The 113,738-nt window shown below is 41.7% G+C and overlaps 3 protein-coding genes and 1 pseudogene across 10 annotated transcripts; all 4 read right to left on the bottom strand.

Moving 5' to 3' along the window:
- Nucleotides 1-16,781: 16,781 nt before the first annotated feature.
- Nucleotides 16,782-46,432, bottom strand: NAAA (N-acylethanolamine acid amidase). 5 transcript variants are annotated; one of them, XM_082838252.1, is made up of 11 exons: nt 46,032-46,432; nt 45,221-45,385; nt 42,385-42,511; nt 39,049-39,139; nt 34,947-35,023; nt 32,275-32,447; nt 32,055-32,117; nt 31,237-31,303; nt 29,889-29,917; nt 26,080-26,188; nt 16,782-17,039 (listed from the first exon to the last, which is right to left on the bottom strand). In XM_082838252.1, the coding sequence occupies exons 1-10, from the start codon at nt 46,229-46,231 to the stop codon at nt 26,113-26,115; spliced, it is 1,068 nt and encodes a 355-aa protein (XP_082694378.1). In that variant the 5' UTR covers nt 46,232-46,432; the 3' UTR covers nt 16,782-17,039; nt 26,080-26,112. The 5 variants fall into 5 exon arrangements, with proteins under 5 accessions (XP_082694378.1, XP_082694377.1, XP_082694376.1 ...); XM_082838251.1 differs by having other exon boundaries at nt 16,782-17,095; XM_082838253.1 differs by lacking the exon at nt 16,782-17,039 and adding an exon at nt 24,751-25,452.
- Nucleotides 46,433-51,444: 5,012 nt separating this feature from the next.
- Nucleotides 51,445-51,953, bottom strand: LOC309961264 (mitochondrial import inner membrane translocase subunit Tim17-B-like; annotated as a pseudogene). Its single transcript has one exon. The product of its transcript is annotated as a mitochondrial import inner membrane translocase subunit Tim17-B-like (transcript).
- A 5,050-nt stretch (nt 51,954-57,003) lies between these two features.
- SDAD1 (SDA1 domain containing 1) lies at nt 57,004-81,463 on the bottom strand. Of its 3 annotated transcripts, none has more exons than XM_082838244.1 (22): nt 81,290-81,463; nt 78,917-79,021; nt 78,352-78,450; nt 76,210-76,320; nt 73,965-74,036; nt 73,776-73,876; nt 72,747-72,804; nt 72,141-72,215; nt 70,872-70,973; nt 69,573-69,642; nt 68,462-68,556; nt 66,783-66,840; nt 65,617-65,675; nt 64,929-65,005; nt 63,572-63,669; nt 63,389-63,465; nt 62,468-62,597; nt 60,889-60,983; nt 60,607-60,797; nt 60,415-60,499; nt 59,090-59,251; nt 57,004-57,266 (listed from the first exon to the last, which is right to left on the bottom strand). In XM_082838244.1, the coding sequence occupies exons 1-22, from the start codon at nt 81,377-81,379 to the stop codon at nt 57,219-57,221; spliced, it is 2,058 nt and encodes a 685-aa protein (XP_082694370.1). In that variant the 5' UTR covers nt 81,380-81,463; the 3' UTR covers nt 57,004-57,218. The 3 variants fall into 3 exon arrangements, with proteins under 3 accessions (XP_082694370.1, XP_082694369.1, XP_082694371.1); XM_082838243.1 differs by having other exon boundaries at nt 68,462-68,565; XM_082838245.1 differs by lacking the exon at nt 57,004-57,266 and having other exon boundaries at nt 59,073-59,189; nt 68,462-68,565.
- A 14,391-nt stretch (nt 81,464-95,854) lies between these two features.
- Nucleotides 95,855-100,559, bottom strand: CXCL9 (C-X-C motif chemokine ligand 9). The gene is made up of 4 exons (XM_082838069.1): nt 100,429-100,559; nt 99,197-99,323; nt 97,844-97,928; nt 95,855-96,604 (listed from the first exon to the last, which is right to left on the bottom strand). The coding sequence occupies exons 1-4, from the start codon at nt 100,490-100,492 to the stop codon at nt 96,500-96,502; spliced, it is 381 nt and encodes a 126-aa protein (XP_082694195.1). The 5' UTR covers nt 100,493-100,559; the 3' UTR covers nt 95,855-96,499.
- Between the last annotated feature and the right edge of the window lie 13,179 nt (nt 100,560-113,738).

Below are 113,738 nucleotides of genomic sequence, written 5' to 3' on the forward strand. Positions count from 1 at the left end.
ACAGTTTTTTCAATTAGAAACATTATTAAAAATTGAGTACAGCAGAAACTAACACAACATTGTAAAGCAATTATACTCCAATAAAGATAAAAAATTTAAAAGTAAATAAAAATATAAATTGAGAATTCCATCACATAGAAATACATGATCAAAGGTCAGACTAACAAACATTCCAACAGGCTCTGTTCAAACGACAGTTCTCCATTTCTTTTAGAAGAATCTTTTTTCTCAGACTTGTTTAACTGGATAATGGAACCCTAATTTGAAATGGTTTGGGGGAACTTCCCTGGTGGCGCAGTGGTTAAGAATTCGCCTGCCAATGCAGGGGACATGGGTTCGAGCCCTGGTCCGGGTAGATCCCGCACGCCGTGGAGCAACTAAGCCCATGCGCCACAACTACTGAGACTGCCCTCTAGAGCCTGCAAGCCACAACTACCGAAGCCCACACGCCTACAGCCCATGCTCTGCAACAAGAGAAGCCACGACGAGAGGCCCGCACACTGCAACGAAGAGTAGCCCCCGCTTGCCGCAACTAGAGAAAGCCCGTGCGCAGCAACGAAGACCCAACACAGCCAAATATAATAAATAAATTTATTAAAAAAATAAATGAAATAAAATAAAATGGAGTCGGGAAATCATGAAGGAAGAGCTCTCACCCTTCCTATCAACTTACACAGCCAGCAGAAAGATTTCCACATTCCTCAGTAACAGCAAACTGCCAACCACTTGAAACCAATGTCAAACCACCACAAGCCCAAACTCTCATTCTCCTCCAATGGACTTCTGTTCAAAACAACACTCCCCAATTTCCTCCCAGATTCTAATAAAAGCTAACCTCCACTTTGTCTCCTCGGACTTGCTTATGGTTCACCATACTTCACTGGCGCCAAATTGCAATTCTTTTGCTATTCCCAAATAAACTCATCTTTGCTTAATAAGAACCGCTGTTTCAGGTTGACATTATATGGTGTCAGAGATGGGGTTCAAAGCAACTGAACTCCTGAGGAGCTAACAATCCTAGGAACTGTGTGTAGTACCCACTTGAGCCCCTGTAATCTCTGCTTCTGTTAGCTTCTGTTTCACTGACTGAAACCACCCGCCCTGGCCAGGCATCATAGTAACCACCTGCATGAGTTATTTTAAACAGGAGGTCCTGGTAAGGAATGCAAAACTAACAAGCTACCACCAACCGGAAGAATCCAGGAAAGGTCAAAAGGAGAGAGGAGAATCCAGTCCATATGTCCTATCAACCTCCCAGAATCCTTCGCACTGTAATCCATCTTTGTTGAGTGATGCGCATGCCACCAAGAAGGACCCTGAGTCAGAGTGATTAGCCAGAGACAACCCAGAAACTAACCCCATTCCCATAAAACCCAAGACTGTGAGCCACGTGGCAGAGTTCTCCTTTCCCTTCCCCTGCTGCTCACCACCCAGGCACCCCTTCCCCATAGTCTCTTGCTTAGTCAGCATGTGTGTCTCAAACAATTCATTTCTGAGTGTTAGACAAGAGACTGCTCTCATGCCCTGGAAGGGGTCCCCCTTCCTGCAACACTTCCATGAGTCATCTTCCTTTCAGCTAAGTAAGTCTGCTCTTGGATTTGAGCTCCCTCCTTTTGGTCCAGCCCTCCAAATTTATTCAGAGTGTTTTCATAAAGGCATCATCCTCTTTGATGAATACTCAATTTTCTTCTACAATGTCTCTGTTTTTGAGCTATGGGATCCCAGTCCTCGAAAGAATCTTAGGATGGTTCTCTTTCTGGGATCCTGGCCAGTTTTATGTTTAAAAACTACAGTCCCTGCTCCTGCTCATCTTTTTTTAACATCTTTAATGGAGTATAATTGCTTTACAGTGTTGTTAGTTTCTGCTGTATAACAAAGTGAATCAGCTATACATATACATATATCCCCAAATCCTCTCCCTCTTGCATCTCCCTCCCACCCTCCCTCTCCCAACCCTCTAGGTGGTCACAAAGCACCGAGCTGATCTCCCTATGCCATGCAGCTACTTCCCACTAGCTATCTATTTTACATTTGGTAGTGTATATACGTCAGTGATACTCTCTCACTTCGTCCGAGCTTACCCATTCCCGCTCCCCGTGTCCTCAGGTCGATTCTCTACAACTGTGTCTTTATTCCTCGCATGCTCCTAGGTTCATTAGAACCTTTTTTTTTTTTTTTTTTAAGATACCATATGTATGGGTTAGCATACGGTATTTGTTTTTCTCTTTCTGGCTTACTTCACTCTGTATGACAGATTCTAGGTCCATCCACCTCACTACAAATAACTCAATTGTGTTTCTTTTCATGGCTAATATTCCATTGTATATATGTGCCACATCTTCTTTATCCATTCATGTGTCAATGGACACTTAGGTGGCTTCCATGCCCTGGCTATTGTAAACAGAGCTGCAATGAACACTGTAGTACATGACTCTTTCTGAATATGGTTTTCTCAGGGTATATGCCCAGTAGTGGGATTGCTGGCTCATATGTTAGTTCTATTTTTAATTTTTTAAGGAACCTCCATACTGTTCTCCATAGTAACTGTAACAATTTACATTCCCAGCAACACTGCAAGAGGGTTCCCTTTTCTCCACACCCTCTCCAGGATTTATTTTTTGTAGATTTTTTGATGATGGCCATTCTGACTGGTGTGAGGTGATACCTCATTGTAGTTTTGATTTGCATTTCTCTAACGATTAGTGATGTTGAGCATCCTTTCATGTGTTTGTTGGCCATCTGTATATCTTCTCTGGAGAAATATCTGTTTAGGTCTTCTGTCCATTTTTGGATTGAGTTGTATGTTTTTTTGATATTGAGCTGCTTGTATATTTTGGAGATTAATCCTTTGTCAGTTGCTTCATTTGCAAATATTTTCTCCCATTCTGAGGGCTGTCTTTTCGTCTTGTTTATGGTTTCCTTTGCTGTGCAAAAGCTTTGAAGTTTCATTAGGTCCCATTTGTTTATTTTTTTTTATTTCCATTTCTCTGGGAGGTGGGTCAAAAAGGATCTTGCTGTGATTTATGTCATAGAGTGTTCTTCCTATGTTTTCCTCTAAGAGTTTTATAGTGTCTGGCCTTACATTTAGGTCTTTAATCCATTTTGAGTTTATTTTTGTTTATCGTGTCAGGGAGTGTTCTACTTTCATTCTTTTATATGCAGCTGTCCAGTTTTCCCAGAACCACTTATTGAACAGGCTGTCTTTTCTCCATTGTATATTTTTGCCTCCTTTATCAAAGATAAGGTGACCATATGTGCATGGGTTTATCTCTGGGCTTTCTATCCTGTTCCATTGATCTATCTTTCTGTTTCTGTGCCAGTACCATAGTGTCTTGATTACTGTAGCTCTGTAGTATAGTCTGAGGTCTGGGAGTCTGATTCCTCCAGCTCCATTTTTCTTTCTCAAGATTGTTTGGCTATTCGGGGTCTTTTCTGTTTCCATACAGATTGTGCAATTTTTTTTTCTAGTTCTGGGGAAAATGCCATTGGTAGTTTCATAGGGATTGCATTGAATCTGTAGATGGCTTTGGATAGTAGAGTCATTTTCACAATGTTGATTCTTCCAATCCAAGAACATGGTATATCTCTCCATCTGTTTGTATCATCTTTGATTTCTTTCATCACTGTCTTATAGTTTTCTGCATACAGGTTTTTTGTCTCCTTAGGTAGGTTTATTCCTAGGTATTTTATCTTTTTGTTGCAATGGTAAATGGGAGTGTTTCCTTAGTTTCTCTTTCAGATTTTTCATCATTAGTGTATAGGAATGCAAGAGATTTCTGTACATTAATTTTGTATCCTGCTACTTTACCAAATTCATTGATTAGCTCTAGTAATTTTCTGGTAGCATCTTTAGGGTTCTCAATGTATAGTATCATGTCATCTGCAAACAGTGAGTTTTCCTTCTTTTCTGATTTGGATTCCTTTTTATTTCTTTTTCTTCTCTGATTGCTGTGGCTAAAACTTCCAAAACTATGTTGAATAACAGTGGTGAGACTGGGCATGCTTGTCTTGTTCCTGATCTTAGAGGAAGTGGTTTCAGTTTCTCACCACTGAGGATGATGTTGGCTGTGGGTTTGTCATATATGGCCTTTATTATGTTGAGGTAGGTTCCCTCTATGCCTACTTTCTGGAGAGTTTCATCATAAATGGGTGTTGAATTTTGTCGAAAGCTATCTCTGCATCTATTGAGATGATCATATGGTTTTTCTCCTTCAATTTGATAATATGGTGTATCACGTTGATTGATTTGCGTATATTGAAGAATCCTTGCATCCCTGGGATAAACCCCACTTGATCATGGTGTATGACCCTTTAATGTGCTGTTGGATTCTGTTTGCTAGTATTTTGTTGAGGATTTTTGCATCTATCTTCATCAGTGATATTGGCCTGCAGTTTTCCTTCTTTGTGACATCTTTGTCTGGTTTTGGTATCAGGGTGATGGTGGCCTTGTAGAATGAGTTTGGGAGTCTTCCCCCCTCTGCTCTATTTTGGAAGAGTTTGAGAATGATAAATGTTAGATCTTCCCTAAATGTTTGATAGAATTCGCCTGTGAAGCCATCTGGTCCTGGACTTTTGTTTGTTGGAAGATCTTAATCAGAGTTTCAATTTCAGTGCTTGTGATTGGTCTGTTTATATCTTCTATTTCTTCCTGATGCAGTCTTGGAAGGTTGTGCTTTCCTAAGAATTTGTCCATTTCTTCCAGGTTGTCTATTTTATCAGCATATAGTTGCTTGCAGTAATCTCTCATGATCCTTTGTATTTCTGCAGTGTCAGTTGTTACTTCTCCTTTTTCATTTCTAATTTTGTTGATTTGAGTCTCTTCCCTTTTTTTCTTGGTGAGTCTAGCTAATGGTTTATCAATTTTGTGTATCTTCTCAAAGAACCAGCTTTTAGTTTTATTGATCTTTGCTATTGTTTCCTTCATTTCCTTTTCATTTATTTCTGATCTGATCTTTATGATTTCTTTCCCTCTGCTAACTTTGGGGTTTCTTTGTTCTTCTTTCTCTAACTGCTTTAGGTGTAAGGTTAGGTTGTTTATTTGAGATGTTTCTTGTTTCTTAAGGTAGGATTGTATTGCTATAAACTTCTCTTAGAACTGCTTGTGCTGCATCCCATAGGTTTTGGGTCGTCGTGTTTTCATTGTCATTTGTTTTTAGGTATTTTTTAATTTCCTCTTTGATTTTTTCAGTGACCTCTTGGTTATTTAGTAGTGTATTGTATAGCCTCCATGTGTTTGTATTTTTTACAGATTTTTTCCTGTAATTGATATCTATTCTCATAGCATTGTGGCTGGAAAAGATACTTGATACGTTTTCAATTTTCTTAAATTTACCAAGGCTTGATTTGTGACCCAAGATATGATCTATCCTGGAGAACGTTCCATGAGCACTTGAGAAGACAGTGTATTCTGTTGTTTTTGGATGGAATGTCCTAAATATTTCAATTAAGTCCATCTTGTTTAACGTGTCATTTAAAGCTTGTGTTTCCTTATTTATATTCATTTTGGATGATCTGTCCATTGGTGAAAGTGGGGTGTTAAAGTCCCCTACTATTATTGTGTTACTGTCAATTTCCCCTTTTATGGCTGCTAGCATTTGCCTTATGTATTGCGGTGCTCCTATGTTGGGTGCATAAATATTTCAAATTATTATATCTTCTTCTTGGAATGCTCCCTTGATCATTATGTAGTGTCCTTCTTTGTCTCTTGTAATCATCTTTATTTTAAAGTCTATTTTGTCTGATATGAGAATGGCTACTCCAGCTTTCTTTTGATTTCCATTTGCATGGAATATCTTTTTCCATCCCCTCACATTCAGTCTGTATGTGTCCCTAGGTATGAAATGGGTCTCTTGTGACAGCATATGTACAGGTCTTGTTTTTGTATCCATTCAGCCAGTCTATGTCTTTTGGTTGGAGCATTTAATCCATTTACATTTAAGATAATTATCAATATGTATGTTCTTATTACTATTTTCTTAATTGTGTTGGGTTTGTTTTTGTAGCTCTTTTCCTTCTTTTGTGTTTCCTGCCTAGAGAAGTTCCTTTAGCGTTTGTTGTAAAGCTGGCTTGGTGGTGCTGAATTCTCTTAACTTTTGCTTATCTGTAAAGGTTTAAATTTCTCCATTGAATCTGAATGAGATCCTTGCTGGATAATCTTGGTTTTAGGTTTTTGCCTTTGATCACTTTAAATATGTCCTGCCACTCCCTTCTGGCTTGCAGAGTTTCTGCTGAAAACTCAGCTGTTAATCTTATGGGGATTCCCTTGTATGTCATTTGTTGCTTTTCCCTTGCTGCTTTTAATATTTTTTCTTTGTATTTAATTTTTGATAGTTTGATTAACATGTGTCTCGGCATGTTTCTCTTTGGGTTTAACCTGTGTAGTACTCTCTGTGCTTCTTGGACTTGATTGACTATTTCCTTTCCCATGTTAGGTAAGTTTTCAACTATAATCTCTTCAAATACTTTCTCAGGCCCTTTCTTTTTCTCTTCTTCTTCTGGGACCCCTATAATTTGAATGTTGGTGTGTTTAATGTTGTCCCAGAAGCCTCTGAGACTGTCTTCAATTCTTTTCATTCTTTTTTCTTTATTATGCTCCCTGGCCATTATTTCCACCATTTTTTCTTCCAGCTCATTTATCCGTTCTTCTGCCTCAGTTATTCTGTTATTGATTCCTTCTAGAGTATTTTTAATTTCAGTAATTGTGTGGTTCATCACTGTTTGTTTGCTCTTTAGTTCTTCTAGATCCTTGTTAAATGTTTCTTGTATTTTCTCCATTCTGTTTCCGAAATTTTGGATCATCTATATTATCATTACTCTGAATTCTTTTTCAGGTAGGTTGCCTATTTCGTTTTCATTTATTTCATCTTGTAGGTTTTTACCTTGCTCCTTTGTCCGTAACATACTTTTTTTGTTGTTTCTTTTTCTTTTTTTTTTTTTTCGATGGGTGGTGCTGTATTCCTGTCTTACTGGTTGTTTGGCCTGAGACGTCCAGCACTGGAGTCTGCAGGCAGTTGGATACAACTGTGTCTTGGTGCTGAGATGAGGACCTCTGGGAGTCCTCACTCCGATCGATATTCCCTGGGGTCTGAGGTTCTCTGTTACTCCAGCGTTCTGGACTTGGAGCTCCCACCACAGGAGCTCAGTCCCAACCTCTGGCCTGGCAACCAAGATGCCACAAGCTTTGTGAAGTTGTTTAAAAAAAAAAAAAAAAAGGAAGAAAGAAAGAAAAACAGGGTGGCTTCCCTGGTGGTGCAGTGGTTAAGAATCCGCCTGCCATGCAGGGCACACAGGTTCGAGCCCTGGTCTGGGAAGATCCCACATGCCACGGAGCAACTAAGCCCATGCACCACAACTACTGAGCCAGCGCTCTAGAGCCCGCGAGCCACAACTACTGAGTCCAAGTGCCACAACTACTGAGCCCAAGTGCCACAACTACTGAGCCTGCATGCTGCAACTACTGAAGCCTGCATGCCTAGAGCCCGTGCTCCACAACAGGAGAAGCCACCGCAATGAGAAGCCCGCACACCACAACAAAGAGTAGCCCCCCCTCACCGCAAGTAGAGAAAGCCCGCGCGCAGCAACGAAGACCCAATGCAGCCAAGAATAAATAAATAAATAAAAAAATTTTTAAAAAAAAGAGAAAAAAAGGAGCAGTACAATATCAAAGGATAAAAAACAAAATAAAATTAGAAAGATAAAAAATATATTAGGAAAAATGGAACTGTAAATGAAACAACTGCAACAAGGTAAAATAAAACCACATCAGAGAAAAGAAAAAAAAAAGGGGGGGAGGCAGGGGCAACAAGCCAAAAGGAGAGATCCCTAACAAAATATAAAGAATAAAATAAAATTAGAAAAATACAAGATTTATTAGGAAAAATAAAAATATAAAAGAATCAACAACAATGAATCAACAAGGTAAAACCGAACCCCAATCTAAAAGAGGAAAAAAGAAAAGAAAAAAAAAGCCTTGGCTATGGGGGTGGAACTTAGGCAGGGCTGGGGTTTAGGGTGGGGTGGGACCTAGGCGGGGGGCGGGGGACGTTCAAGCATGGGGGTGCAGGGGGCCTCTGCTTAGGATCTGCGTGGAAGGGGAGAGGCAGCACGTGGAAAGGAGGGCCTCTGGAGTGTGGAGTTCCAGAGTTTGGAGGTAGGGCCCTGGGTGAGGGTGTGTGGGTGGGGTTTAGGCCCAGCTGGTTGGAGGGGGTCTCAGAGGGGTCTCCAAGTATAGAGGTAGGGCCCTGGGTGGGGGTGTAGGGGCGGGGCTTGGGCTCTGCACGGCAGGAGGGAGGCTCTGAGGGCAGAGGGTTAGGCCCCGGAGCCCAACAGGCTCCCCGGTGCCTAAGTAGACAGGGAATGCACTGGCCCTGTTCCCTTCCATTCCTTCGCACTCCTCCCCCACCGTCTCCCCCAGGGTCTCCTCCATCGCCGCTGGACCCCTAACCGTGAGTGGGTCCCACTGGGTATAGGAACTCCTCCCCTCCCCCAGCCACCCCTCAAGGGTGCCGGTCCCAGAGGTCCGGCCTTTACTTTTGCTCCCCCTTCCCCCCTCCCACTCCCTCAGGACCCGTGCTGCTGGAGGGGGCCTAGGTGGGCAGAGGATCAGGCCCGGGATCTCAACAGGTTCCTGAGGGTCCAAGTGGGCAGGGGAAACCTGGCCACACTCCCCCTTTGACCCTCTGCCCTCCCAATGGTTCCCCAATTTCCCCCTTCGGGTGTGGGACCTCTTCCCCTCCCCCAGCCGCCCCTCAGGGGCACCAGTCCTGTCCCGCCTCCACTTCTCCTCCCCCCTCACTCCCCCCATGCCCCACGTCCTACTCAGTCCCTGGGGGTTCCTCCCGTCACCTGAGGTGTCCGTGGTCCCCCACCAGTGCCTCGTGGGTGCCCTAGTTGTGAGGAGACGCGAATTCCGCATCCTCCTAGTACGCCATCTTGACCCTCATGCTCATTTTTAACTAAATGGAAGAGCCTAACCAAAGATCGTTTAGAACTTCAGTGGCCATTGTGGGGAACTTTTGACCTCCCCAAACCTGTTTTTCTCAGAACTAAAACAGAAGACCATGGTTCTAAAGCACAACAAAGTGAGTGGGATGCCTATTTTGCAGAAGTTTTTAGCGTCGGTTTGCTATTACGTGATGAACATTAACGCAAATTTTAATATCTGTCCTGATTTAAAGGTTTAAGTTAGAATTGTATTTGCATACCTTCAAGGGGGTCCACTGCCGATTTCCACAGTGGGTCGTGATCTCTGCAGCGTTCTTTCTGCCATCTCATCAGAAGCTCGGCCCCAGGGCGTTTACACAGAAGAGCAGCTACGAGAGGTTCAGCTGGTGTGACGGAGTAGGCCTTTCTGCAGATGGTCTGGAAATCTCCAGCTGGTGGCCCTCTATTTTGAGTTTTGGCTAACAACCATAGGAGTTTTGTTTTTTGTTTTTTATAAATTTATTTATTTAAAAAAAAAACACAAAAAAAACAAGGTACCTCAAGGCTTCCAAGTGCAGTCAGGACTCTAAAGCTGCCTCTTTACAGAATACTACTTATGACTGAGGCAAATAAAAAATTAAAAGAATGTAAAAAAAGCATCAGAGGCCTCTTCTCCCTTTTCACTTCCTGTGCTAACTTCTCCGTCTCCTACTGTGCCTGTTCTTTCCTCTTTGTACCCTCCTCTTTTTCATTTCAACCCTATCATTGAACTTCCCTTGTTCTCTGAACCTCTCCCTACTTCCTCCTCATCTCAACCCATTAAAACCTGCACCTTTAAAAATCAAACCTTCCTAGGATCCTAATGCTAAGCTCCTAATTTCCTATGTTCCCTGAACTAAGACTGAACTACAAACCATAGTCAAAGGTTTTCCTAAAGTTACTGAAGCTCCTCATAAATTCACTGAGGAATTTAATATAATTGTCCAGACTTTTCAACCTGGTTTCTCAGACTTAATATCAACTAGTCCACATGCTTTTCGGCAAAGGTGGAACCCAACAATGGATGAAGACTGCTAATTGGTCACGTCTTGAAAAATCTCTAGAATAACAAGTGGGAGATTAACCTCCTGCCTTATTTTGTGACCAGGCTCAGGCAATTGCTAAGGGACTCCACTTAGCAATCCTTAGAGCTTTCCTGAAAGCTGCTGATTGGAACAAAATTCAGGCCTGCATTAAAAAACCCAATGAGGTCCCATGTGTTTGTTTTTATTTTCATTACCCTAGGAGGTGGGTCAAAAAAGACCTTGCTGCAATTTATGTCAAAGAGTGTTCTGCCTATGTTTTCCTCTAACAGTTTTATAATGTCTGGCCTTATATTCAGATCTTTAATCCATTTTGAGCTTATTTTTGTGTATGATATTATGGAGTGTTCTAGTGTCATTCTTTTACATGAAGCTGTCCAGTTTTCCCAGCACCATTTATTGAAGAGGTTGTCTTTTCTCCACTGTATATTCTTCCCTCCTTTGTCATAGATTAGGTGACCATAGGCGCGTGGGTTTATCTCTAAATGTCCATCAACAGAGGAATGGAGGGACTTCCCCGGTGGCACAGTGGTTAAGGATCCACTTGCCAAGGCAGGGAACACGGGTTCAATCCCTGGTCCAGGAAGATCCCACATGCCGCGGAGCAGCTAAGCCCATGTGCCACAACTACTAAGCATGCATAGAGCCCAAAAGCCACAAGTACTGAGCCCGAGCACTACAACTACTGAAGCCTGTGCACCTAGAGCCTGTGCTCCGCAACAAGAGAAGCCACCGCAATGAGAAGCCCGCGCACCACGATGAAGAGTAGTCCCCACTCGCCACAACTAGAGAAAGTCCACGTGCAGCAATGACGACCCAACACAGCTAAAAATATAAACTAAAAAAACAACAACAGAGGAAAGGATAAAGGAGATGTGGTACATATATATACAATGGAATATTACTCAGCCATAAAAAGGAACAAATTGGGTCATTTGTAGAGATGTGGATGGATTTAGAGATTGTTATACAGAGTGAAGTCAAAGTGAAAAACAAATATTGTATATTAATGCGTATGTGTGGAATCTAGAAAAGTGGTATAGATGATCCTACTTGCAAAGCAGAAATAGAGACACAGACGTAGAGAACAAATGTTTGGATACCAAGGGGAAAAAGAGGGGGGTGGGAGGAACTGGGAGATTGGGATTGACACATACACACAATTGATACTATGCATAAAATAGATAACTAATGAGAGCATACTGTATAGCACAGGGAATCTACTTAATACACTGTGCTGACCTAAATGGGAAGGAAGTCCAAAAGGGAGGGGATATATGTATACGCATGGCTGATTCATTTTGCTGTACAGTAGAAACACAACATTGTAAAGAAACTATACTCCAATAAAAATTAAAAACAAAAAAAATGAACCCATGCATGATTATTATAGTCTACTCCAGATTATTTTTAAGGAAAATTCTGGTCTCCCCATGGATGTCGAATCCACATGGGTGGCCTTTAACTCTATGTTCACTAATGAGCTAAACTGAGACCTCTCTCTTTTGGCAAAGAGAATTAGAATAAGATGGGAAACTATGTGCTTAATAGACGTGGTTAATTTAGCAAACTGGTTAACCCACACCCACAAAAAGTACTAGGTATAAAATAAGCTACAAGGATATATTGTACAACATGGGGAATATAGCCAGTATTTTATAATAACTATAAATGGCATATAACCTTTAAAAATTGTGAATCACTATGTTATACACCTAAAACGTATACAACGTTGTAAATCAACTATAACTTAATTAAAAAATAAAGTGATGGCCAAAAAAAAACACACCCAAATTGTTCCCTCAAAGCCTTTCCCCAGAATTAATCAATACCCTACAAATAAAGAGTGCTTACAGGGAATCAGACCAATCACAGAGGATTATAAAGCCCAGGGGGTTATAATCCCTTGTATCAGTCCCTGCAATATCCTTATTTCACCTACCAGGAAACCCAGTGGCTGCAGACAGATTTGTCCAAGACCTCCGTACTGTAAACAATATTGTTATCCCTCTTCACCTTGCTGTTCCCAACCCTCATACCTTATCAGCTCCCATCCCTACTGAAAGTAAGCTTCTCACCGTGATTGCTTTGTGTAGTGCCTTCTCTAGCATCCCTGTGGATAAGGCCCATCAATATCTCTTTGCCTTTACTTGGGAAGGACAACAATACGTCTGAACAGTAATGCCCCAAGGTTTAAGTAAAAGTCCTTCTTGTTTCTCACAAACCCTAAAAGCTTATTTAGACGATGTAAACTCTCCTAGAGGTTCTAAACTGTTACAATATGTAGATGATTTGCTTCTCTGCTCCCCTTCCCAGGCCTCCTCACGGGAAGACAGCATCCATCTGCTAAAGCTTTTAGCCTCAAAGAGACATAGGGTCTCTAAGGAGAAGCTACAGTTTGTTCAAACTCAAGTTTGCTTTTTAGGACATCTGATTTCAGAACAAGGACTATACATAGATCCAGAAAGGCTCCACGGCATCCTGAATTTCCTAAAGCCCCAAACTAAATGCCCATTACGAGGCTTTCTTGGGTTAGCTGGCGATTATCGTAACAGGGTTTCATATTTTTCTCTCATGGTTCAGCCCCTATATATATCTTGTTGAAAAACACTAAGCCTGATCCTATTATTTGGGAAGACCAGGATGATCTAGGTTTTAAAATCCTAAAGGAAAGCTTAATGAACCTCTCTGCCCTTGGACACTAATTATCAACTCCCCCTTTTCCTCTAGGTCTATGAAAAGGAAGAAAATGCCCTCAGGGTGCTTATTTAGAAACACAGAGATCACCATCACCAATAGGGTATCACAGTCAGCAGCAGGACCCTGTGGCCTAAGGATACCCCCTTGCCTCTGAGCCATTCCTGCCACTGCCCTTTTAGTAAAGGCCAACCAAGAAATACTCATGGGTTCCTCTCTGACCATCTTTGTTCCTCATGCTATTGAAAGCCCTTCTGAATTCCAACCATATCCAACATCTTTCAGCAACACGTCTTACTCCCTATGAAATGCTCCTGTTGACTGCACCCCATATCACTCTTGCTCACTGTAATATCCCTAACCTTGCCACCCTTCTTCCCTCCTCTATGGACTAAACTCCTCATGGCTAAGTCTGACAGACCATCTCTTGACTCCCTATTACAGCTTTCAAGAAACCCCTTTAACAAATGTTGATTCTTCATGGTTTACTGATGGTTCTTATTTAAAAGATGAAAATGGTGAATACTGTGCTGGATATGCAACTGCAACTTCTTTGGAAGTTATCAAGGCAGCACCTTTGCCTTTGGCTACCTCAGGCTGAATGATACGCTCTTACTCAAGCCTATAGTTCAGCCATGGGCAAAACAAGCCTATAGTTCAGCCATGGGCAAAATTGCAAATATTCATACAGACAGTAGAAACACTTTTGGAGTAGCTCATAACTTTGGAATGTTATGGAAGCAGAGAGATTTCCTTACGTCTTCCTTATGTCTAACGGGGATAAAACTTAAAATGGCCCATATATTCAAGATTTATTAGATGCCATACTTCTACCAGCCACTCTGGCTATTATTAAAGTTCTGGGCCTTCTAAACTTGACTCCCTGGAAGCTAAAGAGAACCACCTCACTGATATCTCCACTAAAAATGCCGCTCTGGGCTTCCCTTGTGGCGCAGTGGTTGAGAATCCGCCTGCCAATGCAGGGGACACGGGTTCGAGCCCTGGTCTGGGAAGATCCCACATGGCACAGAGCAACTAAACCCATGAGCCACAACTACTGAGCCTGCGCGTCTAGAGCCTGTGCTCCACAACAAGAGAGGCCGCGACAGTGAGAGGCCTGTGCACCGCGATGAAGAGTGGCCCCCACTCGCCGCAACTAGAGAAGGCCCTCGCACAGAAACGAAGACCCAACACACCCAAAAATAAATAAATAAATTTATTTTTTTTTAAAAATGCTGCTCTCACAGGAACCAATAACCAAACCTCTGTCATGCTCCAAAAAGATGTTCCCCCAAATGATAATCTAGCCAAGTTGACTAGAGATACCCAACAACTGCCCACAGAAAAGGAAAAACAATATTGGAAGTCTAATTACTGTTGGTTTGATAAAAAGAAAGAGCTCTGGTTTGGGCCGAATGACGATCCAGTCCTGCCAGAGACTCTAAAATTCCCATTACTGACTACAGTTGACCCTTGAACCACACAGGATTGAACAGCAAGGGTCCACTTATATGTGGATTTTTTCCAATAAATACAGACTACAGTACTACATGATCTGCAGTTGGCTGATGCAGAATCTCGGATACGGAGGGCCAACTGTAAAGTTATAAGCAGATGTTCGGCTGTGCAGGGGGATCAGTGCCCTCACCCCTGTGTTGTTCAAGAGTCAACTGTACTGTATATGCATTGAATCACTGATCTACTGATAAAATGATAAACTTTATGAATCAGTACTGGTGGGAAAATATTAATAAAGCTACTAAAAGCACTTTATTTACCACACGCATCCAAAATACAATGCTGGGGAACCTATCCACACCACCCCACAACTTTAAATTACCCAATAGACCATTTGAGGTTTGGCAACGGGTTTCCTACAGCTTCCCCCATCTCATGGATATAAATATGTTTTGGCAATGGTTGTATATTTTCTCACTGATCTGAAGCTTTCCCTCGTGGATGGGCCACTGCCTCTCCTGTGGCTAAAATTCTATTAGGAAAGATTATCCCTGGCTTCCCTGGTAGCGCAGTGGTTAAGAATCCACCTGCCAATGCAGGGGACATGGTTCAAGCCCTGGTCTGGGAAGATCCCACATGCCGCGGAGCAACTAAGCCCGTGCGCCACAACTACTGAGCCTGCGCTCTAGAGCCCGCGAGCCACAACTACTGAGCCCAAGTGCCACAACTACTGAAGCCCGTGTGCCTGGAGCCCGTGCTCCGAAACAGGAGAAGCCACCGCAATGAGAAGCCCGCACACCGCAACGAAGAGTAGCCCCCCTCGCTGCAACCAGAGAATAGCCTGCACACAGCAACAAAGACTCAACACAGCCAAAAATAAAATTAAAAAAAAGAAAAAAGCCATTAAAAAAAAAAATTATCCCTACCCAGCGAACCCCAGCTCTAACTTCATGGTGACTGGGGAATCCACTTCACCAGCCAGGTGCTTGGACAAGTCTGTGCTGTCTGGCCAGTTCTACAACACTTTCCCTGTGCTTACCAGCCAAAATCCCCAGGGCCAGTCGAACACACGAATGGCACCATTAAGAGTGTATCGACAAAATTTGTAGAGACTCTTCAAACACCCTGGCCAAAGTCACTGCCACTGGTCCTTCTAAATCTTAGGTTTATCTACCCTTTTTGCAACCCATAAACTCTCACACTTTGAGATAATCAGAGGATTCTCAATGCTGCTAGCTCCTGCTTCTTTTGATCTACAGCTAATAAGAGAGTATATACTTGAATATTTTAAAGACTTAATTGTTTCTGTTGAAAATAACCATGACTTAGTAGAACAATCTTTTCACAGCTCCTGGGAGACAAAGGTCTTCAGCATCATCCCTTACAACCTACAGATTTCGTCTCCTGGAAGAGACATCTTCAAAGACATCCCTCTAACCTTGGTGGAAGGGCCCTTACCAACTGTTGTTAACCAGTCCGCGTACTGCCAAGATCCAGGAAACAGACTCTCCGATCATGTATCACATCTAAAGAAAGCACCAAACCCTGACTGGACCTGTGTACCAACTGATGACCTAAAAGTAAAGGTTTCCAGGAATTGAAACAGATGACAGATAAAGGAGACAGCTTTCCCAAGATGACCAGACCAGGCCTGTATACCTTTTCCCCATTGTTTCTTACCTTATTTCCCCCCTTTCTTTCTTGGAAAGACAATGATCGTCCCTGCACTTCTGAATCTGTTTGCAACAGAGGGAAACATCTGATGGTTGGGTTTGCCACCAGAAACTCAAATCTGTACACAACAGCAGTAACTCTCTAGTCCATCCTGTGACCAATTTTTCATTTGTCCCTAATGCCACTGCTAATTTCACTCCATTTCCCCTCAATGTTAACTCCAGAGTGAAACTTCTGTCAGCATCCCTCCCGACGCCGTTTCATCCTGAACACCCCCACTGACTGTAGCAATGATGGTACCACTCCCAATAAACTTAAAATTACGCTACTACAATCACCCCACTCACGCCCTTACTTTCATAGTCTTTGTCCCCAAAACACCTTAAACCCAATTACCCTGTGCCATCACGTTAGAGAATGGACTTCTCGGCTTGGAGGAATCCTCTCCGAATGCTCTCAAAACATCACTGACCCCTGGTTGACGAATGCCAATAGCTCCATTCCCACAAATTCACCACTGAACAATGCCACTTCAGCTGGAGTCCTCTGTGCTCATCCGGTTTCATCTTCGTTTGTGAACGAGGGCATCATCCCTGGGCTTATAAATGTCTGGATAGTTGGCGAATGGGAGGACAATTCTCGTTAGGATATCCAGTTGTTCCACTATCCATTCATAACCGATCTGAAACCAATCTCTGGGCCAACCCCTTAAACCCACTTCAAAGAACCTACTGTTAACTGCCCAACAGGGTCCATGACTCTGGGTCTGTCTCCTTGGCAGATCTTTCCTCCTTTCCTGGTTTGGAGTACACATCAATGAGCACATGATTAGAAATCTATCCATTACCCTAGGTTACACAGCTGATTCCACCCCTAAAGCAATAGCTACCCAACAACAGGCTTAGATTCCGTCAACTTTAGTAATAGAAGAGCCAGTTGTTTCGCCAGCAAAAGCAAGTTTATTTGGGAATAGCCACAGGAATTACAATTCAGGATATGCAAACTATGGCAGACCATAGGCGAATCCAGAAAACAGGAAAGAGGAGTTCCCTTTCATAGGGAAAAGAGGGAGTTGGGATGGACTGTAATAATGAAAAAGTTCACTGGAGGAGGCTAGGGGTCCAAAGTATGGAGGCTTCTCATTGGTTGGGCAGCTACAGTCTGATTGGCTGGGCTGTCATCAGACGGCGAGTTTTCTTCTTCCTGCTGGATAGTAGAGTAGGCAACACCTTCCTGTCTGAGATATAGGCGCATATCTCTTCCTGTTTGGAGTAACTGATGATGCACTGGTCGGGGGACTCCCCCTACAGGTCTTCCCCCGCTCCAATTTTAGCTGAGGTTTCTTTAATTAATTCCACAATTCCTTAGCTAAGGTGGTATTAGACAAATTGCCCTTAGCTAACTCCTAGCAGAACAAGGTAGTATATGCTCGCAGCAAGAACAACTTGTTGCACATGGATAATTTCCTTTGGGGAAGGAGAAACTCAATTACATAAAATCAGGGAACAAGTACACTGATTACAAGTTTCAACTGATTCCCCATGGTCCTTCAATCTTTAGGACAATTATACAAACTGGATTTGTCATATTACTTTTAATTTTGACTTGTGTAATCATTTTAAAACTTTGTACCGGAGGAGAGGGGATTAAGAGTGCTGCTTAAAGGAGCTCCAGAGACGGGCACGAGCCGCGGCTATCAGCACGGACCCCAGAGACAGGCATGAGACGCCAGGGCTGCTGCTGCCGCCACCAAGAAGCCTGTGTGCGAGCACAGGTCACTATCCACACCTCCCCTCCCGGGAGCCTGTGCAGCCCGCCACTGCCAGGGTCCCGGGAACCAGGGACAACTTCCCCGAGAGAACGCACGGTGCGCCTCAGGCTGGTGCAACGTCACGCTGGCCTCTGCCGCCGCAGGCCCGCCCCGCACTCCGTACCCCTCCCTCCCCCCCGGCCTGAGTGAGCCAGAGCCCCCGAAGCAGCGGCTCCTTTAACCCAGTCCTATCTGAGCTAAGAAGAGACGCCCTCCGGCGACCTACACGCAGAGGCGGGGCCAAATCCAAAGCTGAGCCCCGGGAGATATGCGAACAAAGAAGAGAAAGGGAAATCTCTCCCAGCCTCAGAAGCAGCGAATTAAAGCTCCACAATCAACTTGATGCACCCTGCATCTGTGGAATACATGAATAGACAACGAATCATCCCAAATTGAGGAGGTGGGCTTTGAGAGCAAGATTTATTATTTTTTCCCCTTTTTCTCTTTTTGTGAGGGTGTATGTGTATGCTTCTGTGTCAGATTTTGTCTGTATAGCTTTGCTTTCACCATTTGTCCTAGGGTTCTGTCCGTCCATTTTTTTTTTTTTTTACTTTTTAAAAACAATTTTTTTCCTAATAATTATTTTTTATTCTTTATTTTAATAACTTTATTTTATTTTACCTTACTTTTTTTTTATCCTTTCTTTCTTTCCCTCTCTTTCTTTTTCTTTCTTTCCCTCCCTTCCTTCCTTCCTTCCTCCCTCCCTCCCTTCCCTCCTTTCGTTCTTTCTACTTTTTCTCCCTTTTATTCTGAGCCATGTGGATGAAAGGCTCTTGGTGCTGCAGCCAGGAGTCAGGGCTCTGCCTCTGAGGTGGGAGAGCCAACTTCAGGATGCTGGTCCACAAGAGACCTCCCAGCTCCATGTAATATCAAATGGCGAAAATTTCCCAGAGATCTCCATCTCAACACCAACACCCAGCTTCACTCAATGACCAGCAAGCTACAGTGCTGGACACCCTATGCCAAACAACTAGCAAGACAGAAACACAACCCCACCCATTAGCAGAGAGGCTGCCTATAATCATAAGACCACAGACACCCCAAAACACACCACCAGACATGGACCTGCCCACCAGAAAGACAAGATCCAGCCTCATCCACCAGAACACAGGCACTACTCCCCTCCACCACAAAGCCTACACAACCCACTGAACCAACTTTAGCCACTAGGGACAGACACCAAAAACAACGGGAACTACAAACCTGCAGCCTGCAAAAAGGAGATCCCAAACACAGTAAGATAAGCAAAATGAGAAGACAGAAAAACACACAGCAGATGAAGGAACAAGATAAAAGCCCACCAGACCTAACAAATGAAGAGGAAATAGGCAGTCTACCTGAAAAAGAATTCAGAATAACGATAGTAAAGATAATCCAAAATCTTGGAAATAGAATAGAGAAAATGCAAGAAACATTTAATAAGGACCTAGAAGAACTAAAGATGAAACAAATAATGATGAACAACACAATAAATGAAATTAAAAATACTCTAGAAGGGAGCAATAGCAGAATAACTGAGGCAGAAGAATGGATAAGTGACCTGGAAGATAAAATAGTGGAAATAACTACTGCAGAGCAGAATAAAGAAAAAAGAATGAAAAGAACTGAGGACAGTCTCAGAGACCTCTGGGACAACATTAAACGCACCAACATTCGAATTATAGGGGTCCCAGAAGAAGAAGAGAAAAAGAAAGTGACTGAGAAAATATCTGAAGAGATTATAGAGGAAAACTTCTCTAATATGGGAAAGGAAATAGCTAATCAAGTCCAGGAAGCACAGAGAGTCCCATACAGGATAAATCCAAGGAGAAACATGCTAAGACAAATATTAAACTGTCAAAAATTAAATACAAAGAAAACATATTAAAAGCAGCAAGGGAAAAATGACAAATAACACACAAGGGAATCCCCATAAGGTTAACAGCTGATCTTTGAGCAGAAACTCTGCAAGCCAGAAGGGAGTGGCAGGACATATATAAAGTAATGAAGGAGAAAAACCTACAACCAAGATTACTCTACCCAGCAAGGATCTCATTCAGATTTGATGGAGAAATTAAAACCTTTACAGACAAGCAGAAGCTGAGAGAGTTCAGCACCACCAAACCAGCTTTACAACAAATGCTAAAGGAACGTCTCTAGGCAAGAAACACAAGAGAAGGAAAAGACCTACAATAACAAACCCAGAACAATGAAGAAAATGGGAATAGGAACATACATATCAATAATTACCTTAAATGTAAATGGATTAAATGCTCCCACCAAAAGACACAGACTGGCTGAATGGATACAAAAACAAGACCCATATATATGCTGTCTACAAGAAACCCACTTCAGACCTAGGGACGTATACAGACTGAAAGTGAGGGGATGGAAAAAGATATCCCATGCAAATGGAAATCAAAAGAAAGCTGGAGTAGCAATTCTCATATCAGACAAAATAGACTTTAAAATAAAGACTATTACAAGAGACAAAGAAGGACACTACATACTGATCAAGGGATCGATCCAAGAAGAAGATATAACAATTGTAAACATTTATGCACCCAACATAGGAGCACCTCAATACATAAGGCAAATACTAACAGCCATAGAAGGGGAAATTGACAGTAACACATTCATGGTAGGGGACTTTAACACCCTACTTTCACCAATGGAAAGATCATCCAAAATGAATATAAATAAGGAAACACAAGCTTTAAATGATACATTAAACAAGATGGACTTAATTGATATTTATAGGACATTCCATCCAAAAACAACAGAATACACATTTTTCTCAAGTGCTCATGGAACATTCTCCAGGATAGATCATATCTTGGGTCACAAATCAAGCCTTGGTAAATTTAAGAAAACTGCAATTGTATCAAGTATCTTTTCTGACCACAACGCTATGAGACTAGATATCAATTACAGGAAAAGATCTGTAAAAAATACAAACACATGGGGACTAAACAATATACTACTTAATAACGAAGTGATCACTGAAGAAATCAGAGAGGAAATCAAAAAATACCTAGAAACAAATGACAATGGAGACACGATGACCCAAAACCTATGGGATGCAGAAAAAGCAGTTCTAAGAGGGAAATTTATAGCAATACAATCCTACCTTAAGAAACAGGAAACATCTCAAATAAACAACCTAACCATGCACCTAAATCAATTAGAGAAAGAAGAACAAAAAAACCCCCAAAGTTAGCAGAAGGTAAGAAATCATAAAGATCAGATCAGAAATAAATGAAAAAGAAATGAAGGAAATAATAGCAAAAATCAATAAAACTAAAAGCTGGTTCTTTGAGAAGATAAACAAAATTGATAAACCATTAGCCAGACTCATCAAGAAAAAAAGGGAGAAGACTCAAATCAATAGAATTAGAAATGAAAAAGGAGAAGTAACAACTGACACTGCAGAAATACAAAAGATCAAGAGAGATTACTACAAGCAACTCTATGCCAATAAAATGGACAATCTGGAAGAAATGGACAAATTCTTAGAAATGCACAACCTGCCAAGACTGAATCAGGAAGAAACAGAAAATATGAACAGACCAATCACAAGCACTGAAATTGAAACTGTGATTAAAAATCTTCCAACAAACAAAAGCCCAGGACCAGATGTCTTCACAGGTGAATTCTATCAAACATTTAGAGAAGAGCTAACACCTAACCTTCTCAAACTCTTCCAAAATATAGCAGAGGGAGGAACACTCCCAAACTCATTCTACGAGGCCACCATCACCCTGATACCAAAACCAGACAAAGATGTCACAAAGAAAGAAAACTACAGGCCAATAACACTGATGCAGATAGATGCAAAAATCCTCAACAAAATACTAGCAAACAGAATCCAACAGCACATTAAAAGGATCATACACCGTGATCGAGTGGGATTTATCCCAGGGATGCAAGGATTCTTCAATATACGCAAATCAATCAACGTGATACACCATATTAACAAAATGAAGGAGAAAAACCATATGATCATCTCAATAGATGCAGAGATAGCTTTCGACAAAATTCAACACCCATTTATGATAAAAACCCTGCAGAAAGTAGGCAGAGGGAACTTTCCTCAACATAATAAAGGCCATATGTGACAAACCCACAGCCAACATCGTCCTCAATGGTGAAAAACTGAAACCACTTCCACTAAGATCAGGAACAAGACAAGGTTGCCCACTCTGACCACACTTATTCAACATAGTTTTGGAAGTTTTAGCCACAGCAATCAGAGAACAAACGGAAATAAAAGGAATCCAAATCGGAAAAGAAGAAGTAAAGCTGTCATTGTTTGCAGATGACATGACACTGTACATAGAGAATCCTAAAGATGCTACCAAAAAACTACTAGAGCTAATTAATGAATTTGGTAAAGTAGCAGGATACAAAATTAATGCACAGAAATCTCTGGCATTCATATACACTAATGATGAAAAATCTGAAAGTGAAATTAAGAAAACACTCCCATTTACCATTGCAACAAAAAGAATAAAATATCTAGGAATAAACCTACTTAAGGAGACAAAAGACCTGTATGCAGAAAATTATAAGACACTGATGAAAGAAATTAAAGATGATACAAATAGATGGAGATATATACCATGTTCTTGGATTGGAAGAATCAACATTGTGAAAATGACTCTACTACCCAAAGCAATCTACAGATTCAATGCAATCCCTATCAAACCACCACTGGCATTTTTCACAGAACTAGAACAAATAATTTCGCAATTTGTATGGAAACACAAAAGACCCCGAATAGCCAAAGCAATCTTGAGAACGAAAAATGGAGCTGGAGGAATCAGGCTCCCTGACTTCAGACTATACTACAAAGCTACAGTTATCAAGACGGTATGGTACTGGCACAAAAACAGAAAGACAGATCAATGGAACAGGATAGAAAGCCCAGAGATAAACCCACACACATATGGTCACCTTATCTTTGATAAAGGAGGCAGGAATGTACACTGGAGAAAGGACAGCCTCTTCAATAAGTGGTGCTGGGAAAACTGGACAGGTACATCTAAAAGTATGAGATTAGAACACTCCCTAACACCATACACAAAAATAAGCTCAAAATGGATTAAAGACCTAAATGTAAGGCCAGAAATTATCAAACTCTTAGAGGAAAACATAGGCAGAACACTCTATGACATAAATCACAGCAAGATCCTTTTTGACCCACCTCCTAGAGAAATGGAAATAAAAACAAAAATAAACAAATGGGACCTAATGAAACTTCAAAGCTTTTGCACAGCAAAGGAAACCATAAAGAAGACCAAAAGACAACCCTCAGAATGGGAGAAAATATTTGCAAATGAAGCAACTGACAAAGGATTAATCTCCAAAATTTACAAGCAGCTCATGCAGCTCAATTAAAAAAAAAACAACAAAAAACCCAATCCAAAAATGGGCAGAAGACCTAAATAGACACTTCTCCAACGAAGATATACAGACTGCCAACAAACACGTGAAAGAATGCTCAACATCATTAATCATTAGAGAAATGCAAATCAAAACTACAATGAGATATCATCTCACACTGGTCAGCATGGCCATCATCAAAAAATCTAGAAACAATAAATGCTGGAGAGGGTGTGGAGAAAAGGGAACACTCTTGCACTGCTGGTGGGAATGTGAATTGGTACAGCCACTATGGAGAACAGTATGGAGGTTCCTTAAGAAACTACAAATAGAACTACCATATGACCCAGCAATCCCACTACTAGGCATATACCCTGAGAAGACTGTAATTCAAAAAGAGTCATGTACCAAAATGTTCTTTGCAGCTCTATTTACAATAGCCAGGACATGGAAGCAACCTAAGTGTCCATCATCGGATGAATGGATAAAGAAGATGTGGCACATATATACAATGGAATATTACTCAACCATAAAAAGAAACGAAATTGAGTTATTTGTAATGAGTTGGATGGACCTAGAGTCTGTCATACCGAGTGAAGTAAGTCAGAAAGAGAAAGCCAAATATCGTATGCTAACACATATATACGGAATCTAAGAAAAAAAAAATGTCATGAAGAACCTAGGGGTAAGAGGGGAATAAAGATACAGACCTACTAGAGAATGGACTTGAGGATATGGGGAGGGGGAAGGGTGAGCTGTGACAAAGCGAGAGAGAGGCATGGACATATATACACTACCAAACATAAGGTAGATAGCTAGTGGGAAGCAGCCGCATAGCACAGGGAGTTCAGCTTGGTGCTTTGTGACCACCTAGAGGGGTGGGATAGGGAGGGTGGGAGGGAGGGAGATTCAAGAGGGAAGTGATATGGGAAAATACATATAACTGATTCACTTTGTTGTAAAGCGGAAACACACCTTTGTAAAGCAATTATACTCCAATAAAGATGTAAAAAGAAAAAAAGAAAAGAAAAAAAAATCCTTTGTACCTGTTGCCTGTCAAACATCTGCAGAAATGATGCACCGAACAGTATTATGTCAGCTCAGTGCTTTGAGATGATCTCCAAGGCTTAGAACCTCGATAAGACATAATTTAAGAATGGGAGATGCCTGAGAGCTCCTCCTTGTACCTTCCGTGTTGCTCAGATGTGGCCCTGCGGTTTCCAAATGCTACTTGCTCTTTCTTCCCAACAAAACTCCCAGGAAAGGTCCTTTCCAGCAATGAGGGACACAGACAAAGATATTTCAACCAAAAGAAAACAAATCAACCTGATGCTGCATCAGTTATGCTTTCAGAGAAAGATCTTGATCAAAGAGGAGAAATGTGAAAATGGATAAAGCATACTTGATTTTAAATGGAGTGGGAAAGCCACAAAAGGAGAGTTCTTACCCTTGGTTTCAACTTACACAGCCAGCAGGAAGAAAGATTTTTGTTTGTTTGTTTGTTACTAGAGCAATGCTGTTTATTTATTTATTTTCTTTAATTTTTTAAAAAAATTTATTTTGTATTTTTTACATCTTTATTGGAGTATAATTGCTTTACAATGGTGTGTTAGTTTCTGCTTTATAACAAAGTGAATCAGTTATACACATACATATGTTCCCATATCTCTTCCCTCTTGCGTCTCCTTCCCTCCCACCCCTCTAGGTGGTCACAAAGCACCGAGTTGATCTCCCTGTGCTATGCGGCTTCTTCCCACTAGCTATCTATTTTACGTTTGCATTTCTCAGTAACAGCAAACGGACCATCACTTGCAACCAATGTGAAACTGCAACAACCCTGAACTCTTGTTCTCCTCTAATCAACTTTTGTTCAAAACAACACTCGCAGGTTTCCTCCCAGATTCCAATAAAAGCTAACCTTCCCTTTGTTCCTCAGATTTGCCTATGGTTCGCCATGGTTTGCTTGTCCCGAATTGTAATTCGTCTGCTATTCCCTCTGCTAAACTCATCTTTGCTTAATAATAACTGTTGTTAATTTTATTTAAGTTTGGCAGACTCTTCCAGAAGCACTTCATAATGAACAAAGAGGTCTTGCCCGCTCATTTCTTTATAAACTCAGGTATGACAAAATAGCTGTTAAGTAATGGTGAGAAGCTGGGAATAAAGCCCAAGGATATGGCTCGCCCTCTGAGACCGATTATCTTTGAGTTGTTAAAGCCAGAACAGAAGAAGCTAAGAGACGGCCAAGGCAAGCCCTGAAGGAAGGTGAATGAGGACAGCTATCACCCCACTTTACCACAACACGCTCCAAACTCATCCTCCTGCCCCCACTTCACAATGTTGAAAAGTTTAATGAGGAAAGAGGCTGTATCGGTCATAAAATATAATCTTTTCACTTTATTTTTTAAAGTGCAGCTCTTCAAAAATTTCATTTAAAAAGATCATCTGTAAGGGAAAAAAAAGCGCTTAATTTAAACACTGATTTTAAACACCCCCGTAAGTGAATGAACAAAACATCAGGCTAGGTTTATAAACTCCAGGAGATCCCTGCAATAGGAAAAGGTGGCCTGTCAATAGGTGGCTGCCAAGATGATTTAATTTCAGGGACAGCAGAAGGGACTCCTGCTTTTTTCCTCATGTCTTTCCTCTCACCTATGGCCTCACTGATGCCTGAAATAAATTTTGAGTGTCCTGGGTCCTTCAGTGTCTGTCTGATCGTGCAAAGGAGCTGGGCCTGCCTCACTGTGACTTTGGAGACACGTAAGTCTCACCAGATATTTGCCCCTCTGCGTAAGTGAAGAGGTAACGCTTTGCCCTGAAAGCAGGTTTTAATCAGGGGCAAAGCGCACTGAGCACCAGAAGACTAGCTTTCATACGAACAATTCAAAATAAATACTTAAGAGTGACATTAACATGACACAAATAACAACCATACACTCAATGCCTGTCAGAAAATATTATGTATGTATAAATGTTAAGGATGCTACTACCTTCTAGGAGAAATACCAGCCTATGTCCTCCTTCCCCCATCCCTAACCGCTGCCCTCCCCTGCAAAAAAAACTTTAGCAAACCTTCATAGCATAGGTGAATTCGCTCTTCTGCTTTTAACTCGGGTTTCTGATCCTAGTCATGTACTTGTCTGGGCTGGCAGCACTCATTACCGTAGTATAAATTGTGTAGCTGAAAATGAGAGGAATTTTAACATATACATCATTTTCTCTAATATTCCAAAGAGGGGAAGAAAAATCCCAAGCTCTTTTCCTAATACTTGGGACCCAGGACAAGAATACAGACAGAGACCCACCTATGTCAGGCTATTTAAAAGTTATAATTCAAGCAACCACACTAAGTGTTCTTTCCTATTTTGACAACACTGTGGAAGGCCAAGTCCAAAATTCTCAGACTCCCCAGAGTTCCACACTGTGGCAATGAGGGAGAGCTGGCCTTGGCCTGCAGCCCTGCTCTGCCTACCCCACAAATGGCACATATGTGGACGCTCATCTAGGCTTCATGCACCACCCCCAGCAAACAGCCATCTCTTGGCCACCACCAGGCACAGGACGTCCATGAAGGCTGCACACCGCCACCAGGAGAACACCACCCAGGGAAGTGGACCACGCAGGCCCTGGAAATGGCTTGGGCGCTGTTCAGGACGAGAATTCCAGGGTTCTGGGTACTTGGGCCAGACTCTGAGTGGATTCCTTATATCATGGGAGAGTCAGAGGAAGGCCAGAGTGGGGACCCGAAAGCTCAGGGATCAAGACAGGGGGTCCACTGGCCCAGATCTAAGGATGAAAAGTACAATGTCACTTACTCAACATTCTGCAGAGCAAGAGACCCAAATAACTTGTGCACATGCGCATACGCAGGCACATACACACTGAGGCTCCTACCCTTCACTCCCTTCGACTTCCTTTTGCCCCAGACACCAGCTGGGATGCCTGCTCAAAGCACTGGGAGTGGGGAGTTTAGGAATAGGCACTGGCACTCCACAGCTGAATCAAACACTGGGCTGAAGACAGCACTATGAGAACATGCAAAGCTTGTCAAGGGGAACGAAGGTTCCCTGAACAGGACCTCAGCTGCTTATTTACTTTAGTCATAATTCTTTTTAAAAATTTTTTAAAAATGTATTATTTTTGGCTGCGTTGGGTCTTCATTGCTGCGGGCGGGCTTTCTGTATTTGCGGCGAGGGTGGGCTGCTCTTCGTTGCCAGCTTCTCATTGCGGTGGCTTCTCTTGTTGTGAAGCATGGGCTCTAGGTGTGCGGGCTTCAGTAGTTGTGGCTCGCAGGCTCTAGAGTGCAGGCTCAGTATTTGTGGTGCAGGGGTTTAGTTGCTCCGTGGCATGTGGGATCTTCCTGGACCAGGGCTGAAACCCGTGTCCCTTGCATTGGCAGGCGGATTCTTAACCACTGCACCACCAGGGAAGCCCTTTAGTCATAATTCTGTTCTCCATCACTGTTTTAATACTGTCTCTGCTTATAGCCACAGCAGAGGATGGAGCTCCACTGCAGGGGGCTGTAATTTTGTAGCACAGCACAAGGGGGCAGCATAGAGATCCTTGCTTCTGTTCAGACATTTCTAAATATTAGCCTCACACACTGAACAGACGTAGCTGATGGTAATCATTACATGTAAAAGGGCTGAGAGTCAGGGATCTGTGTTATTTCTGGTTCACTGGTGATAATCATTTAAATGTAGATCCTGTTGGGTTTTCAATTATACAATAAAGAAAAATGCTTCTTGGTAAACTGTTTATAACTTCTGACAATTCTATTTCGACAAAACATTTGCCATTTAAACATTCATAGCCTTTAACTCAGTAATCCTACTTCTGTGAATTCAGCCAAGGAAAATAATACAAAAACAGGGGGAAATGTACAAATATATTTATTTCAGAGTTTTAATAGAGGAAAAACTAACAACTGGAGAATGTTTAATCCAATTATACTACATTCAATTGGTTATGATGCAGTTATTTAAAATTATAAGGGCTGTTCACAGCATGGAAAATGCTTTATTAAAATAAATATTAAAAAAACTATTTGATTATAATATTAATCTTTAAATGAAATATTTATCATTTATATAACTATTTTAAAAACTATAAGAACACAAAAATAGGTTAACTATTTTTTCTTTTTTTTTTTTGCAGTACATGGGCCTCTCACTGTTGTGGCCTCTCCCGTTGCGGAGCACAGGCTCTGGACGCGTAGGCTCAGCGGCCATGGCTCATGGGCCCAGCCGCTCCGCGGCATGCGGGATCTTCCCGGACCAGGGCACGGACCCGTGTCCCCTGCATCGGCAGGCGGACTCTCAACCACTGCGCCACCAGGGAAGCCCTAACTATTTTTTAAATGATTATTAAAAAGGCAAAATTGTGCCCATCTGGCAAGGGTAATGGTGAGTTGGAGCTAACTCCTACAGGCTGGTGAGAGTCAATGGTTAAATATGCAGGAAGTTTATGAGCCAACTGTAAGCATGAAATAGGCCAGGGTGAGTATTTACACGAAGGAAATCAATAAATGCTACAAATCAGGAGTCTTTTGTTTTTGCTCTCTCTGCCCTCAAAGAACTAGTTCACTGGCATAGTGCTAGGTATCATTTGTGACCCAACTAGCTCATTTGTTAGAGTGGGAAAATACTGATTTGCTTTTCTCTAGAAGATTGTTTTAGCTGTTAGAATATCGTTTATGGAATTAATTTTTTAGCAATAATCTTTTTATCTGGACATACTTAAAAAAAATTCAAAGAGATATATTCCTATCACAGTGCAAAGTGAACAGAGTAACACCAGTTTTGAAAATGTCACTGTACCTAAGGAATCTTAGAGCACCCAAATATACAAAAGGTAATCTAGAGGCCGTCAGGAAAACTACTGTTTTATATTTGTGTGAAAGAGGATCATTTCAAAGAAAAAAATCAATTGGGTATTTGAAACTAAAAATCCCTTTACAAGTTTTATCCATATTAGGCTATTTCTTGAAGAATACCATTTTTGATATTCTTGGCTTGAAGAAAGAAGGAAGGATGATGAGAAAGTAGGAAATGCTGGGTTTTGGAATTTATGGAGGTAAGAGAAGGAGATAAGACTCTGTGATGACTTGCTACCTCTTCTGTTTTAGGCCCTACCTCACTGAGCTGGTCGTGGGCACAGAGAAGGCAATCAGGCAACACCTTGAGGGGTATGAGGCCACGAAGTGCGGGCTCTTGGCCTATTCAGCCGTGCTGTGATGGTGACGGCGGACCTTCAGAGCTTCCTGTACAAGTTTGGTGGGGTCTGCGTCTCAAGTTTAACTAACCGCAGTGGCAGCCCGGCCCAGCGGTTCACCTCAAAAAGAAGGGGGTGGATAAAATCCCAGGCTGTGGACCCGAGAAGCCATTGCTCACAGAATGCTGCTATCAAGGACACAGGCTAAAAGAGAAACATTAACTTAGGGACTGAATCAGCTGTGAAATGAGCACGGGGGTAGCAGAAACTCCCCGGGGAAGATAAAGGAAAGCCAAAGGTATCTAAAGCTTAGTACTAACAGTGACATTAGGGAGCTCCCAAGCGGCGAAGGTGGTCCCCAGCTAGCAGACGGATTTAGGATGAGCATGTCATGCCCTCCTCCTTCCAGATCACTCTATCCTCCTCACCTTTGTTTTTCTCCATGGACTCCTCACCTGACTTTTGCTACATTTGTTTATCTGTCCCTCCCTGCCAGTAGAATGCTGGTCCCAGGAGAGCAAAGAGTCTGTTTTGTCAGAGCCGGCGCCACAGCACCTAGAAAACCTGCTCTGTGGGAGCCCTCAGATCCCTGCTGAGCCAAAGAGTGCAGGGGAGAGTCTACTGTGCCAGGGTGATGTACGAACAGACGTGCTTAACATGTCACTTACTTGTTATAAACCGGAAACACTGACAAAACCTGCACAGGAGAAATCATATTAAAAATGATTAGAAATTTGAAAGGTTCATGCACCCCAATGTTCATAGCAACACTATTCACAATAGCCAAGATACGGAAGCAACCTAAGTGTCCATCAACAGATGAATGGCTAAAGAAGATGTGGTGTACATATACAATGGAATATTACTCAGCCACAAAAAAGAATGAAATTTTGCCATTTACACAACATGGATGGACTTGGAGGGCAATATGCTTAGTGAAGTAAGTCAGACAGAAAGACAAATGCTGTATGCTCTCACTTATATGTGGAATCTAAAAAACAATACAAATGAATATATACAGCAAACAGAAACAGACTCACAGATATAGAGAACAAACTAGTGGGAGAGAAAGAGGAGGGGAGGGGCAAATTAGGGGTATGGGATTAAGAGATACAAACTACTATGTATAGGGACTTCCCTGGTGGTGCAGTGGTTAAGAATCTGCCTGCCACTGCAGGGGACACGGGTTCAAGCCCCAGTCCGGGAAGATCCCACATGCCACGGAGCAACTAAGCCCATGCACCACAACTACTAAGCCTGCGCTCTAGAGCCTGTGAGCCACAACTACTGAGCCTGCGTGCCACAACTACTGAAGCCCATGTGCCCTAGAGCCTGTGCTCCGCAACAAGAGAAGCCACTGCAATGAGAGGCCCGCGCACCACAACGAAGAGTAGCCCCCACTCGCCGCAACTAGAGAAAGCCCGTGCGCAGCAACAAAGACCCAACGCAGCGGAAAAAAAACCAAAACCAAAACTACTATGTATAAAATTAGCTACAAATATATTATATGGTACAACACAGGAAATACAGCCGATATCTTATAATAATTATAAATGGAATATAACCTTTAAAAATTGTAGATCACTATGTTGTACATCTGAAATTTATGTAACGTTGTACGCCAACTATACCTCAGTAAAATAATAATAATAAATAAAAGACTATTAAAAGGTAGGAGAAATACATGCAGAATATCAATAGGAATAAAATAACCACTGAACACTTTGGTGTATCTTGGGGTGACAGAGTTAGACTTTTGAAACCTTTTTTTTCTTTTAAACAAATGAACACGTTACAACTATGCTTTTTTTAACATGCAGAAAAACTCAGGTGAAGATGATACTATAATCTAAATGGTTACAAGTTCAGAAAATGCTTTCCTTTTAAATGTTTTCAACCAGGTAAAACCTACTTTAATATTGCTTGATTTCGGAAGAATTTTTTTTTTTTTTAAATCACTATTGAGAAAGACACCAAACATCCTGGGTAAAAGCTGGACATCGTGACACAAGTTACCTGAAAGAGCGTCTCCAGGCTGAGGTTTGCCTGGCCCGTGGCATTAAGAGCTTTGATGGCAGGTGTTCTGTAAGGACAAAGGTCAAAGGTCACTTGGTACTTCAGGAAACTCCGAATCCCACAAGCTCTCATTTTGGCAGGCTCAATGCAAGGCCTAGCCTCATTATCTCCCTTTCCCCCAAACAGATTCTGGCCCCCATGCATGTTTGCTACCTTGTCTCAAACCACCGTGGTGGAATTAATTCAACCCCGTCTGCTCAAGGAAGCCAGGATGATGAAAATGTTTTCTGTGAATTGAACAGTTGCCACCAAACACACGGGTCAGTAAAGCCAAGGAAAAATATATAACTACTTGCCTTTTGGGGACGCACTGACTTATAATTATAGAATTTTCAAAATTAGAAGGGAAATTAAAGCCCCCCCAAAGTTTATTTATTTAAGTGCAGGGAAATGTTTTCCTTCCCAAAAAGTCTTACATAGAAAACCATGAACCTTGTTCCATCTTTTCCTTTTACAGATGGGTGAACAGAGGCCCAAGAGGCCACCCAGTGAGTCATCAGCAGAGCTAGTGCTGGAATCTAGAACTCCTGACCCTGAAGGCCAGAACCAACCTTGTCTTCCCAACACCCAGCCATCTGCCAAGAAGCTCCTTGCCATGCTCTCCACCACATACCACACTCTCCCATCCTGGCCAAGGGCTAAGGTACATTTTCTGGGAGGGGACAGCACCTATAGTCCTCTCCAGTTCCCGTAGCAAGAGGGGCACATTCTCTTGACAGCAAGAAAACACTGCAAACCAGAAAGTGTTTAGAGACTACCTTCGGTCATCTCTCTTAGGCACTGGCTTCCAATGGTCATAATTTGTCTCAACTCGGAACCACCTGCAACACAGCACATCATCTTGTCTTAGCCAAGGTCATTTGGGACATAGCTAAAGAAAAAGTATAGAAAAATAAAAAAATACCTCTAGTTTCACCAATTAAAGAAAAAAAAAAAGATTACTGATACAAAATGACCAGAGCCTTTAATTCTACTCACGCTCCATTTAAAGGATCTAGAGGCCATATGTCTGCTGGGCCATCTCTGTTCCTTGTGATGACCACTCCCTCCTGGGGGAATGTACCACCAACAATGTAATAAACATCAGCCATAAGGGGAGTCTTGGCCAATTCGTAAACAGCTGCTTCAAAGTTCTCTGATTCACTCAGGGTCTGAACAAAAAAACCAAACAAACCTGCATTAGCATCATCATACGCGGCAGTGATCCACACCAACTGACGGACAGCTGGTCCAAAGCACATTCTCCTGCTCTATTAAGCCATGGCTATAATCTTGAACTGCTCTGACCGCATTCTCTTGTCATCAGGGCTCCTGAGATGGAAGAAGCCTCGATGGAAAGCCAACAGCAGCAGCGTTTTTCTCACAAAAGAAGAGAACTTTGACAAGTTCTCTTTGGTGAGAGACCCGGCTCACCAAACACAGCCTGCATGATTTCGAGGCAGATCACCCTCGCAAAGATCTCCCCATGTTTCTTCATTCATTTGTTCTTTTAGCAGATATTTCCTGAATGCCTGTTATGTGCCAGGCACTGTGCTGCTGTGGGAACAGAGCCGTGAATATGATGGACCCAGTCCTTGCTCTCCCCAGGCTTCCAAAGATGAAAGTCAAGCCAACAGGCAATAGTGACACAATGTGATAAGTGTCAACACAGGAGAAGGAGATGCTGTGGAAGTCACAGCAGGGGACTCATCCTTACCCAGACCATTGAGAAGGTCCCTCAGGGAGGTATCGCATGAGCTGAGGTCAGAGAGACAAACAGAAGTCAGACCAGAGAAAACGGCGGTTGTGGGGTTGGGAGTGGGCGTGGGGAAGAGAGTTGTAGCTCAATGGGATAGACTGGCAAAGGGCTGGAGATGAAAGACGGCGTGCTGCATTAGAACATCGAGCTGAACTGGGCTTCATCAACACTTCCATAGGTCTGCAGCGTGGATGGTTAAGGGGATCACTTTCCAAATATTCAGCTTCAAAAAAAAACACTGAGGGCTTTCCTGGTGGCACAGTGGTTGAGAGTCCGCCTGCCGATGCAGGGGACACGGGTTCGTGCCCCGGTCCGGGAAGATCCCACATGCCGCAGAGCGGCTGGGCCCGTGAGCCATGGCCGCTGAGCCTGTGCGTCTGGAGCCTGTGCGCCGCAACGGGAGAGGCCACAACAGTGAGAAGCCCGCGTACCGCAAAAAAAAAAAAAAAGAAAGAAAAATATGTGAAAGATGCATAGTTTGTCAACATCTTTAGGGAATATTTAAGTAAAATGTTTAGGAGAGGGCTTCCCTGGTGGCACAGTGGTTGAGAATCTGCCTGCCAATGCAGGGGACAAGGGTTCGAGCCCTGGTCCGGGAAGATCCCACATGCCGCGGAGCAACTAAGCCTGTGCGCCACAACTACTGAGCCTGCACTCTAGAGCCCACGAGCCACAACTACTGAGCCCGTGTGCTGCAACTACTGAAGCCCATGCACTGCAACTACTGAAGCCCATGCGCCTAGAGCCCGTGCTCTGCAACAAGAAAAGCCACCATGATGAGAAGTCCGTGCACCGCAACGAAGAGTAGCCCCCCGCTCGTCGCAACTAGAGAAAGCCCGTACGCAGCAACGAAGACCCAACACAGCCAAAAGTAAATAAATAAAAAAATTTATATAAGAAAAAAAGTTTAGGAGAATTTCAAGTTCACAGGGTCTTGATCATTTAGAGCAGGACAAGGAAGGGCCAAAAAGGCTAAACCCAGGCAGGGCCAGATCCTTTCACCAGAGATGTGCTCCTGAAAATGTGCTTTCTGTGGTCAGATTACAAGTTATATGTGGACTAATAGCAAACCTAAAGCTGATGTTCCTTTTGTTGTGTGTAGAGCTACCTTCTAACGCATTTGTTTTGCTAATTCAGATACTTGCAAATGGAGATTAAGATATCTGCAATTGGAGATTCTAAAAGGAGGGCACATCTATATCTGTAGAAAAACATATCCTCTTTTATCTCAATTAGCTATTGTGGAAACTCTAGCTTATGACAAAGATTCTCTTCTTGACCGAACTCTATCCAGGCTCCTGGAGCCCTCTTCTCAACTATGCCTTAACCTCAACCTATAGACTTGGACAAACACTATCACAGCTTCTGACAGCTCAAGGCCACGTTCTTATGATGACTGTAGCCCCCTTATAGTGTCTGCCTGAAAAAACTCAAGGCTTCCCAAAGACTTTACAGCTAATACCTGAAGATAGGGCCCCTATGTCGCAGTCTCTGCGGGAGGGTAGGAGGCTGACTTACTTCACATGGACAACTCCCTCCTTTCTACTTTTGCTAATTTTTCACTTCTGTGACTCTACTGTGCTCCCCTCACCCCCTCCCCATTCCCTCATTCTCCCTTTAAAATACTCAGTCAAGTAGAAGTTAAGTTCCATTCACGCTGGACACTTTTCCCTATTGCAATACTATACTACTGATAAAAATCTGTCCTTAACACTTTAACTAGTGTCCCACTTTATCTTTGGTACTTATTATCAAAAAAGGTGACAGGCATTTTGTAAACCTTTAAATGCTTATTCTTGTCAGGAGCTTCTTACATTAGAAACAACATTGTTAAATGACACAGCATCACAACATGAACACAGTTTAGAACATGACATTAGGGTGAGGTGGGCTCGACAGGAAAAATACTCACAGTGCGGATAAGCCAGCTGACCGGTGAGTGTCTCTGAAAAAGGGCGGCAATCATATTCTCCCACCACGAGCCTTTATCTGCCAAGGATGGAACAATAAGTATATGCTCGAGTTGCTGCCCCACAGCCACGTTTTAAAATTCCTAAATCTTGTTTCTTTCCCATAGTACAAGTTGATGTGGGAGAAATGGTGGTGGATGAAGAGTGATTTTATTAGCAACCAATTTTCAAAGATGAAGCCCAAATTGTATGGCAACATATAAACATGTATATGTATATGTGTGAGTGTATATGTGTGTATATATGTATTTCATATGTGTGTATGTGTGGGTGTGTATGTATAGTCTTTTACCTGGAAACAATGATAATTATGTTAAAGGAAATCATTCTATTATATTACTTCATGCAAAATGAAATTATGTAGCTAATAAGAAAAGTGACCCAACAGTATTTGGAAGGGCTTCCCTGGTGGCGCAGTGGTTAAGAATCCGCCTGCCAATGCAGGGGACACAGGTTTGAGTCCTGGTCCGGGAAGATCCCACCTGCAGTGGAGCAACTAAGCCTGTGCGCCACAACTACTGAGCCTGCGCTAGAGCCCGTGAGCCACAACTGCTGAAGCCTGTACGCCTAGAGCCTGTGGACTGCAACGAAGAGTAGCCCCCGCTCGCCACAACTAGAGAAAGCCCAGGTGCAGCAACAAAGACCCAAATCAGCCCAAAATAAATAAAAATAAAAAAATAAATTTATAAAAAAACACAGTATTTGGAAGACTGTAGAGCACATATATATTTCAGAACTTTACGTAAGATTTGGGCTCATTTTTTTATTTATTTTTTGCGGTACACGGGCCTCTCACTGTTGTGGCCTCTTCCGTTGAGGAGCACAGGCTCCGGACGCGCAGGCTCAGTGGCCATGGCTCACGGGCCCAGCCGCTCTGCGGCATGTGGGATCCTCCTGGACCGGGGCACAAACCCGTGTCCCCTGCATCGGCAGGCGGACTCTCAACCACTGCGCCACCAGGGAAGCCCCTATTTTTTTTTAATGCTTTTTAACATCTTTAAAATTATCTGTAGGGGATTTATTTCCAAAGAAAAATTTTCATTCAAGGAATAAGCATTTCATTCAAGAAATAAGCATCTACTAGCCACCATATCCAGACTTGGTCCAGACCCTTGGAATTTAACAGTAACCAGAAGAAACTAGTGTACCATTAAATAACAAGGTTTTGATAACCATAATAAAGTAAAACAAGAATGTAATCATGAGTGACAAGAGAGGACTCCTCTGAGAGGAGAGTAAGGATAGCCCCTCTGAGTTGTGGACATCTAGCTAAGGTGGGCAGAGCATTCCAGACAGAAGGCATAGGTGTCAAGCCTAAGGCAGGGACAAGCTTGGCAGCTGTCAAGAAAAGAAAGAACGCCAGTGAGGTCCAGGTGGAGTGCGGGAGAAGGAGAAGCATAAAATGAGGTGCTGGAGGTGATCACGTAGAGTTTTGAGGTCAGAGTCAGGGCTCTGGATTTGTCACGTGAAATAAAAAGTCAGGGACTTCCCTGGTGGTCTAGTGGTTGAGAATCCGCCTTGCAATGCGGGAGACACAAGTTTGATCCCTGGTCGGGGAACTAAGATCCCACACGCCGTGGGGGAACTAAGATCCCACATGCCGTGGGGGAACTAAGCCCGTGCGCTGCAACTACTGAGCCCTTGGGCTCTGGAGCCCGTGCATCACAACTAGAGAGGAGCCCACGTACCACAACCAAGAGCCCACGCACTGCAACAAAAGATCCCGTGTGCCTCAACTACGCAGCCAATAAATAAATAAATATTTTTTAAAAAAAGAAGAAGAAATGGCAAGTCATGGTAGGTTTTAAGCAAGGGAACAACCTGATCGTGCAGCTGCAGGGTGGAGAAAGTACAGGAGGGTGAGAACAGTAGTGGGGAGATCAGATGGACAGCGAGGCAGCAACACAGGTGTGAGAGCCTAGCAGGGAAGGTGGAGAGAACGGACACGGAGAGTCTCGTTTTGGTGGTAGAGCTGACAAAACTTAGGGAACGAGGGGTCAAAGAATTCTCCTGGTAGCAATTGGTTGAGAAGTGCAATTCCCTGAGACACGGAAAATTAGGAGAGGTGTAACTTTGGGTGGAGGAGGTTACTAAGGGCAGGAAAAGGGGAAAAGAAAAGAGCAAGAGATGTGCTTGAACATGTTAGGTTTGGGATGCCTAGGAGACATCAACGTGGAGATGCTGAGCAGGTAGTTGGACACTTCAATCTGGGGCTCAGAAGAGGACCAGCCCAGAGATGTGACAACAATGACAAATACGTCTATGGCCCTTGCTCTGTGCCAGGCATTGCTCTAGATACCTTACATACACGGACTCATTTCATCCTACAGTGGTTATTATCGTCTGTTTTTCAGATGAAGAAACTGAAGCACAGAAAGGTTAAGCACCCTGGTCGTGATCACCAGCTAGCAAGTGACAGCACCAAGGTATAAACCCAGGCAGCCTGGTTCTGGGGTCTGAGATCTTATCCGCAGGTGGTTAGGTCTCCCACACTCTATGCCATTTGTTAGTCCTCCTCCTTTTCTTATCCTTATTCATATACTAAAGGCACTGTTGGCCCTCTCTCCATAATATCCAGAAACTTAATTGAGGATCTTAATTATTGCTATTAAAGAAGAGATGTTATTTTATTGTTCAGGCATTTTAACTCAGTCTTCGCAGACTAAAGATATAACTAGCTTTCATTAGCTTAAGGTTAAAAAAAGTTTTTTTAAGAAATTTGACAGTATTTAATTAAATGTGTAGTAAAAGAATAACTCAGTAACTTTTAAACTGCTCATACCATAGCTATCAGTTAAATAATTTTGTTTACACATGTTTACAGTCATTCTCTGTAAAACTTCAGGAACTGTCACGCTGTGGTTTGGGTACCATGGTTGAGAATTAGTCTCACTCACAGCTGACATTTGAGAAAATGATGAAGAAATACATGAGGATAAAGAACTGAGTCCCTTGGACAATAATATATCCTTAACCAGCATCTTCCTGGTCCAGCCTATGTAAAAAGATAAGAATACATCAAAGGAAACAACAAGTTGATCAGGGGTTCATCAGATGACTGACACTACACTTTAAGAGACTCCATGTACCTGTCTTTCTCCTTTATTCAGTTGCAATTCCTGAAGACAGAGACCAGAGCTGGCTTATCTCAGGGTTTCCCACATATTGGGAAACTGAGTGGTGTCCCCTGAGATTTAGGGGATGGCAGTGGGGTTATTTAATAGAGCAACCAGGCAAGGACCCAGGAGATCAATTTGAGAACCATCTCTCCCATCAACCAGCTGTCCTTTTATCTTGCAGCCTTAGTTTCCTCCTTTGCATAATGATGCAGTTAATAATATCAACCCAGCCTATCTAATAGGACTGTTGTGAGGGTCTAATGAGAAAACTTAGGAGTAAGTGCACAGAAAACCTTAAAGTGTTTTACTTGTGTAATGCCACCATATATCCTCTGATTACTGCAATAGCTTCCAGTCTTCTGCTTCCATCTTAACCCAACATGATCTAGTCTCTACAAAGCAGCCAATGATAGTTAAGAATATAAAGGTAAAACAGATCTGTTCACTCCCTGGCCTAAACTCTTCCTAGGGCTTCCATTTGGCTTAAAACCCAAACTCCCCCTCATGACCCTGCACCACGGCCTCAGCCTTCCTCTCTGTCTCTACTGTCACTCCCCACTTACTCCATCCTGTAACCACGTTACACAGTCTTTTGCTTCTGGAATGCACCAGGGATGGTCCTCCCCTAACTTCTGCCCACCTGGATCATGTGGGTCAGGCCTTCCCTGACCTCATACCTGCAGTACCTGCTGCACGCCCTCCTTCATTCTCTATCACATCTTCCTGTTTTACTTTCTTGGTAGCATTTATCACTAGCTGAAATAATCTTCATTGCTTACTTGCACACTGCCCACCTTCCCCCACTAGAATGGAAGCATGTAGCATGGAAGGTGTTCCATACGTTCTGTTGGGTGAGTGAATGAAGTACTTGGATAAAACTGAACAGGGATAGGGCTGAAAGTGCTCGGGAGTTTGTTTTGATTACCTCGTTCGTCGCCAGAAACAGTAAACTTGTGTGGGCTCTGACCGGTCCATAATCCTACATAGCCAATAAAGGTGGTTCCCGTGAAAGCAATCTGGAATCAAGAGATAAGGCATCATCTCAACACGCCAACCCAATGTACATTGAAATCACCTGTTTTGTCCCACAATTTCATGGATTTTTTTCTCTTACAAGTTCCAACATAATAGAATAAAAACTCTGAAATAGCCTTCTAGAAGATTTAACTTTGGGGGTCCATGGATAGAAGTCAAGGGGATCTGTGACCTCAGATGGAAAAAAAAAAAAAAAGGTACATCTTTATTTTCACTAGCCTCTAACTGAAATTTTACTCCCTCTGTAAGTGCCTGTGACTCATGTATTTTCACATACATGATGGCATCATCCCTATGTTGATATGGTATACATACATATCTTGAAATATCATTCATACTTACCACTACTCTGAATTTATGGTAGTTTCTAGACCCACTGCTAAGTTTTACCAGTTAATGTGTTAAGAAAAAGTATAACATTGAAATGGCTGTATTTCAACGTAACTGGTTTCTTCGCAATCTCGTAACTTTATTTGATGTATTTACGAAACATTATTTTGAGAAGGGATCAATAAGCTCGCAGAAAAAAGAAGCTCTATCCTAGAAGTAGCAAATGGGCTTCCATTTAGAAACTCACGTTGACTCGATTATAAGAGATTAATATCATGCATCTCACAAGCTCTGTGAAGTAAGGGGAAACAAGTGAGACTGTTTGTTCGGTAATAATCAAATTTAAATTTTAAATATTAAAAAATTATTTTACATACATCTTTCATTTAATCCTCATGGTTATTCCATGAGTTGTAGGGCTCACACCCACTGTTTTTTTTCTTTCTTTCTTTTTTCTTTTTTTGGCTTTGCTCCCACTTTAAATGAAGGAAGTGAACTCTAATGATTACAAGACACCACTATATCCCTGAGGAGAAAAACAAACTCTATCAGTTATTTCAGATACCAGACACCCAGCTCACATGGCTCAGTAAAGATGAACTAATACTTTCGTATTTTGAGAAATGAACGGGCCTAGCTTACTTTTTCCCTAGAAAGCTGAATTTTAAGTCAGTAACTTTTCATTTAATTGTTTATTTCTACCTCGTCTGGTTGTAAAATAAAGTGGCTAAATTACAAGGGGAAAATGCAATGGTCTTAATTTCATAAATGACCTCTTCCCCGAGACTCAATGAGGGTCTTCCATGAATTCTCCCCATTTCCATTCATGGCAGTAAAACAGAAATAAGTCTACCTCACTACTAAAGCCCTTATAAAACATAACTATAGGGGAAAAAGTGATCACACAGTCACTTCAGTCACATGGCACACCAACCCTCACATCAGTGTTACTCTCAAAGAGTCAGTAAATTAAAGTTACAAAAATCAAAATCCCTGGTAGCTTCCAAGATATTTTATAACACGTAACTACAAATAATTATATTATTTGTAAGATATTGTATCTTGTAGCTCTGAAAAACTGTATTTCTAAATGTCTATCTTTCCAACCGTCTGTGCCAGGTCAGTTAACATAAACAAAGCCCTAGGTGGGGCGGGAGACTGTGATTTACAATCTGAGTTTTGGGGAGACAGCTACTTGAAGGCTGAAGGCCTGGGTTTTGTCCCACCTCTGCCTCATCTCCTCCTGTGACAGTGGAGCAAGTTAGTCTCTGTAAGTCTCAGCCCTTTCATCTGAAAAATGAGGATAGAAATGTTGACTTAAGCCTGCCTCGCAGGGCTATCGTGAAGATCAAAGGAGGTCCTGTATCTGAAAATACTTTTAAAAACGATGAACGCTAGATAAGAATAAGGGCTTCATTATTGGATGAATAACCTGTTCTTAATTTAGCAAAGCAATTTATTAGCCAGGAGCCCTCAGCAGAAAGACAATACCCAAGTGTAAACTGTTAAATTCGGTAATAATAGCCTAAGCACTGAGATAAGCCACACCAATAGACCATTTCCCATAAGAGCTCCAGGAGCAACAGAAACAAAGGAAGCAACACCTGTTAGTTAGGGCGAGTCTAGCGGGAACAGGTGAAATTACTCTTATTGCATTTAACCTTTTGCCGATTTTTAAGAATTTTTGCTCATTGTCGAATAATGGAGAAAAGCATAAAGTAGTAAAAATAATTGTTGTCCCCTATTATTATTCAGTAATAATTACGAACATTTTAGCAGATGTCCTTTCAGAACTTATTTTCACGGATATTCTGTCATTGCTACCACTTAAAACCATTTTTGAAGTAAATCTTCAACTACAAATTAAATTGGTAACAGTGGTGAAGTAAAGGAACGAAATTGAGAAAGCAGAAACTTTCACCTTAAATATTTCTGTACCGTTTGAGTGTTTTATGAGAAAGTTTTTGTTTGTAAAAGCAGACGACCACCTGAGTATTTCGTAAATGAGTTTCTAGTATTTGTGACTCAACTCCTAAATGCAAAGAACAAACTAAATAAAGTCCTTAAACAGTGTCCCCCCCAAAGCCAAGATCTGACTTTTGCATTCTCTGTTCTGTTTCATGCAATGACATGCGTTGTGTACACAATGAACATTGATTACTGCTATCTCTCTAGATATTTACATAGAAATGTGACAATAGTACATACTAGGTTGTACGTTTAAAGGAACTATGATGAAAATAAAATGATGTATATGTATAATTTCTTAAAGATCAAAAATAAGAGTAAAAAAAAATAAGAGCAGTGTGGGTCAATTATACTTTTAGAGTGAAGGACTATTTATTATTTGGCCACTATTTATCAAGCATCTACCATATGCTTTGCATAGATTACTTCATTTAACCTTTATAACTATCTCCATAAAGTAGTTATTAACCTCTCTGGGCTGTAATCTGCAAAATGGGTTTAAGTAATTTCCCAAGTTCACAAAGGAAGTGACAGAAGCAAACTTCAAAGCCAGGACTGTCAGGTCCCCAAATGAGGTGTTCCTAGACATTTACACTACCCAGCCCCTCTATTCTAGAAGCAGCCTGAATGTGGGAAAGCAAAGGAAAGAGCTGGTTTAGCATCATAAATGGAGACCAATCATACACCCATAGAAATTTCCCTAGGGAAAAGTGATTGACCTCTGTAAGTAGATTCTCAATAATAATAAATGACCCTTGTTTCTACAAGCATAATTGATGTAAATCTCCCTCGTGGTTTTGTTTTTCCAGGAGGGTGATTTTTTTGTATCTTAAATTGAAAACAGTTAAGCTGCAGACCATCCAAGTGACAACTAACTTGGGTTAGCAAGTCTCTCTGATTTCTGAATCTTACACTGTACAGATTATACCTGCCCATTCTTTATGAACTGCACATCCACTGTCAACTTGCGTAAGAAATTTCCAAAAGAGTAATCCAGATTCCGGCCATGATAAATGTTGCCTTTGGAGTCCTGAGCCACAATACTGGTGCAGAATCTGGGAAAAGGGAAAAATTCAACATAAGTGAACAAGAAAAAGGAAATGAGTTTTTCATTTTAAAAATAAGTCCTCGGGCTTCCCTGGTGGCGTAGTGGTTGAGAGTCCGCATGCCAATGCAGGGGACACGGGTTCGTGCCCCGGTGCGGGAAGGTCCCACATGCCGCGGAGCGACTGGGCCCGTAAGCCATGGCCGCTGAGCCTGCGCGTCCGGAGCCTGTGCTCCTCAACGGGAGAGGCCACAACAGTGAGAGGCCCGCGTACCGCAAAAAAAATAAATAAATAAATAATAAAAATAAGTCCTCAAAGTAGAACAGTTTTCTTCCTTATAACAGACACATATGCTATATAATCCCTGTGGATCATAATTCAAGATGAAAAAGACAACTGGACACAACAGCGTTCGTTCAGTATTACTACACCTCTGCCCTCAGCACACAGGACATTGAAAACATACTGAATGCGAATTTCATCCTAAATCTAAATCTGAAACGGACTCATTCTGGGCTCAGCGAGTTCATTGAACTTTGCTTAGTCCTCTGCTTGGCAGTATGTAGTCTATTTAATACACCATTCAAGGTTGGCTCAAGCTCAACTCTCTCTTCTTTGGATTTCTCAGAGCAAACACCATGGCAGCTAACTATTTTGCTCCACAAATTGTTTCACTTTGTCTCCTTGGAAAAAGGGTGAACTATTTAGGAGCTTGCCACTTTTCCTGTCCCCCTTAAAGCTCCCTGCAGAGAGCTAATAAGAGAAAAGGATCTTTTAAGAACTCCCAGCCAGAGAGATATATTTTGAGGAAAAGACGAAGAGGTTTGTTAAGAGGTCTAAAGGTCCATATTCTCTGTGAATATGTAATGTTATGTAAAAAGTACTTGAATATACCATGTCCAATTCTGGGACAGGGGAAAGATATGTACACACACACACACACACACACACACACACACGAAATATCCTGAAGGATGGATAGTCATTTCTGATTAACAGGATTGTGGTTAATTTTCTTTATACTTTTCTGTATTTACTAATTTTCTATGATTACATATTGTCTTTATAATTAAGAGAAAACAAATGTTTCCTCTTTTTCTCTTTGTTTAAAAAAGGAAGCTTGGTCACGTTTTAATTTTTTCCAAGGTCTCTGATTTTCAAAGAGTTCACGTCAAGAAGCAAACTGATCAAACACTGGAAGTAGCTAAAGCAAAGTCTGTAGACTCTCAAAGGTGATTTTTCAAAATTGGAGAGACAACAATTCTTTCATGTCATGCCCAAATGTTTTGGTGTGAGGTGGCCCACAGCACAGGGAACTACTAGGGAGCCAGGCTCTGCTTTGGGAGATGCACTGCACTGTGCTGGGGACATGTGCTTTTAGCAGCAACTCTGACCACTCACCATGCATCTGACTTTCAGCAAATTGTCCCCTCTGAGGCTTGGTTTCCACATCACAAAAGGCAATACAATCTCCAGTGCCTCATACCCAGTAGGCTCAATAAAGCGTCGCTAGTCTTACTTAATCTGATTCAAAAAGCCTTATACCAGAAATGAGGACAAAACATTTCCTTTGTTAATGCTAGTGGAGTCTGATGGTGCTTCTTCTTGCCAGGCGATTCAGTATATACCTTAATATCAAATCCAAAAGTTAGAATGTTTTTTTACTAGAATTTTTGCTCTAGTTGATTTGAATACAGTGACTCCAACAAAGGAAGAGGAAAATGAAAATAAATTGATTTTTTCACTGAGAAAACCACATGTCAGAATAGGAAAAAGATGGGGTAGGAGACGAGGAATGGCAATATTAACTTAGGTCAATTGAAGGGCCCTTTAATACATCTGTGTCTTAAAACATTTCCCTGAAGAGGAAGGCAGTCACAGTGCTTCTTAACCTACTCTACCTAGATGTTCTGGGAAGCTGGCAGCAGGCAGTAAAGTTTCATTATCCACAGGAAAAAAAATTTTTTAAACATCTTTCGGCAGGGAGAAGCTATTAACTATCTACAAGATGTTACTAATGAGTCTGGTCTGGTGGCAAAACAGTAAGTCCTGAAGACAGAAACCAAGTCAAAGCTCTCTTAATTCCAGGACCTGTTACTGAGCCAACAGAGGCTCTCCCTGCACTTTGCCTGGGATCAACCACACACTCCGTATTGCTTTCCCCTGTGTGTGCCACAGCTGATCATGTCCACTCCGGGTACCATATACTGGCTTGCCCCTACTAGCCATAACAGTGTAGCCTGTGACCCCAGCACTGGAGGCAACAGGCTGAGAAAGAGGAATCATGATCGCTAGCCATGATGAACATGGAAAGTTAAATGCAGTGTGACAAATGAATGCTGGGACAGCCCCCTGCATTATAAGGCTGGGCAGTCATTGGATTAACGTGAGTGGGATTATTCCAAGACCTTCCTGGGAAAGTACATGTCGAGCAGAGTTTCAAAAGTGGGATGCTACCTGGATTGGTGAAGGGAGAAAAGGGGACTTCAGGTAGAGGAACAGTTCAGTGTTGAGGTCAGAGAAGCTGCTTTCCTTCTCGAAGTTTATAATCTGCTGCTCAGTTTTACCCAGAGAAGCAAAGAGGAAGCACTGGAGGTTTCTGGGCAGCCCGGTAACCACCCTGCTTTTATTACACTGAAAACATGTCTCCTCCCACTCAGATGTGGCAGGAATCCGGGTCAAGTCTCAAATTAATCCGCGCTAGCGCGGGTCACTCACGCTGTGGACTCGTAGGCCAGGTTAAGGAGGATGCAGTCGGCCAGGGTTAAGTTCAGAGCGTCGCACTGGCCGCGGATCTCGTCGGTGAAGGGCTGGGGCAGGAAGAGCTCCAGCTCCCAGACCGCCTTTCGGATCAAGGCGAGGACCCACTTGGGGACAGTATCCCTAGAAATGAAGAACCACGAGAGTGTCTGATCTGCTCAGAGGTTCGGAGGGGTGCGTGTATGTGTACTGGGAGAGAGGTTACCTAAAGCTCTCTCATCCTTAGGGGCGAGTTCTAGGTGCCTCGCTTACCCAGAGAGCTCACAGTCCAGGTCCAGCCGGCATCACCCAAAACGCAGCGTCCCGAGAAAAGAACACTCCGAGAGGGGGAAGTAGGGCGACGGAGAGTGGTCCCCAAAAGGGTGGGCCTGGGGGCCCATGAGGCCTGCTAGGGGTGCGGGGCTGCGTCCCCTACTCGGTAGCTGAGCAGCCAGCCGGGGCGACAGCCCGGGCGACAACCCGCGCGCCACCCTGATCCAGAATGGCTGGTGGACTGGCGTGCCACTGGAGACACCGAACTTGAAAGTCAAACCAGCTGTGTAGAATCATCCCCAGCTCCGGCGCTGCCTGGGGCACTAGCAAATGCCAGCTCTGGTCCCCGCCACCCCTGCACACGCCAGACGCCCGGGGTGAGCGGCATGGGGTAGAGGGCAAGGCTGTCCGAGAGGGAGGGGAGGATCACAAATCTCAGTTTGACGCACGTTGGGCAGCAAGCGTCCGGGCTTTGCCGCTCTCCGACCCCCGCCCGCTCCCCCTGTCTTGCACTCACCCGATGATACGCGCCATGGAGGCGCGCAAGAAGTCGCGGTCGAAGTGCTGCAGCACCGGCAGCCAGCGCAGCTCGGGGGCCGCGTCCAGGCTCACGTTGAAGAGCGGCGGGGCGGAGGACGAGGCGGCGGCCGACACCCCGGCCCCGGCCAGCAGCAGCAGAGCCAGCGCCATGCGCGCACTCGGACCGGCGGCTCTCATAACTCGGTTGGCCTCAATTGGACCGCTGCCCGCGCCCTGGGGAAGCGCTGGAGGACGAGGAGGAGGAGGCGGAGCCTGGGCGGAGCCGGGAGGGCTGGAGGCGGAGCCCGCGCGCCGCTTGGCCCGGCTACTCACGCGGGGCCCGGAATGGTGAGGGGAGCCGCTTCCCCAAGTCTAGTATCTGCGCTTCTCGCCCCAGTGGCTCCGTGCCGCGCCCCCGCCCCCGGCCAAGGGTGCCGCCCTGCTTCAGGTGCCCCGAGGGCGTTAAATGCGGCCGCTAGCTTCTGGCCTCCCAGTCTCCGCCCCATCCCACCCACGTGGTCGGAGAGAGCGTAATCTGCGGCCTGGAGGGCGTTTACGAAAATGGTTTTCAGCGGCCAAGGGGGAGCCAGCAGAGTCCTATTGCGGTAGGAAGGGCCTTCCCACCCCCGCCTCATTTGCTCTTAAGTTCTTCAAAGGTTTATCTGGATTTTATAAGGAGAAGGAGAGCTTTTTCAGTTCAGCAGTCCCACTTCTTTTCAGTTACTTTAAAAAAGCTAAAAAGGTAGCTAACATTTATGTGCAAAGTGTTTTGCCCACTCTGTCTCATTTGACCATCAAAACAAGCCAGGAGATAACGTTCTCCTGACTCATCCCTGTTTTCCTGATGAGGAGTGTTATGTAATTTGCCCGAGGTCACATCGCTGGTGAGCTAGCCTCAAAGCCAGACTGTCAGAATGCAAATTCCACCTTCACAATCATTAACCTGAAGCAGCCTCACCTTTTCGCGTTCCCAGTTTGGGAGACAAAAGGTGTTAGGCTCAGGAAAATCACCAGACTTAATAAGGGTGGAACATTCTTTAATGGTTAGCACGGTCGTCCGTAGGTAGAGTAAGGGTGTAGGGGCAACTTGGAAAGTTCGCTTTTTTCAGCCCCCTCCCCCAACTAGAATACACCATCACTACCTCTGGTTTTTACCCATTTTTTAAATTGAAGTATAGTTGATTTATAATGTGTTAATTTATGCTGTACAGCAAAGTGATTCAGTTATACACGTATACATATGCTTTTTTATATTCCTTTCCATTATGGTTTATCACAGGATATTGAATATAGTTCCCTGTGCTATACGGTAGGACCTTGTTGTTTATCCATCCTGTATATAATAGTTTGCATCTGCTAATCCCAAACTCCCAATCCATCCTTCCTGCACCCTCCTCCTCCTGGCAACCACAAATCTCTTCTCTAGTTCTGTTTCGTAGATAGGTTCATTTGTGTTATATTTTAGATTCCACTGACTTTTCCCATTTTTGTGGCTTACATGTCACTGGGCTAAAGTTTCAAGCCTCTGTTCCCATTTCTTCCTGGTGTTTCTGTAAAATTTAAGACCCAGGTGTTAATTTGCTCATTTGCAAAGCCCGAGTAACAGCAGTTGCAAGACCACCAAATAAGGAATACTCTGCGCCCTCCCAGATTCACCACACCCCTTCCCCTTCTTCCCCTATAAAATCTTGCCCAACCCTCGCCCAGGTGTGACTTCTCTGGCCCCTTTCTCTCAGACCAGTGAACCTCGCCCGGGAGCGCTCCCTAATAAAGCTCACTTGAAGCTTTCCTCTGTTTCGCGGTGCCGTTTGTTAAGATCCGACCTTACAAATATAATTTCATATAATCTATTCCTCTATTACTAAAAAGTTATACATATGTTATAGGACAGTTTAAAACAAAGATTAAAGGGAGATCTGGAATTACAAAACTATGAGCCCTCTCCCTTCTGCTGCTTCTATGCTGTGCAGATTTCAGAGATACTATACACTGATTTCATGGTTTATTTATGGAACGGAATCTACAGTTTAAAAAATACTTCTGTGGAGCGTGCAAGAAGGTAGATGATATATCAGAAACATGGGATATAATGTTTTTATAGCTGGCATCTCATTTTGTTCAGTTTAAAAGTAGTGTGAGGACTTCCCTAGTGGTCCAGTGGTTGAGTCTTCGCGCTCCCAATGCAGAGGGCCCGGGTTCAATCCCTGATCAGGGAACTAGATCCTGCATGCCACAACTAAGGCCCGGCACAGCCAAATAAATAAATTAAATTAAAAAAAAAAAGTAGTATGGTAGTTTTAAAATAGATCTACATATTCTTCAATACGCTTCCCTGCCAGTGGTGGAGCCTAATTCCCCTCCTCTTGACTGTGGGTTACATTTAGTGACTTGCTTCTAACATGTAGAATATAGCCAAAGAAGTAATGGTGTCTGACTTCCAAGATTAGGTCACAAAAGACATTTTGGACTCCTTGCATTCTCTCTTGTTCACCCTGAAGGAAGCCAGCTGTCATGTTCTGAGGACACTAAAGAAGTCTTATGAAAAGTTCCCTAAATTGAGGAACTGAGACCACCTACTAAGAGCTGGAGACGAACTGAGGCTTCTTACTAACGGTTGTATGAATAAGCCGTTTGGGGAATGGATACTCTAGCCCCAGCTAAGCCACCTGAAATTCCTGACCCACAGAAACTGTGCAATGATGTTCATTGCTTTAAGCCGCTAAATTTTGTGGTGTTTTGTTATGCAGCAATAGATAACTAATACAGATCTGGGTAATGCAAGTGGAGTGATACCAAATACCTAGAACTGTGGGTGTGGCTTTGGAACTGGGAAGCTAGAAGGAAGATAGTTTGGTGATTTCTTACAAAACTTAACATACGTTTACCATGTGATTTAGCAATCATTCTCTTTGGTGTTTACCCAAAGGAGTTGAAAACTCAGGCCCACACAAAAACTTGCACATGGATATTTATAGCAGGATTTTTAAATGGCAAAAAAAGTGAAAAAACCTAACTGCTCTTCGGTAGGGTAATGATAAATTGTGGATTTATGGATAAATAATGGGAAACTATTACAACAGTTAAAAGATAGAATCTTCATTTATCCAGAATCTAATGTTGAGTTATAGTCAGCAAAAGGATATATACAATGATACCCTATATGTAAAATTTTAAGATACTCAATGGTACTTTTATTACACACACACACACACACACACACATACACATACATGCACAAATATAGTAAAAAAAAAAAAAACTAAAGGAATAATAGGCATCAACTGCAAAATAGTAGATATCCCTGAGAAAGGGAGAAAATGGCTGAGTGGGGCTTCAGTTATACTCTTAACATTCTATTTCTTTAAAACAAACCAAAAAAGGTAAAAATTAATATTGAATAAATCTAGGAAATGGATATGTTTCATTATTTTCTATATGTTTAAAAATATCACAATTAAAATGGTAAAAGAGGAAGATTCAAGTATCCTTAAAGTAAGTTGTGAAGTATCATAATTCGTTCTTAGTTTTCATGTCATCCTTTTATACTTCCTCTCCTGTAACACTTTCCACAATTAGGTTCCCACGTCGTCTTAATTTTCCTTTACCCCTTAGCCAAATCCCCTCTTAAAGCACTCCTGGATCTGATCTTACTATCTAAGTAATAGGAATACTAGGTATAGCAAAATTGGAGCTTGCTGTAAGAATGGGACTAGAGGTGTTTTATATTTAAAAAAAAGGGCCATTGGCACTCCTGATCCTCAGGCCTTCAGATTTGGACTGAATTATACCACTGGCTTCCCCAGTTCTCCACCTTGCAGACAGCTGATTGCAGGATTTCTCGGCCTCCATAATCTCCTGAACCAATTCCTATGATAAAATCTCCTCATATACATAGGATATATGAGATATATATATCTCCTATTGGTTCTGTTTCTCTGGAGAACCCTAATACATGCTTAATACATAGAGAAAAGAAAACCCAGTCAGCTATATTCACACCACACTATTTTCATATTGCATATTATACTTACAAAATTGTAAGTTGTAAGAAGCACCATTATTTTATGTATCTTAAAGAGAAACTTGCTGACATTTAAACTACGACACAATGCTTTCTTATTAGAATTTTAAAATGTGTATGTATTGAAAGAATTCTAAGTCTTTTGTCACAGACATTTAAAAATAAAATACCTGCTCTTGTACATGTTTGAGGAAGCGAAACAAATTGGTTAACATATTGCACAAGCTTCTTTGCATTCAAAATCAGACTCTTATGAGTCTGACTTGGCTGGCATCCTAGATGCCCGTGTTTTTCCATAGCACACTTGTGTCATTAAGAACCTTGGTGTTGCAGCATTTCTTGAGTTCTCCACTCAAAAGGGGACTTCTGGGCTTCCCTGGTGGCACAGTGGTTGGGAGTCCGCCTACCGATGCAGGGGACACGGGTTCGTGTCCCGGTCCGGGAAGATCCCACATGCCGCGGAGCGGCTGGGCCCGTGAGCCATGGCCGCTGAGCCTGCGCGTCCGGAGCCTGTGCTCCACAACGGGAGAGGCCACAACAGTGAGAGGCCCGCGTACCGCAAAAAAAAAGAAAAAAAAGAGGACTTCTGAGGTGTTGGTAATATTGTTTCTTTATCTGGTTGCTGATAACCAGGGATGTATTATTCAACTTGTGAAAATTCATTGAGCTTAAGTACACTTAACGATACTTGCACTTTTCTTCATGTATGTATTATACATCAATAAAGAACTGAAAATTTTAGAAAAATGTTCCACTGTTTTTTTTCTGGAATTTTCTTACCAGCTACTGACTCCCCTTCTGCAAGTTTTGATGCTGGTCCTTGCTTGATCTAAGCAAATGTCAACTTAAGATTTTCAGACCAAGTTCATGAATGTGCATGAATGTACAATTATGTCAAGACTGTCATTTGGCTGCAAAAAATTTTAAGACACATCCCAATTTCATGAATTAAAAATGTGAAAAATGTTTGTCTTAAAATCACGTTACACTGATACTTTGCTTTTGAAAATAATGGCATAGTATTTTTCACATTGCTGTAGTGTTCATACCTTATTATTTTTTTTTTTGGCATTTCAAAACCTGCTTTATTTTATTTATTTATTTATTTATTTTTTAAACTGGCTTTAAATACTCATCAGGGTGCCATGCAAAGGGTCTGGGGTGAGAGCTTGTTACATATGAATGGGGGCTGGGGTGCCTGAGAGAGAAGGGACCCATCCATCAGGGCAGCTAGGGTGCTCCACCCCAAACCTGGGATAAGGCAACAGAGTAGAGGCCCTCTCTGGAGGGTCCCAGGACCAACTGGGAGCCAGCCCTCCCTTTGAGGTAGATCATCAGGGAAGGAACTGAGGAGGAGCTCCCACGGTGGTGGTGACAGGAGGTCACTTCCTCAGTGGTATTGCTGATAGCTGGGGTAGCCTGGGGCCGGGGTACCCTCCTTAGGGGGCAGCTGGCTGGGGTCTTCCAGGAATGGGGGTGCAGTGCAGAACTGCTGCAAGTGAGGAGGATGCCAACATCCTCGATGAGGGCCAACAGAATGCCTCCCATTATTGCCGAGCCCACCATGGCCAATGGGCCACTGCAGGCAGCCAGCACAGGCCCGGTCAATGCTCCACTGGTGATGGAGTTCCAGGGATCTTCCTTGCCCCGCAGCCGCACCAGACCGCAGTCGATGGTGGAGAACAGGCTCCCCCGCACCGCGAAGCTACCTCCGATCTGAGGGGCTCGGATCCTCACAGCGTTGACACCGCCTCTCATTCAGTGCCGAATTCCGACAGGGTCGTTGCAGAAGCCCTTAATGGCCTGGAAGACTCCACCACCGATTACACCCATAGTGAAGGCTCCACCGCAGTCATCCACAACTCACCATGGGCAAGGCTCCCAAGTGTACTCCTCCATGGCGCCCTATATCTTATTTTTAAAATAACTCTATCAAAGTGCTTAATGGCTGGATATTCCATCCGAAGTTGCTTAACTAGTCCCATATTTTGATATATTTTCTTGCACCCATTTTTGCCGCTATAAATTAGGTTGCAATGGATATTTCCACACAATTAGCTTGTGGTAGACATTGCTGGTTTCCTACCCCAAATCTACTGAATACCTCCCTCTCTTCATTGTGAACAGAAGCCCAGTTCTGTTGGGGTTGTTACAGTCCATTTAAGCTGAGGGGGTGAACAATCCTGTTTCCTGCTTTCACGGCTTCTACTGTTGGTAGCGTAGCCATATAACCCAATTCTGGCTAATGAGACTTAAGGGAAGGCTGTTGCAGGGATCCTGGAAAGGCTTTTTGCTTTCCTAGTAAAAGGGATACATGTGACAATGCCCCTTCTTGTTGCCTTAAACTTAGAATAAATGTCTATGAAGGTAAGGTATTATCAGCTCCATTGTACAGACAAGGAGACCTGGGCACAGAAATGTTGAGTAACTTGCCTGTGGTCATACAGCTGTCAGTCGGCATTCAAATCTTAGTGTGTGGCTCCAACACACTAAGAATGACAAAGCAGAAGAGGAGCCCAAGATCTCGAAGGCATCACTGAGCAGCTGAACCCAGGCCAGCAACTGTTTACCTCCAGACTTATGTGAGACTCCAATGTGGTTAGACTATTTTTATTTATTGGCTGCATCAGGGCTTAGTTGCAGCACCTGGGATCTTCTTTGAGTCATGCGGGATCTTTCATTGCAGCGAGTGGGCTCTTTGTTGTGGCGCGCGGGCTTCTTTCTAGTTGTGGCCTGCAGGTTTTTCTCTCTCTAGTTGTGGCGTGCGGGTTCCAGGGCATGTGGACTCTGTAGTTTGCGGCACGAGGGCTCTCTAGTCGAGGTGCGCGAGCTCAGGAGTTGTGGCGCAAGGGCTTAGCTGCCCTGCGGCACGTGGGAACCTAGTTCCCCGACCAGGGATCGAACCTCTGCATTGGAAGGCGGATTCTTTACCACTGGACCGCCAGGGAAGCCCCAGACTATTTTTAGATATACTCTGTTAACTTGCAGCAGAAACAGACCCAAACACATCTTTTGAGCTGCCATATTTTGGACCATTTTCTTTGATTAGACTCTCAAAGTGGGTTTGAGTCAAATATTATGACTATTTTTAAAGGCTCTTGGTACACAGCACTAATTATTTTCCCTAAGAATTGTACTAACTCAGCACTCTCTTAGCACTGGGTATTGCTGACTAGAGTCAGAGGGTGTCAAACTAAGGATGACTAGCACCACCAATAAACCAGTGGAAGAAGGTGAGACTATAACTCCTCTGGAGTATTTTCAAATCAATCCTTGCCTTGCTTTTAAGGTGCATTCCTCTTGTGGTTTAAAAAAAAAAAAATTCATGAGTCTTAACGTACATTATTCCCCAGCCTCAAATAAGTTATTTTGTTTCTTACACAATAACACAAATCAAAACACAGGTACTGTAAAAGACTGAGAAAACAAACTAGAAAGAAAAAAAACCCTCACATGTGATCTCAATACCAAAGAAAATCACTTTACTATTTGGTGGCTTTCTTCTTGGGCTTTTATTATTCCCCATTTTCTTACAAGTGTAATTGGATTACACTATAAGTATTTTTATATTTTGTTCTTTTATAATAAGCATTTCCTATTGTAAATATTTTAATGGTTGCATAATATTCCATCATATGGATAAATCATAGTTTATTCAACCATTTCTGGATTAACAAAACAACAAAAACAGAATCTGCAGAAGGAAGTAAAGTTACCACCTCAGGTATGTGCTATATACAAATATATGGTATTTAAATAGTACAGAATTAGCTATGCTCTCAGTTTTTTTTTTTTTGGGGGGGGGTACGCGGGCCTCTCACTGTTGTGGCCTCTCCCGTTGCGGAGCACAGGCTCCAGATGCGCAGGCTCAGCGGCCATGGCTCACAGGCCCAGCCGCTCCCTGGCATGTGGGATCCTCCCGGACCGGGGCACAAACCCATGTCCCCTGCATTGGCAGGCGGACTCTCAACCACTGCGCCACCAGGGAAGCCCGAAAATTTATATTAATCATAAGCTTCAAAAAATTACACCAACTTTTAAACCCTTTCTTTTATGATTCAGGAATTCATCTCCTACTGCTGCCCTGTTCATTGTTAAGTATCAGTGTGTTAGCAAACAGGCGTTTCACCGATGCCCGTAGCCCTGTGCTGTGCCTTTTTTATACAGTCATTTTGTAAGTCTATTTCCTTCACTGGATTAAAAGTTTCTATATGGCAGGAACATTGTGTTTGCAACACACACAGCTTCTAGCAGAGCGCTTTGCAGTGAGCATTCAATAGACATTTTTATATTTCAAACTAGTTCCCCCTAAATGGATAAGGGGTAAAACAAGTATTTGTAGCAATGGCAATTGTTGTTTCAAGTAAATTAAGCTAAAAAACAAGAAAAAACCTTATTTTTATTTTTATTTTTATTTTTTTTGCGGTACGCGGGCCTCTCACTGCTGTGGCCTCTCCCGTTGTGGAGCACATGCTCCGGACGTGCAGGCTCAGCGGCCATGGCTCACGGGCCCAGCCGCTCCGCGGCATGTGGGATCTTCCCAGACCGGGGCACGAACCCGTGTCCCCTGCATCGGCAGGCGGACTCTCAACCACTGTGCCACCAGGGAAGCCCTAGATATCTAATCTTTGATGAGAAATTTACTGAATGCTTTCTTTGTGGCAAATACCATGCTAAGTGCTTATAAATGTTAGTTGTCAAAATTCTCAAAACAATCAATGAGGTAGGTGGTATTTTATTTATTTATATTTTTGGCCGCGTTGGGTCTTCGTTGTGTCTTCGTTGCTGCGCGCAGGCTTTCTCTAGTTGTGGTGAGCAGGGGCTAGTCTTCGTTGTGGTGCACGGGCTTCTCATTGTGGTGGCTTCTCTTGTTGCAGAGCATGGGCTTTAGGTGCGGGCTTCAGTAGTTTCGGCACACGGGCTCAGTAGTTGTGGCTCGTGGGCTCCAGAGCTCAGGCTCAGTAGTTGTGGTGCACGGGCTTAGTTGCTCCGTGGCATGTGGGATCTTCCCGGACCAGGGCTCGAACCTGTGTCTCCTGCATTGGCAGGCGGATTCTTAACCACTGCGCCACCAGGGAAGCCCTAGGTGGTATTTTATTTACAGAGAGAAGACAGACAGGAGTTATATCAGGTATTCAAATATTTGTTGAACCTACATACTGGGCACTGAACTAGCATCAAACAGCATCGAAGTCTGCCTTCTGTGGAGCTTATTTTCTAGAAGAACTTGGTAAGATCACATATATATCAGTATTCTAGATTTACACATTACTTTATATATATTATGAGTTTGGACAATGTGAATTCATCCCTGAAATGGACCCATTCTCAGTGTTGACAAAAATTTGAGACTAAAAAGCTGAAGTTCAAACCCTGGTGACTTCTTCAATGTATAAGTCACCCTGAAGGTTACTCTGCCTTTGCTGGCAGCATGCTTGTGAGGATCTGACCTCCAAATTTAGAGTAAACAGAAAATATTCTCAAGAGAAGACTTATAAAATAATAAAAGGAACCTACTACAGGATTAAGGAAGTAGAAGTTAAGGCTATAGCTTTTAAAGCCAGATACCTAGCTTCCATATAAACCTCAGTTAAGAGTAGCAGAAGAACAGAAGTCAGAACACAGAACGGCCTGGGCTCTTGGCAGCTCAGTGGGGTGGGAAAGTCTAGGGGAAGGATGGAAATTCCAGGCATCATCACAACCCACACAGCAAAGCTACAGACCCTAGGTAGCTGGCCATTTTGAATTTTATTTACTTCTCTCTGGAGCTAGACACATAAGGAGACACCCAGTTCAAAAATGCAAAGAGAGAAGAGAGGAGTTTCAGGTCTGAAACGTTCAAACGTGCATCGGACACTTCCTGTGAATCGCTGAAGCTGCTGGGGGTTGACTGAGGGCTCCTCTCACTAGGCCAGTGCAATTTAATCAGTAAACTGCAAGGTCTTCATAACTAATCCCCAGTGGTATGGGGCGTCTTAGGAAAAGTCACAAAGTTTCATTCAAATAAAACTGAAGTTGAACTGAGAAAGTGAACAGAAGACGTTGGAAAAGGAGTAAGAAAAGTGGTTTTAGAAGCTGCTGAGTGGGCAGAAAATTGCCTTTTCCTCTAGCTTGAAGCAATTTCCCCAACTACCACACTAACCTAAGAAATCTGAGACAAAGGGCACCAAACTATTTCCAAACGCAACAACTTGCAAACAGCTGACCACGGCTCTCGTGCGGTGACCCCTGAAATCTACTCAAGCACACCTAGTGAAGGGAGACAACACACACCACTCAGCAGAGTACCTATTTGACATTAGAAACCTTTTATTGAGTGAGACATGGCAAACGGTGGGATGAAAATATTACAGGGTGAAGGAAGGCTGAGGAAACCAATCTAATTTCTTTTTCCTCTATGGAAGAATGAGCAGCCCAAATGATGAACTGAGGCCACTCCAAGATTACTATTTATATGTAAGGCAATGTAAAAAGCAAGGTTTTAACCAAAAAGCCTGTATCTGGCATTAAAAAAAAATTACATCTTTTGGATGGATGGACTACAAAAGCTATACTGTCTACCCAAAATCTGTACAGCAGGGACCTGTTTTCAGCAGGTAAGCCTATTTACAAGTAAGATCCTCTTACTCTTGTAACATTGTCCTGTTTTAAGAGAATGTATAACTCCCATCCCCTGCAGAGTTAGTCCATACGGCCTCTGTGACCCCATAGAAGCATGAACCTATCTCTACTAGAGAACTATTTATACAACACTGTAAATACACAGACACATACTTGCCCCTCGCCCCATCCTACAAACAGGCTATAAATACCTTGAGCGAGGAGTTGTGGCTCATTCAATTTTATATCTTCAGTGACAATTAATAGGCTCTCTCTCTCTCTCTCTCTCTCTCTCTCTCTATATATATATATATATATATAGATTTTTTTTTTTTGCATGAACACTAAATGAAAATGATTTTACAACACCATTACTGTTTACATTTCAAACATTCCCACCCCTACCCATCTCTAAAATAAGAACACCAGAAGCTACCAAGTTTACTGTGGTTTTCACAATATAGTGCTTTTGGACTTTTTAATGTAAACATTCTAAATGTACTAGTTTTCAGAGTAATGACACGAATTTAGCATTCTCCCTGGAATGGAAAACTTGCTTGGAAGTTACTTCATTCTTTTTCTCTTTTTCAAGAGAGCATCTCGTAACGCCAGCTGGAAGATAAAAAAAAAAAAAATGTAAATATGATCTACAGAAAAAGACCACAGGACCAATGTTCACAGCAAACCTATGAATGTCCTTATAAAGGCTTACAGTTCCCAAAAGAAAACAACAGAATATTAAATAAAAGATTATTAAGACTAAACCCAAATTATAAAAAGAAGATAACCAAGGTCAATGTATACACCTTAAGTGTGTGATGGATGTGATTCCATTAATTCCCAAGCAACCACCACTCTCTGAGTCCTAGAAACTTTAAAGCATTTTTTGGGGTGGAAGTTGCCTGGCTCTAATCAAGCTTTTTGAATTTCATGACTTTAAGTTACTGACTCCTTGCCTTTAGCTCAGATCTGGGTCTTGGTATGTCGTTGTAGATATGCAGAGTAACTGGGACGCTTATGGTAGAAAAAAAAAAAATCAACCAGTTCATTTTAACCTAATTTGCGTGGCTAAGAAGGTATTTCTCAGATTCAGCTATCTATGTCTTATTTTCTCATTTGTAAAGTCGGTTTAATCACAGTACCTGTTCATATTGTTCACGTGAACTATAGCACATATCCAGTGAACTAACTTCCTCTTACAAAATTCTTCAATCTTTGAGAGAAGTATTTTATACTGAAAGAGGTACTGACAGGAACAAAGCAAGGCTTCTCTATCATGCCAAAAAAAAAGCATGCTAAAAAATAGAGGAAGTAGGGGCTGGGGGAACACCCCTAGATAACATGTAGCAAGGTCACAAAAACCTCAAAACGAAGCAAGGCCTGCCAACTGGATGGTCGTTATTTCCTCGACCCAAAAATCTTATAAAGGGCAGGGGAAGGATAAACTAATGAATTTAATCAATTCAACCATGCATTTAAATTGAATTGGCAAAATTCAGACTATTTAATGGCACCTTTCCTTTCACCTAAACTTTCAACAAATTCTAATCAAAATTACTGCCACTTTATTACTTACATAACATTGTTGAAGAGCTTAGAACTAGAATGATTAAATAAACAGAGTTAGTCATACTGACTTGGTTCCCACACCTATGGAGCCCTGCCCTGGAGAGCTGGCTGTCACATTCAGGCCTGGCAGGCTCATCCTTGGCTTGCAATTTAGGAACGCTGGTTCAGAATGTGGCACTGTTTTTCCCTTGACCTGACTTCCTAGAGATTCTTCCTAGTACATTTAGATATACGCTCTGGTACATTGGCAGTAGAGGAGGATATAAAAACATAAATTTGTTTTACTACAGTGAATTATGAAATAAGCAAGCCAACAGAGCAGCACAGGACTACCCATCAAAGACTGAAAATGGATAAAACACAATTCCAAAGGTCTGTAAACATAATGGCTTTGCAGAAGGGTACACAGAGAAAGGATCATGCCAACAATAGAACTGTTAGTTTGTACTGCTTTCCTGAAACTGTTACTGAGATATTACCACATATAATTATTGCTTTTTGGAAAAAAGTACCATATAATAAACACTCAAAAATTATTATTCAGTTAATTTCGATATATTTCACAGATGCAATGTCAAGAGAATTTTAGCATAGGAACGGACCTCAGAGCTCATCTAGTTTAAACTCCTTTATTTACAGAGGAGGAAAATCGCCTCCCTTTGGTCACACAGCTGAATCTCAAAAGTCAGGTCTAGGATTTACAAGCCCTGACCGCTTTCCACCTCTCCATGCTCTCCAATAATGCACCCCATTAATCCTAAGACACACATAATACAAGGTTTTAGAAGGCACAACTCCACTCAAATGTAGAGAAGTCTTAGAACAACAATATCACTCTACCCAGTCAAGCTTCAAGTTGAGCTCACCTGCTTTTCTCGGAAGGAACGCTTATTTTTTGACCGGACGTTATGACTATACCGCATCATCATGAAGTTCTTCTGTTTTTTCTTCTCCTTATTCGTGGAACTGGAAAATGGATTCATTTTGGTTTTTCTCCTCACAAATTCTTTTCGGTCTGTTTTTCCAGCCTATCAGCACACACACACAAAAATACCACTGCAGGAGTTATCTCATCAACATACACGTCTCCTCTGTGCCAGCTCTGCTGGACGCCAAGGACACTAAGGTGGAGGGAACACACAGTCACTGCTCCCCAGAGACTCAGTTCAGTCCAGGGGAAGAAATGACCATGATGTGTTGTAATTGGGCAAGGGGAGCTCAGTGGAAGAAAAGGTTTCTTAGAGGCCAGAGGAGCCTAGGAGAGAGGGAGACCCTGTGAGCTGTTTTTGGCAGGATGAAGGCCTTCCTGGTGAGGAAAGGAGGGAAGAGTAGAGCATTTCAGGTAGGAATAGTATATGCAAAGTTGCGGTGGAGAAAGAACATGGGTTTTCAAACTTATCTAAACAAGTGTCAGTACAAATGGAATAGAGGGTAATGTGGAGCCCACTTGGAATGGCATCTGAAACAAGTCAAGGTAGAGAAAATGAAGCTGGAAAGGCAGGCAGGCTGCAGTCGCAAACAGCCACAGGACTTGCCTGAGGCAGCTCTACCTGTCTCTGGCTTTTCTTTAATGACTAAACATTCCCCTGCTTTTCTCATAGCTCTGGTAAATGTACTGAGCCTCCCTGAGACGTGAACATACAACTGTGCCTTTCTGTGCTCTACAGCTTGTCTTAGACGGTGGTTACATATGTGGCTATCAAGTTGTTAAAACTCATCTAACTGGACACCTCTTATCTGTGCCTTTTATTCTATGTTAATTATACTTTTATTTAAAACATTAAAATAAAATACTGCAGGGACTTCCCTGGTGGCGCAGTGGTTAAGAATCCGCCTGGTCCAGGAAGATCCCACATGCCGCGGAGCAACTAAGGTGCTGCGCCACACAACTTCTGAGCCTGTGCTCTAGAGCCCGTGAGCTACAACTACGGAGCCCACGCACCGCAACTGCTAAAGCCCGCGCGCCTAGAGCCCGTGCTCCACAACAAGAGAAGCCACCGCAATGGGAAGCCCACGCATCTCAATGCAGAGTAGCCTCCGCTCGCCGCAACTAGAGAAAGCCTGCGCGCAGCAACGAAGACCCAATGCAGCCAAAAAAACCCTGCAGTTCTGTGCCTATACAAGTTCTGAGTCATATTTCACTTTATCTGCTTTCTGTTTAAACAACTAGGCAATGACATGCCCCACTCACCATTGCAGTTGCTAGTCTTGTCTCCTTGTCAGACTTTGGCTTTTTATGAAGGCGTTCAATGTCCCGAAGAGAAAGTAACTCACCCCTGGGGTGAAGGAAAAAATGTAATATGGAACAAGGATGGAATTCCTTTTCCTAATACTTTCATAATCACGCGAGCTGACTGAAGACCTGGTGTACACACTGTCTTACCTGGGCTCCTCATCACTGTCTATTTCGATGTATTTCCTCTTTTGGGCTTTCCCAGGGGCAGCGTCGAGTTCTTTCCTCATTTGGGCCATTCGGATTTTCTGGAAGTCTTCCTGACTTAACACTCGGCTAGTGCTGACGGCCGCGGCTTTGGCTTTCCGCTCCTCCAAGGGCATGCTGTTCAGCTTCTCAGACTTGAAAGGACACAACACAGGCTTAAACGGCTATTAGTTCCAGTGAGGGCGTAGCCCCCCAACACTGAGAAAAGGACATTTTAGGACTCACGATTTCTTTCTGTTCTTCATCGGAAGAATGGTGCACGTCAACCCATTCGCCATCAGAAACTGCCTCGTCACTGAGACTCGTGTTTTCCCACTCATCTGTGTGAAAAAGAGCACCCCATTAGCACCCACTTTATGTTGAGTGTTCATGGTACACTGAGATCAGTCAAGCAAAAGAAAACTTAGGTAATGAACCTCAAATAGATGCTCACCAAGAATTGAACAATATTACTGTTAAATAAACCACATCAATTTAATTAAGTCAAGGAACGGAGAATAACCACTGATCAATTATCCACCATGAGCCAAAACTTTACAATCTTTCTCTAACCCTCGTGACTCAACAAAAGAGGAATAGAGTCCAGAGTTAAGTAACCTGCCCCAGGCCACACTGCTAGAAATGCAGCCTACACTGAAATTAGGAAAATCATTTATGACTCTAGAGCCTACATTCTTTCCACCAAACTAGCCATGTCCATCAGAACTGTACGTGTACATTTACAGTGGCCACATACAAGTTATTTAACTTGTCTAAGCACATTTATACGTTTGAGAAATTAGTTAGAAACAAGTCATTCAGAGAACCAAGGTAGAAACTTTTGGTTGTATAAGAAACTTGTAGACACCTCAGTAAAGAGGTATCAGAGTTCCTAACGGAGCCGCCACAGTAAGCTTTCAAAATGAAGGATACCTGCAGTCTCTCAGCAGATGCCCATGTTCTGTAAGACAGTGTCCCAGCTCTTAGGCATGGCCTACACAGCCACTCACGTGAGGCCCCACCTCTATCTCTAGTCTCATCGCCTTCTGTGCATCACCTTGTATCCTACATTCTAATAGTTTCCTAAACCCTTCAGTACTTTGCTCACAGTTTGCCTGGAAAGTCTCCACTATACTACCATTGCTCACTAATCATTCCAAATACGGCTCATGGGTCACGATTTCCTTGAAGCCTTTGTTGAACCTCTGGGGTGGACCTGACCTCTCTCCAGCCCTTATACCCCACTCCAATCATAAATCCTGTTAATGATTTATTAGCTGTTTATGAAAGACCCTCAAGGACAAGAACCATATCATTCATCTTTGCTTTGACAGTGGCTGGCTCATAGCTAATGCTTATGAAAGTTTTGTTAAAATAATGAAGGGATGAACAGGAAGAAGAAAGGACCCTAGCAACCAATGCAGTAAATGCTAACCCTGGAAATGAGAATGGAGTTCCTCAGGCATTCTTTGACCAGTTCAACAAGCATTCTCCTTCATCAGGAGGATTGCTATAGACTAATCTTCATTATTTTTTCTAGGCAACAAAACAAACCCATTATCTTTCCCAAGTGTCAAATAGCATGCCCTTGATAAGGGGCAGCCAATCTGAAGGACATGAAAAGGCATTTCCCACATCAGAATGTAAATTCTCTCAGAGCAGGACCGTGCCCATTTGACCTTCAGTGCCCGTAACAGGGCGTGGCACATAGTCATTACCAGGAAGCAACTGCTGAATGAATGTCCAAACAATATAAAGATTTCAAGATCAATACAGATATAGTAGGAGTGATTTTGTCCTGAATAATGGTGAAACAAAAATGAACCTTCATCATCTTCAGCATTTTTTTCTTCTTTTTCAACTTCCAGAACTTCTGCTCCTGGAATGTAATCTTTAGCATCTAGTTCTCCATATTCTTGCACTCTTGCTTCTATGGAGGCCTCTGTAGGCTTACCCTAAAGGAAAGGAAGTAGTTTTTAATGAGGTGCTTAAACTGCAAAACATTAATCATGAAAAGGATTCTCCAGGATTATGAATTGAGAGGGAGAATCACAAAAAATGGAAGCAATCGAATGACAAAAACAGTCCACCAATGTCTTGGGTCAAAGTAAATCCCCCAGCCAGAACTTTGCCCACTGTTTTCTTGCTTTCTTCTTTTTTTTTTTTTGCGATACGCGGGCCTCTCACTGTTGTGGCCTCTCCCATTGCGGAGCACAGGGTCCGGACACACAGACTCAGGGGCCATGGCTCATGGGCCCAGCCGCTCCGCGGCACGTGGGATCTTCCCGGACTGGGGCACGAACCCGTGTCCCCTGCATCGGCAGGCGGACTCTCAACCACTTTGCCACCAGGGAAGCCCCTTCTTGCTTTCTTCTGATCCACCTCAGGAAACTTCAATTAAGTCTTGAGATCTCTCCTTCTGTTACATACATGCATCTTTCTTTGTCCCAACTTGAAAGAGGTAGTATCTGGTTAGGGAACAGCCTGTTCAATGCTGGCATCAGTTACTGACTTCCAACAGTCTAACAGGTCTATAAGAGTCATTCAACCTCAAACAGCATATATCAACTATAAAACAGTTAAGCAAAAGTATTCAATCAATTTTATTCTGAGCTTAAAGAATAAAACTACATGTATCACCAATACTCCTAATGGAAGCATCAGAAATACTCAAACTCAAATTGTAGGAAATTACCCTCACTTTCTGAGACCAAATCCTTGATCAACATATGTATGCTTCACCTACCCGGAATTTCTTTTGTAACATCTGAGGATTCAGTGTTCGGAAGAGCTGAATCAAAGTTCTAGCAGACATCATCACATCTGGAAAATAATATCTTTAATTAGAAACTTCAGAGCAAAGAGTCTATTGAGGTAAAAACGAACTACTCTGTACTCTTTGATCTACTGAGAATAACACACCACTTACTCTTATCTTTGTGTGTTTTATACTGAGCCAGGTCTTGGAGAAGTTCTTCAGTCATGGCTAGAGGACATCGAGCTGTTATCTCTTTTATAGCATTGATTCTAAAAAAAGGAAAAAAATAAAGTAAAACAAACAAACAAACAAACAAAAACCCCCCAGCAGTTTCATGTGGTTCAACCTAAGAATATTTTCTAAAAAGACTAAATCAAAAGGAATGTAAGTTGGGTTTTATAGGTCTTAGGTCTTTAAAACTGCAGCATGATAGAGTGTGAGGGTGGGGAGCCTCAGAGGGCTTTGATTCCAGACAGTTTACTGCCATTTCCTCTACTAGAAGAATAAGTAACAGTGTCATCTCTGTAAAATACAGCATACCTCAGAGATATTGCAGGTTTGGTTCCAGACCACTGCAATAAAGTGAGTCACACATATCTTTTGGTTTCCTAGTACATACAAAAGTTATGTTTAACTATACTGTAGTCTATTAAAGTGTACAATAGCATTATGTCTTAAAAAGTACGTAACTTAATTAAAAAATACTTTCTTGCTAAAAATGTAACCTTCATCTGAGCCTTCAATGAGGCATAATCTTTTTGCTGGTGGAGAGTTTGAAATATTGTGAGAATTACCAAAATGTTACACAGAGGCATGAAGTGAGCCAATGCTGCTGCAAAAATGTCACCGATAGACTTGCTCCACACAAAGTTGCCACAAACCTTCAATTTGTAAAAAAAAAAAATGCAGTATCTGTACAGAGCAATACAGCAAAGGGCAATAAAAGGAAGTGTGCCTGTATATGATAGCAGCATCTATTCACCAACTCTAGGGGAGATAGTACTAGGTCAAATAAGGAAAAGTTAAAGGTCTTTAGGGCTGTTATCCCAGCAATATTTTCCAAGGGAGATACAAAGCAGCTGTTCAGCATACTGCTTAGTTATCAGGACAGATGAGTCGTCCTTAAATTAGTGCTCACACTCATTAAGTGCTTTTGAATTAATCAAAAGGGCCACTGAACCGCCTTGGGATTAAAAAATGATTCCATAACGAATCATTTGTTCCAGGGAAGATAGGAATTCAGGGTAGAAGACAGAAGAAAAACATTTAGATTGCCACCCAAGCATTCATTTGAAAGAGGGAAAGCTAGTTAAAAAACAAAATGTTGATTAGAAGGGCAAATATCTTTTCTCTGGCTCAAAATTCTGACCAATAAATTAAAAATACCAAGCCTGCAGAGAAGACTGAAGTGTACTTTAAACTGTTTTTGCAGAGAGCACATTATAGATGAAATTTTACATCCTGGTAATGGAAAGCAAACCCAGTGCGTTACGACCATACCCACTGCCTACAGCCACATTCTACATACCCTACTGTCATGACCTCTCCAGAGTTCTTGTCGGTTACAAAATTGTTGGCCACAGTCATGAGCAATGACTGCATGATCTGAACGGGAGGGAGAGAAAGGATATGAGTGCTGGTAAAACGTCTACACCTACTCAAATGCTTGACGATGAAGGGACCATAAACTATTACAGTGGAAAAACAGCCCTCCACCTTCGGTTTGGGAGTTGGAAGGATCAAGACTGAGGAAGACTGAGAAAAACATTCCATTCTGGGTTTCAGCCTTCTTCTTAGCTATCCTCAGATTAAATTTGGCTTGCCTTTAATATTAGTTTTCAACATGGATTAAAAATTGCTTTGACCCACGATCCTCCAACACTATTTGAATCAAAGAAAGAAATGATCAGTTTTGAATAATAATCACTATAAATTCACTGATATTCTTGCCCTCCCCAGCATAAAATTTGGCAATTAAACAAAACCAGAATTCTCAACAACTTGTCCAAAATAAACTTTACTTTCTACAGTAAAATGTTTTTACTTCTATGAGTAAACTTCTATGGATATCTCCTTAAGAGCTAGTGTGTCTTCTACTCAGTTTCAAAAAGGCAGGGAGGACGGTAATCCCTGTGGGAAAAGCCACCATGATATACTTAGTGGCAGGGCTACGTATGCACTAGATCCTGACAGAAGTAAAGTTTAAGAGTTCTCACCTCTGGGGGTACTAAGTGATGAGATGCCTGTGCAGCAAACAGAAGGATCTTCGTTACTTCTAAAAAGGTCAGAGATGGGAAAGGCCACAGTCAGTTTATTGCCCTGCCCTCAGGACCACGGCAAACATGGCCAGCACACGCTGGCCGTAATGCTACTGCTGCTTCCTCTGCCCCAACACCCAACCCCCGACATCTGCACAGCTCACTGCCTCGCTTCCTCCTGGCCCTGCTTAACTGCTGCCTTATCAAAGTGATTTCTTGACCACATAATCTAGACAGAACCCACCCCAGCACTCCCTACTGTCCTCACCTGCTTCCTTTTTCCTCAAAATACTTCCCGTCACCTGGACATACTACACACAGCACTCTGTGGATCTTCCTCTAGAATGTAAGCTCTATGAAGGTGAGGATGTTACTTTGTGTTCACTGGTGTCTAATGCAGTGCTCAGACTAGAAATCACTCAGTCAATGAATAAGTACAAACACATATAAACACACACTCTCCCTTTAAAGGGGCAGTATGGATAAAGAACAAGGCCTCTGGCAAAACAAAGAAGTGAGGTGAAGCCTAATCAGTCACTATTTGCTGAGTGATCTTGGTCTTTTTTTCTTTCTTTCTACACCTCTCAGGATTGAAGTGAGGATTAAATGAGATGACTATGTAAAGTACTTAGCACAGTGCTTGGCTCATGTTGAATGTTCAATAAATGTTCATTTCTTTCCTACCTTGGTACAAGTTCAAAAGCAAAAACAACCATCTCTTCCTTCCTGCTTTCATGTTGCTTTTAATTAAGAATATAAATGAGGGCAATGAAAGCAGTAAGTTAAACCCTGGTATCTATAATGAAGTTACAATAAATAGTCAAAATTCTTTTTTAGAATCTTTCACATGAGTATTTATAGTATTACAAAAAGACTTGCTTTGAGAAACCAACACTTTGTTTTGGTGTTTTTCCCCCCCTCAAATAATTGTTTCTTAAAGTTGATAAGGAGAACAATTACCTCATGGCAGAATCTGGAAAGAAAACATACAGGTTTCTCTCCTTGTCTCTGAAGCAGAACACCCTTCACTCCTAACTCTTGTCTTTAGTACTAATTCCAGAACAAAAGACTCTGGATGGTTAACCCCAAGGCCACCAAAGGAACACGGCAAGTGGAAGCCTTACCTCTTTGGTGGGGCTGCAGAAACCTCTGCACAAAGGGGTAGAAGTTGAAGAGAAAAAGCTGTGGAAAGAAGAATGCACTGCCTTTAATATATATCTAGCTGAGCTGTGGAGTTTCATTTCTCCATGATGCAATTATATCACCAAGCTCAACTAACTGGGAATCATTTTTTTACTTTCTTTTTTTCTCAACAAGCATTCATGCCACAGGATGATTCAATGTGCTGTATTAACCAAAGAAAGGAAGGCCTTGTTGCTATCCTATTATGTCAAGGAAGAAGAAAGTGTACACAGAATAAACCAGGGGGTGAAAAGGCAGTCAAAAAGCAACTTTCTTTCAAAAAAATTGCAGAACCAATTTTTTAGTCTTCAAAGATAATAGTAACTCAAATCTGAATAGTGCCTAGTGTAATCTGATCACCAAAAAACCCACAGTCTAGTTTTGTTATGGGATACCAGTCCAACCACACTGGAGGAATTACTCTGAGCTCCATATTTTAGACAGAAACCACTAACACTCTGGAGTCTACCTAGATAAAGGAGACAAGGATCCAGTTATTAAAGCAATTGTAATCTTTAACTTCAAGAAGAGAAACTCTGGAGATGGCCTAGTCTTTTTCAAAGTTCATCATGTGAGAATAAATTTTTTTCTATTTTAGCCACAGAGCAAAACCAGGACCAGAGAAGTAAAAGGGAAGACTTGGGTTCAATACAGAGATGGGTGTTCAACTGTAGCCAGCTGTGAAACTCCAGTATCATTTCCATCAAACTATGCTTGAATTAAGAATCACTTCTGCTTTTCCACTGAGCTCAGATTCAGGTGTGACTTGAAATTATTGCACAAATGTAACAAGAATTGACCTGGTAATCCTGCTTTAGAACTGCAGCCCATGTAGAAAAAGCAATTTATTCACCAAAATGTTAACCTTTTCTTAGAGAAATGGAATAAGTGCATTTGTTCATTTTTAACTTGATATAGGTCTATACTGTTTGATTTTCAATGAAGGAGCCTGTTTTACTTCTTGTTTTTTTTTTTTGAAGAAAGCAACACATTCAGTTATGATCAGAACAGCACTAGTTATAAGAGCAAAACTATAGACAACAACCTCAATGGTCATTTCTTCATGGGCTGAATTTCTGGGAATCCCTCCTTTTCTACAATGGCAGTTAGTCTGAGTATGTGTGTGGTTTCCATATGTATACACAATATATATACATTATACCACCAAGGAGCTCTTGCAGTCTAATTTAATATAAAGTGAATGACCAGAGAATTCAGCTTTGCAAACATGATCCTCCTGCTAGAGTGGGCTGGAAGTCAGGAAAGCTATGAAGGGGTAAACTGTGAAATGTAATAGCAGTTGATAAAAATATGTGGGCTTTGTTGGCTCAGAAAAATGTATAAGTGAAACATAGATAAAATAAAATAAAAAGTAGAAAAACAGAAAATAGTCTGTCCATAAACTGAATACATGTACAATTCAACATCCATCCTAAGCGATAAGAAAACAAAGTGACAAAAACAGCTATTTTCAGAGTGAAAGATTTTATCCCTTTGTAAACTGTATGGGTTTAAATGGTTTGGGAGGGTAAAATTAAGCCACTGCTCTACCTTACTGTCCTTTTACCAAGAAAAATTCTACTTCTAATATCCATCAAGAGAAACATAATGTAATTCAAACCTCGTGAATTCCCACCAATCTGGAGATGAGGTTCATGAGCATCATCTTCACTTCAAACCTCTCCTTAGAGCTCTCTAGCTGCTTCAGTAGTTTTTCTGCAAAATCTGGAGAGGAGAATATCAGAGAAGTATACTGTGGGCCCATGGTCTATACAACATAATCTAGCAGGTGTAGAGAAAAGCAGTAGTTTGGTCACTGACTCTGGTATGGCTGTGCCTGAAATCACTCTGCAGAACCAAGATGGTAAACACAGCGACACGACCGAAGGTGAAAAGACTCACACACAGGACGGGCAAATATACCTTCAGTGGTGCCCAAAGTTAAGTCTTAAGGATTTCCAAGATTTTTAGCATCAACATCTTGAGTTACTGTTGACAGATGCTCCACTTATAGCTCTCTGGGGCCCTGCTTCTCAAAGTGTGGTCGGCAGACCACCAGCAGCTGTCCACCTAATAGCTTGTTAGAAATACTGAACTGCAGGCCACACCCCCAGACCTACTGAATCAGACAGAATCTGTACTTTAACAGGATCCCAAGGTGATCAGTATGTGCCTTAAAGTCTGAGAAACACGGACCTAGAGGAAGCGTCAGCAAACTAAAACTAAAATACAGAGAGCGTTTAAAAGCCCCACTGCCCAGCCATACCCCATATCACCTAATCGGTCTCTGGGAATAACAGGACCCAAGTACCAGTATAGTTTTATAAATTCCCCAAGTGATTCCAATGTGCACTCTAGTTTGAGAACTAGTGTTCTGAACAGGGTTTCCCAAACTTTTGGTTTCCACATACCAGTTAAAAAAAAAGGGACTAATAAAAGATTGTCAATTTTTCATTTGGTCAAGCACAATGTCTTATAGTACAAGTATTGTGTTATTAAAGACATGAATTTCAAAGAGAGCTGTTCCTCTATATTTTTCTTGTTTTGCTGTGGATTGGGAATCACTGCTTTGGAATAGAATTCTCTAGGCTACAACCAATAGGTAACAACTAAGCATTTACTGATTGTCTATTAAGTGCCAAGGATTTTATATTCCCTGGTAACCTTGAAGGTAGGAATCTAAATAGGCAGATAAAGCCAACAATGAATTTGGGAGGTCATAATTATAGTACCTTGGGGATCATGAATCAAGTGAATAGCTGAAAAGTTAAACACCTCAGGTTTTTTCTTCTTCTTTTGTTTCTGAAAGAAAGGGAGAGGAAAACATTTACATTCTGAATTACAGTGAAGAGGCCCTTGGGATTAAATGTACTAATGTGCTAAAGGCTGTTATCCAGTCCATTACACTATTTATATTTATTTATTTTCCTTATTTTTTTTTTGGCTGCGTTGGGTCTTAGTTGCAGCACACTGGATCTTTTGTTTAGGCATGCGGGATCTTTTCCTTATGGCATGCAGTCTTCTCGGGTTTCTCTCTAGTTGTGGCACGTGGGTTTTCTCTCTCTAGTTGTGCTGCATGGGCTCCAGAGCATGTGGGCTCTGTAGTTTGCAGCACACGGGCTCTCTCATTGAGGCATGCGAGCTCAACAGTTGTGGCATGCAGACTTAGTTGCCTCGTGGCATGTGGGATCTTAGTTCCCCAACCAGCAACTGCACCCATGTCTCCTGCATTGGAAGGTGGATTCTTTACCACTGGACCACCAGGGAAGTCCCCATCACACTAATTAAAAAGAAAAAACAAAAAATCTTTGTTCCAAAAACCTTTCTTGCAACTAGAAGAACTAAAGGTGGTTTTTAAGATTGAACCTTGGGGACTTCCCTGGTGGCGCAGTGGTTAAGAATCTGCCTGCCAATGCAGGGGACACGGGTTCGATCCCTGGTCTGGGAAGATCCCACATGCCTCAGAGCAACTAAGCCCGTGTGCCACAACTACTGAGCCCGTACACCACAACTACTGAAGCCTGTGTGCCCAGAGCCCGTGCTCCACAACAAGAGAAGCCACTGCAATGAGAAGCCTGCGCACTGCAAAGAAGAGTAGCGCCTGCTTGCCGCAACTAGAGAAAGCCTGTGCACAGCAATTAAGACCCAATGCAGCCAAAAAGTTCTAGCTATTAGCACCTGTGAGACTTAAAGAGATTTGGAAATATGAACATTAAAAAACACACAAGGACCAAATTAATGACTTTCAAATAATTATTACAAAACAAAATGTACTTCATTTGCATACTCTTCTGAGAAGACATCGTGCTCAAAACAAATGAATTTAATCAAATTAATTTATTCAAGCCATAGATCTTGCTAGAGCTGCAAACATTTACTCATCTAAAAAATTAGTGCTTAAAAAGTCAACACACATTTCTAAGTCCTTCAAAATGCTATTTTCTCTATTCCAAATGCTTAAAAGCTTTTCTAAAGACCACATATTCTGCATTCTAATGACTCCTATCTCATTTCTCAGGTACAAGTCTCACCTTGAGGACTTTCATAGCCTTTTCCAACTTTTTCTTGTTTTTGGAGCTTTTCTTCCCTGTGGCATACTGCACTAGCAGGTCTCTTGCTGTTGGTCCTTCATCCTGAAGAATAAACTACTTTGTAAAACTATAAACAAGGAAAATCTGCATAGAAGCAAGGAATAACCCTTTCAATCACTTCTTTGTACTTATATTCTTTGCATGCAGCTATTAAAAATAAACACAACTTTAAAAATTCAATAAAAAACAAATTTGCCCATCTGCAGGAACAGGCTAATACCAAGATTTTCACTGCAACACTGACTTCTGTTTTTATTTTGCTTTTAGTTTTTATTGAAGTATTAATATACAGACAGAATGCAACTTAGTTTTTATTTGAAAAAGGAAACTGGAAACAAATATTTATCAATAGGGAAATGCTTAAACTATAGTACATCCATATTCTGAAATATTATGTGGAGGTTAAAAGAATGAGCTGGATCTGTATGTACTAGTAGAAGAATATCTAAATGCACTGGTACATCTATATATGTCATCACAAAGGAAGCAGGTTGCAAAATAATACATATATTATTTATATATGTTTTAAAAACAGACCACACACATAAGACAATATGTATACACATCCACACAGAAATACATGGGAAACGAAATGGTTATCTATGAAGAAGGAACTGGGAAGTGGAAATAAGAAAGGATCAAGATAACTTTTATCTATAGTATCTGAAATTTCGTACAGTAAGAATAATGTATTGTTCATACATTATTTACTAAAGTAATAACAAAAGGTGTTATCCCATATTCTAGTATTCTTGTTACCAAAATGCTAAAATGGGGAGTTTCTTTTTAATATTAATAAAAAATATTTTTTAATAAAGAAAATTTCATGACATCATAAATCCTGTTTCTTCCTTTTAAAGATGCTGTACTACCCTTCTCCCTTTCTCCACTCTAAACTTCCATGATGTCAACACTCTACCTCAAAAATATATTGGCAGTAATTTTTATTCTAAGTTCATATAGTGAGATATAGGTATAGCTTTAGCACTAAGAACAAGGTTGAATGAATCTAAGTTTTATTAGTTACTTAACCAATCTTTCTGAATGTAAGTGACAAGTTCTAAATAGAAATAAAATTTCAGCATGGCAGAACTCAATAAAGGATAAAGGTAGCATCTAAGTTTCTTTCCAACTTTTACAATCTGTACTGAAAACAATAATAAAATCTGCTAAACTGTAAAGTTCAGAAGTATCTATGGTTAAACTAACCTCAGATTCTGAGTCACTGTCCTGTTTCTCCTCTTCATCTTTTCCAAGGAAGAATGTCAAAGCAGCAACTAATATCTAAAGACCAATTCAAAGTCAATTACTCATCCCAGCTTACAACAAAGAATAAATACTTTTGTCTATATTTTACACATGCATATGAACTAGGATCTGAAGAAAAAAAAAAAACAAAGAATGGTAGGATTTGGGCTCATCTGTCTTAGCCCGGCTCTACACAGTTGTTATCCTTCAAGTAGAAAGTCAGGAACTTCTACATGCCCCCACAAGAAAAGTGATATAGCCCCTCTAACAGAAAGTCAAACATGTCCTTAAATTTCTTTCAGCTGTGCCTGAGTCCAATAAAAGAGCAGTCAAGAATTACAGAGGAAAACAAAATAAACGCTAAGGCTATTGTTTAATACCAAGCATTTTAAAAACTCATAATTTTGCGTGACTCCTCTAAAGCACAGATAAACCAGGGAAGCAGCCTAAGCACAAGCAGCACGTCCGCACACCACCTCTTCCTTGCATACCCATCTCCTTCACCTTCTAGCTGGAGAAGCGGGCTACTCACAGACAGTGCCTTCACACAGCCATACACGTGCTCACCTTGGTGACCTTAGAGAAACATGCTGTGGTGATCACATTGACAGTTTTGGCATCATTCCTGGGGGAAGACAGTTGAGTGCTTTAAAGTGAATTTTCATTCGACTGTATTTGACAGCACAGACAATGGCCCAAAATAAATAAATATTTCTAACATGTTAAAATTCATAGTTTGTAATATTTCAAAAAGTCACGGGTTGCTAAATAGTCAACTACAGGCAAACATTTAATTCAATTTTAGCCCAGTCTTGTGTCAGAAAATTATGCAGCCATTCAGATGTATTTTTTGAAGAATTTTTAATGACATAAAACCTACTCAAGATAACTGGGGGCGGAATAAAAAACCAATAAACAACTACAATACAGCAAAATTCCAACCATACTTTAAAATTCACATTAAAGAAAAGACAGGAGGAAATAGCATAAAATATTAACTGATTATCTCTAGGGGGTGGGACTATCAATAATTAAAAAAAAAAACAACTTTCTAGCTTCTCCAAATCTTCTGCTGCAACGAATATTACTTTTATATTTTTTAAAAAATTAGTGAATAAGAAAAGCAAAAGACATGAGTTGGGACACTGTACCAACAAGCCAAAGTTTATGAAACATGATAATTTAAGTATATAAGGTAAATTGATTTGAAAATCTTCAGAGAGGCAGAGTAGAAAGAGCCCGAATTTCAGTCAGACAGATCGGGTTTGAATTTCAATTCTGCCTTTTACTAGCTACTAAACTTAAACTTATGAACCTATGGGTTTCATTACCTATAAGGTGGGAATAATCCCAAATAAGCTACATTACACTGTTCTGAAGGTTGAATGAGGTAAGGCATAGTGCAAGTGCTCAAGAAATGGTAGTCAATATTGTTATTAGTCATTTGGATTGCCTCCATATTTTTACTTCCAACTTAATCTATGGCAGAGATATATTAAAGGGCTCAAAATCAAGAAAAATATTTGTGTATGTGTTCTGTGGCAATTACAAATGAATAAAAGATTATTTTGAAAGAGACAGGTACATAGATATTACCAGATGTTTCTTCTGTAGAGTTCAATCATCACATCCAAAGATATCTTGGCTGCAGTTGCATTGCTATCTCTTAACATGGTATACATGAAATTCTGCAATACCTGAAGAAAAAGAGGAGAAAGAAGACTTAATAAACTGCACGATACTGTAGCACAATGCTGCAAACATGGAAAACAAAAGGGTACTTACTACATTCACTTTATTGTTCTTGTGTTTTGCATTTATATTCTTGATATCAGTCACAATATGAGTATATAAAGTCTGAGGAAAAGAAACAAAAACATATACACATTAACCAACATTTCTAACCTTGCCTAATTTGGAGAGAAATATAAATGTACTGGAGGATTTAATTTTGCCCACTTTTCATTCTATCACAAAAGAGACCAAAAACAGGGCTTCCCTGGTGGCGCAGTGGTTGAGAGTCCGCCTGCCGATGCAGGGGACACGGGTTCATGCCCCGGTCCGGGAAGATCTCACATGCTGAGGAGCGGCTGGGCCCGTGAGCCATGGCCGCTGAGCCTGCGCGTCCGGAGCCTGTGCTCCGTAACGGGAAAGGCCACAGCAGTGAGAGGCCCATGTACCGCAAAAAAAAAAAAAAAAAAAAGACCAAAAACAAATAAAACAAACAAAAAGAAGCAGGCAAAGCAAAATGAAAGTTACCCTCAAAAGGTTAAATATGAAGTTATATGACCCAACATTTCCACTCCTAGTTATATATCCAAAAGAAATGAAAATAAATTTCCAACTAATGTTCAAATATTCATAGCTGCATTATTCATAACAGCCAGAAAGTGAAAACAACCCAAATGTCCATTAATTGATGAGTGGATAAACAAAATGTGGTATAACCAGACAATGAAATATTATTTGGCAACAAAAAGTAATGAATACTTACATATGCTACACCATGAATGAACTTTGAAAACATTAAGTGTTTTCACTTAATTTTCACTTTCACTAAGTGAAAGAAGCCAGTCACAAAACAATTACATATTATATGATTCCATTTACACGAACTATCCCGAGTAGGCAAATCTATAGAGACCAGAAGTACATTGGTGGTTGCCCAGGGCTGGGACAGATGGGAAAATGGAAAGTAACTGCTAAATGGGAATGGGGTTTCTTTTGGGGGTGCTATAAGTGTTCTAAAACTGACTGTGGTGATGGTTGCAAAACTCTGTGACTACACTAAAAACCCCTGAATTGTACATTTAAATGGATGCATTGTATGTGAATTACATCTCAATACATTTGCTTTTTTTGTTTTGTTTTGTTTTGTTTTTACAAAGGAAAGTCGGGGCTTCCCTGGTGGCGCAGTGGTTAAGAATCCACCTGCCAACGCAGGGGACACGGGTTCGAGCCCTGGTCTGGGAAAATCACACATGCCACGGAGCAACTAAGCCCGTGTGCCACAACTACTGAGCCCGCGTTCTAGAGCCCACGAGCCACAACTACTGAGCCTGTGTGCCACAACTACTGAAGCCCGTGTGCCCTAGAGCCCATGCTCCCCAACAAGAGAAACCACTGCAATGAGAAGCCCAAGCACCACAACAAAGAGTAGCTCCCGCTCGCCGCAACTAGAGAAAGCCCTGCACAGCAACGAAGACCCAATGCAACCAAAAATAAATAAACTTTAAAAAAATAAATTAAAAAAATAAAAAGGAAAGTCCAAGCCCCTAACTGCATGTAAGACAATATTGGGATTTTTACAAATATCAATGGTACCCACAATATGCTCCCCTGGATCACTTTTATTCACAAGTTAGTCCAAAAAATCAAATGGTTGCAGTCTCTTAATATTTTGAAAAGAAAAAAAAAAAATTTTTTTTAAGTTAATGTATGTAAACTTTAGTTTCTGTTTCTTAAAATTCTTTCATAAATCTTCAACTTCTGGTCTTACTTATACAAGCAAACACGAAGTCACAGGGAAATATTAATAACAAAAAAAGTCAGTTTTGGGGGGAAGAGGTTGGGAGTGGTTACAGTCACGAGTGTCCAGTCCATGCTCTGATTTAGCTGGTCAGTACAGCATAGCGGAAAAGGGCTTGGGTTCTGGAGCCAGGTTCCCTGGGTTTATGTTCCTGCCTCACCACTCAGAAGCTGTGTGACCCTGGGAACATCACTCTCTCTCTCTGTGCCTCAGCCTTTTCATCTATAAAATAACAACAATAACCCCTATCTCATGGCACTTTGTGAGTAAACGAATACGTAAAATGCTCTGAAAATGGTAACCTAGCAAAAAGTAAACAATAAATGTTAGCTATCACCATTATATTGCATGCACACAACAGTCAATTTTTTTCCTATCAAAATTATTCTTAGCTGTATCCAATGGTATGAAGCATGAAGAGACTCCAAATGCTATACGTTTCATGTCACTGCAAGGAAGAATGAGATATGGCGCGGAGCGGGGAGTGATTTTGCTCTTTACCTTTCGAAGAAGCTTATCGTGGCAACGCAGAAGTTCAAAGAAGAGTTCTAGCAGACTTGATGGATTGATGAGATTCTTATTTCTCAGCAAGATCAAAGCTTTGCAAAATGTCTCAGGAAGGAAAAAGAAACATACTATAAGATAATGATAAAGCTAGGATGAGAAAATGGAGCAAGTATATCCCCAAAGCACTTAATGTCTTCTACTAACTAGGCATTATTCTAGGCATGGGAACAGAACAGTCAGTCTCTGCCCTCATGGAGCTTACACTGGGGGTGGAGCAGAAGAGGGGACAGGCAAGCAAGTAAGCATATCAACAGGTATACCTCACATAGGAAGGAAATAAAACAGGGTAATATCATTGATACACAGTGACTGCAGGAGGGCTCCTTTACACAGGAGGTCAAGGAAGGGTCAACATAGAAAAACGCGGTGATCAGTAAATCCACAGAGATAAGAAAGGTGGGTTACAATAACATAACACACTAAATTGGGATAATCAAACTGAATTTGTGACCTTACAAGGCATTCTTTTGAAATACAGTTTGTAGTAAGAACGGCCCAAGGTTGTAGGTTGAAGGTTGGGAAGCTTGGGTTGAAGGCCCAAGGTTGAAGGTTGTAGCACCCTTGCTTACCACCAACTTTCACAAGTACACTCTAAAGAGGAATGCTAATTATACAGACTCAATCCCTTGCTTCCTAGCAACGTCCTAATTATTTTTAAAAACCCACTAATCATCATAAAACACTATAAAGAAATATACACACATTTAATTATTTAATAATGCCTGCAGACCAATCTGGTTGGGTACTGTTAGCACACAAAACTTAAAGAAGACCTAATTACTTGGAAAGACACTAAGTCTCCACACTCAAAATCTCAAATCTGTACGGCCCACAAGGACTTGACCTAAGTCTTGACCTAAGTAAAAGTCTTCTGTAATGGTTCAAGTTTGAAGCCTATTAGGCTGTGCTGCCAGGTCCCATGTCCCAACTGAGAGTTAATCAGAGACTCCAACCTTGGCTTGTCTGAGATGGTATTCTTTTTTTTTTTTGGCCAGAACAAATTAAGATAATCCTAGAAATGTATAAAAATTGAAGAATTACAGAAATCCTGGGAAAATGCAAGAATAAGAAAAAAGTTGACTCTACAGACTTAGCATTTTTATAAGTTTTGGTAAAGGATATTAGTAGGTTTTGAGATCATAATATTTGTGTAAGTTCTACCAGCTGTAAAGGTGTTTGAAAAGCTGATATATAAAATTTGAAAATGCCTCTGGTTGGGTTCCCTAGAAGTAGAACCCAATTTATTACAGAGGTCTGTCCAGGGTGTGCTCTCTTCTACAAGGGAAGTAAAAGAAGCAGGATAGGGCAGAGAAAAGCTGGGCAAGGATGTGTCCTTGGCTGGAGACTAGCTTTAGTCTGATTACAGAGAAGCCCTGGAGCACAAACTGCAACACAAAGTTGGACCTTGGGAAGGGTTGGGCTTTTGAACCTCTGGGTTAGTCAGACACCACCTGTGGGCTGGGAGGGCCACTTCCCAGGTGCTAGGGCTCCCATTTAGCTGAAGACAATGCTCCAGGGAAAGGGCAGCTGGGGGCCATTAGCAGCCAACATTCCCCGCGGGTGGGGGAAATGGGAGCACTGGCCTGGTAAAGGGGATCCCAGACAGGACCCAATGTCAATCACTAAGGTAACAATGTTTAAATGCTCAAACTGGCCAATTAATAGATAAATGTCTAAACTAAGCTTTATAAAAACTATAGGTTATAATTAGGGTTCTTCATGCATTTGAGATTTGACTGACTAGAAGGAATTACCTAATCAAAAAAGGGAAAAGAGCATCTTGGCAGGGTTAGCATACTGGTAGAACTGAGAGATCAGAGAGAGGAGTGCAGCAGAAAAGGAAATGAGGTCAAAAACATAGGAAGGAAGCAAATCATGTAGGGACTTACAGGCTAAGTTAATAAATTTGAGTTTTATTCTGTGTAAATGAGAAGCCACAGAAGGATTTTAAGGTACGGGTGACACACTGATTTACATTTTAGAAAGATGTTTAGATGACAGGCTGTTCTCCTTTAAACACATATTATACGCACACGGGAACACAGCACAATTTACCAACCCAACTACTGGTCCTACCATTCGGAGATCTGGATCCAAGACAGTGTGGTTGTAGGAGAGAAGATCTTTCAGCTCTTGAGGAAAGTTACTTAAATGTTCTGGATAACAGTGACCAATCTGTAACAAAGCAAAGGCTCTTCTGAAGCTTTTCTTTCTCTCCTATAATTCATATGCACATATTAAGGATGTTCTGCAAAAGGAGAATAAAAGGCTATGTTTCATAGAAGTAGATGGCTCCAAACCATCTATTTTTCTTCTACATGTTAATCTCTCTGACCCCTTTCCTATTTCCTCTAGTCTTAGTAAAGTATGTGACATGATTCAGAATCTGCTTTTATGATGAATTTGAAGAAAACAAATAGTTTGAAAGCTCTTTTGCTCCGGTTGGTTATGTGAAAAGCTCTAGTGAAATCCTCTAACTGAACATAAGGAGGAAATAAAATCTGCAAAAAGGGAAAATTAATTTTCTTTTTTAAAGTAAGTTTCCGCTCCCGAATGGAATGAGGTTGGGTATAAGTGAAAAATATTCTGCAAGCTGTGTGCAACAACTGGTCTTCGTTTTACTCAAAAATTATCTTCTTACCTGTGCCATAAACATCACCAGCTCTGCCAGTTCTTTGCTGGGTTTATTTGGTTGTAATTTGAAAATCTCCACATTGGATTTGTAGTGATTATACTGCTGTAGAAACTGTAGAAAAATAAAATTTAAATTGGTCACCTTCTATTATAAGACTTTCTCAGTAGAGAATTAAAAATTACTTAGAAATCTTTGATAATGGCATTGAGAAAAAGATGTGGCAAAGGTATGTAGAAACACTACGTTTTCCTTATCAGAATTCTTCAAAATGAGTTTTGAAAAATCTGCGCACATTTTGGGTAATCTAAAGACCCTTTCCCTTACCATTAGAAATTTAGGTAGTAAGGTATAAAGAACAGTAAAACAAGAGTCAAAAACTCAGATCTGGCTCTCTACTGCCATTTACTATCTAAATGACCCCCTACTATATTGTCCATGTATATAGAGCACTAATTTCTGCAGAAATATGTGAGTCAGAAAATGTAAATTATAATACAAGTACACAAAGCTCTCCAGTCAAAATTCCCCTTCTTTTAAATAATAATTATGATTTTATCCTGGAGTTCTAGATAAGATGTGTTAACAGGCAAAAGCAACAGACACACAGAAATAATAATAGCTTCCATTTATTCAGCACTTGCTATGTGCCAAACTCATCATGTACATTATTTCATTTAATTATGTTTAATCCTATCAACAACCCAACAATCTAATGTTGGAACTCACAAGGCCTCAGTTCCACACCCTACAGCTACTCTCATGCCTAGGCCACGGCTTTAAACTATGTGTATATGTGTTAGATAGAGTGATAGGGAGAAAGGAGGAGAGGGGGAAGGGAAGGGGAGGGGGAGAGAGACACTCAGAAGGAGAATGAGTATTTCTTTCTTTCTTTTTTTTTTAAAATTTGGCTGCTCCAGGTCTTAGTTGCAGCACGTGGGAGCTTCGTTGTGGCCTGCGGGATCTAGTTCCCTGACAAGGGATTGAACCCAGGCCCCCAGCATTGGGAGCGTGGAGTCTTAACCACTGGACCGCCACGGAAGTCCCAAGAATGAGTACTTCTTTATATTACCAGCCCTAACTGGTTCAGTGAGCTCCAAATTGAGGTACAATATGTGTGAATTTGCATAAATATTTGTTAAGTGAATGAAACAGTAATCCTCTGTAGGTATTATCTCCTTCTCACAAGTTAAAATACACGTAGGCTCAAGTGGTTAACCCTCTCTAGTTACACAATTGGTCAACAGTTGGGCCGGGATACGGAGTTAAGTTTTGAAACCATTGCATTTAAATACAGCGCTGTACAGACTCTCAGCTATTACTTTGGCTAATGGTTTACAGCGCTTTACACATCTCAAAGCCTCACCCATATTACTTAACTTCTTGTATTTGTTCCTTAGTCTTTGTTTCCACTCCCTTGAATCTTCGGAAAGTCTCTCTCTACTGGTGACCTAAACCACTGAGACCGCTATTTGTTAAAATGTATTCACATAAATATTTCTATGTGAAAATCTGGGGGAGGAGGGAAATGAGAAGGGCAATCAAAAGATGAATAATTGTGTTAGCCATCTGCACATACAAGTAACTGAAGCAAACACCTGTTTAATGCCGATCAGAAAAATGGGTGTCTGAAGAAAGCACTTGCCAAAATAATGTAGCAAAATCATCACTTTCATTTTGTCATTTCTCAGCTCAAACACCTTTAATGTTCACAATTTGTATGAGGTCAGTATACAAAGCCCCTCACGGTCTGGACCTAATCTAATTTTCAACTTCATCTTTTCCTGAGGAAAATTCTCACATCCAGGTCATGCCAGCTTCCGATGAGACTGAATCCTGTTTTTTAACTAGATAATACTAAGCTCTTATGTCTGTCCCTTACACTTGAGAATACTCCCTCCTTCCCAACACAGTCCATGGAACAGAGCGCGGGCTCCCGGAAACAGACGTCGGAGGAAAACAATCTACACAAAAGTTTCATCCACTGTTACAGACTAATTCCATTTAGGGGTTTCAGAAAAGAAAAGGCTTGAGAAACCCGTCTGGAAGTCAGAGGTTGGCGGTGGACCATTTGTCTCTCGACCTCAGTGAGACCGGGAGATAACCCCTAAAGCAAAAATGAGGTCTTTTAAATGGTGTTTCTGTGGCAGCAGGGTCTATGGAGCAGGCAGAAAACCCAGACGGGCAGCAGATTTCAAAAGGTGGGGAACGAACCCTGTGGCATGTCTCTCCCTTAACCCCTTTTCTCCTCTCGAGGAACCCCTGAACTTAAGAGCAGAACACGAGGCGAGCCAGGATCCCTGCTCCACTCCACGCCTCCCTCCAGCCACTGTCTCAACCAGCCGCGTCCCGGCTTCTAGCCTCACCGCGCCGCATTCCTACCTCCTCCACGTAAGCCGGCGGGTCTCGCTTGATCAGATTCTGTAACTGCGGCAGGTTGCTGGGCAGCTTGTTATTGTTTCTGCTAGACATGTTAGCTGCTGACTGGCTCCGCGACGAGCAGTTTTAAGAAAACCCACACCGCTGGCAATTGCCGATAGTCCCAGCTACGGCTGGGAGTCGTACTTCCGAGTACGACCGGAAACAGCACATGGGTAGTTCGGCCGGCGGCGCCATCTTGGCGCTTAAAGCGAGCTGGACTACGGGAGCCTCAGAGTGTCAAACTTACTCTCACGGCGAAATGCTCTATAGTGGTTTTTACGAGGTTTTTGCTTTTTTCCTCGATCAACCGCTGCTACTGTCTAGCGTTCCTGAAATAGTCTGAAATGCAAAGACTTTTTTCACACACATTAGTTTATTTCATCATCCTGACACTCTTATGAAACAGACAGATGAGAATTAATAGTTTTTATTAAAAAACTCACAGCCTAGGGCTTCCCTGGTGGCGCAGTGGTTGAGAGTGCGCCTGCCGATGCAGGGGACGTGGCTTCGTGCCCCGGTCCGGGAGGATCCCACGTGCCGCGGAGCTGCTGGGCCCGTGAGCCGTGGCCGCTGGGCCTGCGCGTCCGGAGCCTGTGCTCCGCAACGGGAGAGGCCACGACAGTGAGAGGCCTGCGTACCGCAAAAAAAACAAAAAACAAAAAAACTCACAGCCTGAAGTTAGACGCTAAAAATATCCCTGGGGAGTTGATAGCACTATCCAATTTTGGAGAGGGGGAAAAAGGTCAATGAGGGGCATAACTTAGATTTCTTGTATATTTTATTGTGTTTTTAGTACGTGGGCCTTTCACTGTTGTGGCCTCTCCCATTGCAGAGCACAAGCTCCGGACGTGGGCTCAGCGGCCACGGCTCACAGGCCTAGCTGCTGTGCGGCTTAGTGAGATCTTGCCAGACCGGGGAATGAACCCGTGTCTTCTGCATCAGCAGGTGGACTCTCAACCACTGAGCCACCAGGGAAGCCCTTCTTGTATATTTTAAATAGCTGTTCTTGTGTTGTTTTTAATTGTTTCAACCCAATGTAACCAAGGGAAAAGGGTGTGAACTGAATAAAATGTAGTCATGTTGGTTGTTTTAAAATGCAAATGAATTTGTATTTAAAAGCCAACTATTGTTATAACCTTTGTAAGTGCTGTTCAGCCAGAGTTTTAAATTCAGATCCTGGTCATTTGAAGAGACTACATTTCCACAGTTTCATGGTGTGCAAAAATAAATATGTGGAGAATAAATTAATGAAATAGAGTGTTGTTAATATAAAGAGACGCTTGATCACTCACTCTGTTTCAAGCCCTTCACTTGTATTTAATCCTGAGAAGAGCCCTCTGAAATAGCTACTATAATTATCCGCACTTTGCAGATGAGGGAACAGGTTCAGACAAGTTGACTGCTTAAGTTCATAGCAGGTGAGGAAGCTGGGATTTCAATCCAGGCAGCCTTGATTGCAAACACATGAGAAAGAAAAATGTAGCCTAACAGTTGTAAGCTGGTAAGCTGGTCTGGCATCTGTAGATGAACCATGGTATTCCCCTGCTTAACAGCAATTTAACACAACACCGACTTCAGTCCAGGTCATCTGTGGCCAGGTCGGAATGAGCCAAAAACAAGGCAACTCTGTAACCACATCTAGGCTCAAGCAAATTCAAGCACACTGTGCAAACCACTATTAGTTTTTCTGCCACATTTGGAGAATGACTATTTTATTTATTAATCATTGAATCAGGTACTCATGAAATTATTAAGAAGTAAATGTAAGCAATAAATCTTTTTTTTAAACCCTTTCACAGATTTAAATTAAAAACATTGTTTTTGGTTGGTTGGATTAGTAAGAAAAAAAGCATCCTCAAAACAGAACATACTGAAATTATTTAATATAATTCCTGTCAAAATCGTAAGCTTATGTACTATGAATATTTAAGTCACTAAAATGTGACTTATGAGTAAAACACTCAGGCCATGTCACAAGCTTTTACAGTATTCACAATCTGTCAGGCACTAGGGTAAGCTGTTTTTTTGTTTGTTTGTTTGTTTGTTTAAGCGGTACGCGGGCCTCTCACTGTTGGGGCCTCTCCCGCTGCGGAGCACAGGCTCCGGACGCGCAGGCTCAGCGGCCATGGCTCACGGGCCCAGCTGCTCCGCGGCATGTGGGATCCCCCCAGACCGGGGCACGAAGCCACGTCCCCTGCATCGGCAGGCGGACTCCCAACCACTGCGCCACCAGAGAAGCCCCAGTAAGTGTTTTTCTGTTTGCGTGTTTTCGGGTTTTTTTTGGCCGTGCCACGCGGCTTGCGGGATCTTAGTTCCCAGACAAAGAATCAAACCCAGCTGGCAGTGAAAGCGCAGAGTCCTAACCACTGGACCAACTAAGTGTTTTGAGCCGTGGGCATTTGCCCTTAGGAAACTCACAGACTAATAAGAGAGAGACATAGAAAATACTCTTTTTTTTTTTTTAAATAAATTTTTTCTTATTTATTTTTGGCTGCATCGCATCTTCGTTGCTGCTCTCAGGCTTTCTCTAGTTGTGGCGAGCGGGGCCTACACTTCATTGCGGTGCACGGGCTTCTCACTGCAGTGGCTTCTCTTGTTGCAGAACACAGGCTCTAGGTGTGCGGGCTTCAGTGGTTGTGGCACGTGGGCTCAGTAGATGTGGCTTGCGGGCTCTAGAGCGCAGGCTCAGTAGTCATGGCACACGGGCTTATTTGCTCCATGGCTGTGGGATCTTCTCGGACTAGGGCTCAAACCTGTGTCCTCTGCATTGGCAGGAGGATTCTTTTTTTTTTTTTTACGGTACGCGGGCCTCTCACTGTTGTGGTCTCTCCCGTTGCGGAGCACAGGCTCCGGACGCGCAGGCTCAGCGGCCACGGCTCGCGGGCCCAGCCGCTCCGCGGCATGTGGGACCTTCCTGGACCAGGGCACGAACCCACGTCCCCTGCATCGGCAGGCGGACTCTCAACAACTGCGCCACCAGGGAAGCCCGGCAGGAGGATTCTTAACCAGTGCGCCACCAGGGAAGCCCAGAAAATACTCTTAAAATGAATAAATGTGTTCTTATGATAGAGGAGTGGAAGCAATAGGACAACATAGCCAGAGGAATCAGAATGTTTCACAGTTATGGTACCATTTGATTGAAATTCTGGAAGATGAGTTTTTTTGGAGAAGGGAAAGAAAGGCTTTCTACATAAAGAAAGCAACCAGTGTAAAGGTGCAAAGACTTGAAAAAGTCTGGTGGAATTAAAGGATGACCAGAAGTCTGGGTGTGACTAATGGTTGGGAGGGGTGTGTGCCGCAAGGAAGGAGCTGAGGAAAATGAGTCGAGTGAGGTTATGCAGTCCTGATCTAAGGAGGGCATATGGGTCTGCTCATTTTACCCCCCAAACACCCTGAAGCAGGGTTTTTTTTTTTTTTTTTTGCGGTACGCGGGCCTCTCACTGTTGTGGCCTCTCCCGTTGTGGAGCACAGGCTCTGGAAGCGCAGGCTCAGCAGCCATGGCTCACAGGCCCAGCCGCTCCGCGGCACGTGGGATCCTCCCGGACTGGGGCACGAACCCGTGTCCCCTGCATTGGCAGGCGGACTCTCAACCACTGCACCACCAGGGAAGCCCTTTTTTTTTTTTTGATAGATGAGAAAACTAAGGCTGAGAGTGGCTAACTAAATATGTATTTTTTAGATGTTAAATAATGGCTATATTATATGCAATGCAATGTACATATGTTTAATGTATGTTAGATCAACACCAAGAAAACTCCATATTCATTTCTGTATTTAGTCTTGAATTGGCAAAGGAACTTTCCATCTTTTTCTGACCCCCAAATGATTTTTAACCTAAAGTGAATTATTCTAGAAAAGAAACTATCCTTTATAACTTTGCAAAAGAGAACCTATTATTATCAAATGGATCATAATATCTGGATTCAGATGAGTTAAAAATTTCTTATTTGAAGGAGCCTAGTCTAGAGGACTATTTTAAATTGTTTGCATAAGAAGCACACTCTTTTGACTTATATCTGTACTTGGGGTGCCTTTTTGGTAATAGTCTAGACAGCAGCTTGAGCACCAGTCTTGAGCCATTAAATCTTATTCCAAGTACATTAGTAGGAAGGAGGAAAGTGGGGAAGGGCAAAATGGTACACCTCCCAGCTGATCTAGCCCTACAAAATTTCCAAACAATATAGTACTTCTTTTTTTTTTTTTGGCTGAGTCACTCACACACCTTGCAGGATCTCAGTTCCCCAGCCAGGGACTGAAACCGGGCCACGGCAGTGAAAGACTGGAATCCTAACCACTAGGCCACCAGGGAACTCCCCCCAAACAATAATGTATAATACTTCTGCATCTATCTCCTTGGTCAGAACTTAGTGAGATGGATAGTACTACAGGCAAGTCTTTGCTGGGTACAATAAGGCTCTGACTAAAGGAAGGAGAGGTCACATGTGTGTTTGAGGAATAAGGAAGGGCTTCATGAGGATGGATGATGTATTTGAGATGTTTTGAAGGATGTGTACAGTTTTGATGAGAGGATACACAGGGAATAAATAAACAAGAACTCAATTGGGACAGGTAGTAATCTCCGTAAGAGTTTATTAGTATTATTTATTTAAGAGAACTTTGTGGCATTCCTTAGGAAATCCTTCCTTCTTTATAAAATGAGAGTGTTGAACAAAGCCAATTCTCATGCCAACCTCATAACTTTATTATACTGCCACGTGGATGTACGATTCACATGATGATCAACCGAATCTTTCTTCAAATTGATGCTTAAGTATACACTATTCATTTAACCTTATCCAAAGCAATAATATCTGGGAATGATGGGTTTGATGTGCTGGTTATATTTTCTAAATACACATCAAAATAGGATGGAAAATTCCTGAGCCTAGCTAAGACCAGGACCTCTGCTTCCACATGAGGTCCCACCCTTTATTTTTTATGCTAATGTATTTATTTATTTTATAGCTTTATTAAGGTATTAATTTATAAGCAACTGGCCACAAAGTGTACAATTTGATGAGTTTTGATACATGTATGCAACCATGAAATCATCATCACAATCAGGGTAATGAATATATCCATTATCCCCAAGTTTCCTTGTGCTGCACCATCCGTAGACAAACACACATCTGCTTTCTGTCACCACAGATAAGTTTGCACTTGCAGAAATTTTATACAAATGGAATCATACAGTATCTATTCTTTTGTGTCAGACTTCTTTCACTTATAATTATTTAAAAATTCATCCATGTTGTGAGTATCAGTAGTTTGCCCCTTTTATTTTTGAGTAGTATTCCATCATATGGATATATTGCAATTTGTTTATCTGTTCACCTGTTGTTGAATATTTGGGTTGTGTCCAGTTTGGGGCTATCAATACTTGCGTTCAAGTCTTTCTATGGATACATGTTTCCTTTTCTCTTGGTAAATGCCTAGGGGTGGAACGGCTAGATCACATGATAGGTTTATATTTAACTTTTTAAGAAATGCCAGTTAGTCTTTTGCTTCCATCATTCCACTGAAACTGTTTTTATCAAGATCACCAATCACCTTGATGTTGCTAAGTCCAGTGGTCAGTTTTCATTCTTTACCTTACCTGCAGCATTGGATACAGCTGGTCTCTCCCTCCTTCTAGAAACAGATTTGGTAATTGGCCTTTAAATGGTCTCTCTGCTCCTTCCCTTGCCCCTGTTGTGTATTTTCTTGTAGTGGTGGCCAGAGGGATCCTTAAATAGATCCAGTTACTCCTCCAGCTTCCCTTCTCTCTCAGATTTAAAGCTAAAGTCCTTCAGGAGCACAGAAGACCATTTATAAACGGACCCCACGTTACCTCTCTGGGCTCCCCTCCCTTTGTCCACTCTGCCCAGGAAAACGGCCTCTTAGCTTCCCTCAACATGTCAAGCCTCAGGGCCTTCACACCTTCTGTCTCCTCTGTCTTAAGCACCACACATCTTGCTCACTCACTTTCCTGCTCTCTGCTCAAGTGACGTCTTATTAGGGAGGCTTTGCCTGACCTCCCGTCCTGCCTCCCACCCCACACTTCCTGCTTTATTTCTTCCATTACCCTTGTAAGCCTCTGGCATAATATGTATTCACTAGCTTAATTGTTTGTTGTCTGTCTTTCTGCACTAGAATACGAGTTTAATAAGTCCCTTTTCTTGTTCACTGCTCTATACTCAACACTTGGAGCAATGCATGGCACATAGTAGGTCATCAGTTAATATTTGTTGAAGGAATGAATAAACAATTTCTAGTCTTCCAATTCTTCAATTGTGTGATTTATTAAAGAATTTAAAATATCTTAGCTATCCACAGACAAAATTTGTCTCAAAATCAGTGAGTGACTGACGCGTGAATTCTAGTTATTGTCTCTCTCATTAGAAACAAATGATGGTGACTGTGTTCAGAAAAGAAAGGCATGTGTCCGTTCTTTTCTAATTAAAATTTTTTTTAATTGTTAGATTAGCCACTGGAGGGAGCTCATGCTTTTCTTTTTAACAAGAAAATTATACCATTTGACAAAATGACTACATACAAACTCAGCAGGAAACTGGTATTGGAAGAAATTTTAGTTTTCATATTTTCATTGGTTCTTTTAATTTTTTTATTGTTCTTTCTTTTCCCTCCTCTTTTTCCAGCTTTATTGTGAGTTTATCCATAATTCCATCTACCCTTTCCTCCTTGTGGACAGTGAGGACTACTGGGTCGGCCTCTGGACAAATCTATCAACCGCAGATTCAATAGGGACTAATTCCATCAACTTTCTTGGCTTTTTTCTCTTAAACCACCGTAGCCAAGTTCTTAAAGTCAAAATGTTTCTCAAGAACCAGCTAATGGTTTATATCTTCTGTGTGGTTACACTTAAAACCTGAAAGCATGATTTCAGTTGGCTTTGAGCGAATGATTTTGTGAATAGAGAGGAGATAACCAGCTCCTTTGTAGGTAGACCACTGCACATTGTAGCACCATTTAATCTCATAATGGGTAACAGAAACAAAGACTTGCTTTTATCCTTTTGCCAGGTTTCTTGGGTGTGCCAGCTGAACCTGATGCTGTTCACTGCCTTATTCTGTAAAAATCTACTGTTACTGCTGGATTAATTTAGACTGTGTAAGACTATTCATGTGATTGACTTTGGGTGTTCCTGATTTTCACTGATTAAGAAGTTTTCCCTCTTGGGGCCCCAAATCTCCTGATACTACTACATAATTTTTCTATTTCAGGGTAGGCTGTGGATGGTATTTTTAAAGTTTTTAAGCAAGATATAAGATTTTGGGGTCCTTTTTCAAAAGACAAGTTACAATAAGGGGAGAGAACACGTAATGTGTGTAAATTCCTTGTTTCTTTCTTTGCTTATAAATCATGCTTGCTTGCTTTTTAAAAAATTCCTATAAATTTTTAGGAAGAAACCTCTTCCTCTGTAACCCAAATGATGTGAAAGTTGTGGAGGGATGTCCTCGAGGATCTACAACCTCAAGGATCTTATTTATTTCAGGAAATAAATAAAAGTGGTAAGACCACCTCTCTCTCCTCCCCTGAAACGTTCTCCTGGTTATATCCTCAGAGACTCAGTTACAAAAGGAATAACATCCCTGCTTTTGGCTATCCCCAACCTGAGGGACCCACAGGGGTAACTGGACGATTGGAAAATCCCACCTGCAGGCAGAAAGATAGAGCAATGTGAGAACTACCTGGACATTACTTGGCATTGCTCTTGATAGGGAATAAAGAAAGAACGAAACCTTTTTGGAGTCTTCTAATTTCCATCTCATGTTATCAAAATAATCTAAGACTGGAGAAGTGGGCTTCTCACATTTCAGCAGTCCTAAACTAGTTCCCCATGGCAGTTTATCTTAAAATACAAGTATATTTAAAGGAGTACAGGGAACATCATTGTAAAAGGTGGTCAAGTTAAGGTATCCAATTAGCAAAAACTGTGGTGTACTGGGCAGAAAGCTGAAAAGGGATAATGTTTGGGGAGCCCTTAGAGAAACCTTAGAGGTCATAGTCTCTCATGCTTCAGTTTGCAGATGAAGAAGAGGCCATGAGACTTAAGGCTACACAGCCCATTGGAAATTCCCTGGTGGTCCAGTGGTTAGGACTCCCCGATCCCACTGCATGGGGCATGAGTTCGATCCCTGGTCGGGGAACTAAGATCCTGCATGCTACAAGGAGCCGCCAAAAAAAGGGAAAAAAAATTTCTTAAAAAGGCTACATGGCTCATGAGTGGCAGGATCAGAAATATCTTCCAGTCTCTTGGTTTTGAGGCTCTTGGTTGTCCTTCCATCTGGAAGGTTTCTCCCAGTGTTAAAAGTCTGTGTTTGGGGGTATAGGAGATAACCATAAAGATAATAGCAGCTAATACTTATTGATTAAAATAAAAAGTATATTATATGTAACCTGTGTCATTTGGGCTCTCTGGGAAGCAGGCACTGAGACAGAATCAGATGTGCAAGAGGTTTATTGGTGGGACCCTTTATAAAAATAAAAGTGGGAGGAAGCAGAATTGAGCAGAGACTGCCTCAGACTTGGATACAGATCTGTCAAAGTTTTAGTCAATCCAGCGGGGAGCTCCTGATGAAAGACTGCCCATCTGGGCAGAAATGACCAGGCCCTAGTATTTCTTCTATACTCAGTCATGGGCTGGAGGCTGCCCAGTAAGAGCGTGGTCTCAAAATCTGGGGTGAGTCCAAGGTGCTGCTGTTGGATGTGGTCAGCTAACCACCCTTATTGCAGCTCAGCAGCAAGTTCTCTGTTGAAGGGTGATCCAAGCAGCACACCTCCATGGCTGCCACATAACCCAAGCAGCCCAAAGTTCTCTGTTTGTCTGGAGTTACCTTCAATATCCAAATAAAGTGACTTAATTCCCCCAATTATTAGAAATCTAACATCTTTCCCAATATTTTCAGAGTCCCAGCCAGGCTGGCATTTAAAACTGAATGTGTAAGGCAGGGAGGGATAAACTGGGAGATTGAGATTGACATGCACACACTACTGTATATAAAATAGATAACCAGTAGAAACCTGCTATACAGCACAGGGAACTCTACTCAATACTCTGTAATGGCCTATACAGTATGGAAAAAGAATCTTAAAAAAAAAAAAAAGAGTGGATATATGTATATATATATCTAACTGATTCACTTTGCTGTACACCTGAAACTAATACAACATTGTAAATCAACTATACTCCAATAAAATTTTTTAAAAAACAAACTGTGTTACACAGCAGTGTTTTAAAGCTGGTCATCCCTTAGATGTTCATCTTTTTGGTTAATTCTAAATAGTTTTACCAAAACGGAAGAGCAATTTTTGTCCCCACTAACAGTGCATGAGAGTTCCTGCTGCTGTACCCTGTCATAGACAAGCCATATTGTCTGTTTTATCAATTTTAGCCATTTTGGGAGGTATGTAGTCATGTACTGTTCCAACTTCCATTTTTATTTAATTAACTATAAATAAAGTAAGTATAGTAGGTAAATCAACTATACTCCAATAAAAATTATATATAAAAAAAAAGAAAAGCAAGCAAGCTGGTCATCCCACCACAGGAAATTTCTCACTGGTTTCTATACCTTTACTCCAGCCTGCTGTCATTTTTACAGTGGCATTTTACTCCCATCTCCTTCTTCTGCCTCTCTTTTTGCTGTTTCAGAATTCCCAACACCCTCCCTAGCTGCCAGAGGTCATTTCTATTCCCTTACTATTCAGGGAGATTTAGCTTGCATTTGCTTTAACTTCCATTCCATAAAAACCCCCAGCCAGTCTGGCCCTAATCAAAGTCTCCAAACAAGAGGCATCTGCCTTGAGGTATGTTCTGCTGCTTTTCATACTGTAGAAGTGATTGCTGGCATTACTCTTTCTAAGTAACAACACTTTTTCCCTCTCTGTTAATAATTTACTTTGTCATTTCTCCTCTCACACGTATAGATTTTGATGTTAGTTCCTCCTTCTATTGGAAGCTCAGGTTGTCTACTCAGATGGTTAAGGAAAGCTGATGGTAGGTGACTGGGCCCACTTGGTCCTACACTCTACGCAGAAGGCAGAGGCCACGGCCTCATTCCCTGAAGATAGAGGTCCCAGCAACTTTTTTCTTTTTTTTAAGCAAAAAAATTCCTCATGAAAATAGTCAACTTGAAACAGTAAAGTGAAATAGTATATTTAAAGGATGAGATTTTAAAATTTGTATAGCAAACTTTTCTTTTTTTAATAAATTTATTTATTTATGGCTGTGTCAGGTCTTCATTGCTGCGCATGGGCTTTCTCTAGCTGCAGTGAGCGGGGGCTACTCTTCATTGTGGTGCGCGGGCTTTTCATTGCGGTGGCTTCTCTTGTTGCAGAGCGTGGGCTCTAGGTGCGCAGGCCACAGTAGTTGTGGCACGTGGGCTCAGTAGTTGTGGCTCGCGGGCTCTAGAGCGAAGGTTCAGTAGTGGTGGTGCACGGGCTTAGTTGCTCTGTGGCATGTGGGATCTTCCCAGACCAGGGCTCGAACCCATGTCCCCTGCATTGGCAGGTGGATTGTAAAGCACTGTGACACCAGGGAAGTCCATTATATAGCAAACTTTTAAAGAAAGCAAATAGTTATGTATTATAGAACTTGTCACCTTTCCCTGTAATCTTTTACCAATTTGCCCCAGTCCACACTCTCATTCACACACTTAGGTTTGATTACTCAGTTGTGATTTATTTACTTCCTTAAAATGTAGGATCGGGCTTCCCTGGTGGCGCAGTGGTTGAGAGTCCGTCTGCCGATGCAGGGGACACGGGTTCGTGCCCCGGTCCGGGAAGATCCCACATGCTGCCGAGTGGCTGGGCCCATGAGCCATGGCCACTGACCCTGCGCGTCTGGAGCCTGTGCTCTGCAACGGGAGAGGCTGCAACAGTGAGAGGCCCACGTACCACACACACACACACACACAATGTAGGATCAAAAACTCTCCTGGGAACTTTAAATTAACTTGCCTCAAAATGCCTCAGGTGACTGCCTAGAAGCTAATTAACTCCTTATATGTAAGAAAGGTTGCTTGTTTTCCCTTCTCACCTAATTTCATCCTCTCTATACCAGCCAGAAAACAGAGTGACCGTATTCTAAAGCACCTATGATTGCAGTTTCTCTCTTTATCTTCCTTTCTAATAAGAAAGCAACTTTGCATCTTCCTAGGAGGGATAAAGAAACCTCAAATAGCTTTCTCCTAATTAACTGACCAAGAGATCACTGGCATTTCACTTTAAACGTATAGCTTACAGATTTAATGTTTTCACTGATTACCCATTGCTCTAATATATAAAATTTGTTCTGATACAAACTGCTTTCTGGTATAGCAAAATAATTTAAATTTTAAATCAGAGAACAATTCTTAAGAGTTAAGGTCACTTTACAACAGGGCAGTCACAGGGAGAGGAATTCAGTGTGACTGGGAGCATTCTGGGATGGAAAAGCAAGACTTGAATCATATATAGGCGGGAATCAGTTAGATGGGGGTGGGAGGTGAGTGGAGCAGGTGAATAAAAGAGCGTGAGCAAAGCTGAAGGCGGAAGGGAACATGGTAAGTTCAGATGTCATGACAAGAGTAGTTCAGATTGATTTGGAAAAGACATGAAAGAAAATTTAGGGTAAAGCATATGTCAATCAACTGAAGAAATACCTATTAAGTGCTTCCAAAGTACCAGGCAGTGTTCTAGACACTATAAATGCAGTGGTGAAGAGAATAAACTTTTCTGTAGTCAAGAAAATTATTGTTTGTGGTGGGGTAGGGGACAGGAAATAGCTATATAAATATTTTTAAAAGATAATTTCAGATTGTGATGAAGTTAGATTGATTTTTTTTTTTTTTTTTTTTTTTGCATTACGCGGGCCTCTCACTGTTGTGGCCTCTCCTGTTGCGGAGCACAGGCTCCAGACGCACAGGCTCAGGGGCCATGGCTCACGGGCCTAGCCGCTCTGCGGCATGTGGGATCTTCCCGGACCGGGGCACGAACCCGTGTCCCCTGCATCGGCAGGTGGACTCTCAACCACTGCACCACCAGGGAAGCCCAGTTAGATTGATTTATCTGATAAAGGAGAATGAAACAGACCATAGCTACCAGATTTTTAAAAATCGTGTGCCTTCTAGGTAAAATTGGAACAGGCATCCCCTGTATGGATGTTTTATTCTTTTGTTAGTTTGTTTGCATTATTATTATCTTCCACATGAATTTCTTAGAAGGAATCTTTTTCTTTTTAAAAAATATTTATTTATTTATTTGGCTGCGTCAGGTCTTAGTTGCGGCATGCATGTGGGATCTAGTTCCCTGACCAGGGATTGACCCCGGGCCCCCAGCATTGGGAGCGTGGAGTCTTAACCACTGTGCCACCAGGGAAGTCCCCTTAGGAATCTTTTAAAGCCACTTGCCCATTTTGTCAAGATTGGCTTAGTTAGCAGTCTGTCTTATTATCCCCATGATCCTGGTTCTAGTTTAGAGTTAGCCATAGAGGACTGTGCCCACATAAGTGGCAACCCATTGTTGCAAAGTGAAGAAAGTGACTGAATGAGGGCGTGTGTCAATCCCTCCCAGGTAAGGAAGTCTCACTTTTTCCACAGGAAATCTGTATGTGACACAGGCTCACCTGACAAATGCATTGAGTGAAGCTGCCAGTATCAATTGCTGACTTCAGATTTATAGTAAATCTTCACTTCTTTCTTATTTTTCAGACAAAATATGTTATAAATACTCTAATTTTATCTACCCCATAGGGTGTACACATCCCACTTTGGAAAGCACTACAACAGACAGGGTCTGGGGAGAGGATGGTTATTTCACTAAGGGTGATAAGGGAAGGAGACTGTGAAGTGACATTGAAGCTGAAATTCAAATGAAGAGGCAGGAACAGCTGTGCAAAGAAGAGTGCTTCGGGCACAGGTGTATCAGTTAGGGAAGCAGAGTCGCTCTGAATATTAAGGGATTAGAGGATTTACTATAGGAATCAGATGTTACACAGATGAGGGAGGATCTTGGGAAATGAAAGTCTGGGAGGATAGTCAAGGGACTGGAGAAAGATTCACTGACCAAACCTTCAGAAGCACTGGTACAGTTACACACGTAAGAGTTCGTGAGAAAAATCCAAGAAGCTAAGACTGTCCGGCTGCCAAACTGGGACTGCTAGGGACCTATGGGAAGCTATTGCTTCTATGTAACTACTGCCTCTCTAGGTCCACTTCCAAGCATCTGGTGGAGGACCTGGGACCATTGTTGGTCACAAGGCCACCAGTCATGAAGACAAAGTGAACTCAGAGGAGAGCAAGTGCAAGCTGTGCACAAGCAAGTGCACCGTGTCTGTCACTATATCTAATCAAGAGTAATGGCCGGGCTTCCCTGGTGGCACAGTGGTTGAGAGTCCGCCTGCCGACGCAGGGGACGCGGATTCGTGCCCCGGTCCGGGAAGATCCCACATGCCGCGGAGCGGCTGGGCCCGTGAGCCATGGCCGCTGAGCCTGCGCGTCCGGAGCCTGTGCTCCGCGACGGAAGAGGCCACAACAGTGAGAGGCCCGCGTACCACCAAAAAAATAGAGACAATGATAGTCTGGACTATGGGTATAAAAATATAGATACAGAGAACTGGTCAGGCAGGCTTTTGATCTCATTTCTCCAACCTATTTTCTCAGTCCTGGAAACATTTCTCTATGTGTATGAGATGTGAAACACCCTCTGTTGCGAAGAAAGTGCAGCAGAGGTAAATGGTCGGGGGAGGCTGGGACCGACCCTGAGGACTTGCTATGCACCAAGATCTATGCTGGGCCTGTTCCTCACAGCAATCCTGGAGGAGGAACTTGGTGTACAGGGAGGTTAAAAAGTGTGCTTGAACCAAGGTCACACAGCTAATAAGTGGTGGGATTGATCTTAACTCAGATATCTCAGAAGCCAGAATCTTAGCTCTCTCCACAGCATACTGCTGTGTCTCAGGTTAAGGTCCTTGTGGGCTTTGTCATGTTCTCCATCAGCAGCTGCTACCTGCTCAAATATCACACATATCTGGCCTCTCAAGTGTATCTCAAACGTACAAGGCTGGTATTCTCTGTCCACTCCCAACCTTCTTAGAGACTCCATACTGCATAATACCTCCAGCCCAAGTTTTCTGCACTCTGGAACAACTTATCCTATGTTTGGGTCTCCATAACTACTTGAGGCTTTATAATATTTAAACATATATATTTTTAGGTTATGGAAAAGAGTCAGGACATTTTTGGTCTCCTGGGTATATTCTTATTGGAATAGCATTGGCCTTGAGGATTAGGAAATAAATTGCATACCGCGTAAACTCTTGTAAGTCAATGTTGTTATAAGGTATTGTCAAATTTTATGCTGAAGTCTTTTTATGTCTCCAAAGAGCACTTTAAAGAGCTTCCATGTCTTTATCTCAATTACACTTTATTTGAGATGAAACCAAATGAATAAGGACACATGAGAATTACTGTTACACGTGCAATAGTTGAGGTACATGTCTGAGACATTAAAAAATCAAGACTTGTTTTCTGATCAGTGGTGCGTTTATTGATAGCATTGTCTTTTAACAAAGAAAATATTTCAGACTACAGGGTACATATGTCAATACTGCTTTGCACTTAATTATTTGCTTAGAGAGTGTACATGTATATGTAAATGGTACAGTTATACACGGCACGGATATCTCAGATGCATTGTATGAGAGGCCCACAGGCAGATTCAAATACAGATGCTGGCGGCCACGGCAGCTTGGCGAGGTCCAGCTCGATTCCAAACTGCTCCGCTTCCCAGCATGCTCCCAGGCTGGGGCCTGCTGACGTGTGCCTCAGGATATTCTCTGGAGTCCTGGGAAGCCTACAGCTGTTCTCGCAGGCAGCTGTTGTGTGTGGGATGCGGTTGTGAGGACATTGGTCCAGATGTGGGCGTTACGGAGATTGTGGGCTTAAGCATGATGAAATTCAGCTGGTCAGAGGTGGAAAAACAAAGACAAACTCTAGCCTCTAACAATTCTTCACAGCTGGATTTTAAAAGCAACTTTCTACCTTTAATGACAATTTCAAAATAATGCTTTAAATTTTCTAGTTCAAATCAACAAGCTTATGTATGAAGATGCCATCCCTTTTTGGAATTATTTCAGTATAGTTAAAAAGAAACGTTTTAACACAAAATGCTTGCTGGTAAAATGGTAGCTCATGTAGTCTTCTTTTGAGGAGGATGTAGAGATTTTTTAACTTTTGGAACTTTCTTGGTTTTTTTATATTTTCTCCCTTTCTTTTGCTTTTTTTTTTGGTTGACCTGTGAGGAGACAGAAAAAAAAGGGTAATGTTTCTCTATCTTACCCTTTTTCCTTCCTTATATTATATTTGGACTCTCCAGACTGTGGTCTTTCTTTATCCTCAGAACCAGTTTAAGGTTGCTTCAGTCTCAGGGGGGCTCTTTTTGATTCTATTTCACTCACTTTGATGAGGAGGCAGTAGCCTTCTGACCGGTTCTCTTCTGTCCATTTTCTGGGCTCATTACTACCCCCACTGCAATCTTGCTTACGACCCACCTGTCCCAACTATAGTTTTCTGAGGTTGGTACTATTATCATCCAATGTTTACAGATGAGGAGACTGAGGCTCGGAGCGGGTGTCTTGCCCAAAGTTGCACAGCTAGTATGTGGCAGAACTGCTAGTCTGTCAGAGTCCAGAACCAAGTGCCCAACTACATATTCTGTGGCCCTCTTCAAACTTAACCCTTTAGCACACCATGCAGGATTCTTCCCCCTTTCCTGGTCTACTTTTCTATCTCAATCCCTTCACTCCCTCCGCACAAACTCCAGCCACATTACCCGAGGTTCCTGGAGCACAGTGAGCTCTCTCATGATTCTAGTCGTTTTTTTCATGCTGTCCTTACCCTCCTGGTGAACTACTTATCCTTCAAGACCCAAGTCAAATGTCACCTGATATAAAAAGTCTTCCTTAACCCTTTCTTCCTGTCCCTTCACCTCTGGCAAAGTTAATTACTCCTTCTTCTATTATCTTCAAGATTCTTGTACATATATATATTTATTTTATATTTTTCACATTGTACTATAATTAATTGTTAGCAAATTTGCTACAGAAGGAAGGGACTTTATCTTATTACCTTTTTTTTTTGTTTTTGGTTGTGCCATGCGATAGTTCTCCAACCAGGGATTGAACCCGGGCCCTGGCAGTGAAAGTGCCAAGTCCTAACCACTGGACCACCATGGAATTCCCTACCTTATATCCTTTCTATCCTCACTGTCTACCACTCAATACGCATTTATTGTATTGGATAGGAAAGACAAGCTGCCTACCCTCATGGAACACACATTCTAGTGGGAGAGATAGACAAGTGATACTGTAAGCAGGACTACCATTACACCTCAAGGTGATGACATCATTCTACGAAAAAAATAGGAGCACAATAACATGAATGAAGAACGTATCCTTAAAGGAACTACATGATTCTTTGTTTTCCAAAGTTAATTTCTAAAAGAAAGAAAATTTTGTTCCTTTTTTTCACCAACCTGTTTCTCCCACTCTTTAATCAATTCTTTCACATCTGTTGAATTTGGGTTTAGACAGGTTTGAGCCCCATTCTTCATTGTAGCACTACCAAAGAAATAGCAACAAGATATTTCTTTTTACTTTTAATAATTTAAATGCTTCATCTTACCCACAGAATTCAATTCCCCAATTAAAAATGTACTTGTGTCATCACTATAAGCATCTGAGACTTCCAGTCTTTTTCCTGCCTTTTCATTTTTTAAGTGACTGAGGGGACTTAGATACATTTCTAGGATAGCACATAACTCTAAGTTAAAAAAATCCAACAGGTATATGCAATAGGAGAAAGTTAAATCTAAAGATAATATTGGTTCTGTTATGATGGAAAAAGCTATTTAGGTTTAAGTGAAAATATAAAATAGACAAGTTGCCAATATATCTACTTTCTTTTCCCCCAAAACAATGAAAATGAGCATGAATTTTGCTAAATTTTCTAGTGAAACAACTTAAAACATCAATAAAATGTTTTCTTAAGACAAGATTAACAGACTGGTTGAATTTTTAAAATTACATCAGACTCTCCAGGAACAATTTAAAGACTATTTTCTTTAATTTCTGTCTAATCTAAGAATAAGAGTAGTCATTCTATACAGCATCCTTGATTTAGGTTTCAAAAAACTTACAATAGGCATATCCTTTAATCTAGCAATTCTAATCTCTAGAAAGGTATTACTAATAGGAAAGAATTAAAGACACAATATTGCTACAATAGCAGTTTGTTTTCAATAGCAAAAAAATTGGAAATAACCTACATTTAGGTGTTGGTCATATAGATTATGGTACGTCCACATGATAGAATAAAATTTGGCCATTAAAATTGACATTATTAGGAAAAAATGATGTTATTACAGAAGATTTACTGACAGGAAATGTTCATTATATAGTGTTAATGTAAAAGCAGATTACAAAACAGTATGTAGTGTATGATTTTATTTTTGGGTACATATATTGTGTGTATAAATATATATATATAGCGTCTATATATGTATACACAAAGCCAGTGAGGGAGATTTGGAAGACTATATGCAGAGAGATTAACACTACCTATCACTGAATGGTAGGATTATAGACGATTTTTAATTTCTTCTTTTGGGTCATTTACATTAAACATTTTCTACAATGAACATGTCATCTTTGGTTCCTAACCTCTACCAGACATTGCTTGTTTTTTTAGAAGAAAAGGAAGAAGTAGACTGGATTTATGGAGGGGCAACTATCTGCATTTTAAGTGTCTGAATGGGCAAGTGTTCTGAGGGTAATACTTACACTAAACTTATTGCTGGAGCCTATGTGTTGGATGAGTTTTTACTTACATGATTTCAGTTTTCTCACAAGAAGGGCTTGGGGCAAATTGTTTAAGGTCCTTTAAGGATTTTGAATGGATCGTCCCTGGGCTGGTGTTGATGCAGGAACAGCGTCCATTCCTCATTGTTGGAGTTCCTAAGGGGGAAAGAGAGGTAGAAAACATCGATTTAGAGCAATGTCTCAATTTAGGCGATCCACCCAAATGATACATTTGACTTAGTCATGATTATTACTATCACTTACTGAGTGTCTGTTAATCATTACCACGAGATTTTGAGTAGGTGTTATCTCCGTTTTATAGATAAAGAATCCAAGGTTCAGAGAAGTTAAGTAAAAAACAAAGCCTTTCAGCTTTTAGGGGACAAGTGCAGGGTCTTAGCACAGGTTTCTTTGGGTCCAAAGGCATTACTCTTAACTACCATATTTTACAACCTTAGGAAAAGGGATTTTTATAATATTCAATAAATGTCTATCATAGGTCAGATACACAGATACCTAATTCATGTGTGCTATGCAGACCATAGCATCTCAAGCAACTCCCAAAGCCATTTTTTATCTGACCTTAGTAAAAACGAGTTGGTACTCGTTTCAACAAAAAGCTCCACTTACAATAACTAATTACCACCACCATCCTGATATTTCCCACTGCCTTGGTTTTCAGTAGTACTTTAAACTTTTGAAAATTCTTTAAAATACACTGTCTTCATTCCTTAATTTTTTCATTTATTCAACATACATTTACTCAGTACTTCCTATATGCCATACATTGTATAGTAGGTAGAAAAAGCATAACTATAAAATTTCCATTTTACAGCTGAGGAACTGAAGTCTAGAAAAGTTCATTAATTTGCCCCAAATAACAAAGGAAGTTAGTAAACAGATTAGGGACAACCTCTCTGATTATTGGATACTTAATTTGTTAACCACAGACATACTTATCAAGAAACACTGTCAGGGTGACAAAAATAATTTAGGAGACAAAGTCTTCATCTCATTATCACCCAGTTCAACAAACATTTATTGAACACTTACTCTGTGCCAGGAATTCACACACGTGGGCTGAGAAGACTTGTATTTGTCTTGGCAGGTCCAAGATATGAACTTTGGATAACTGACAACAACTGACTCACATCACTTTCTGATGCACACAAAGCAGTTACCTTTACTGGCAAATCAAGAGACTTTTCTAGCAGTTCACATCTCTGACTTTACTAACCCAGTATAACTCAGAATCCCTTACCTTGAACTCCAATCAGAGTCAGGAAGATGATACCCAAAAGGAGAGGAATGCCACTTTTCTTCATAGTGGTAGAATGGAGTTGCTCCTGTATTTGTTCTACTGAGTCACTCCTGTATTTGATTTTAAGCCTGAGAAATTCTTTAGAGAACATGCTCTTGGAAATCATATTTATTTAGGAAATCCGTTTCCCTCCTAAAATCTGATTGGCTGGTTGTCTTAGCTGATCCAGCTAAACTGACCACAAACTTAATTGTGCTGGGGGAAACCCTACTCTCTGATCCAAGGGAATTTCTGCATGATTTATATGTTTCCATTTCACATAAATGGGTAGTTTATCATAAGAGATGTGAAACCATCATCACTGGCAGCCTTTAGCACACTAACAGCTGCTCACCTGGATGAAGAATAAGTTATATAATGAATATAATAACATCATACAAGAAGGGCTGGAGATGTGGTTTCCAGATGGGAAATATTAAAGTCCAGATAAGTAAAACACTCTTCAAATTTTCTTACTATTTGTAGAATATCTTTATGTATAATATATGGCCACATTTATTTTTTCTTATATTGCTTACCCAACAATCTTAAACAATCAAAATACATTAAAAGGCATCTTAATTAATTCAGGGACTAGGTCATTTCCTACTGTGGTAGGCTCTTTTTGTTTTTTATGTCATTGCTGCTACAGATTATTATTTTTTTAAATAGATAGAATAATGGATCAGTTGAAAATAGACAATGGGTACTACATCAAACTTTAAAACTTCTGTGTATCAAAGAAAACAATCAACAGTGAAAAAACAACCTATGGAATGGGAGCAAAACATATATCTGATAAGGAGGTAATATTATATGGAACTTCTACAACAACAAAATCCAAATAACCTGATTAAAAAATGGGCAGACTCGAATACACATTCCTCTAAAGAAGATATACAAATGGGCAATAAGCACATGAAAAAAGTTCAACGTCACTAATTGTTAGGGAAATGCAAATCAAAACCACAATGAGTTATTGCCGAACGAAGAAGATCAAACCAATCAGAGCCAGAAGGGAAGGGGTAAGGACATGAAATAGCATCGACAAATGGGGTCAGCAGGACCAAGGCTACTGCTGGTTGCAAGGCAAATTTTATTGTGCTACAGCTGCAGATTATATAGACTAGAAAAGGGAAGGTTGCCAGACGGTGGTTTACATTATCTGAAGACTGTCTCGGCTCAAGGTTAACTTCCCTGGGAGAAAACCCATAAACCCAGAATCATCAAAAATAACCTGCAAGTGCAGGGGGGAGACAGCTTTGCTTGTCTCATTTTACATTCTTTCTGATCTCTGGGCCCTGGTGATTTATCTCCCATGGAATGGAACAAGGAGGGGAACAAGTAGGGACAGTCCCTTTGACAAGCGGCAGCATGCCTGGCACGTCCGCAGCCTGCTCTGATGGCTGACTGCTTCCCACAAGTTATCACCTCATACACACCAGGATGCCACTATCAAAAAACAGAAAATAGGGGCTTCCCTGGTGGCGCCGTGGTTGAGAGTCCCCTGCCGATGCAGGGGACACGGGTTCGTGCCCCGGTCCGGGAAGACCCCACATGCCGCGGAGCGGCTGGGCCCCTGAGCCATGGCCGCTGAGCCTGCGCGTCCAGAGCCTGTGCTCCGTAATGGGAGAGGCCACAACAATGAGAGGCCCACGTACCGCAAAAAAAAAAAAAAAAAAAACCCAGAAAATAACAAGTGTTGGCAAGGATGTGGAAAAGTTGGAACCCTTGTGCACTGTTGGTGGGAATGTAAAATGATGCAGCCATTATGGAAAACAATATAGAGGTTCCTTAAAAAATTAGAGGGTTCTCAAAAATTAAAAATAGAATTACCATATGATCCAACAATCCCACTTCTGGGAATATGTTCAAAAGAATTCAAAGCAGGATCTCAAAGAGATATTTGCACACCCATGTTCATGGCAGCATTATTCACAATAGCTAAGAAATGAAGCAACCCAAATGTCCATTGACAGATGAATGGATAAAGAAAATGTTGTATATACATGCAATGTAATATTATGCAGCCTTAAAAAAGAAGGAAATCTTGTCACATGCTACAACATGGATGAAGCTTGAGAATATTATGCTCAGAGAAATAAACCAGTCACAAAAGAACAAATAGTCACAGGAAGTATCTAAAGTCAAATCTTAGAAACAGAAGGTAGAAAGGTGGGTGTCAAGGGCTGGGGGAAAGGGTGAGATGAAATTAATCTTTAGTGGGTTAGGGTTTCAGTGTTGCAAGATGAAAAAGTTCTAGAGATGTGTTATACAATAATGTGAATATACTTAACACTACTGAACTGCATATTTAGAAATGGTTCAGAGGGTAAACTTGATGCTACATGTGTTTTACCACAATAAAATATAATAAGAGTAAGGGATCAGTTGCATGTAATGAAAATCCAAATTAATAGTGGCTAACTAGATAAAAGTGTGTTTCCCCGAACAGAGGCAGGTGACTAGGGCTTATACGGTGGTTCTGAGATCTCCATGAGGTCTCCCAGGCTCCTTCTATCTTGTTGCTTTATCACCATCTCTACATTGCTGCCCTCATGCATGTGGCCAACGGGGGCTTGCCACCAGGTCCACTTTCAAAGTACAGCTTGGTGGGAAGGCAGAAAAAGGGCATGCCTCTCATTTCTTCACTTATCACTTGTCCATACCCTGGACAAGAATTTATTCACATGGCCACAGCTAGCTGCAGGGAAAGTTAAGAAGTGTGATCTTTATTCTGGTTGATCCACTAAAATTTGAGGGTTCCAATACTGTAGAACAGTGTTTCTCAAACTTTTTTTTCATAATTGCTTCTCCTGAGATAAATTAGATCAAATTTAAATTAACATAAATCTTAATTTAATTTCTTCTTAAAGAGAAAAATTAATTAAGAAATAAAATTTTGTTGGGTAGGGTTGAACTTTGGTGGACCATAAGTCATTGTAATATCTAAGATTTTTTAGCCCCCGAAAGAACCAATTTTCTGTCCCCTTGAGGGCAATCCTTCCTCCCCTGCATTGAGAATGCGGGGGATGTAGAGTAGGAGGGGAACAGATACTAGCATTTTCTGTTACACAATGCACATTTTTGGACTGGTTTCTAGATGGATTACTATCCTTAAATACAATATTAAGAATTCTTTTTGAAGAAAACTTGTGGTGATCTTTGACACAGCTTATTCATTTGTTTATGTTTAATTTTTGGTAATGACTGTGACCATGGGTAGGGTGGAGCTGGGTTCAGGTCCCAGCCTTACTACTTAACATCTGTGTGCCAAATACTTAACTTCTATGAGCCTCAGTTCCCTCAGCTGAGAAAACTATTACTAACCTCACAGGTTGGTGAAATTAATGGCAACAAGGAATTTCAACTGCAAAACACCATAGAGCTAGTGACCATTTTTTCTAGCAAAGAGAGTTAGATGGAACCTTCTTAGGATAAAGAACAAGGCCTAGGGCTTCCCTGGTGGCGCAGTGGTTGAGAGTCCGCCTGCCGATGCAGGGGACACGGGTTCGTGCCTCGGTCCGGGAAGATCCCCCATGCCGCGGAGCGGCTAGGCCCGTGAGCCATGGCCGCTGAGCCTACGCGTCCGGAGCCTGTGCTCCGCAATGGGAGAGGCCACAACACTGAGAGGCCCGCGTACCGCAAAAAGAAAAAAATAAATAAAAAGAACAAGGCCTAGAATGGTCTGCCCTTGCCCACCTTTCAAGTCTCTTCTTGCATAACTCTCTGCTCCACCAACTCTGCTTTTCCTCCTTCAGTTCCTCAGAGGGGCAATGCTTCTTCCCATCACACTCCTTTTGCTCGTCTATTCCCTGCCTGGAATGCTGTGCCTCATCTGCCTCCCTATCCTACTGCTTAGTAATTTACCCACCTTAGATTTCCAGGTTAGCATTTCCCCTGGGGAGACTTCCCTGATCCCCAGACTTGGTCAGGTCCCCCACCATGTGATTTCACGGCACTATGCACCTCTCCTCATTCAAAGGACATGCAAGGCAATGTTACGTTATCTGCTATCTTACGGTGAACATCTCCTTCCACCACTAGAACAGGAAAGGCTTGTGAGGGTCCATGCCGGCGCGCAGTGCTGAGCGCAGTGCCTGGCACTCAGTAGGCGCATAGTTAACACGTGCGCATCAGTAGGCCTACAGTTAACACGTGCGCAGGGAACCAGTGAGGGAACCGAGCCCCCTGGCCTGGCTCCGCCCTGCGCGCTTCTGGGCTTATCAGGTGTAAGCACACGGCGCATGCCCAGCCAGTCAGTTTACAGAACCTTCGGTGGGGAAGCTGCCGTCGCAGCCGGAGCATCTTGCTCCGCTGGTGGCCCTGCTGGTGGTTCCGCTACCTGCGCCGCTCCCACCATGAAGCACGTCGAGAAGAAAGGTAGTGTCTGTGCGCCTCGGGATCTCTCCCCTCTGCCTCCTGCGTGTCCCCTCGACCCTGACCCTCACCTCCCAACCCGAGGGGGTGGCGCTTCCCCGAAGGACGCCGGGAGCGGAGTCCGGTTTGCAGCTTCCACGCGAGGCTTGGGCTGAGGCCGGCGGGACTGTTGGCCTCGGAGGGGCCGGGTCATTGGGGCGGAGGCCGCCGGGCCAGGTCTAGGAGGGTCGTTCGGCCTTGGGTCGCGGTGACTGGGACGGAAGTCTACCGAACGAGAGGAGGAGGTGCTGGGGTCATTTAGGAGTCACTCGAGGTACAGTCTTACTTTTTTTATCCGGAGGTGGCGAACTTCCTCCGGCTGCCAGCAGGACAGAGGCCGGCCGAGTGGTCGGGCTGCGCCTCATTAGGCGGCGCGGAGCAGGTTTGGCCCTTGGGCCTGAAGGCTGGGGCCGACGCCCTCAGATGAGGCGCGTTCCTCGCTTGTTTCCCAGGCCTCCTATTGGAAATTGTCTAGACAAGGCTGAGAGAAAACACGTTTACGACTGAAGGGGCGTTTATGACTAGATGGGGCATTTAGGGGAAACAGAAACCTGGGGAGAGGACACTGCGGGCAGTTCTCACAGCCCTGGGAAGGAAGCCAGGGATTAGAAGCCCCAGGGAAACTAACAGATAATTGCGTTTCCCTTTGGATGGAGTTTTAACCTCATTTGCCTCCTGTCCCCCAGGCATTAAATGCTGATGTCACCCTCCCGGGCAGAGCAGGGTTCTGTTTTCACATGCGCTCGCCTGCCTCCCTCTTTCGTCTGTTTGGTTATGGGGCCAGTGCTGTCTGTTTGATTATATACACAGCATGACCCTGCTGCGGTGAAAATCTGAGTCTTCCCTTTTACTTTGAAAGGGGAAGTAAGTTTCTCTCATAGTGAAACCCCCAGGCCTGTTTGAATTTCTTGCCTTGTGGACTTCCCCTCCTCTCAGCAGCTATTGCTAGTATTAAAGGATGCTGACTTGAAAAGACTTTATTTCTTGAAAGCCTCAGAAGCCCCTACTTAGCATTCTGATTTTTCTTCTTTGCTCTTTTCTCCCCATGCAGGGAGTCATTCCTTCCTTCCAAAGTATTACAGTACGGGAAGTTGCCTAGAAGCACATCATAGCTGGAGGGGTGTGAGGGGTGGAGTGGGGTTCATGTCCTGTCTGTGTCTCAGGTAACGAAGAGAAAGGAGCAAGTTCTTCCTTTACTGATCTTAATATCTGGCCTCCTGGTTTATGATTTTTTATCTAAAGTTTATGGAGTGGATTAACTATGTGAAGGAACTGTCCTGAGAGGGAATGTCAGTACATCATTTAAAGGACAGCTGCAGCTGAATGCTGGCAGTAACACATTTTTGCTCTATGACTTTCGGCAAGTCAGCTTATAGTCTGATAAAATGTAACCATAGTTATTAAGAAGCTGCTGCCTAACTTGAAAAGAAAGAAAATATTTTTGTTTAACATATCCATGTTAAAGCGATTTACATGCAGATTGCTTATCTAAGTAACTTTACGAGAAAAAAAAATCCATGTTCTTGAAACCCTCCATTTACTGTTTATCATTATTTCATTCATCAAGCTTTTATTATGATCGTGCTAGGACACAAATATGAACAATCATCAGTCTCTGCCCTCAAAGAGCTCACAGCTGAGTGAAAGAGAGCAGCATGTCAATTAGCAATTACTGTGGAAGAAGTGGTATGATAAAGGATTGTACACAATGACTGGAGGTGCAGGGAACGTCCCAACTTTGGCTCATGGCCTCAAACACAGTTTGAGTTAGGTCCTGAAGGAGATTTGGTTGGAATTAGTTACTAGGGGAAGGTGGGCGGCAGGGAAGCATTCTGAGCAGGAGGCATGAAAAAGTGCGCTAAGTTTTGGAAACTGCAAAAACTGCAAGAACTTTGGTAAGGGCGAAGGGTAGAGTGATAATGGGGGAGTGGTGAGAAATGAGGCTAGAAATGTAGCAGGATCCAGAGGATGAAGGGCCTTGTAAATCCCTGTGTGGTGAGGATACATTGAAGGATTTCACCCAAGGGAGTGACATGAGAACATTCACAAACACATACACACGCATAGACACCTATATCTAATCTGACTCTTGTCAATAAACAATATCATTTATCTTATTTTATATTAACATTTCCTGGTATCTATGTAGTTTATACATTTTAAAAATGGTTCTTGGTATTTGTAGTCTGTTTTTTCTCAGTGCTGGGCATTGTAGTTGTTTCCCTTGGTTCAGTAGTACAAGTACTCTTATTTTTTCAGAGATTTTACTTTCTTGGGATATTTTCCTTCTTTGGAAGTTTAGAGACAGAGGTTAAAAACATTTTTATCTCTTTTGTAACATTTTAACAGTTCGCTTGTCGGAAAGATTGGACTAATTTTGTAATGCCTTCTTTAGTATATAGATGTACCAGTTTCCCAATTCTCTTGTCATTTGTATTTACTTTCATTCATTTAACATGTGAAACTGGACGCCTGAGATCAGTGCTTATTTCAGCTTTTTTACTTATTGACAGTTTGTGTTGGCTTAATATCTCCATCTTCAACCTTTTCAGGATGACTTGTCAAGTGGAGTCAGGGTGTTGACTTTATAAATACATGTCATTTCTTTACAGATTTTGAATAGGAAGATTTAATCCATTTTCCGTTTAAATACCTGCTTTTTCTATTTTGTTGCCTTCATTTCTTGCATGTTTCTTACACAATTTTTTGAAGTATAACACGTTATATGTGCTGAATAGTGTCGCCCCAAATTCATATGTTGAAATTCTGCCAGTACCTCAGAATGTGACTTTACTTAGAGATAGGATTTTTAAAGAGGTAGTTAAGTTAAAATGAGGTCATTAGGATGGTCCCTAATCCATTGTGACTGGTGTCCTTATAAGAAGAGATTAGGACACAGAGATGTACAGAGAAGACCATGTGAAGACACAGGGAGGAGATGGCCATCAGCAAGCAAAGGAGAGAGGTTTCAGAAGAAACCAACCCTGCTGACTCCTTGATCTTGGGCTTCCAGTCTCCAGAATTATGAGAAAGTAAATTTCTGTTGCTTGAGCCACTCAGTCTGTGGTATTTGGTACACAGGTCTAGCTAAATAATACAACCTGTATACAGGGAAAAAAATGTATATGTATAGAAGAGTGCACCAGTGTGGCTCAGTGAATTTTAACCAAGTGTCAGTGGCATGACAGTACCCTTCACTTCTTCCCCAAAGGTAACTTGTATCCTTGGTGAGTTTTGTCATTTTGAACTATATAAATGGCATTACACAGTGTGTTCTATTTAGTGTCTCATTCCTTTCTCTAAATATTATATTTGTGAGATTCATCCATGTCATGTGTGCAGGAGTGGTTTGTTCAATTGCTTTTATAGTATTCTGTTGTATGACACACTGTAAGGTATATATCCAGTTGATGGACATTTTGATTGTATCACTAGGAGTAGAATTGCTGGTTCATAGAGTGTGTATGTATTCAGTTTAAGAAGTTGTACCATTTATCCTTCTACCAGCAGTGAATGAGAGTTTCATTGCCCCTACATTCTCACATATATTTCATATCAGGCTCATTGTTTTCTTTTTATCTTAGTGTTTTGCTTTTAATGGTTTAGAAGTTTTCCATTTTTATAAAATACTGACGTCTGTTTATTTCTATAAAATATAGATATTCCGTAGTTGATTGTTTCAAACTATGAATTATTGCCTGATATAAAGTGTGGACTTAAGTTACTTGATCTGCAAATTAATATCTAACTCTCCCACTGAAGTTTGTTAAATAGTGATTTTTCTCTGTTACAATAAGATAGTGACTGGGGCTAGAGTCATCTGAAGGCTTTACTGGACTGGATGCCCAAAATGGCATCACAAGCCTTCTCCACATAACCTCTTTCTTCAGCAGTATAGCCCAGGCTATTAAATGGCCCCTGAAGACGCCTCCATTTGGCTTGCCTCTCCAGCAATATAGCTTAGGTCGTGGCAGCTTCTCCCTCCATCCTTTCTTCCTCCTCTTTCTTCTTCACTATGTATTACCTTTACTAGTGTTCTCTACTTTTTCATACTGTTCCAATTTATTGTCTAGTGTCCTTTCATTTTAGTCTGAAGGACTCCCTTTAGCATTTCTTGTAGGTCAAGTCTAATGGTAATGAAATCCCTTAGCTTCTTTTATCTGGAAATGTCTTTATTTCTCCTTCATTCCTTTTCTTTTTTAATTTTTAAAATTTATGTATTTTGGGCTGCGTTGGGTCTTCGTTGCTGCGCACGGGCTTTCTCTAGTTGCAGCGAGAGGGGGCTATTCTTCGTTGTGGTGTGCAGGCTTCTCATTGTGGTGGCTTCTCTTGTCGCGGAGCATAGTCTCTAGGCACGTGGGCTTCAGTAGTTGCGGCATGCGGGCTCAGTAGTTGCAGTGAGTGGGCTCAGTAGTTGTGGCATGCAGGCTCTAGAGTGTAGGCTCAGTAGTTGTGGTGCACCGTCTTAGCTGCTCTGCGGCATGTGGGATCATCCCAGACCAGGGATCGAACCCGTGTCCTGTGCATTGGCAGAAGGATTCTTAACCACTGCATCACCAGGGAAGTCCCTCTCCTACATTCTTTTTGGATAGTTTTTCCAGATGTAGAATTCTTGGTTGACAGAATGTTTTTTTTCTTTCAGCATTTAAAATATGTCATCTCACTGCCTTCTGGTCTCTATGGTTTCTGATGAGAAATTGACTGTTATTCTTATTAAGAGCCTTTGTATATGATGAGCCACTTCTCTCTCAGTGCTTTCAAGGTTCTCTCTTTGTCTCTGAATCTTGACTATTTGATTATTATCTATCTCTTTGAGTTTATCCTGCTTGAAGTTCACCGACCTTCTTGGATGTGTAGATCCATGTGCTCCATCAGATCTGGGAAGTTTTTGGTCATTATTTCTGTAAATATTCTTTCGATCCCTTTCTCTCTTTCTTTTCTCCTTCTGGGACTTGCATTATGAGCATATTACTTTATCTGGTGGTATCGCATAGGTCCCTTAGGCTCTGTGCTTTTTTTTTTTTTTTTTGCGGTACGCGGGCCTCTCACAGTTGTGGCCTCTCCCGTTGCGGAGCACAGGCTCTGGATGTGCAGGCTCAGCGGCCATGGCTCACGGGCCTAGCCGCTCCGCGGCACGTGGGATCCTCCCGGACCGGGGCATGAACCCGCGTCCCCTGCATCGGCAGGTGGACTCTCAACCACTGTGCCACCAGGGAAGCCCTGTGCTTTTTTCTTAATTTTTTTTTTTCTGCTCCTCAGACTCCATAATTTCAATTGCCCTATTTTCAGATTTGTTGATTCTTTCTTCTGCTGGCTCAAAACTTCTAATAAATCCCTCTAGTGAATTTTCCGGTTCAGTTTTTTACTTTTCAGCTCCAGAATTTATATTTGTCCCTTTTTTGTAATTTCTGTCTCTTTATTGACAGTCTCATTTTCTTCACACATCATTTTTCCCAGTTTCCTTTTATTCTTTGTGCATGGTTTCCTTTAGCTCTTTGAGCATATTTAAGATGGTTGATTTAACATCTTCGTCTAGTAAGTCCGGTGAATATCTGGGTTTCCTCAGGAATGGTTTACTGTCAGTTTATTCTTTCTTTTTGAATGGACTGTATTTTCCCATTTCTTTGTATGCTTTATGACTTGCTTGTTGTTGAAAACTAGACATTCTGAATATTATAACATAGGGACTCCAGAAATCTAATTCTCCCACTCCTCAGGAATTGTTGATTTTGCTTGTTGATGGCTGGAACCATCCGTTTGTTACCTTCCGAATATTTTTGCAAAGTGGGTATTCCTCATTATGTGTGGTCACTGAAATTTCTTTCATTACCTCGTAGTCAGCCAGTGACCTGACATATCTCTATAAATATAGGTCAAGAGAAGTAGAATGACACACAGAGCCTGCTCATTTTATTCAAAGTAAATTTCAGGAAGTTATCTTTGAGACCTGAATCAAAGTTGAATTCCAGATATTACTTTTGGATTTCTTTTCTCAGAATAAGGTTAGATTTCATCCTTTGCAATATATACTTAATTTATACTGGAAATAAGTAAATATTTGTCCATTTCTTTTACATGTCAGTGTCCACAACCTAATAACTATCCCCTTCTGATCCCACCAGTTGTTGGTACCTGAAGTCAGAATCTAAATGGTGTAATTTTGAAAACGTTCTTGGTTTACACCCTGCAGAGTCAAGAGGATCTGCAAGTCTTGAAATAGAGGAAATAGCAGATGCAACAGAAGTTAGCTTTTGGGAACTAAGAGCCCCTTTTGTATTGTACTATAGTACCGCAAAAATCAAACTTGATTTTAAAATAAAACATATATACTTCCCTTGAAACAAAAAATGCCTATTATGTTCATAGCAAGCAAATGTTAACATATAGCGTTCATACTAAGGCTTACTCTAAAAACTTTTTTATTCTGTCTTCTCAGAATTCCTGTCAGCTAAGAGGATTGTATGAAGTTTATTTTTTTGTAGTTTTTATTACAAAAATAATAATTGTTACTGTTTTGGTTTTCAAATTATGAAGTTGGGGGCTTCCTTGGTGGCGCAGTGGTTAAGAATCCACCTGCCAATGCAGGGCACACGGGTTCAAGCCCTGATCTGGGAATATCTCACATGCCGCGGAGCAACTAAGCCTGTGTGCCACAACTACTGAGCCTGCGCTGTAGAGCCCATGAGCCACAACTACTGAAGCTCGTGTGCCACAACTGCTGAAACCTGCATGCCTAGAGCCCATGCTCTGCAACAACAGAAGCCACCGTTATGAGAAGCCTGTGTACCACAATGAAGAGTAGCCGCCGCTCGCCGCAGCTAGAGAAAGCCTGCACACAGCAATAAAGACCCAATGCAGCCAAAAATCAATAAATAAAATAAATGAATTTTTAAAAATTACAAAGTTGGATATTTCAAACTATATTTGCTGCTCACTGCAAGATTCAAATGTACTTCTCCTGGTAGGAATGATGGTAGTGCTCCCAGTTGAAAATTGTGCTCTAACATTTCAACTCATATTATAGTGTCTGCCATTGTGAATATATTCTATCTTACTTTTCTTCTTCGGTATTTGTGGTATTTGTTAGTTAGGCTTTGCGGTTACTCGTGTAATTTGTGAAAATTCATTTGTTACTTTATGAATTTTTATTTTGAGTGATTAGCTAGATGTATACATGTTAGTACTCATACTTCTGTTTCCCCCAAAATGTGTAATTCCAATTTAATTGGGTTTTGTTTTTATGTTCCAAAACACATATGAGATACTTCAGTATCTAATGATCTGTGACTTGGGATTTTAATGTTACTAGTATTTTCTATCTCAATCCATTCTTTTCCTCCAAGCTAAATAATTGTTTTACTTAGTCCCAGAGGTATGTTGAGTTATTTACAGAGATCTTTGTGTGTATATGGATGGTGTCTTGTCTACAGTGCTAATTCTATGATTCTTGCTTCCTGGCCAAGGTGGACTTCTACACGCTCCCCAATAACAATCTCACTTATAGTTCAATTACTTTACTAGACAACCACTTCAGAATCTGTTTTCTTCGTCATATCTTCCCTGAACACACTACAGTCCTAGGTCATCTCTCCTTTTCCTGAGTAACTCTTACACTTATTTTAGATTTTATAATGTTGACTCTTTTATCCTACTTCTGTTAGTATTCCTTCTGAGTAATGATGAGCATCAATAAGGATGAGACAACGTGGATCCACATGCATTTCACTTATTTATACTGACTAGTCATCAGGAGATATAATTGCTCTGCAAGACCTAAATTCATTAGCATATATACTTAATAAAATTTCTTATAACTATAATCAGATTTTAAAAAATGAATTGTTAAAGTCATTAAACAAGGAGGCCATTAGATTGAGATGGATCTAATGCCTTGGTAGCCTACACAAGCAAACCAAAACCACAGTCAATGCACTTGAATCTGAGAAAATGAAACTTAAGGACAGCTGATCACAATCAACCAACTAGGCTTTCCCAAGTAAGACAACTGTTTAAGTTATAGCCAATCAGATAATTTCCTTGCTTTGTTTCTGCATCTTCTCTATAAAAACCTTTCCCCTAGTTCCTGTCAATGGAGTGTTTCTAACCACCTTTGGTTTGGCACTGTCTGATTTGAATTAATGTTTGCTCAAGTAAACTTTTGAAAAATATCAATGTGTGTGCCTCAGTTTACCTTTTAACAGGACTATCCTTGTTCATTGTACAGAAGCTTCTCAAATGCCTCCCAAGTACCACTATTAAGGTGGAGCTAGGTAGACCATACATTGTTCTGCCTCTGCTTATGGTCGACTTCATTACTATGTGGGCTTTTCTTAATAACACACCATTAATAAGACGAGAAGTCCTATTACCTACACAATTTAGAGCAGCACATTCATGATTTAGTCTTAATTTTATCCCTATTCCATTTAGTCAAAATGTGACTTTGATCTCTGTTCATCTCACATGATTGCAAGAATATAAGCATTCTTTAATTTTATCTTGAAAAAAGTTAATTTGTGTCTCTGTAGGGTTTTAGTGATATTTATATATTCCTTTGAATTTAATACATTGTATTTCTACTAACTATATCTAAGATGTTTATCACTTCCAACATAATAGATTTCTTTATTGATCAGCATTACTTAAAATACCAGTTATCTAAATATTAGTGCTTCCTACCTTTGGTTGCTGGTGACATTTTCTTTATATATGTGCTTTGTTTCCACTAGATTATAATAATTTTAAGGTGAGGTACCATGTTGTCTTTGTTTGCCTCATTGGATCTTGAAGGTAGTAGGTGCACAGTTAAGTATTCACTAAGTTGAATTTGATTGAATTGAGAATACTCCAAG

The sequence above is a fragment of the Leucopleurus acutus genome, assembly GCF_964270905.1.
Source record: "Leucopleurus acutus genome assembly, chromosome: 4".
Taxonomy (NCBI): Eukaryota; Metazoa; Chordata; class Mammalia; order Artiodactyla; family Delphinidae; genus Leucopleurus; species Leucopleurus acutus.

Bases quoted from the DNA above. Each gene is read 5' to 3' on its own strand.
- NAAA (XM_082838250.1), bottom strand. From the start codon at position 46,231: ATGAGAGCCGCCGGTCCGAGTGCGCGCATGGCGCTGGCTCTGCTGCTG. The intron at 39,140-42,384 runs GTATAATCTGTA...TCTTGATTCCAG, and splicing joins AGTTCATAAAGAATGGGCAG to ATTGCTTTCACGGGAACCAC. The intron at 17,096-29,888 runs GTAAGTGACATG...TACTCCAAACAG, and splicing joins GTGTTTCCGGTTTATAACAA to GAAGAGATATGCGCCTATAT.
- SDAD1 (XM_082838243.1), bottom strand. From the start codon at position 81,379: ATGTCTAGCAGAAACAATAACAAGCTGCCCAGCAACCTGCCGCAGTTA. The intron at 79,022-81,289 runs GTAGGAATGCGG...ATTTTTCTACAG, and splicing joins CGCCGGCTTACGTGGAGGAG to TTTCTACAGCAGTATAATCA. The intron at 60,500-60,606 runs GTAAGACAGTGT...CCTTCACCCCAG, and splicing joins GACAGTGATGAGGAGCCCAG to GGGTGAGTTACTTTCTCTTC.
- CXCL9 (XM_082838069.1), bottom strand. From the start codon at position 100,492: ATGAAGAAAAGTGGCATTCCTCTCCTTTTGGGTATCATCTTCCTGACT. The intron at 97,929-99,196 runs GTAAGTAAAAAC...TTTCTTTGGTAG, and splicing joins TGTGAGAAAACTGAAATCAT to TGCTACAATGAAGAATGGGG. The intron at 96,605-97,843 runs GTTGGTGAAAAA...GTCTCCTCACAG, and splicing joins TTAAAGAGTGGGAGAAACAG to GTCAACCAAAAAAAAAAGCA.